General features: G+C 52.2%; 6 protein-coding genes and 2 long non-coding RNA genes across 16 annotated transcripts; 2 read left to right on the top strand and 6 right to left on the bottom strand.

Annotated features, from left to right (window-relative positions):
• Nucleotides 1-32,547: 32,547 nt before the first annotated feature.
• Nucleotides 32,548-34,406, bottom strand: LOC115525722 (general transcription factor II-I repeat domain-containing protein 2-like). Its single transcript, XM_030333034.1, has one exon. It carries the CDS (start codon nucleotides 34,381-34,383, stop codon nucleotides 32,596-32,598), a length of 1,788 nt encoding a protein of 595 aa, XP_030188894.1. The 5' UTR covers nucleotides 34,384-34,406; the 3' UTR covers nucleotides 32,548-32,595.
• A 252-nt stretch (nucleotides 34,407-34,658) lies between these two features.
• Nucleotides 34,659-35,617, bottom strand: LOC115525723 (putative ubiquitin-like protein FUBI-like protein ENSP00000310146). The gene is made up of 2 exons (XM_030333035.1): nucleotides 35,051-35,617; nucleotides 34,659-34,945 (listed from the first exon to the last, which is right to left on the bottom strand). The coding sequence occupies exons 1-2, from the start codon at nucleotides 35,240-35,242 to the stop codon at nucleotides 34,682-34,684; spliced, it is 456 nt and encodes a 151-aa protein (XP_030188895.1). The 5' UTR covers nucleotides 35,243-35,617; the 3' UTR covers nucleotides 34,659-34,681.
• A 5,780-nt stretch (nucleotides 35,618-41,397) lies between these two features.
• On the bottom strand, nucleotides 41,398-52,907 carry LOC115524525. Its single transcript, XR_003972124.1, has 2 exons — nucleotides 45,014-52,907; nucleotides 41,398-44,796 (listed from the first exon to the last, which is right to left on the bottom strand). It is a non-coding gene; the product is annotated as an uncharacterized LOC115524525 (long non-coding RNA).
• A 9,793-nt stretch (nucleotides 52,908-62,700) lies between these two features.
• FRMD8 (FERM domain containing 8) lies at nucleotides 62,701-95,796 on the bottom strand. 4 transcript variants are annotated; one of them, XM_030331144.1, is made up of 11 exons: nucleotides 95,651-95,796; nucleotides 95,278-95,362; nucleotides 93,682-93,849; nucleotides 89,693-89,794; nucleotides 89,269-89,327; nucleotides 88,971-89,137; nucleotides 86,744-86,968; nucleotides 84,505-84,628; nucleotides 83,425-83,568; nucleotides 79,273-79,477; nucleotides 62,701-64,007 (listed from the first exon to the last, which is right to left on the bottom strand). In XM_030331144.1, exons 2-11 carry the CDS (start codon nucleotides 95,360-95,362, stop codon nucleotides 63,934-63,936), a joined length of 1,353 nt encoding a protein of 450 aa, XP_030187004.1. In that variant the 5' UTR covers nucleotides 95,651-95,796; the 3' UTR covers nucleotides 62,701-63,933. The 4 variants fall into 4 exon arrangements, with proteins under 4 accessions (XP_030187004.1, XP_030187003.1, XP_030187001.1 ...); XM_030331143.1 differs by lacking the exon at nucleotides 62,701-64,007 and adding an exon at nucleotides 64,632-64,905; XM_030331141.1 differs by lacking the exon at nucleotides 62,701-64,007 and adding an exon at nucleotides 74,240-76,074.
• A 4,998-nt stretch (nucleotides 95,797-100,794) lies between these two features.
• On the top strand, nucleotides 100,795-107,560 carry SLC25A45 (solute carrier family 25 member 45). Its single transcript, XM_030331145.1, is given in 6 exon segments — nucleotides 100,795-100,898; nucleotides 101,928-101,971; nucleotides 102,158-102,229; nucleotides 102,527-102,712; nucleotides 105,509-105,770; nucleotides 105,925-107,560. Coding segments are annotated over 6 exon segments (870 nt in total). The 5' UTR covers nucleotides 100,795-100,861; the 3' UTR covers nucleotides 106,194-107,560.
• A 6,309-nt stretch (nucleotides 107,561-113,869) lies between these two features.
• On the top strand, nucleotides 113,870-119,401 carry LOC115524827. Of its 2 annotated transcripts, XR_003972227.1 has the most exons (4): nucleotides 113,870-113,955; nucleotides 115,778-115,954; nucleotides 117,427-117,541; nucleotides 118,757-119,401. It is a non-coding gene; the product is annotated as an uncharacterized LOC115524827 (long non-coding RNA). The 2 variants fall into 2 exon arrangements; XR_003972228.1 differs by lacking the exon at nucleotides 117,427-117,541.
• TIGD3 (tigger transposable element derived 3) lies at nucleotides 113,904-116,979 on the bottom strand. Its single transcript, XM_030331498.1, has 2 exons — nucleotides 116,893-116,979; nucleotides 113,904-115,936 (listed from the first exon to the last, which is right to left on the bottom strand). The coding sequence occupies exon 2, from the start codon at nucleotides 115,918-115,920 to the stop codon at nucleotides 114,505-114,507; it is 1,416 nt and encodes a 471-aa protein (XP_030187358.1). The 5' UTR covers nucleotides 115,921-115,936; nucleotides 116,893-116,979; the 3' UTR covers nucleotides 113,904-114,504.
• DPF2 (double PHD fingers 2) lies at nucleotides 119,147-133,344 on the bottom strand. 5 transcript variants are annotated; one of them, XM_030331500.1, is made up of 12 exons: nucleotides 133,258-133,289; nucleotides 128,502-128,662; nucleotides 127,968-128,075; nucleotides 127,483-127,646; nucleotides 126,080-126,172; nucleotides 125,837-125,915; nucleotides 125,306-125,347; nucleotides 124,139-124,276; nucleotides 123,894-124,022; nucleotides 123,665-123,777; nucleotides 122,468-122,549; nucleotides 119,147-120,476 (listed from the first exon to the last, which is right to left on the bottom strand). In XM_030331500.1, exons 1-12 carry the CDS (start codon nucleotides 133,287-133,289, stop codon nucleotides 120,400-120,402), a joined length of 1,218 nt encoding a protein of 405 aa, XP_030187360.1. In that variant the 3' UTR covers nucleotides 119,147-120,399. The 5 variants fall into 5 exon arrangements, 4 of the variants coding, with proteins under 4 accessions (XP_030187360.1, XP_030187363.1, XP_030187359.1 ...); XM_030331503.2 differs by lacking the exon at nucleotides 125,306-125,347 and having other exon boundaries at nucleotides 119,388-120,476; nucleotides 133,258-133,330; XR_004344148.1 differs by lacking the exon at nucleotides 125,306-125,347 and having other exon boundaries at nucleotides 122,468-123,777; nucleotides 133,258-133,344.
• Nucleotides 133,345-139,519: the final 6,175 nt, after the last annotated feature.

Genomic DNA, 139,519 nt, shown 5'->3' with positions numbered 1-139,519 from the left:
CTGGGGGAGGGGTTCCGGACCGCACCCCCACACCCGCCCGGCGCAGGGATACGCGGGCCGTGAGCCGCCGCCTCGCTTTGTGAGGCTTCGGCTCGCGGGCGGGCACCGCTGGCTCTAACCGGCTCCAGCCGGTCCCGGCCGCCTCCCTGAGCGGTGGTGGTTGACGCAGCGCGCCAGTGCGCGTGCGCACCCCGCCCCGCCCCCAGACCATGTTCTAGTGCCAGAGAATGGTGGAGGGGGCCGGGTAGGGGGAAGCTGGGTTTGGACAGGGGGCTTCCCGGCCGAGCCTCGGCTGTTGGCCACGCTCGAGCTGCTCTTCCCTTTTTGTGGCTGCTGCTCTCCCTCCCTTTGCAACCCCCGTCTGCCTTTCCTTCCCCTTTCCTGGCCTTTGTCGTTCCTCCATATTGTATCAAAGTCATCCGTTAGTTGAAAATCCGCACAGGATCCCCCTGTCGTTAGCAAATGCTGTTTCTTTATTGTAACACACTTCGGGTGTTTGCGTGGCGCCGGGTCTTACTAGTCTAGGATGCAGGAGGCGGAAGAGGGTCTCCGAGACCTGGCAGCTGGCTGGGTTTTTGGAAAAGAAAATGATGTAGCGAGAGAGAGGAGCTCGGGGACAGGGTGGGACACCCATCCTCTCTCACCTCCAGGGGCTTTCTTGTAGAATCTGCAAGATGGCATAAATTCAGAGAGGGGAAGGTGGAGTTCAATGACAAGGTCTAGGTTAGGGTGGTAACTTAGGAATGACATGGCAATTGTGCAAACTTGTTTCTGTTTTTAAAAACCCCTTTGGCTCCGGTAAATGACGGGTTGTGCAGGCGTCGGGGGAGCGGGGGATGGGGGCAGGGGGAGGGCGAGGGTGCAAAGGGACCTACCCGCGCCCCCCCCCCGCCCCACACACACACCCGACTGACCCTGGCAAAACTGTTCTTGTATAATCCTTCTTCTCCACTTTCCCTTTAAGAGTGGAATTTTACTGAGATGCACAGGATTCCCTTCAGACACAGACTTGATGTTTTTTCTGGATTGGAAAATTTTTGGTGGGATTTTTAGCGCTGGAAGGAGGAAAAAGGAGTTGGGTCACCTCGATTTACAAATGGGGAGTTGGGAGCTTGGGGAGTTTGTGATCTGGCTAAAATCGGACACAGCTAATTAGTACCAGAACCTATTCTTGCATCCCAGAATTTGACCTCAGGCTGCCTCCCCTCCTCCTCTCTCCTACCTCCGCCCCACCCACCCCTCCGGGCCCTCTCCCTGTGCCTCTGTCAGCTTCCACTGCTGTTTTCTCCAGGGCTGGGGGGAGAGCTGAGGGCCTCATCTGTCATCCGTGCTCTTTCTCTCCCACCCTGGAGCTCGTGAGATGAAGAAGAGACTTAAAGTGCTTTAAGTAACTGTCAGAATTGCAAAAGAAGTCATTTCCATTTCCTTATAGACTATAGCATTTTCCTCATACTGTTAAAATGGCTGTGTATCACTTGGTCAATTCTCCATGGGTTTGGGGAATGAAGGTCAGCATTCAGGAATCTGTTGTGCCAAGAGAGGAGACTTGCCAAGGCCAGAGAGAATTTTTTTGTACCAGTTGGTGGGTGAGTGCCATTTTGGAGGAGATTGTGGACTCTCACCCCCGTTTTTACTATGTAGGCCCAAGAATTTACTGACTTCATCTCTCCTAGCTTTTGTTTGACAAAGGGAGCTTTTGCTGTCTCCAAAGTATTCTGATTCCTTCCTCCTCTTTATATAGTGAGTCCCTTCTTTCCCGGAAGGTTCGTTTCAACAAGATGGCCCCTAAGCACCACATTCTTTGGTGAAGATATTAATACGTTTGATTATGTGCCCTTTTCTCAGCCCCTTGAGGATCCCTTTAACATAAAACTACATTTTTTCAAGGCATCTCCTCTCTGGCCTGCATCCCTGTTCCTTTTAATTTCAGAATGTCTGATGGCAACTGGTCTCCCCACTGGTGTTTCCATATTCAGTATCACCTGAATCTATAATTTAGTCTTCATTTGAGCCTAACGACTCAAATATATGAGGGTAAGGGCCCCTGGGTGGCTCATTCAGTGGAGTGTCCGACTCCGGCTCAGGTCGTGATCTTTCAGTTTGTGGGCTCGAGCCCCCTGTGTCGGGCTCTATGCTGACAACACGGAGCCTGGAGCCCGCTTCCAGTTCTGTGTCTCCCTCTCTCTCTGTCCCTCTCCCACTCTTGCTCTGTGTCTCTCAAAAATAAATGAACATTTAAAAAAATGTCAAATGTAAGAGGGTAAATCCATTTTAGCCAGTTGTTTCTTGCCCTCCCCACCACCACCCTCAAAAAAGCCTTGGCTAAAAATAGGTGGCCCTTGGTCTGTTTGGGGCAGTCACCTCACTGACAAACACACCCGCGTGACCTTGGGCACTAACCCAAATAACTTCTCGCTGGCAATTTCCTTCTGTGTAAAATGAGGAGATTAGATGAAAGAAGTGATGATGCTAATTCTATAAAATGCAGTCAGCGAAGAGAGCAGGAAAAGTATCAGGCCTCCTGGCTGTGGCTTCAAGGAGGTGGGGCAATGGAAAGGACTGTGGGAGCAAAAATTTAAGGTCAGGCCTCCAGGCCTTTTGTCAGCAAGGCCCTACCTAATGCTCCAGACTCCCGTCAGGCCAGAAACCTCCAGAGAATGCCAGAATCCACTCCACCTCCTCCCCTTTTTAGCAAGGCCAGTCGAGCTTACTCAAGAGAAAAACTATGGGTGCCCTTCATTTCTGGGTCTGGGGTCCAGAGTTCAGTCTGGGGGAGACTCCAGCGGCCACCTCTTTGGTTTGATTTTACCGAATCCTGTGATTTTTATCTAATACTGCATTACCAAAGACTGTTCTGGAAATGCAGATCAGAAAGGCAAGGGGAGTCCCGCAGAAACAACTTTTTTGTTGTCTGAGGACTAGGAATTTGCAGTTCCCAGCCCCCTCCTGCCGCCCACCTTCCCAGAGCTGATCTCTGGAACAATACTGGTTCAAACGTGGGGCTCCCTCGCAGCAAGAAAACCCCACAGAGGCCCCGCAGCTCAGGGCTCCATCACACCAAAGAGAGAGCATTGTTTTCCAGGGGATTTTGGACAGCTAAAAATGTACCCTGGAGAAACTCTGAAATCAACCCCTGAAACCCAGCAGACTGTTACCTTGCAGAGAGCTGAGGGCAATTCCAGCAAAAACAAGTTACAGAAACTACAGGCCACAGTGTCACTGGCCTTCCCCGAATGCGGTTAGAAAAGGCAGCCCGGGGCCTCTCCCTCTCAGGCACCGAACCTCACTAGGCAGAAGAGTAAAGGAAACATTCTCCTCCTGTCTTCCTGAGAGAAGCATCCATCTTCTAAATGTACCCTCCTCTAAGATGTAGTGTGAGATAGAATCCTCCTCAGAGGTGGGGGTTGGTGGGGGGGGTGGGGACAAGGGGGAAGGCATCTTGTAAGAACAGTTCCCCCACCCCCAGCCTATCAGCTCCCTGCTGCTAGTTCCCTTCTTTAGTTTATTCACCACATAATGTCCTTGGCGCTGGGCCCTGCAGCCTGTTTGTGGATCTTTCTGGAAGGTCTGGCGGTGGAAGCCTGTTGGAGGACAGAGTGAGAACAGGGCAGAAAGTGCTCTCTAGGGGAGCGGCTTTAGCTTCATCTCCCCAACTTAAGAGCTCTGCAGGGCAGGGGAGGGGGGTGGCCCTCACAGCCTTCACCCGGGGTTTCTAGACCTTTCCCCCACGCTGTCCTCCTCCCTCTGGCCTCTCTTCTTGTCCCAGTTAGTCTTTCCTGGAGACTTACTACTGACCTCCTCTCCCCAGCAGAGAACAGTCTGCGTGCTCTGCCTTCCTGGCCCCTCCGTTGTCCCTGATGTGTCTGCAGGACAGTAAATTCGGCACGCGGCTTTATTTTCTGTAACTGGTATCGAGGGCTGCGCTGCCACCCCCTTGCCCTGCATAATCCCCTTTCAGCTGTCACCCCAGCTCCCTGTGAGGGACATGCTGCAGTCCCCCAGACGGATGAGGAAACTGAGGCCTAAGATGGCTCTCTTGGTACCACTAGTGGCCGGCCCACAACAGAAGCTCTGTACGCTCTACTGAGTAATGACTAAATGAATAAATCGGGAAAAGCATCTCGTTGGAAGTTAAAACCCCAGGCCGAATAGCTCAGGGGCATGGGTGGTACGTGCTCAGCTGTGCAGTGTGACTGACTGACTGACTGACAACTGAGCACGGGAGGGGCTCTGAAGGGCCAAGCGGTCCTCGTTCTGGAATGTCCCGTCCGGGGTCACTCGCGGGAAATAAGCTCCGTCATAATGTGAGGTTTTCAGTGGTTTGCTGTGCTGCTTAAGTCTTGAAAGGTGGTAGGAAGGAAGAAGGAAGCGATTAGACCCAACTTGACATGCCGTGAGAGGAACTAAAGGCATCCGGATTTGACGTAGATGTCACTGCTCATCAGGGTGCAGCGCGATGGCAGGGAGCAGAGCTACGTAAGTCTCCGGAGAACTTCCGGACAGACTGATGCACGGGTGCAGGGGAAGAAACTTCCCGACACACTGACCCACAGGGGTCAAAAACAGGGGAAAGTACAGGGGAAGAAACCCGAAGGCCACCTTAGGTCTCTCTCCACCGAGCTCCGGCTGAACACTCAGGCTGTAGAGCGAAGGGACCGGCTGAAGGCTCAGGCCTCATTGTCATCCCCCTGTATGGGGGTCAGGCCTCACCTGTGCCGGGACGTCTGCTTACTCAGCCTCGGGGCCTGCTGAGTGGACCTTTGGAAATAGCCCAAAGGAGCGTGAGTCTCCACATTCTTGTATCCCTGAGCTGTTCAGTCACCCACTTGGGGACCCTGGCGGATGTTTGTGTTAGCATCGCATACCCCGCCTGATGCTTATTAAACATTTCACATCTCCTACACACACACACACACACACACACACACACACACACACACTGGGTGTGCCATTCGTCCTCGACACAGCTGTGGCCCACATCCCATGCAGACAACTTTTGTGGAACAAGGGGGCAGAGGTCACCCAGTTCTGGGAACTTCCCCTGAGGTATATTTCTCAACACAGGGCGGGTAAAAACAGAAGCCCGTGGCATTACAGGTCCTTCTCCAGGGCTAATGTAACAGGAGAGCCATGCAGGGATTGAGGTGGAATGGACCATCAAGCTCATTAGGCGATGGGAACTCACTAGAAAGCAGGAGAGGCACGAAGGGAAGACTGGAGCGAGGGCTGGGGGGTTTCAGTTACCTGGAGGGGGAATTTGGATTCTGCTGCTTGGGCCTTTCTGGACTTGAAGCAACCCTGTGACCATAGGAAGTATTATATGGCGGCTCTTTGGAAGGTGGCTGAGCTGGGAGAGGTGGCAGATGGCAGGACACTGGAGTCCATTGTCGCAGCCCAAGCCAGAGGTCACAGAGGCCTGGATTGGGGTGGGTGGCGGCCATGGGACAATAGAATGAAGACAGAGAAGTCTGCCTGAGGCTCTGAGCTCCCCAGTGTTTTCCTCCTCTCTGGTTCCTCAGCACCCCCGGCCCTTTCCAGACTCATGCTCTTTACTCTCAATGACACATCTCTGCTCTTTCCTCTCGATGACATAGCTCTTCAGGTGACACTCATTCTCATCACCCCGCCTAGACATCACTCCTCCAAAAGGGCCTCTCTGACCAGCATATCCAAAGTCATCTCAGATCACCACCTCGTAGTTCCTCTCTGTCACAACGCAGCCTATGTTCTCCTGGATACCGATGTGTATTAACATGAACATGTTCCCCTTGTTCCTCTGACAGTCAAAGGGACTCCAGGTCTGTAGCTGGTTGGCAGGGAGGATGGGGTGTCACTGCTGGGGCCTGAACGGGGGGAGAGGGGGCAAAGAAGCCTCAGGCTCACTCATGCACAGACATGGGAGAGGCAGGTCTGTGCCAGCCTCCCTGAGAGACAGTCCCTCCCCCAGCTGCAGACAGAGAGTGAGGACACCACAGATACATCATTTGGCTCCGTCCTGTCTGGACCCTGCATTTCCAGCTGTGGCTGTTCAGGAAGAACCTAACCAGGGGTGGAGCGGGGAGCCCAGCAGGGGGAAGTGGGGGGAAGGCAGAAGAGGAGAGAGAGCTTCCAGTGTCTTCCCAGCCCCACTCTTTCCTTAGAAGTCACTCTTCCATTTAGAAGCTTCTAGAAATAAGTATACAAAATACTACCCCCGTAAGAAAATAGAACATCCAGAGAATTTCTGGGGAGCAGAAGTGGTGCACCCCCAATATTCAGGTGCCTCTGGGCTTGTTCCAGCCCTGCTGCGCTGTCCTCTGGGGGAAAGACACCCATGTGGAGTTGACCTGGCTCAAGAATGCTGTGGTGATTGATGGCGGAAGCTGTCACTCCTCCCCTTTGCCCTCCCAGGACCAGGAATCCTGGGGTCTCCGGGACCATCAGTGTGGGTACAGATCTGGCATTCCATAGCACCATGGTGCCCTGCGCCTGAAGTTCTGACAAGTTTTTCGGCTGTCCCCAAGTCCCCAGGGCTGCCCCAGGCCTCTTCAGCCACAGCCTACACAAGCAAAAGAACTCAGCAGATCCTGGGAAGAAGGTGGAGCTGAGAACAGCTTTGGGAAAAGAACCTAGGTGGAAATTTCCATCACTGTTCTGCTTAGGCAAAGACCAGCTGAGGCCCAAGGTGTAGGCAGACACTGCAAAGGGGTTACAAAGGGTCACTCTCCCTCATTCTTCCAGTGTTAATCACCTACTGCCCCACCCTCAAGCTGGGCCATAAAGCTCAATCAGCGGTGTCCCTCCTGTGTCCCCACTTCTGGCCCTGTTTACTGCCAGCTCCCTAGTTCACGGACATCCACCACCTCTGCCCTGAGGATATGCCCATTCTCCCTGCCAGTCGGAGCCGCCCCCCCCCCAACTTTAGAAGCCAGGCAGTGTGCCTTTCCTTTTACAGGAAGACTTCCCTGCTGAATGGTCAGTCTGTCCTGCAGCCATCGTGGTCCAGTGACCTCAGCAGCAGTCCTGTGGTCACACCCTTCCTCCAGTGACTCATCTGTTATTACCTTCAGCTATGGCATATTTATTGTTTGTCCTTGTCGTTTAGCATCCTTGAAAACAGAGTCCTATAGCCCTACCTCAGCTGAGAGCAACTCGTCCATGCCGTTGATCCTGTGTGGCCTCTGGCTTGGGCTGGCACTGGGGACTCTGAGAGGCTCAGCCCACCCCACACTGTTCCAGACCTGGTTCCCCAGATCCGCCCCCAGCCCAAGCCAGCACTGCCTCAGCCGGAGTGGAGGGAAAGGAATGTTTGTAGGCTGGACTTCCTCCCCCCACAGCCAGAATGCCAGCATGGCCGGTGCTAGAGGCTGAGACGACTGGGCCTCGGGCTCTGGCCAAAACCACCCCTGGGGCCTGTCTGGTCTCACCCATCAGCCCTCTGCTCTGGCCTGGCAGCTTAGGTGTGCTGGAACCGGCAGGTGTTTCCTCCCTGTCCCTCCACCCAGCCTAAATGTCACCCTCCTTGGTTTGGTGATGGTCCCCTGAAGACCGTGGATATCTCCCTCCTGTCCCCCACCCATCTGGGACTACTGCAAGCGTTCTATGGAGGAGTCATGAAGAGAGCGGCCCCAAGAGTCCCACACACTCGGTCTGAGCCTCGTTTGTTCCTCCACTTTCTGCCTGAGCTCTGTGACACCGGCAAGTTACTTAACCTCTCTGAATCAAGTTTTTGCCTCAGTGAAATAGGAATGATCTGCGCAGTACCCCCTTCTCAGGGTTGTGAGGTCGTCAGCAGCTTGGTTCAGTGCGTGGCTCAAATGCTGTGCTCTATAAATGGTGGCTGTCACTACCAGCAGCAGCTTCCCGGCATGACCGGAGCCAGGCACGTCTCGGGAAGGGGTTAACCATTGGCAGTGACTTCACCCCTGCAGTGGAGCAGGAAGGAGGCAGAGGAGGTAACAAAATCAGGCCTCAGCAGGGTGGAATTTTCCAGTGCTCATAAAATCGGAGTTGCAGTCAGGTTGCTAAGGGAGGTCACCATGGAAACGGTCAAGTGCGCTTGCTTCTGGTTATTCCAACCTGGTTCCAGGACGATGACACAAGTTCCAGGCCTCTTCATTGGCTGCCACCTTCCTCTTGCCACCGAATCTGGCAGGAGATTGGCCGAGAGCTGTTGCTGGGCTGGAGTTAGACCTCTTTCCCACTCCCCTACACCCGGAACCTGCTGGAAGCTGTTATTTTGAACCCCAGGAAGGGGGAAATAGGCTGCCAAAGATATTGCCATAGCAACTGCCTTCCTTTCTGCCCTCCTTGGAGTTAGCAGTTGACTTCTTTGCAGCTGAAGTACTTTTGCAAAGGCAGAGGGGGTAGCAGCCATTTTACACGAACTTAAAGTAACGGCAACTCCCTCACCTTCCAGAATAGTCAAGGAATTTCTGAACCTCTCCTTATGGCCTTGGTTACTAGCCCACCCCTGGGGGCCTTGGTTTCTTTTAGTGAAACGGGGTATTCATCCAGGATTCACTACTTGTGCGGCCACCGTGTGTCTTTAACTGACCGGCATTGACATTAGCTTAGTGTGGGATAACTCTATGAGGTCGGGTTGGAGGCCCCACAGACTTGTTTAGCCAAGCCTGGAGCCTTCGGGACCCAGGGGCCCCTCAGGAGTCTATTTCTTCTGCCAACAGCTGCCCTCTGGAACCATCAGCAGTTCACAGTCCCCCCAGGGACTCATTTTCTCTTTCTGTAAAAGGATTCTTCTGTAGATGATCTTGAGAAGCCCTTTCTAGCTCCGACATTCCACAGTCCTAAGTTAAAGGGCTGCCTGCTTCCCACAATAAATCTGTGGAACTCATCATCCTCATAGGAGGTAAAAATACAGGCAAATTCCCTATGCCAAGCACTTTCTATGTGGCAGGCCCTGCACATGCATTAGCTCAATGTTCACAGCAACCTTAGAAGGTGAATATCACTATTACAACACCTACCCATTTTACAGATAAGGAAACCGAGGCCCTGGAAAGGTAGGTAAATTTGCCCAAGATCGAGATGTAAAGCCTGGGGGTCTGGCAGCAAGTCCATGCAGGTATCTTTCCAAGTACCAACTGACATGAAGATTAGACAATGTGGGTCGACTCAGAGTAGGTAGAACACTGGGTGGAATGAATCCCGCACTAGGAATCACAAGCCTGCTTCTACTCTAGGTCCTGCCGTTAAGTCCCATTGCGTTGTCTCCAGAAAGTCACTTTTCCTCTCTTGGCCTTAGTTTTCCCATCCATGAAAATAAGAGATTGTACCGGATCTTTGAGGGCCTCTCCGGGTGAAACACTCTGAGTCTCTGAGAGAAAAATTGGCTTAGAGGAGACCAGGGATAGCCTTCCCGAGTCACAGAGCAAATAAATGCAGCCTCAAATGGCCTGTCCATTAGCTTGGATCTCACCCTTTGAGGTGTGGGAAGGATTGTTTGAAGTTGGGGCCCATAGACCAGCATCAGTCCACATGATTTTTTCCAGCAAAATACATTTTGTCTTAAGACTGGCCTTTTTTTGGGGCGCCTGGGTGGCTCAGTCGGTTAAGCGGCCGACTTCGGCTCATGTCACGATCTCGCGTCCGTGAGTTCGAGCCCCGCGTCGGGCTCTGTGCTGACAGCTCAGAGCCTGGAGCCTGTTTCAGATTCTGTGTCTCCCTCTCTCTGACCCTCCCCTGTTCATGCTCTGTCTCTCCCTGTCTCAAAAATAAATAAAAACGTTAAAAATAAAAAAAAAAAAAAAAAGACTGGCCTTTTTTCAGTGATCGAGCCCTTCCTGCATTTTCGATGTTATAAAGTCATTTTTCTTATGAAATGATGGTGATAGCAGATGGTAGCTATTTTGTTGTCATGTTCTTACTTGGGAAATGTTGACTAATTGGGGAAAGTTGGCTAAACTTATGTCTATATATTATGGAAAATTTCAAGATTTTATTTTTTATTTAATTATTTTTATTTTATTTTATTATTTTTATTTTTTTATTTTTTAAGTGAACTCTGTGCCCAACATGGGGCTTGAACTTATGACCCCAAAATCCAGGTCACATGCTCTACCAACTGCTAGCCAGGTGCCCCAATTAGGGAACATTTCAAACAGAAAAAAAAGAAAGGAATAAGAATAGTTTAGTGAATCCCCATGTTACCCTTCAACAATTATTAACCCCTGGCCACTTTTGTTTCTCAACACCCCAAATACCTCCACGCCCTGAATTATTCTAAAGCAAAGCACAGACGTCATATAAATCCATCTGTAAAAAAAATGTTTAGAGTCGCCTAGGTGGCTCAGTTGGTTAAGCGTTCGACTTCAGCTCAGGTCATGATCTCAAGGTTCGTGAGTTTGAACCCCGCATCGGGCTCTGTGCTGACAGCTAGGAGCCTGGAGCCCGCTTCGGATCCTGTGTCTCCCTCTCTCTCTCTGCCCTCCCCCCCACCCCCCGCTCATGCTCTGTCTGTCTCTGTCTCAAAAACAAACATTAAAAAATTTTTTTTAAATAGCCACATTAGCATTTTCACACTAAAAAATTAACAATACTTCTTTAATACTAATCTTCAAATACACAGTTTGTCTCAATTTTTTGCAGTTGGATTGTTCAGTCGAGATTTATAGAGTCTACACATTTGCTTTGATTATATGTCTCTTAAGATTCTCTTAAATTCTGTAGGTTTGGCTCCCCACCTTTTTCCCCCTGTAAGTTATTTGCTGAAGAATCTGGGTTTGCCCTTGGAATTTTCCACACTCTGGATTTTGCTGATCGTATCCCTGTGGTGTGGTGTAACTTATTCTTCTGTCCCCTCTGCGTTTCCTGTAAACAGGTGATTAAATCTAAGGGCTGGAATCCAGTTTGGGTTTCTTTCCTTCCTTCCTTCCTTTCTTTCTTTTCTTTCTTCTTTCTTTCTTTCTTTCTTTCTTTCTTTCTTTCTACAAGAATATGTTATACATGGTGTTGAAAATATCCAATTAAAAATAAAAGTATATTGGGGCACCTGGGTGGCTCAGTCGGTTAAGCGTCTGACTCTTTGTTTCGGCTCAGGTTATGATCTCATGGTGCATGAGTTTGAGCCCGTGTCAGGCTCTGTGCTGGCAGCTCAGAGCCTACAGCCTACTTCAGATTCTGTGCCTTCCTTTCTCTCTCTGTCCCTCTCCCGCTCATGCTCTCTCTCTCTCTCTCTCTCAAAAATAAATAAACATTAAAAAAAAAAATCTAGCTAGCTAGTTCACTCTCACTGTATGTTTAAAAGCTGATTCCAATTCCCCGCCCCCCCCTCAAAAGATGACTTCAATCCTTTGTGTAAAAGGTAGATATAAAGAGATTTAAAAAAACTTAGTTGTACAGTAGGACCTAGTGGTCTTTACTTCTGGCTTCCAATTCTTTACTCCTGGGACAGAACTTCATTCATTCAACAAACACTCAATGAAAGGCACAGCTAGTGGAAATGAGGCAAGAGGAAGCCAAGGCCAAGCTTTCCTAGGAGCTAGTGTTGGAGTCAGGCGGTGACTCCAGAGAACAGCAGTGTATAAATGTTCTAAAGAGAGTAAGGTGGAGGGATAAAGGGAGCCAGAGGAGAGGACCAGTTTTAGATAGGGTGGACAAGGAAGGTGACATTTGAGCAGCGATTTGGAGGATGAGAATGAACCGGCTTTGAGCAGAACGGAATTCTAGACGGAAGGAAGAACAAGGGTGGACAGATGAAGTCAGGGCCACAGATATTTTCCTCTGGGAGATGGGCTGCTCCCCAGGCAAGGGAATGAAAGTTCCTTCCCCCTCTTCCCCCCTCCCCCACCCCAATCCACGCAGGAAGTCTCCCAGTAACAGGCCATCTGCTCTTGGCTTAAGACTGAAATATTCAGCTGTTCCTCCTCGCAGATTCCAACCGCCACCTGTGTTGAAACATATGCCCACGTCTTCCTTTGTGGGTGGGGACCCCAGACCTTTTGACCCTTGGGCTTAGAGGGCAGGCAGCCTCTGAAGCCCTGGCTTCTGGCACCGCATGTGCTCTGGCGGTGCTCCTTGCTCCAGAGCCTGTGCCATGGGGCGGGGACCAGATCTCACCTTGACCAGCCCAGCCCCAAGGGAGCCAGCCTCCCTCCCCACTGGCCTCCAACAGAGCTGGGAGCTGGGGAGATTTTCAAAGCCCAGAGCTGAGCTTTCACTAGGCATCTCCAAATTCTTTGGTCAAGTTCAAAACCAGAAGAGGTTCCGCCCTCTCCAGTTTTAAGGGCTTAACCCAGTGGGCATAGGTAGGAGGGCTTCCAGAGAAAAGCGATCCATACGTTCCAAGGATCCTAGAACATCAACCAAGAGACTTGAGACTTGGTTTTGTCATGGCAAAGCTTCATTATCTAAACCACTGCCAGTCTCTGCCGCATAGTAGGTGCTCGGTAAACATCTGTTTAATGAATGAATGAGCCGAGCATAAAGGAGTGTTAACTTCAGAATTTTCGGGAGTGGGAGGGGAGGGGGTGAGGTGGGAAGAATTTTCAGGGGCGCCGCCTTGGTTTCTGCTCAGGTTATGATCTCAAGGTTGGTGGTTTGGAGCCCCGCCTCTGGCCCAAGCTATCAGTGCCGAGCCTGCTGGGGATTCTTTCTCTCTCTACCCATCCCCCACTTTCTCAAAATAATGGATGAACTTAAAAACAAAAAACTTTGGTGGTAGTAAGAGGTAGTGAGCTCCCTATTAGTGGGCGGAACCAGGAGCTGCTGGATGCCCACTTTCATGGGGTCCCGTCTTAAAGCATGGTGAGGGCCTAGGAGAGCCTTCCTTTGCAGGGCGGTGTGAGGCTAACTGAGAATGATCTGGAACGGCTGACAGTCTGCCTGCTTAACCGCTTTGAACCCTAGGCCCCTCTGCGGCGGAGCCGAGGGCTCAGTCCACGCGCTCCCGCACTGGAGGCTGCCTCCCGCCCCCCTGCACAGCCGGAAGGCCGGGCCTCCGCCTCCGCCTCGCGCTGCTCCCGCCCGGGTAGAGGCGTTGCGAAGGTGGCCGGAGCTGACGCAGCTGCGAGCGTCCCCCGCAGACTCTGGCTCCCGGGAGGCGACGCGAGGCCGCAGTTGGAGCTCGCGCGTCACCGCCGAGTGAGCTCAGCCCGCTGCCTCCGCCCGCGCCCCTGCGGCTGGGGTGGGGGTGGGGTGGGGGTGGGGGCGGGGGCGGGGCGGAGAGGGGGAACGGGGAGAACCGAGCGAGCACCTGCCGGGTTCGCAGTTCCGGACCCCACCCCGGCCCCGGCGTGGGGCGGAGCGGAGCCTCGGGCACCACACCCCTCCTTCCTTCCGACGCTGTCCCTCACCCCCACCCCGCGCAACAGCGTCACTTGTCACCGGATTCCCACAGTGGCTCAGTGACCTGCCCACCCAGCTCCCCGCCCCGTGCGGCTCCCAGCCTCAAAGCCCTTTCCCCCCGCGAGCGCCAGGCCCTGTGTTCGCACACGCTTTGGCTCCGGGCTTGGGAGGCCGGGAGGGAAGTGGGGCCGCGATGGAACTGGTTGACCCTCCCAGAGAAGGCTTTCCAAAAGGGGCTGCTCTGGAGCTGGGTACGGGAGTGGGGGGCGGGGCCCGGAAGACCGAGTCTGGGTTGCAGGGGAACAGAAGGCGCTGCACGGAGGAGTGAGAGCGCCCGGGTGGGGCTGCGCGCAGAGCAGAAATGTAGGAAGGGGCCGGGGAGGGCACTGGCTGGGATGAGAGGGCTCGATGGTAGGCGGTGGATGGAGCTGGGTGCCAGGAATGCCGCTGGCCCAGTGTGTGTATGGGAAAGGGGAGATGCCAGCCCAGTTAAGGCGTAGCAGAGCTTGAAAGCTGTTTTGCAGAGGGTGGAAGGACAGAAATACAGACAACCTTCCCAAGGACACGCATTCCCCCATATCCACCTCTGGGGCACAAGACCGTGGGTCTTTCCTCGGGTGCTCCTGCCAGGATGCTGCCCCCATTCTCTCTCCAAACCTGGGACACGCTTCTCCCTCATTCCTGACGACCCCTACCCATAGGAACCCCAGCTATGAGAGGCATGGTCTAATGACCCCAGGGTTGCTCCTTCTAGAGCCTCTTTCTGCCCTAGATTCATTCCCCTTCCCTGCCTGGCACTCCCCGTGTGTCCCAATCTGGAAGGCCAGGGCAGAGACCCTGGGATGAGGAGAAGCGGCCTGGGAGCTCCCCCCGCTACCCCACCCTGAGTTGGGACCTCTGGGCCCAGAGAGACCGCCGTAGGTTGGCGCAGCCCCGACCCCGGCGCCGCACCTCACGTGACCGTCCTAGTAATCAGACGCCCGGGGTTCCTGGGAGTCACCGGACTGAGCCCCACCCCCCAACAGGCTGGGGGCGGGCAGCGTCGGATCCGCGAGGTCCCCTCATCCGCGAGTGTCATTTGGGGGTGGGCAGTTCGGGGGTTGTGGGGTGGCCCTCAGCAGGGCTGGGAAAGAGGAGCCTCGCGGGAAGGAGGGAACTCTGGGGGCGGGGGTCTGTCTCCGCCTCGACTTTTGGGAACCGCTTTTCCCATCGATGTGGCTCAGCTTGGTGCTTTGATAGTGCCTGGGCGGGTATGGTGGCCCCGGATCCAAAAAAGGCGCAGAAACGGGACCTGGGTTGGGGCTCAGGGCTCAAAGGATGGTGGAAAGGACCCTGTGGCCAGGTCTCATTATTTTCTTTTTTTTAATGTTTACTATTCTTGAGAGCGAGCGCGCACGCGTTCAAGTTGGGGGGGGGGAAGAGAGAGAGGAAGACAGAGGAGCCAAAAGAAGTCTCATTCTAGGGGTCCCCCGGGAAGAAGACGGTGGGACAGTGCCTGTGTCCTCGCTCGCTCAGCCTGATGTTCCCTTCCCATCCTTCCTCCCTACTCCCTCGCAAGGGCCTCGACTCCTGCTGAGGCTGCCTCCTCTGTTTCCCCCTGCCCAGCCCCCACAGCACCCAGGGCGCCTCCCCAGGACTGAGCCTCTCTGGATTCTCTGGGTATCCCGGACCTCCTCCCCACATCATCTGCCTTTAGGAAGCTCTTGCTAAACCAGTCTTTGGTATTGTCCCACCTTGCCTTCTGAATACACTAGGGCTTGTCTGTGGTTATGCCAGGCCCTTCAGGAGCCTTTTAGGCTGCCCCTCCCCCGCATCAGCTCCTCCTGCCGCTCCTGGCTCGCGTTGGTCCTCCCCAGTCCTGGTGAACTCCAGCTCTCCTTACATCTCGGCTCAGCCCTCAGCCCTCAGATCTCACCTTGAAGACGTGGGTGGAAGGGGCCCTGCCGCAGGACTCCCTGACCTGAAGGAGAGAGCTGACTCATTCCTGCTCCCTGAGGCCCAGCTCAGGCCTCTAGAGGAGGGCGCTGATGGCACCTGGCCCCAGGTTGTGTCCTCAGAGCTCAGAATGCTGCCACCGAGTGTGGTCAGTCCGCTTCCCACCCAGCTCAGACTAATAACTCTGGGTCGGGATCAGCAGAGAAGATTCTGAGAAGAGGTTAAGTAACACACTCCTCTGTTAAGAAATAATTATTCAAAATTTGGAAATAAGGCAAAAGGATGACTGCCAGTCCCAGCTCAAGCAGATTGATAAGGTGTAGAGAATTTCTGCTGGATAGAAAAAGTCCGGCTCTGCAGGCACTGGTTTCATTACCTGTAGGTCGTTGGCAGCTGTGCTTGTAGCTTAGTAGCCTCGTGCTCGGCTTTTTAGTTTCACTGAACTTAATTAACTTTTTGATGTTCTCTTTGAGTTAGTTCTTCCCACCTTTTTTTTTTTTTTTTTTTTTTTTTTAATTTTTTTTTTCAACGTGTATTTATTTTTGGGACAGAGCGAGACAGAGCATGAACGGGGGGGGGCCAGAGAGAGAGGGAGACACAGAATCGGAAACAGGCTCCAGGCTCCGAGCCATCAGCCCAGAGCCTGACGCGGGGCTCGAACTCACGGACCGCGAGATCGTGACCTGGCTGAAGTCGGACGCTTAAACCGACTGCGCACCCAGGCGCCCCTTCCCACCTTACTGGTACCCTCCTCAAGGCATTCGGTAATCGCTGACACACACACTATATTAAGGAGGGCCATGCCTTTAGCTTTGGAAATTATATACTGTGACACTTTGGGAGACTGGCCCATCAAGATGTCCAACCGGACTCAGCGGCCAGAGCCGATGAAACTTTGTTGCAGGAAACATATGTCATGGGCTCACCTGAAACACTGCCTTTCCTACCTCGGGCTTCCTGGCTCCACCCTATGATTTATTATTGTTATTTATTTAGAAATATTAAGTACATGAATACTTTCTTATTATAAAAGTAGAAATTTTTTTTTTAACGTTTATTTGTTTTTGAGACAGAGAGAGACAGAGCATGAACAGGGGAGGGGCAGAGAGAGAGGGAGACACAGAATCGGAAACAGGCTCCAGGCTCTGAGCTGTCAGCACAGAGCCCGATGCGGGGCTCGAACTCACGGACCGTGAGACCATGACCTGAGCCGAAGTCGGACGCTTAACCGACCGAGCCACCCAGGCGCCCCAGTAAAATTTTTAAAAATGTTTATTTATTTTGAGAGAGAGACAGAGTGTGAGAGGGGGGAAGGGCAGAGAAAGAAGGAGACACAGAATCCGAAAGCAGGCTCAGGCTCTGAGCTGTCAGCACAGCCCTGTTCAGCAGGGCTTGAAACCCATGAACTGTGAGGTCATGACCTGAGCTGAAGTCGGACGTTAACTGACTGAGCCGTGCCCCTCTTGTTGTAAAATTTAAACAGTACAGTTAAAGGCCCTTGGACCATCACCTCTCACCCTATGCCTGTCCTAAAGTTGACTACTGTTATTCTGCCATATATATATATATATTATATATATATATATACGCATCAGTGTGTGGAATATAATACTACTCCGGTTTATATATGTCTATATACATGATATACATATGTTAAATAATGTGCATTATGTATATACACATACAATACACGCATATATGTATACTTAATATATGTATATATATGTACATATTCTATTTAATATATGTGTATACATAGTATATACATATAAATAGAAATGTATTATTTTAGCAGTTATGAGATTTTTTTCATAAAAGGTGTTATACTGAAGATACTGTTTTGCAGCTTGCTTTTTCTTTTCTTTTAAAGTTTAGTTTTTGAGAGAGAGAGAGAGCACAAGCAGGGGAGGGGCAGAGAGAGGAAGAGAGAGAGAACCCAAAGCAGGCTCCACATCATCGGCGTGGACCCCAATGTGGGCTTGAACTCACGAACCATGAGATCATGACCTGAGCCCAAATCAAGAGTCACTTAACTGACGGAGCCACCCAGGCTCCCCTCCAATCTTATTTTTGAATGAGAAAAAGCAAGCTGCTGGGGCACCAGGATGGCTCAGTCGGTTGAGCTCCTAACTCTTGATTTGGGCTCAGGTCATGATTTCCCAGTTAGTGAGATTGAGCCCTGCATCAGAATCTGTGCTATGGGATTCTCTCTCTCCCTCTCTCTGCCCCTCCCATGCTCATGTACTCTCTCTCTCTCTCTCTCTCTCTCTCTCTCTCTCTCCCTCTCAAAAATAAATAGGGGTGCATGGGTGGCTCAGTCAGTTGTGCATCTGACTTTGGTTTAGGTCATGATCTCAAGGTTTGTGAGTTTGAGCCCTGCGTCGGGCTCTGTGCTGACAGCTCGGAGCCTGGGGCCTGCTTCGGATTCTGTGTCTCCCTCTCTCTCTGCCCCTCCCCTGCTTGTGCTCTGTCTCTCTCTGTTTCTCAAAAATGAATGAATGTAATAAAAATGAATAGATAGATAGATAGATAGACCTAAAAAAAAAAGATTGGATGGGGCGTGGTGCACCTGGGTGGCTCAGTCGGTTGAGTCCGACTTCGGCTCAGGTCATGATCTCACGGTTCATGAGTTCGAGCCCCGTGTTGGGCTCTGTGCTGACAGCTCAGAGCCTGAAGCCTGCTTCAGATTCTGTGTCTCCCTCTCTCTGTGCCCCTGCCTGCTCACACTCTCCCTCTCTCCCACTCAATCTCTCAAAAATAAACATTAAAAATATAACATAAAAATAAAATTTTTAAAATGAATAAACATTACAAAATAAAAATAGAAATGTGTGAGACTTTACATAGAAAGGTATTAAAATTTTGTTATAAAATTTCAAACAGGGACGCCTGATTATCTCAGTAGGTAGAGCATCTGACTCTCGGTCTCTGCTCAGGTCATGATCTCGCCGTTTGTGAAACACAGCCCCACATCCGGCTCTGTGCTGATGGTGCGGAGCCTGCTTGGGATTCCTTCTGCCCCTGTCCCTTTTGTGCTCTCCCTCTCTCGAAATAAATAAATGAAAAAAAATTAAAACAAAAGGTTGTAATATTTACAGCCTTGTAATATTTATACATTTTATAAGCAATGAAATGTATAAAGCAAAAAGTGAACACACACACACACACACACACAGCAGCAGCCCTGTGTTTCTCCAGGCTTCTCTACCTTCCTAAGCATATTTCTGGAACTTGCTTTAAGATGCCTCCGTGGGGAGAGTTGTCACATCTATAAATAGCTGCAGTGCCACGTGGGCCGTGCGAAAAGGCTGCTGAGCCACCCGGTGCACTGGGAACTTGCGTCAGGGAGACAGTCATGAGCACAGGGGTGGGGCTTTAATTAGGACTGAAGGATGAGGTGGCAGATGAGTTGGGAAGAACATTCCAGGCAGAGGACTTGATCTGGGGGTGGGATGACATTTCTTTTTTATTTATTTATTTGAGAGACAGAGAGAGACAGGGAGAGGGAGGGAGAGAAAGCGCCAGTGGGGGAGGGGCAGAGAGAGGGAGTGAGAATCCCAAGCAGGTTCCATGTGGTCAGCATAGAGCCCAAGTCGGGGCTTGATCCCACTAATGGAGAGATCATGACTTGAGCAGAAATTAAGAGTCGGCTGCTTAACCGACTGAGCCACTCAGACGCCCCGGTGGGATGACATTTCTCCATGCAGAATCCTGACCAGGGTGACACTGAGGCCCATGGAGAGGAGTGTAGGGCTGAGCCAGGCAGAGGCTGAGTGTCCTGGCGCGAGCCTTGTGCAAAGCTAAGCTAGAAGCTGGGAGGCCACAGCCAGACCTGTGGCTTGAGTTCCAGTCCCAAGAGACAGGAAGGGTCCAGGCTGTGAACCTCCTGCGCCCTGCAGAGTGGGGTCCATGCAGGAGCATCTCTTTGCTGCAAAGAGGGGAAGTCTGGTCTTTCCAGAATGCCGGAGCTGGAAACACGCTTGATGCGGGAATGGGAAGTACTCGTGCCGCAGCCCCGACTACATCGGGCACTGCCTAGAGGTGGAGCCCGGAACTGTAGGCGGCCTGTGTCCCAGTCCTAGGACTCCTTGGGAGTCCCTTTGAGGAGCACACAGTCCCTAAGGCTCTGGTGCCTCTGGTGCAGGCAAGCAGTGCGGGGAGGGGACACCTGCTCCTTGGGGACCTTCACCCCCTCAGCCTTTCCCCAGCCAGGCTGGGAGCAGAGTGGGTGGCAGGGCAAACAGAGTGGGGCCTGGCTCAAGGCCCCTCAGAGGATGTGAAAGCAGCAGGTCTAGAATTCAGATTTCCTGCTCCTCAGAGTCAGTCCAGGTCTACGGCTGGTCTTTTATCGGCCCTCGAGAATCATGGCCAGATCCCTTTATTACTTGCCTAAAGTTGCCCAGCCAAGGCCCGTCAGCATGAGTGTGCTAGGCCAAGGTCTAGGTCTAGCAGGCCTCCTTCAGTTTCACCTGAAACTCCCACCCCACCGCAAAAGGGCAAAAGTAAAAATAGGCATTTGTTGGATCATGTAACTAAAACACCCAGAGGCAGTCTCTGTTCTGGCTTGGCTGGACCCTGTTCTCCATGGCCCTCCACCCTGAGGCCCTGCTACCCCCAGGCATGCCTTCCTTCCCAGACCGGCCTTCTCATACCACTTAGATAAAGTGATTTATATTGTAAAATAAACAGGGAATGCTTGTTAAACTGGTTTAACAAGTGCTTAAAAATGGATAGTTTACTGTGATGTACTCATGCTGTGGAATATACCAGAACTGCAAGAGACCACACGGTTTCACCGGGGATTCCGGGGAGCTATTTCCAAGTTGTCCGAACACTACACTCATCAGACCACCATGAAGCTGGAAGGGAAAGGGCAGGGTCAAGGTCAAAGCAAAACAGTCAGACCAGGCCAAAAGAAATGCAAATGTGACAGTCAAGGGATAAGAAGACTGGGAGAGAGACAGGCCCCAGGAAGTCTGGGTGTTGAAGTTCAGTGTGAGTTCAGGAAACAGGTGATCTATAGGGGCTGAAGGGAGGGAAGGGCAAGCAAGTTCTCTGCCCCGCTCAGCACTGACGCAAAGATGAGGACCGCAGTCTCACTTGACTCTGACTCGTTTCCCACGCTCCGTAACTGGAGGGCTTGCAGGGCACAGACTCAGTGTGTGGCCAACAGGGGCCTTTTCTGCAGCTTGCTCTGTTTCGTGGGCCTCATTTTTGCATGGTGTCTCTGGTTCTTCTTCTTCTTTTAATGTTTATTTTTGAGTGGTGGGGAGGGGCAGAGAGAGGGAGACAGAGGTTCCGAAGCGGGCTCCGTGCTGACAGCAGAGAGCCTGATGTGGGGCTCAAACCCACGAACCACAAGATCACGACCCGAGCTGGAGTCAGAGACACTTAACCTACCGAGCCACCCGGGCGCCCCTGTGTTTCTGGTTCTAGTGCTCTGCCATTTTCCTGCTGAGCCCTGCTGAGTTCTTCCCGTGTTCCCGGATTCTTCTGGCAATTCGTATTAGGAGATAGTCATCTGTGGGCAGGAATGGCCAGGGGTTGGGCATTTTCAACTAGAAGGACTCTACATATTTCATGGCTTCCTGTGAGGTCCTAGAACACACATTCCTCTACCAGGTCTGCTTCCTGGTCACAGGAACCTCTGCAGCCCGCGGACATCTCTCTCCTGGACATTCTTGTATCTCTGTCTCAGGAGGTGTCAGGCCAAGCATTAGCTCACAAAGGGATGGGGGCAAATGAGGCTGCAAGATGAGGCTGTGGAATTGTCAGGCTTCCTCAAGCTTTTAATGAAGAGCCTCCATCCTGAAGATGCCCAGGAGCCCATCAAGAGTCGTCCCATTAGAACAAAAGACACTCAGCGCGCCTGGGTGGGTCAGTCGGTTAAGCACCAGACTCTTGATTTCGGCTCAGGTCATGATCTCACAGTTCAGGAATTCCAGACCTGCGTCTAGCTCCACGCTGACAGTGTGGGGCTTGCTTGGGATCCTCTCTCTCTCTCTCTCTCTCTCTCTCTCTCTCTCTCCCTCCCCCCTCTCCCACTCTCTCCCTTTTGCTCAAAAATAAATAAATAAACTTAAAAAAACAAAAACAAAAAACCAAGACACTCCTATCATCCAGGAAATTCCAAGGGATTGCAGAGCTCTGTGTCAGAAACAGGTCCAAAACCAAACGTCAGAATAAAGGATGCTCCTAATGCTCTTATCACTTAGGAAGTTATAGGAGTTTAGGAGCCCTGTGTCAGGAACTGGGGCAGAGACCAATATATTTGCTATTATTTCATAGGCTGCTACAGTACCACAGAATACCACAGACTGCATGGCTTAAACAGCAGACATTTCTTTCTCAGTGTTGGAGACTGCAGTCTGAGATCTGGGCGCCAGGACGGTCGGTTTTGGTGAGAGCCCTCTTCTGGGCCGCGGCTTGCCAACTTCTCACTGGGTCCTCACATGGTGGAAAGAGAGCAAGGGAGCCTTTCGTAGTTCCTTTTATAATGGAGCTAATCTGCCTCATGAGGGCTCCTCTCTTATGAGCTAATTCTCTCCCAAATATCCCACTGGGGGCTAGGATTTCAACATAGGACTTGGAGAGGACACAAACATTCAGTTCATTACAAGTGTATTGTGAAAACCAAGAGATTTGCCTTGGTGCAATCCAGAGACCTGATTCAGATTTTAATGGTTTTATACATACTCATTTGTATGTGTGTTGTGTAACACTGTGTAATTGATGTCATGTGTACATTTATGTAACCACCATCACCATCAAAATACAGAACTGTTCCATCATTACAGAGATCCTATCAGATGCACCCTTGTCCCTAACCCCTGGCAACTACTAAATCTGTTCTCTATCTCTATAATTTTGTCATTTCATGAGTGATATAAAAATGGAGTCATCAAGTATGTAACTTTTTGAGATTAGCTTTTTTTTTTTCATCAGCATAATTGCTTTGAGATCCATTCAAGATGTTTTGTTCCTTTTTATTGCTGAGTAATATTCCAGGGTGTGGACACACCATTCATTCATCGAAAGACACTGAAATTATTTCCAAATATTGGCTATTACAAATAAGCTGCTATGAACATTCACGCACAAATTCTGAGTAGACCTATGTTTTCACTTCTCTGGAATAAGTGCCCAGGAGTGTGATTGCTGGGTTGTATGATAAGCGTATGTTTAGGTCAACAGAAACTGCCAGGTAGTTTTCCAGAGTAGCTATACCATTTATATTTTCACCAGCAATGCACAAGAAATGCAGTTTCTTTCTATCCTCCTCAGCATTTGGTATTGTCACCATTTTTACTTCAGCTGTTTGAACAGGTATGCAGTTACCACTGATCATGTAACTGATTTTCTACCTTGGTCTCAGGGGGCTGGTTTCTCTACCCCTCTATAGAGAGACTATACTATACATCTATTTGTCCCTATTCATTAGGGCATAATGACCCCTTGACAAGTGTTATAACTGGTCACTATCCCTGTATGAGACACTCACGTTAATGGGACAAGGGAAGACACACAGAAGTAGACCCTTCCTGGAGAGCAGCAAGTCACAGGGTGAAGGTCAGCAGTTTTCTAGTTCTTCCCCATCCTCCAGAGGTCACTATCCTGTTGTCTTTGTGCAGTTCCTCTGAAAGGTTTGTACTGTTCTTCACCCTTTGCCTTCTAGGCTGACTTTGCCACCCGGTGGTATAAATTTAGGGGTTCTCTTCTGGCTTTCAAGGATTTCTTTTTTTTTTTTTTTAATTGAAGTTTAGTTGACATACAATATTATATTAGTTTCAGGTGTACAACATAGTGACTTGGCAATTTTATACAATTCTCAGTGCTCACTGTGATGTGTAGTCACTATCTCTCACCATTAATGTTATTACAGTGTTATTGAGTATATTCCTCATGCTGTATTTTTTCATCTCTGTGACTTTTTTTTTTTTTTTTGAGAGAGAGAGAGACAGAGAGACAGAGAGAGAATGAGTGAGTGAGGGGCAGAGTGAGAGGGAGAGAGAATGCGGAGTCTGGAGCAGGGCTCAAGCTCACCTGATGCGGAGCTAGAACTCACCAACTGTGAGATCATGCCCTGAGCCAAAGTCGGATGCCTAGCCAACTGAGCCACCCAGGCGCCCCTGGCTTTCAGGATTTCAAGAGGCATGTGTGGGTTGCGGATGTGTTAGGATCATCTTATATTGAGCTGTAGAGTGTCGTCCGTGGATATCTAGCTGATTGTACAAGACTGACTTGAAATGAGAGGCAGGTATCTATGAAAGATGGTCAAGGGTATCTCACAGGGCCCAGTGCTGGGTGGGAATCAGTTCTTTTCTCTAGAAAAAGAACTGGGTCTTCTTAGACACAGGCTCTGTCTGGAGTCAGGTATTGGTATAGAGTTCACTGTTGGCCTGGGTGCCCCCAACTCAAGGTGAATGAAAAGCCACTCGGAAGTGTTTGAGGGGGACAGCAACACATTCTCCAGGGCTTGAAGGAATAGCTAGACGGAATATGAGCTGAGACCATCACCTCTAATAATAGAGATCACAGCAGGAGACCACCTGTGACTCTGAAGGACAAGGTAATTCTATTTAAGGTTGTAGGATCAGTGATCCCATAATTCCAAGAAGGGTGTGGATGCTGAGCCCCTTCTCAGATTCTAGAAACATGCAGGCTCTAATTCTGTCTATTGTCAGAAGCCTGCAGCAACATTTAAACTGATAAACTCAAGACACAGGCATAGTGACTTCATAAAGAGTTTTGAGAATTTGTTATACACTCTGGATACAAGTCCTTTATTAGATATTTGATTTGTAAGTATTTTCTCCTAGTCTGTGGCTTGTCTTTTTCTTCTCTTAACAATGTTTTACAAACAGTAGAAGTGTTGATTTTGATGAAGTCCAAATGGTCATTTTTTTCTTTCATGGATTGTGTTTTTGTTGTCATTTAAAAATTTTTTTTATTTTTTAAAATGTTTATTTTTGAGAGAGAGAGAGAGAGAGAGAAAGAGAGACAGAGACAAAGTGTGAGTAGGGGAAGGGTAGAGAGAGAGGGAGACACAGAATCTGAAGCAAGCTCCAGGCTGTGAGCTGTCAGCACAGAGCCCAACGCAGGGCTCGAATTCACGAACCGCGACATCATGACCTGAGCTGAAGTTGGACGCTTAACCAAGTGAGCCACCCAGTCACCCGTTTTTGTTGTCATTTCTAAGAGATCTTTGCCTAATCCAAGACCACAGAGATTTTTCTCTTGAATTTTCTTCTAGTAGTTTTATAGCTTTAAGTTGTACACTTAGGTCTATGATCCATTTTGAGTTAATTTTGGTATACGATGAGATGTTTGGACTCAAGTTCGTAGTTTTGCATATGGATGTCTACTTGTTCCAGCATTACTTGTTGAAAAAACTATTGCTTCTCCACCGAATTGCCTTTGCACTTTTGTCAAATATCAATTAACTATATATGTGTGGGTATATTTTCTAGACTCCCTATTCTGTTTCATTGATGTATCTGTCCCTGTTTACACTAACATCACACGGCCTGGATTGATCTAATCTTCTAAGTCTTGGTTGTGTAAGTCAGATAGTTCAAGTCTTCTAGCTTTATGATTTCCCAAAGTTGTTTCTGACTCTTCTAGGTCCTTTGCATTTTCACATGAATTTTTGAATTAGCTCGTCAATCTTTATTTAAAAGCCTGGGATTTGGGCTGGTATTGCACTGAATCTACAGTTCACTTGGGAAAGACTGACATCTTCACAATATTGAGTTCGTCATACCTCATCTCAATATTGAGACAGTATATCTTCATTTTTTAAATCCCTTAATTTCTCTCAATAATTTTTTATTATTTTCAGAGTAAAGGTCTTGCCATTTTTCAAATTCATCCCTAGCTATTTCACTATTTATTTACTTACTTACTTACTTATTAAAGTGTATTTAAAAAGTTTTTTTAAATATTTATTTTTGAGAGAGGGAGAGACAGAGTGTGAGTGGGGGAGAGGCAGACAAAGAGGGAAGGAGAGAGAGTCCAAAGCAGACTTCAGCTCCGAGCTGTCAGCACAGAGCCCAACTTGGGGCTTGAACTCACAAACTGCGAGATCATGACCTGAGCTGAAGTCAGACACTTAACCAACTGAGCCACTGAGGCACCCCTTTAAAAGTGTATTTTTAAGTACTCTCTACACCCAATGTGGGACTCAAACTCATAACCCCGAGATCAAGAGTCACGTGCTCTAACAACTGAGCCAGCCAGGCACCCTGGAAATTAAAAATTTTAAAAGACAATACCATTTGCAACAGCACTTAAAAAATGAAATAGTTGAGGTGCCTGGCTGGCTTAGTTGGGAGAGCATGTGACTCTTGATCTTGGGGTTGTGAGTTCAAGCCCTGTGCTGGATGTAGAGATTACTTAAACTTAAAAAATAAATAAATAAAAATAAATACAGTAAAATTTCCAATGGTTCATTGACAGTATATAGAAATACTATGATTTCTGTGTATGGATTTTATATCCTGCAACCTTTACTTAGTTAGAAGGCGCCCTTGTCTTTTTTTTAATATAGACATTTAGTGTATAAATGTCCCTCTAAGTACTTATTACCTGCATCCCATAAATTTCCATATGTTGTGTTTTTTTATTCTCATTTGGTTCAGGATACTTTCTAATTTCCCTTTTGATTCCTTCTCTGATCTATGGGGTATTTTAAAGTATGTTATTTAGGGGCATCTGGCTGGCTCAGCTGGTATAGCATGAGACTCTTGATCTCGGGATTGTGAGTTCAAGCCCCACATTGGGCTTAAAGCCTACTTTAAAAAAATAATAAAGTATGTTATTTAGTTCCCAAATATTTGGGGATTTTCCAGAGATCTTTGTGTTATGGATTTCTAATTTAATTCCATTGTTGTCAAAGAATATACTTTCTATGTTTTGAATCCTTTCACATTTATTGAGACTTGTTTTATGGCCTAAAAATGGTCTATGTTGGTAAATTTTCTGTCCTAGAAAAAGTTTATCCTGCTGTTGTTGGGTGGAGTGTTCTATAAATGTCAGTTAGGTCCAAAAAATATCAATTGAGTCAAGTGGGTTGATAGTAATGTTCACATCTTCTGTATCTTGACTGATTTTCAGTTTACTTGTTTTATCAATTATTGTTCTATTCAATATTGAAATTTATGATGATTACTTGACTATGCCTATTTCTCCTTGCAGGTCTGCCAGTTTTTGTTTCGTGTATATTTGAAGCTCTATTATTAGATGTATAAGCATTTAGGAAGGTTCTGTCCTCTTTATGAATTGACCCCTTTATCATTATGAAATGACCCACTTTATCCCTGGTAGTATTCTTTGTTTTGAAACCTAACTTGTCTGGTATTAAAAAAATTTTTTTAATATTTATTTTTTCATTAAAATTTTTTTTAATGTTTATTTTTGACAGAGAGAGAATGAGTGGGAGAGGGGCAGAGAGAGAGGGAGACACAGAATCTGAAACAGGCTCCAGGCTCTGAGCTGTCAGCACAGAGCCCAACGCGGGGCTCGAACTCACGGACAGTGAAATCATGACCTGAGCTGAAGTCAGATGCTCAACTGACTGAGCCACCCAGGCACCCCGATTTTTAATATTTATTTTGGAGAGAGAAAGAGAGAGGGGTGGGGGGAGAATGGGAGAGGGGCAGAGAGAAAGGGAGACAGAATCTGAAGCAGGCTCCAGGCTCTGAGCTGTCATCACAGAGCCTGATGTGGGGCTTGAACTCACAAACTCATGACCTGAGCTGAAGTTGGATGCTTAACCGACTGAGCCACCCAGGCACGCCTAACTTGTCTGGTATTATTAGAGCCACTGCAGCATCTTTTGTTGTTGTTGTTATTGTTAGTGTATCTTTTCCCATTCCTTTACTTTTAACCTATTTGTTTCTTAAAAGTATGGTTCTTATAGGCAGTATATGGTCGGGTATTGATTTTTTCATCCATCACATTTAATTGGAGTGTTAGGACCATTTCATTTAATGTTGATAGTATTTTGCTGCTTGTTTTCTATTTGTCCCCTCTATTGTTTCCCTTATCCTCTTTATTGTATTCTTCTAGATTGTTTTTATGATTCTGTTTTGTCTCCTTTTTTGGCTTATTAGCTATAACTCTTTGTCATGTCATTTTGGTTGTTGTCTTAGGGTTTACAGTATACATCTTAAACTTATCACAGACATTATATCACAGAATGTATAAGAACCTTACAATACTATGCTTCTATTTTACCCCACTCTGCCTTTGTGCTATTATTTTCATATATTTTATTTATACATTTGTTATAAACCCCACAATACATTATTTTGCCTTAAACAGCCAATTATCTTGTAAAGAGATTTAAACAATAAGAAAAAAAGCTTTTTAGGGGCACCTGGGAGGCTTAGTCAGTTAAGCGTCCACCTCCTGATTTCAGTTCAGGTCCTGATCCCACCATTTGGGAGATTGGGCCCCACACTGGGCTCTGTGCCGACAGCACAGAACCTGCTTGGAATTCTCTCTCTCTCCCTCTCCCTCTCAAAATAAATCAACCTTTTTAAAAATATTTATTTCTTTTTGAGAGAAAGAGAGTATGAGCAGAGAAGGGGCAGAGAGAGGGAGACAGAGGATCTGAAGCAGGCTCTGCACCATCAACACAGAGCCCAACGCGGGGCTCGGATTCATGAACCATGAGATCATGACCTGAGCTGAGGTTGGACACTTAACCAACTGAGGCACCCAGGCGCCCCTAGATCTTATTTTCAAAGGGTACCCTCAAGATCCCTCCCCACCACTCCAGAAAACACTCAGGCATCCACAGGGAAGAGAGACGTTTGCTTTCAAAACTATACAAAGTTGAAAAGGTTGAAAATACACAATTCGAAAGGTAATTCAAAAGCAGGTTTGAAAACACAGAGTCAGAATAAACAAGGGAAAATGAAACTGAAGGGAAACTGGATATACATTTGAAAGGAAAGGAAGTCACTGTATTGTTCAGAAGGACAAGGAGAACTATGACATAAATCTGTAAAGCATTCACGATTTAAGGGAATAAAATACCTAGGAGCCTTTCTGTTAGTGTGGTACTTTTTAGACTGAATTGTGCCCCCGTCCCTGATCCCCAAGTTTATGTGTTGAAGTCTTAATCCTCAGTACCTAAGAATGCCACTGTATTTGGAGGTGAGTTCTTTAAAGGGGTGACTAAGTTAAAATGAAGCCATTAGGATGAGGCCCTAGTCTAACATGGCTCACGAGAAGTGGAAGGGTTGCCAGGAATGGCCATGTAAAGACGCATCAAGAGGGCAGCATCTGCAAGCCAAGGAGAGAGGCCTCAGAATATACACCGGCCAATACCTTTTCTTGAACTTCCAGTCTCTAGAACTGTGAGAAAATAAACTTCTGTTATTTAAGCCACTCAGTCTGTGGTGTTTTGTGATGGCGGCCGGAGAAAGCTGATACAAGGATATAAAGTTCTATTAATGTTATCGTTTGTTGCTGGATCCAGCTGGGCCTGAAGATGGAGGTTACCTCTGGTCTTCTGAGCAGACTTAGTGTGGCCATTTCCTGGCAATGGGAAGCTAGTTAATTTCTCTGTACTCTGTGTTTTTCATCTCTAACACTGAACCTAATGATACCTGTACAGCAGCCAGCACCGGGCACATAGAAGGTGATCAATAAACACCAGGTTATTTCCACTTTCTCACAGACTATATTTTGTCCAGTATCTTATAATAACCCCTGTATTTATACTGCATTTTTAAAAAGTATATTTATTTATTTTGAGAGAGGACGAGAGTGAGGGCGAGCGCAAATGGGGGAGACAGACAGGGACAGGGAGACAGAGAATCCCAAGCAGGGTCTGCACTGTCAGCATGGAGCCTGATGTGGGGCTTGATCTCATGAACTGTGAGATCATGACCTGAGCTGAAATCGAGAGTCTGACATTTAACCAACTGAGCCACCCAGGCGCTCCTATACTGCATCTTAACTGTATTTATACAATGTATTTCTCATATTTTTTTCTAATAGGCAAGGCAGAGATTAGTATTCACAATTTACAAACTAAAAGACTAAGGACAAGTCCAGAGAGTTGCAGGAGGTTACACAGTGAGGCTGTGATAAAGTCAGGAGACAGGCCAGATAGTCCTATGGGTGTTTGTGGCTTCTCTGCATTTGACTTCATTGCCAGCTGGTGAAATGTACCAGTTGTCTGTCCTACACTTAATGGTCACTACAATTGTGCCTTTTTGAACTGTTTGCTTTTTAAAAAAAAATTTTTTTGGGGGGGGTGTGGAGAGACGGAGCATGAGCAAGGGAGGGGCAGAGAGAGAGGGAGACACAGATCCAAAGCAGGCTCCAGGCTCTGTGCTATCAGCACAGAGTGTGACACGGGGCTCGAATCCACAGACCGTGAGATCATGACCTGAACCAAAGTCGGACGCTTAACCAACTGGGCCACCCAGGTGCTCCATGAGCTCTGTTTTTTTTAATAATTTTTCTGTTTCCCTCTTTTGGGTGAGGCAGTCAACTGCCCACCTACAGCAGGCCTGCTATCCCATGGTAATTTCTTGTTTTAGTGGCTCTGATCCTAGAAATCAGACCCTACTTGATACCAATGTATATAAAACAGAAATCAGTAAGCTCTGAGGCCTCCAGGAGCTATGTTCTTAAATCTTATGCTATTGATTGTAACTGCTCAGAGGCCTTCAGGACTCCCTTCTGGGGTGTGGGAGGCTAGCTGCTGGTTCCGTAGGACCCTGCCCGCCTGCCCGATCCCAGCGACACAATCTCACCAACAGCTGTGGCATAGTCAGTGCCTATTGAATAAACGGTGTAGTGGTTTTGGAACTGTCATATTTGACGTTGCCACCAAAGGGCTCTCCCCAAGGTCGCCAGGGATTCCAGTCTCTAAACCCAGGGGACAATTTCCAGTGTGGACAATTTTCAAAAACCAAGGATAGTTCCAAGCTTTCTAGCCGGAGCTGCACGAATGACAGAATTGCTACCAACTGCTGTAGGTGTAGATTTGGAGGAAAGACCAGCAGCTCCGTTTTGGACTTAGGAGAGAGAGGTCTGGCTGGAGGTGAAAATTTGGGAGTTAAGAGCATATTAATACTAATTTAAAGCCAGGAGACCCAGGGAATATGCACCAACAGAAGAAATATAATTGGAGAAGAACCCCTGAGGAGCTTCAATGTTTAGAATTTGGGAGGTGAACAAGAACCATAAAGGAGGCTGAGAGTCACCAGTGTGGTGAGAGGAAAGCAAAGGAAATGTCAGAGGAGGGAGACATGGGCTGTGTCAGATTCTGTCGTTAACTACCTTGAGACCGCTGTGCCGGAGAGGTCATCTATAGCCCGGAGAGCCCCCAGGCTACACGGGGGTCTCTGGCTGCCTTGTGAATGAGCCATCATGAACACGTGGCCCAGGTGAGCCTTCAGGTTGACTACAGCCACCACAGACATCTGACTGCAACCACACGGGCCTCTCCGTAGGCCTTTTCACAACACGGTAGCTGACTTTCCTGGAGAAGTCATGAGAGATAGGGATCCTCTAGCCTCAGGAAAGCCTTCAGATGACTGCAGGTACAGCTGACAATTTGACTACAACGTTTTAAGAGACACTGAGCTGATGGGGTGTCTGGGTGGCTCAGTTGGTTAAGTGTCCAACTCTTGATTTCGGCTCAGGTCATGATTATCTCATGGTTCATGGGTTCCAGCCCCACATCAGGCTCTGTGCTGTCAGCATGGAGCCTGCTTGGGATTCTCTCTTTGTCCCTCTCCTGCTTATGCTCTCTGTCTCTCTAAATAAATAAATAAATAAATAAACATTTAAAAAAAGAGAGAGAAACCACCCAGCTAAGCTACTCCCAGATTCCTGACCTACAGAAACCAGTGAGATAATGAATATTTATTGTTTTAAGCCACTACACTTTGAAGTAACTTGAATGTGGTTAACAGATAACTGATACGTGTGGCAACAGCCTCATTTTATGGGTGAAGAAGGTAAAGCTCGGGGGACAAGGTGACCAGCTCAAGATCATGGAATGAACGAATGACAGAACCAGCTTGCACCCAGAGTAGGATCTTGCACATGGTATGTTCTTGACGAATATTTGTTGAATTGGCCCAATCATTTTCTTCTGCTGTCAGGTTAGGTTATAGTTGAAGTACAACAGTGATGAGTTACAACCAATTATTATAAACATAAAAACAGTCTGCATGATTGATTAAATGCTACGGGGCCTAGAGACATCTCCTCTCCATCTAGTGACATGCTGACTCAGGGAAAGGCGAAGGCTTGAGTACATGCACATTTGTCTTCCTTGTTGCCAGAATCCAAACATGCTCATTTTGGGGGAATCCCAAGAGGGCTAAGAAATAGGGCCTGTGCCAGTCAGGGTCCAATCGGAAGAAGCCACACGATAATTTAAACCGTGATTTAACATAAAAGTTATGAATTGTCTTGTAAGAATTCTAAAGAAATACCAGGGATAAGGACCAGGTGCTAACTATCTCAGGGGCTGAGGAGATGCCCAGGGAAGAGGCTCCCAACTGGAGGGCTGAAATCCAGCCCATGTTGGATACATCCAGATATACAGAATAGATACAGAAGAAACACAGAGAAATTGTTGCAGTGCCACACTGGCAGAATTTGCTGGAAATCTCCCCTTTAGGGTACTGGGGAAGGCTGTTCATGGTGAAGTGTCTTAGCAGAAAGATTGCATCATACAACTGCCTGTAGGGATAAGCCAGGGGATGCTGCTGACTGCGGGGCCCTGCAGGACACTGGTGCTGGAGACATCAGCTGCACTGCAGGAGTCGGCCAAGTGAGCAAACCAGGAAGGAAAACTCCTTCCTTTTGAAACGTGTCTCCAGTGCCCTCCACTGACAAAGCTTAACATCAGGCCTGCTGTCAGAGGGAAGATATTTAAAGGGCCCAGATCCATTTTTAGAGAGCAGACAACAAAGAATGAATTTGGAGCAGAGAAGCAAGTAATTGATAAATAGCACAACCTGGCTCAAAGATGCGTAAGAAGTCTACAGCTCAGGCATTTTGCTCGAGGCAGCAAGTGACGGTTTTTCCCTGGCTTGAGACAAGTAGAAAAACAAACACGAAGTATGGCAACCAGCTCCATCAGGCCGAAGTCTCAAACTAAAGTTGGGTAGCCAAGTAAGTTAGACAAGCAAGCGTAACAGGCCCCAGTATATGAAAAATCAAACGCCAAGGGAAAAACAAACAACCTAAACTTTTTTTTTTTTTGCAATCGAACCACACTGCAAGTGGGTAACATATAAAGTTTATAATACTGGGTGTTTCAAAGACAAAATTTAAAAATACATGTTGAAAAATAGAAATCTTTTAATTATTAAAATTTTTGTTCATAATCTGTTATTCCTTTGATTTGGAACCAGAAACCTGACACCTTTTTTTCTGCACCAAGATGTCAATGTCTGGTCTCATATTTCGAGTCGCAATGTGGAGAACTGAGTGTAATCCTGTATCCTTTAATTGGGAGCGAAACTTAGTTTTACTCAATTTCATAACAGAAAACAGCTGTTCACAGACATAGGTGCTTCCGAACATGGACAGAATTTTTGCACAATGTTTTCTATATTTGGGGTAACTCTTGCTGAGGTATTTGTAGAATTCTGGTATTCCAATGTCATCATATTTCGTTTTTAATACCGTATTACACTGCAGTTCAATAACTTCCATTTGTAATTCTTCATTAACGCTATCGATGTTAATTGAGAAGGGTGAGCTAAACAGTATGAGTTCATTTTCATAATGCTTGAAATCAAAGAACCTTTTTTGGAATTCCATCTTTAACTCCACAATTTTGGGGATGTAGATTAAGCCATCACGTTCGTTTCTGGAAACCGATTTCAGTGTAGGAAAGTGAGCCAGATTATTTGCAGCCAAATGAGCTTCCCAGAGACTCAATTTTGTGAGGAAAGAGCAAACTGAATCATACATTTGTGTCACTACTTGTGAACGTCTCTGAAGGGAGATATTCAAAGTGTTCAGATGGTTTGTGATGTCAACTAAAAAGGCCAGGTCTCTGATCCAGTCTTCGCTGGTGAGCTGGGGAAGGGGTTTGCCCTTGGAAGACATGAACACATCTATCTCTTTTATCAATTCAAAAAATCTCTTCAGCACCATGCCACGACTAAGCCACCTTACCTTTGTATAGTAAAGGAGATTACCATATTGGGCATTCAGTTCCTCAAGCAAAGCCCTGAACTGCCTGTGGTTGGAGCCACGGGTGCGTATCCAGTCTACTGTGTTAATCACTACGTCCATGACATGTTCTAGCTTTAACTTTTTAGTACAAAACAATTCCTGGTGAATAATGCAGTGGATAGATTTAAGCTCTGCATCCTTGAAAAACATTTTGACCTTGGACTTAAGTTTTGCCACAAGTCCAGTGTTATCACAGACCATCGCAGGAGCACCATCTGTGGTTACACTTACTAGTTTTGACCAGTCAACATTAAACTTTTCAAGACTTTTCTCAACATACAAAAACAGGTCACTCTCAGATGTTGGGTCTGTCATGGGCACCATGTCCAAAAGTTCTTCAGTGATGTCAAAATTCTCATCAACACCCCGGATAAATATAATCAACTGCCTCGTATTATTTATGTATGTGCTCTCATCAACTGCAATAGAAAATGTCACAAATGATTTCACTTTTTCTCGCAACTTGTCCTGTAGGTTCTCAGCCATATCTTTTACTCGCTGAGCAACAGTGTTTCCAGTTAGACTTATGTTGGCAAATGCCGGTTTCTGCTCTGGACACAGGATTTCCGCAGCACTCAAGAGACAGTCTTTTATAAACTCACCATCTGTAAAAGGTTTCGATGCCCGGGCAATTTTCTCACTTATGACATAACTGCATTTCACAGCAGCATCACTTAGTTTATTTGTATTTGATGACAGATGCTGAAGAAAGTTTAGTCCTTTCTTGAGTTCGTTAAGTTTTTCATCACGCATCTCTTCCGTATACCGGTCAAAGTGCTTACTATGGTTTGCCTCGTAATGGCGTCTCAAGTTGTATTCTTTTGACACAGACAAAGTCTGGTTACATATTAAACACACGGGGCTGTTCTTAACTTCCACAAAGAAATACGCTCGTTCCCACTTTTCTTGAAACATGCGATGCTCTCGATCCATCTTTCGTTTTCCCACTTTTGACAGAGAAACAGGGACAAAAACAGAGTTCACTTTTCTTTACTGTAAGAGAAACACCACCACAAGCCTGAAGATAAAATGGTGCCTGACATTGGTTCTGAGGAGTGGAGGAGGGAGGAATGGAACCTGTAGCAAACTGTAAAGCCTTCCAAAGGGCACAGGCACGACTCAGCCGGGGCAGATTGTGAGTATGTGGGAACCCAGGCCCCACTGCCGCCAGACCTACCCAATTGCTGAAGCAAAGCCAGATATTGTATTTTAACACAAAATCAGCCGACTTTTAGACACGGTAAATTAAGGCAAAATATGCTAGACACTGCGAAAGGCAAACAAAGTGAGTAAGTGTAAGGATCGTAAAGAACCCCATGGTACAGCTTGGCCTCTTGCAGCCCGACTCACCTCCTAGCATTCGGCCAACCACTTCCAGGGTTGCCAGGGCTTCTACCCCACACTGACCCAGGGTGGCTTCATCCTGCAGGGGAGAACCTGCCAGAAGCACGACTTTGTCTTCAGTGGTGAGGCCCTCCAGGAAGGCCACATGAGCCTAGGGAAGAAAGGGAGGGTCAAGAGTGTTCTCGGGGGAAGTCACAGGAAGCCAGGCACAGGGCACATGGGTTAGGGAAGCTCAGGGATACACTATCACCTTTACCTTGATCTGGGCAACTGTCTCCAGGCCGGTCACTTCAAGAGTGTGCAGCTCCCGGGCACGGACAAACAGCTGCATGTCAGTGACTTGGCGACAGAGAAGAGTGAGGTCAGCAGCTGGGAGACTCAGGAAGAGGGGTTGTGGGGGTCCAGGACAGTTCGTGGGGCAGAAGAACACTAGTGGGCGGAACAGCATCCTTGGGGAATCGCGGGGCAGAGCTAACCAGAGCCCGCAGTGGGGGCACGCACAGGGGCGAAAGGTTAGACCTCCCCCGACCCCGAGCCCAGGTCCCGCTTCCCCGCTCCCCTAAGCCTTGCTGCCTTCGGTCCCTCAAGTATCACGTTTCCGTTCCACCCGGATCTTACCTGGGACCGAGCCTCGCGCGCCGCCGTAACCGTGGAAACGGAATCCAGAGGCTACAGAGCGAAGGCGCGAAGACACCCGCCACTAGGGGCGCATTGCGTCACTGCCCCGCGCCTCCTCAGGCCTCGCCCCCGCGCCCTTCGCCACGCCCCCCGCGGTCCGCGCACGCGCGGGCGCCGTCCAGGGCGGGCAAAGGCTCTCGGAGGCGGCGCCAAGATGGCGGCCCCCGTGCTCAGGCTCTTTTGGCGGAGCTGGAAAGCGGGCTCTCTGCAGTTTGTGGGATGCGGCAGGTGATGGGAGCCGCTTAACCTAACACTCACACGGAAGTCCAGCCATTTCTCGGGACCTCGGAGCAACGAGTAGCCCGCTAGAACCTCGGTTTTCTCCTTCGAGGTGGACATCTGTTTTAAGCACAGGTAGGGTGAGGGTGCAGAGAAAGAGAGGAGGTAGCAAAGAGTGCGCGGGACAGGGGCGCCTGGCTGGCTGAGTCAGAGGAGCGAGTGACTCTTGATCTTGAGGTTGTCAACTCGAGCCCCATGTTGGGTGTAGAGATTACTTAAAAATAAAATCTTCGAAAAAATGCGTAGAGGGACAGAACGACCACGGGGCTTCAGGTGTGGCCGTGGTCCCTGATGGCCTCAACTACAAGGAGCAGCATGTTTAGTTCGGCTCCCTCTTTTCATTTAGACTGGGGGCAGGAGGTAGACTGAGTGGGACGCCCAGGAACTGTGGGTCCCAGAGGGCCTTCAGCCCACCCCCACCTTGGCAGCCCCTTTCCGTTGTAACCCTCAGGCCTAATCCAGCACTGGGGTATTGTGTTGGAAAGAAATACTCCACGAGGATCCTTATGGCAGAATAGTTGTCATAGATTGTAGGGGGGAAAAAAAACCAAAAACAAAAACCTAGGCCTGAATCCCAACTCACGATTTACCCTGAGGGTCTAACTCTTCTGTGAAGCTGGGCAACAATAATTACTCTCTAGAAGGGTTGCAGGAAATAGGTACAACTCTCACTTAGCATGGTGTTGGGTATGCCTGCATAAAACTAAAACCAGGAAAAACGTGTATCAGAAAGACTTTTAAATGTTGAAAGCCTTTTATCTTGGCCTGGTATAATGGTTTAGACTTTGGAGCCAGACTGAATTCAGATAGCAGTTCCGTGGCTTACAATCTCTATGATCATCGGCAAGTTACATAACCTGTACCTCAGCTTTCTCATCTGAGAATGGGGATAATAGAACCTACTCCTATGAGAATTGAGTAAGTCAATGTATTTATAAACCACTTGGAACAGTATCTGGCACAGAATAAGTGAAACATTGTTAATAAATAAAAACAGAGATATACCATGTTGAGTTAGACTGGTGATCCAAGCGTTTTTTCATAATTCTTCAAACACAACTCACTTGAGCCTCACAGATGGGAGAAGCAGACACATCAGAGGCCAGCCCTTTTCCAGTCTTGTAACCCATTAGTCTGGGTTCCTGGCCTTGGGTTCTGCTTTGCTCCCTGCCTGGAATGTTCTCCTTTCACCTGTTGAGTTTCTTCTATCCATCCTTGGAAGCCAGTCGCTAAGTTGGTTGTTTCTTTGCTTCAGACACAGACCCAGGAGCTGACTAATCACTCTACCATGGTGGAGTCTGGTTGAGTGCTAGTCTGTGGAGATCCTGCTACCCCCAGAAGTATCCCAAAGCCCCCAAAGCATGCACAGTGTTTCATCTTGAGTGGCTGGCACCTCTACACATTTAATCCCAGGATATGGGGGTAGCTTGAAGGCTGTGAGGGACTTTCAGGGGTACCCTGAGGGCAACAGTATCCATCACCGTGGCCCTTGGTGTTTGTGGAAGAGCCCACTCCCGCATCCCATGGTCGGCCCGCCTTCATCTGGGGTTTGCCTGGTGGACAGGACCTGTGGGGAAATTCCCCAGGGCTGACATCTGACTCAGGTCCTCAGTAGTGGCCAGAAGTAGAGCCCTCTGTCTCCAAACACTATTGGATGCCTTACAGAGCTTTCCCAGATGAGAACAAGTGAAGCACAGAGAAGACCCAAGTGCTTGGATTCCCCCAGTAGGCCTGTGTTCTTGGCCTTGCATCCCTATCTCATCGCTACCTGAGGTTTCTAATTCAAGAACATGTGGCATCACAAGAACATAGGCTTGGGAGTTGATGGATCTAGGTTTAATTTTGGCCCCGTCATATACTGTGGGTGTCAGTCTCTCCCAACCTCAGTTTCAGCAGGATAGAGATACTACATCTGACCTCAGAGGGCTGTTAGGATAAAATGAAGGTGCACATAAATCACTCAGAACTCTGTTCCTTTGTTCCAGAAATCTTTCTGAGTCTTCCCGGCCTAAAGAAGGGAGAGATCGTTCTCAGAGAGTCACCTAAAACCCCACAGCAGCTGTGGCCTTGGTTTCATTTATACATTCATTTCTTCCTTCATTCCACAGACACTTACTGAGCACAACTCAAGCAGGAGACAAGTGCCAGGCCCTGTGCCTGACAGTGAGGTGTCAGGGTGAATAGTTTGTCCTGGCTGTAAACTTATGGAAAAGGGAGGCTCTTGACCTGGAGTCTGGAGGTGGCTTGGCCATTTGGTGCTGCCCCTCTGTAGACGCTGAGAAAACAGGTGCTCAGCTTTGGGGAGATGAAGCCTAGGGAGAACTGGCTTATCATCTGTATTCTTTGCAACTCCCCCCCTCCCCCCACCTCACCCAACCCGCCCTACTCTGTAAGGTGTTTCCCGACGCACAACATCACCTGCCTTGTGTACGAGCACTACCCACAGCAACCTCCAGATGAGAAGAGGGGAGACTTCTAGTCAGTGGGTAGATGGGTCAGACTTCTGGTCTCTTGCCTTTTCAGGGCTAAGGGGGTGGGAGCCCAGAAGGCTGAACTGCTCTCTCTGTCCTATAGAGGGATGAGGCACCCGGCTAGGACTGACTGACCTCCTTCCTTCTGGACATGGAGAGTTTCCCTCCGGTGGTACCGGGTTTGATGCCCATCACCTAGACCAGCCAGGTGATGGAGGGTCATGCTGACCAAGGGCAGCTACATCTCGGCTCCTAGAGAAGGGCTTCTGACGTTTGGCCAAGCAGCCTGCGTGACAGTGTTCCCTGCATGACAGACAAGCTCTCGAGGTGGTGGAAGAAGCAGGGCCTCAGAGCTGGGGAGAGGTGCTGGCACTGTGAGGCAGGAAGCACAGTGGCTGGAATCCTTGGGACCAGTCCCTGCCCTGAAAGGGGGAGGATGGGAGCTTGCAGAGGTTGCCAGCAGTGGAGGAGGGAAGACAGGGCCAGAACAGCTACGCACCTTCAAGGACCTTCAAGGAGGGAAGACCCACCAGGAGTAGCCAAGCAAGGGATGGCATGGCTGATGGCCCCCGTGTGGTTCCTATCCTGACACAACTCAAGCAGGAGGCAAATTCAGGCTCTGGAAATGGGCATGGTGCCGGGAGGGGGTGAGCCTCAAACCTCTCCTTCGTAGGCCACTTTGTCCTTGCGATCTCACTCCTGTAAGTGCCGCTGAGCCCCTGCCTCGTGCTAGGCTGAGCAGAACTGACCCAGAGATGGGCAAGAAGGACAGTCCCGCCGCCCCCACCCCGCCCCCATGTGGGAGCCGCCTCCTAGTCCCTTCAGATTCCCTTTCTCCAGCCCAGTACAGCAACCAGGAGTGGCTTCCCAGGGCCTTTGGGCTCGTGCGTGATGCAGGGAGGATGGGGGGCACAATTCCAGGGGACCCGGGGAAAGCACATCCCCCTTTCCTGGCTACTCTGGCCTCAACTCAGGTCCAGGTCAAGTGTGGCCTTCCAGCTGGGTGAAGCTCTAAGGAGGGTGTCCTTTTTTCTTGTCTTCCTCTCCCAAGGTCGAAGGGACAAGCCACCCAAGCGCTGAAGGGGGACCTTGCAGGCAAGAAGGTGCTGGCCCTTCAGCTCCCCACCCCCTGCCTACAGTGTTATTTGGACATAAAAAAAGAAAGGAGCACTGACACATGCTACAGCATCGATGAGCCCTGAAAACACGCCAAGTGGAGGAAGTCAGACCCCAAAGGACAATTATTTTATTTTATTTATTATTTACTTTTATTAATGAAAAGAAGAAGTTACTTTTTCTTTCTTTCATTAAGATTTAAGGGTCTTTGGGGGGGGGGCACGTGGGTGGCTCAGTCGATTGAGCGTCCAACTTCGGTTCAGATCATGATCTCACAGTTTGTGAGTTCTAGCCCCGCAGCAGGCAGGTGTCAGCGCAGAGCCTGCTTCGGACGCTCTGTCCCCCTTCCTCTGTGCCCCTCCCCTACCTCTTAAAAATAAATAAAATATTTTAAAAATATATATAAGGGTTTTTTTTTCTTTAAAAAAATTTTTAACTCCAGGGGCACCTGCGTGGCTCAGTCACTTGAGTGTCTGACTTAGGCTCAGATTATGATCTTGCGGTTCCAGAGTTCAAGCCCCACATCGGGCTTGCTGCTGTCAGTGCACAGCCTGCTTTGGATCCTCTGTTCCCCTCTCTCTGCCCCTGTCCTGCTCATGCTCTCTCTCTCTCTCTCTCCCTCTCTCTCTCTCAAAAATAAATAAACATTTAAAAAAACCCCAAAACTCTCCTGCCTTAAAAAAAAGAAAGAATATAAAAATTTAGCTCCAGTATAGTTAACACACAGCGTTGCCTTAGTTTCATGGGACAATTATTTTAGATTCTATTTATATGAAATATCTAGAATTGGCAGATTCATAGGAACAGAAAGTAGGGTAGAGGTCACCAGGGGCTGTGGGGGAGGGGAAATGGGAGTAACTAATGGATGTGGCTTGTCAGGGGCTATGAAAGAGATTTGGAGACAGTGGTGATGGTTGCACAACTTTGTGAATGTAATTAATGCCATCAAATTGAAGACTTAAAACTGGTTAAATGGCAGGTTTTACATTGTGCGTGTGTGTGTCCTCAATAAAAATTTTTTAAACATTTAAAAAAGGCCACAAAGCCAAGCAAAATGCCTCCTGGTCAAATTCAGCCTCCACGATGAAATCTGACACAGGACCTGGAGGCGAGAGGCTGGGGGTGAGGGGGGAGTCTGGGATCCACAGGGTCGGAAGGATGAAGAACCAGCGGAGAATGGAAGAAGGGGAAACTGAGGCTTGAACTTGCCTCCAGCTGCCCACGTGGCCTGTACCAATCAGACACCAAGCCCCATCTTAACGCTCTCCCCACCTCCGTCCTGACTGTCCCTGCCTCGTCCAGTCCTCCTCATCTGCACTGGCTTCCTCCGCTTTGACCTTTGGTCCGTCTTTCATTGGCCTGGGTGGTGACCCTTCTAGAACCCGGATCCGATCACGTGTCTCTTCTGCTTAAAATTCATCTGCAGCTCCCCACTGCCTCCGCTCAGCCTTGCAGGCAAAGCTGTTCCCAGCTGACTCCAACCTGCTTTTCCTGCTTTACAGTCGTCTCGTTCCCAAGCTCCGAGTTCCTTTATGTCCGTAGCCATTTTTGAATACCTTCCACGTGGCAATTCATAAATGTTATTCCTAGTTTTCCCCACAACCCTGCAAGGTAGGTACCATTGACTCAGTTTTAGAGATGGGGAAACTGAGTCTCAAACAGGCTAGGTCACACTCAGGTCCATGCTCTTTGAGACATGTTGGCTCCTCTCTGTCATTTCTTCCCGGCCTCCCCGCCTTGGCTTATGCGCGAGCACAATAAGCCTGTCAGCCCCTAGCAGCTGGTTGATCATGTCCAAGGACTAAAGGTCCCAAGGCTTCTTCTGACTCATGTGGTGGCCGCACTTCAGATAGACAGGCACCTTGGTGGACATTGTGACCTTGGTGCCAGGCCTGGCTGCTAAGGGTGGACACAGGCCACCCGTCAAGACCACAGCTTCCTGCTGCCTCCTCTCGCCACCTCAGCCAGAAACACCAGATCCACAGGGCAATTTTCTGTCACCAAAATTTGCTAAGAGGTTGAGGGATTGCAGACGATGACAAAGCGGCCATCAGTCTCCTTTAGGAGGGCCCAAGCCAAGGTCCCTTATTTTTTTTTTTTATTAACTAAACTCTACCCCCAACATGGGGCTAGAACTCATGGCCCTTAGATCAAGAGTCACGTGCTCCGCTGACTGAGCCAGCCGGGCTTCCCGGAAGTCCCTTAAAAGAGGTTCTCTCGGGGTGCCTGGCTGACTCAGTTGGTTGAGCGCCGGACTCTTGATCTTGACTCAGGTCATGATCTCAAGGTTCAGGGGATCGAGCCCCAAATCGGGCTCTGCACTGATGGCGTGACCATGGGCTGGGCTGGAGACAAGGCAGCCATCAGCACTGTGGCCAGTGAAATGGATTGTGATCCTCTGACCTCTTTCTGGGATGCGGGGAAGGGATGGGGAGGTTGACAAAGCTGGGAGAGAGGCAGAGGCAGCCGCTGCTGGGGCTTGCGTGGAGCTTGCTCAGGATCACAGCACACTGTCCCTGTTGGGTCCCAGGCAGGAGGCGGGGCGGTGGGGGGAGGGGTGTCTCCTGGGATCCATCCAGGTCCCAGGAGCCTGGAGAGTGCAGTCTCAGATCCCTCGGTGCCCATTCTGGCCCCTCCCGCCCCATTTCCTGCCCCAGGGCCTGTGTGTGCGTTGGCCCTGCCTTCTTCTCCCCCAGGGCCACCCCACGCCCTGACCTGCCAGCCCAGAACTCCTCACCCCCTCAGCCTTCCCAGAAGAGCCATCCTGGTCCTTGGAGGTGGAGGGCGGTGGTGAGTTGGTCCTGGGAGCCTCAGATGGAGGAGACCAGGCGGGGAGCACACACACCCTCGGCCTTGGGGTTCACAGCTCCCAAGCTCTCCTCTTCTTCTCGAAGGATTGGTTCGGATGGGGCTAGTTCATCTACCTACGGCCCAAGGGAGGGGGAGAGCCCTTGAGAGCCCAGCCCCAGGTCCTCCAAGGGGGTGATGGAGGAGACCGTGGAGGGGAGCACTCCTGGGGGAGGCCCTGGGTGCTTCAGCCCAACGTCCCTCCTCAGGACCACGGAGGGAAAGGGCCCGGAATGGGGAGCAGGAAGGAAGCAGAGACGCCACAGGGACTCGAACCCTGGCCCAGCAGCACCGGGCGTGCCACCACCAGCGCCTTTTGCTTTTTCCTGCTTGTTTTCTCACAGACTCAAAGGTGAAAAGCAAAACCTGAACGCGGCCATGGGCCGCGTCCAGTAAAAGAAACACCTGCGGCGGCTCCGGGCCCCCCTCCCTCCCAGGTTCCCCCTCGCTGCCCTGACAGCCCTGTCAAAGGTGCAGCCAGGGGGACGCGTGTCCCCTTGGCCGCGTGGCCACATGTTTCCTGTTGTGCTGGATGCACATCCCAACTGCAGGAGCTCACGAAGTCCGACGGAAAACTGAACCACAAGTTATGGTCCTGCTCGCTGTAGGGCAATGTCTTCGTATGTAGATGGAAATTTCCAAAAAGATCCTAAGAAATGGGAGAGGCCACCTCTCTGCAGTAGGGCTGGGATGAGTGAGGGGAGAAGGATTTTACTTTCATTTTATACCTTTTTCTATGGCTTGAATTTTTAACTCTATGCAGATGGCTTTTACAATTAAAGGCAAAACTTTCAAGTTTTTCATCCAGAACAGGAAATCTAAGAACTAGAGGAAATTTCAAGCACCCCAGCCTAGCTCAAATGCCAGTGGTCCTCCGCATCTGCTGGGCCCCTGCTGTGTGGGGCCACACAGTCTAGCCCACCTGCCTGGCCTTCCGTCCTCGCTCTCTCCACCAGTGCCGGCTGTGGGGTCCTTCCTGCGAAGCTGCCACTGCTTGAAAACGAAGTCAGAAGCACAGTGTCCCCACCAGCCTCTGGCCCCGTGTCTGAGTTCCCCGAGAGGATGGTCTGAGTCACCAGGGCCCCAGAGACAGGAGGAACAGGAAGCCTACCCTGGACCCTGGGCCAGTTTACCTGCCCTGGGCCCCCCTCCCCATCTGGGCCCCAAGCACCTGCTGCTCCCAGGCTGGGCTCTGCCTCCTGTGGGCCCACGGCGGGTCCAGTGGGAGCATCCCCAAGCTCTGCGGTCCTCATCCAGGAGTCCTGTCCTGGCCTCTCACGAGGGGAGGACTCCTGGACCCCTCCAGCCAGCCCTGAGGAGCCCAGTAGCCCTTCTCCAGCAGAGTCCAGAGGAGAAGGTGAGGCTCAGAGAGGACCGAGACCTGTTCAGCGTCACACCAGGCCAGGCTGACAACGGGTCCTCTCTACTAGTCCTGACGGATGCTCTGCAAGCACAGCCAGTCTCGTCTCTCTCTTTATCTCCCTCTCTCTCTCTCTCTCTCTCTCTCTCTCTCTCTCTCTCTCTCTCTCACACACACACACACACACACACACACACACCAAGGTCTGGGGACCACTGGGTGAGCTCAGAGCCAGGTTTCCATCCCCCTCACCCATCTCCCTCACCTCTCCCCCACCTCCTCGCTTGCCCATCGCCCCTCCTGGCCTCTCTCCAGGCTTCAGCCCCCAAACACACCACAAAAGGCAGGCACTTACTTACTGCAGCAGGAAAGAGGAACCGTGCATAGCCATCTAAGTCCCAACCTGACGGAGGAACAAAGCTCTGACCTTAAAAGGCCTTAGAAATGGGGGGGTAGTCAAAACACAGTCTGTAAGATGAGCAAAGAATTAATTCAACATGTTAGTGACAAGACCCTCAAGGTGTCTGCTTAAGGAAACTCAGAGAGTGACCTACACAGGAAAACGTGTCCCCAGTGAAAATTAAAATGGCTTCAAGGGAAAAAATAAAATAAAATAAAATAAAATGGCTTCAAGAAAGCACTCCACACTCACAGTCAAGAACAGAAAAAATTGTGTTGGCAAGGCAGTGGGCAAAACAGGAGTGCATAACCGGCCCTTTCCAAACATCTGCACCCAGGGCAGTGAGCGAAGAGAAGCAAGCAATTCCTGCCCCTTGCCTCCGGCCAGGGGGACAACCAAAAGCAGCCTGGAGGTATAAAAGAGGATTTGCCCAAAGACGCCTGTGCCCGTGTAATTCAGAATTACAAAATGCTGGAACCAGCCCACGCAGAAGCCCACGAGGTGACAGTGGCGGGCTCACAGCCTGGAACACCCCAGGGAGCCTCAGCCAGAACAGGTGGATTATCTCAACACGAGTCACTGTGTCTACAAGGTAACCTGAAGTGGAAGAAGCAAAATGGCTCCCGATCACAACTATATGTACAACGAAGGCACGACACGGGCAGGAAACAGACGAGAGGTGGAAAAATGGTTTCAAGGTTCAACAGTTGAAAATTCCAACACACAGGTACTTCATTCAACCCGCAAAGGAGGAGACAGTGAGGTGGGGGTGGGGAGGGGGTGGGCTCCCGTCTGCCCGGTCAGCACCCGGCACTCCACGCGGCAGGGCCGGACTCCACGCACCAAATACACTGCAGCGAAACACACAGAACAAAACCGGTGAGCGGTCTTGGGGGCAGTGGAGAGAACCACGAGTGGTGGGGAAAATGGAATCACACTTCGCATTACATAGGGACGTCGTGGCTTTGGACTGGACCCCAAACCGTCGAGAGGGATGGACCTAACGTATGGAATGTGACAAAGAATACTTTCTCAAACGCCATGGAGCATTTATAAAAATAATCATACCTTAAGCAGTGAAGAAAGGGAGCCACAGATCCAAAAAGGCAGAAATTGTACTGGGCACTTCCTCAGGTAACCATTCATTAAAATAGAAATTGATTATAATAGTTAAAAAAAAAAACAAAACACAACCCTTCCAAAACCTCGGAAAATTTAAAGCGTACTCTTTAAATAACTATGTTCAAATGATACATCAGAACTGAAACCAAAAAGCAAATAGGAAATAAGGACAATAAACTCTTTTCCCAAATACAGACGGGGAGCCTTCAGGTGCACCATGGGGCACCTCCTGAGTCCCCACCGTGGCCCGGCCAGCCCCACCTGCACTCCTAGCTCCAGCCAGTTTCCTTCACAGCTCAGAGGCTTTGCTCGCGCCCTTTTCTCAGCCAGGAATGCTCTTCCTTACAGCCTCACCTACCTGTCAAGTGACAGCTCAAAGGTCTCCCCTGGGTTAGGGCTCTGTCTTCACCCTCAGGCTGCATTCCATCCCCGGTGGCTGTTGCCGCACTGTGTTAACTCACCATCTATCTAGTCACCATCGGAGACCCGTCCCCCGGGAGAACGGGGGCACCACGGGAAGGCAGGGCCATTCATCTCACCTGCCTGTGTCTGTGGAGACCAGCTGAGTATCTGGACACCGAGGAGGCTGTTGGTTGGAGTGATCGTTAGAAACCGAACCGTGGACCGGAGCAACAGCAGTTGGCCGTTCCCCCCTGCAGAACGCCCCCCATGCTCCCGCTGGGCCCTGGCCACTAACTGGCCTCCATGCATCCTCTGGCGGCGGGGGCGGCGAGGGGGCAGCAGTTGCCTCCCTTACGGAGGGTCCACGCGTCAGCGTTGGAGGGCTCTGTCCATGGTCACAGTGGGGCTAGAGCAGGAGCGCCTCCTGCCACAGCCTCCCTGACCGCGCTCTGCCTCCCCTGCCTTCCGCACTAAGCATGTAAGGCAAGACTGGAAAAAGAGGGACAAACAACATCCAAGGAGAGCACAAGAATTAATGAAGTAAAAGCAGAAATTAATAAATTACAACATGAAAGCGGAACTGGGTATTCTATCTAAAGCTGCTTCTTTGAAAAAAACAGTAAAATAGATTTCTTGAAAGTCTGTCAAAGATAAACTAGGAATAAAAAGTGAAAACTATTTTTTTTCCTTCCACCCCCAAAAACCATTGACAAGGATATTAAAATGCAAAAAAAAAAAAAAAAAGCTCTACATTAATACGTATTTAAAAAGGCAATTTTCTTAGAAAACTGAATTCAAGCAAATTGACTTACAATGAAATAGAAATACGGACTAGCCTATAACTCAGGAAGACACTGGAAGTTCGCAAAGAACTTGGAATCTCCAAAAGGAAGTGGCAGCCCGGGCGGCGTTACCCAACACTCTGTGTCCAGTCAACTGTGCGAAGTGGGGAGGCTGACAGGGACCGGAAACAGCAGGGCCCCTCACTCCCAGCACCTGTGCCGTGTGACCCCTCATCTCAGCCTCACGCAAACCACGAGTTATGTTCTGACTTTGTTTTTGTCCCCATTTTGTTAAGGAAACCGGCTTCAAGTATTTTAGAAATGTGGCCAACGTCACGTGCTAAGTGGCAAAGCAGGGAACAGAAAGTCAGCTGTCCAGCTCAGAGGTCTGCTCTTTGCTGCTGCTCTTAAAAGCGTCTCTGCCTTTCCTGAGGTCCTGATACGGAAGCCTGCCTGACAACACCCTGAAGCTGAAGTGGACCTTCTGATTCATTTCTGTGTTGGCGGAATAGAGCTCCAGGCCTGGGACCGGTGTGTTTCAGAAATCACAGGAGGCCATGATATTCCGTGATATAATTAATCATGAGAGAATGAAAGGAGAAAAACTCGATGCTTGGGGGGGCAGCGGCGGGGGGTGGGGTGGAGAATGCAGAAAAGACATCTGAATAAATCCATTATCTATTACTGGACATAAAAAACAAAACCAAACCTTCCAAGCACTCCAACGAGATGACCCCGGCACACATACCAGGTAGAACCCGCTGACGTTGCACAGGAAGGAGTGCTCACCCACTTCACGCTACAGGATCGGAACACTCTTCTCTGCCCCCAAACCTTAATCATTCACACGACACCTGGACATTTTTTGCCGTATAACCAGTCCCAGTTTTTTTTTTTCCCTTAAATCAAGTTACTTTCGACATATAAATTTATTTTATGTCAAAGAACACTACCAAGAAAGTGGAAACACGACCCCCAGAAGGGAAAAACGTGATAAGGCTCTAGTATCCAGAATACACAAAGAACTTTTAAAATTCAATAATGAAAAAATAAACACTCAATTAAAAAGGGGACAAAAGATCAGTATAGACAGTTCTCTAGAGAAGATCTACACATGGCCAACAAGCATATGGAAAAGTGCTAGACACAGTTAGTCATGAGAGAAGTGCAAATCAAAATCACAGGAGATACCACGTCACACCCATTAGGATGGCTATGATCAAAAAGCCAGAGGGGTGCCTGGCTGGCTTGGGTGGATGAGCATGCGACCCCGGGTTGGGAGTTCAAATCCTACACTGGGCATAGAGCTTATATAAAAACCACACACACACACACACACACACACAGCCAAATAAGAACAAGGGTTGAGGGTGTGGAGAAATCAGAAACCTCATCAATTAATGGTGAGAATGTAAAATGGTGCAGCTACACTGGGAGACAGTTCTGCGGATCCTCAAAAAGTTAAGCACAGAGTTATCTGACCCAGCACTTCCACTCTGAGGCACACACCAATGACAATTTAAAACAAATTCAATAAAAAGTGCATAGAGGTATTATTAATAATAGCCAAATGAGTGGAAACAACCCAAATGTCCAACAAATGACTGGATAAACAAAATGTGGTGTAGACACACCAAGTTCGTATTCGGCCTCACAAAGGAATCAAGTATTGTTACATGCTGCAACGTGAATGAAACTTGCAAACACTGTGCTAACTGAAGTAGGACGGACACAACAGGACAAATGTATGATTCCCTTCGTAGGAGGAACCTAGAAGAGGCAAATAGAAAGTATAGTAAAGGTTATCAGGAACCAGGAGGAGGAACACCAACCTGCAGAAGCTGCTCGTGCTGTGTTCTTGCCAATCACTAGGTTGCCTCTGCCAAATCAGTGTCACATGTACTGAACTCACATTCACATCTATTGCAAACAGACTTTGATCAGTTACAATAATGAAAATGCAGGAAAAAAAGCGGGGTGGGGGGAACCGGGAGGAGGGAGGGAGAGAGGGATGGGAAGTTACTGTTTTATGGGGATCAGGCTTCTGTTTGGGAAAACGAAAAAGTCCTGGAAATGGGAAGACAGTGATGGTTGGCAAAACACGGTGAACATACTAAAACCCACTGAATTGTACACGTTGACAGCATGAATCTTACAGTATGTGGGGGGACATTTCAACTAAAAAGAGAAAAAATATATTCCTCTTAAAAGGAAATGTTGTATTACCACCATAAATAGAAAACCAGCAATTTTCAAATACATGATAAAACAAATACATGAATATTAAAATTTGAAGAGGTCTGTCAGCAGATCACTCCAGCTGAGGACCGTCAGGATGACAACCAATGGGCAGCCTGATGTGTGCTGCTGGGGCTTGTGCACACCTGCCAGGGCCAGCCTGACCCCTCTCTATCCACTGACAGATCCCACCAGCGGATTGGGTGGGAACAAGACCACGATGCTCACAGCTCATTAGTGATTACAGCCAATGCCAGCAAGACAGGAGAGAAGCATGAAAAACGGAATGAATCACATGGATGACAGAACCATTAAAGATGACTCTTACTCTGAAACTCCAGTAGAACAGTGCTCACTCCGTGTCAGCAGAGCACTGAGCACAATGCCTCTTTATTTCATTAAACCCTCATCCCACTTCTTAGTAGATAATATGATTATCCCTTCTTACAAATGGAGAAACTGAGGCAGAGAGCTCGTGGCACAGAAAATAAATAAGGGGCAAGTCAAGCATGAGATCAGAGTCATCTGACTCAAAAGCCCTTTTAGCCTGGATGCTATATTGTCTTCCAATTGGCCTTAATAATCACCCTATTTATGTCTGAAATAATGTATACCTATAAAACAAGTCTTATCATATACTACCACAACCAGGAATTTTAATGGAAAAATATATCTAACCACAACACAGAATATAACATATCTAGGAGCGAACTTCATAAATGTCCATAACTCGCCTAAGAGAGGGCTAAAATTTCTGAGGACACGAAAATCATCCAATCTTAAACGAACAGGGGGGGCCTGTTCCTACACGGAAAGTCTCAATGTCATAACATATCGATAAACATAATGCAATTCCAGTAAAAATCAGAGTACCTTAAAAAAGAATGCCAGGGGCTTGCATTACCACGTTTTACAATCAGATGTGATAAAGCTAATATAATGAAAACACTAGACTGGCGGAGGAAAGATAGATCGGCCGAACAAACTAGAAAGTTCAGAAACATACTCAATTACATTAAAGGTACTTAGTACATAACTAACAAGTTTCAGATCAGTAGAGAAGGCATCATCCAGGAAGCGGCGCTGGGGAAATCAGCCATCTTGAATTAATTGGATTCTTACCTCACACTGTACAAACACCAACACGACTCCTAGACGGATTAAAGAGTTATGTCAAATGTCAAAAATGAAAGCACAAGGAAGCCAGTGGGAAATACAGCAGAACATCAAAGTATGAAACCATGGTCAAAATAACAGACTTGACAACAAAACTTAAAACCACTGGCAAGATGCAACAAGTAAATTTAAAAGGCAAATTACAACTTGAAAGCAACGCGGCAGCATCGCGCGTCAACTTAAAAAAAAGAAAAAAAGGGCAAACTACAAACTTAAACAATGTTTTGTAATCATTCGAGGGTAAACGTCCCCCAGTGAAGAGTTCTCAAGAGATGAAAACATAACTGAGGCACAAGCAGTCACACACGTCGGCCAACAAAGTGTTCACTCAGCTTTACAGAATCACAAAGTGGAAACTGAACCACGGCGACACTGGAGTTTACCTTCTACTCAGCAAAGATAAAACCCCAAACCGCCAAGGCCGGGCTGCAGGGAACCACTGCGTCTGGAATGGGGCGGGGGCTGGGGGGGCACTTCACAACCTGAGTCATAAAACCCAGAAGCCCTAAAAGAAAACATTGATACATAAGTATATTTAAAACTCTGAACAGCAACATTCTAGCATGAAACACAAAAGCCAGATCAACGACAAACAGGCAAGTATTTGCCGCATCAGTGACAAAGGGTTAATTTCTTCAATATATAAAAAGCTCTTGAAAATCTGTAAGTACACAGCCCAATAGAAATAGAACTCAAAACTACAATGAAATGCTATTTTTACTTCTCACATTGACAAGTAACCAAGTTTAAGAACAGTGTTGGTGAAGTGCGGGAAAATGTCAAGCGGAAGAACGGAACTACAGCGAGCATGGGCTGGCAGTACCCATCACATTCAGAAAGACACACAGACCATGACCCAGAAACCTTCCCCCAAAGGCACAGTTGCCCATATACACAAACAACCACACAGGCAGATACTCAGTATAGCCTCATACACCATAACAATTGCTAGAAACAATCTAATTGCTCCTCACAAGGGAAAATGGGTACATTTAAACACTGACTACCACACAGATGTGTTTCGAAAAGCCCAAGGTAGGCCAAAAAAGATAAGCGGTGAGCTCCTAGATGTACCGTTAACTGAACAGTCCAAAGTGCGAGACTGGATGTGGTGTGCCGGGGCCTCTGTAGTGAAATAGGTACACAGGATTATCCAGAAAGAAATTCAAGCAACTGGCCACAACGGCTGCCTCTGTGGGAAGGGAGGCTGGGGTTAGAGAAGGATGTCACTACATCCCCTTTACAGGGTTTGAATTTTTTATATGTGCACATATCACTCTGAACATTTTTTATATCTTGAAACAGACGGGAAGAAAACCGGCAAAGCCTCTGCCCTTGGGGTCAGCAGGAGGCAGAGGCAGGGCCTCGCTCTGACGCACAGACAGCTGGTCCCACAGCTGTTACGTCGACAGAGGAGTCAAGGGGACAGCTACCACTCACCCCAGAAGCGAAGGGGGCAAGAATAAGGCTGCCGGGGATAGATCTGGGCCTTGTGGTTCCCAGCGTGAAGCTCCCCGTGACCCTATTAGTCGAGTAAGAGACAGAGCAGGGCTCACACTTGTGCTCCTGGCCCTCGGGGGGCCTCTGAGGGGAAGCGCGTACTTAAAGGGGGAACCACAGGCAGCAGAGGGAGCAGACTGTGCCCCACCAGATGCACGCCTTTTCCACTCGGGATTAGAGATGCTGACAGACAGATGCCAGGTAGGAAGATTTCAACAGACCAAACACATCAGATATAATTAAAAGCCACTTTCGGCGGATGTCACAACTGCTGTCCTAGAATAGTTTGTTTTTCAGCCTGCTTAGGAGAAAGAACTCAGAAGTAGACTCAGAGTCTTGCTAGGTCTAAATAAGTCAGACACTATCTGATGCTCACTTCTGGTACCGACAAGCAGTTGTAGAGACCGATCAGTTTTAACTCGATTCCACAGCACATTACTCTACTTTGGCAGCAGAAACTCTCAACCCACCTGACAAGATGGAGAATCCCAGATGGCACAGCTGCTGTGCTGTGCTGTCCTGGAGGGGCTGTGAATGCCTGGAGCTTCCTTAACAAACACACTTAGGTGGATTTTTTTTTTTAAGTTATATGAAAAGAAAGCAAGTAAAGATAAATCCAGTATTCGGGATGGCGATTACGTTGGCCTAGAGATGGGGGCAGGGGGAGAAGATGACCACCCAGGTAGAAAAAGCTACTAACGTCCTAGGTTTTACACTGAACACAAGTCTCAGAAATGCTTACCACATTATTAAAAACACCAAGGAAGCAAATAAAAGAGAGCCATGTCATGTCACAAACCAAAGATTAACCCAGTTCTGTGTACTCAAGTCCCAACAAGGAGAGAATACTCTTGCCTTAAAAGGAGCAGCATAGCCTCCACATACTAGGTTTTCAAACATAGTAACAGCGATGGTCTTTACAATTTGCTGTATTTGACTAGAAACAACAGAAACTAGTGGCTAAACATTCCAGAAACAGATTCAGGCAGATAATTAATTGAAAGACACTAATACTGACCTGGAGCAGAGCAAAGTAGAATTCGTTCAGTAAAAGTTTGACATTTCCACTTTATGAGTATAACTCATCAATTTAGATTCACCCCTAAATTGGATTCATAACTCCTTAAACGGTGAAGAGTACTCAGGAAACTGTAAGAGTACACAGACATTTAGCTACTAAAGAAAACGTAATCAGAAGCAAAATGAACAGACTTATTAATTATTATTAGACTTGGTAGATGGATGTTTAAAAGTCCTTGTGTGATAGATACTTTTTGTACCAACAACAAAAGGGGAAAAAAAGGAGTACGTCTGACACTCGTAAGTGGCAAACGCGCTTACCTTCTGAACGGAACAAAGAATTTACGACCATTATAGGACTCAGTGAGGAATTTCATACAGTAAGCGGGCAAAGAGGTAAAGGGCAGATGGTAAACCAAATGGTAAAATGGACTAACCAGTAAGTTCAAAACCATGGATTAAGACTATCACAGCACTTTTAATAGTAGCAATAAATACTTCATGACACTGGACTTGGCAATGCCTTCTCGGACATGGCACCAAAAGCACAGGTAACGAAGGTAAAAAATAGATACGCTGGACTACATGAGAACTAAAAACTCCTGGGCATCAAAGGACGCAATCAACAGACTGAAAAGGCAGCCCACACAATGGGAGAAAATATTTCTAAGTCATCTATCTGATAAAGGGTTATTATTCAAAATATATTTTAAGAACTACAAGTCAATAACAATAAAAAATGACCCAGATTTTAAAATGGGCAAAGGACTTGAAAAGATGTTTCCCCAAACAAGACATTCAAATGGCCAAGAATCTTAGGAAAAGATGCTCAACATTACTAAGTATTAGGCAAATGCAAATCAAAACCACAACGAAACATCACCTCACACCCAATAGGATGGCTGCTATATAAAACAACAGAAAATAGCAAGTACTGGGGACCATGTGGAAAACTGGGATTCTTGCAGACTGGTGGGAATGCAAACTGGTGCAACCACTGTGGAAAACAGTATGGAGGTTCTTCAAAAAATTAAAAGTAGAATTACCATATGATCCAGCAATCCCACTTCTGGGTGTATCTCCAAAAGAAATAAAAGCAGGGTTTCAAAAGGTATTTGCACACCCATGTCCCCAGCAGCATCGTTCACAATAACCAAAAGGTGGATGCGACCCAGGTATTAATTGAGAAGTGGTAAACAAAATGTGTTGCATACATCTGATGGAACGTTCCGGCTCTTTTATTTTTTTAAAGTAAACTCCACACCCAACATGGGGCTCAAGCTCACAGACCTCAGATCAAAAGTTGCACACTCCAATGACTGAGCCAACCAGGTGCCCATTTCAGCTCTTCTAAAAAGGAAGAGAATTTTGACACATATAACACAGATGAACCTTGAGGATATTACGCCAAGTAAAATAAGCCAGTCACCAAAGGCAAGTACCATATGATTCTGTTTAACATGAGGTACCTAGAAAGGCCAAACTCCCAGAAACAGAGAAGGGTGGTTGCCAGGGGAGGGAGGGAGAAGGGAATGGGGAGTTTAGCAGGTACAGAGTTTCAGTTTTGCCAGATGAAAACGCCCTGGAGATTGGTTGCACGACAATATATCACGCTACTGAAATGTACACTTAAAAATGATTAAGATGATAAATTTTATGTTGTGTGTATTTTACCACAACTAAGAAAAAAGTTGTAATAAGAAAAACTGAAAATATCTGATGTCACCAACTACGCAGGGAAATGGATATACTCACAAGAGGAAGTGTAAGCTTTCCGGAGAGTATCTGAGTCTGTGAAACTGTGCATACTCACCGAGCAGGCAACGCCACACACACACCACATTCACAGAGATGCTCACAGCAGGCACAATCTAAAATAGTCAAGACACTGCTTACTACTTAGGAGATGGAGTAAACATCCTATAGTATAAGCACCACGGGATACCATAATGCAGTTTTTCATTTGATCTTTTTTTGAGGTCATGGGCCTTTTCGGCAAGCTTATGCTTTTCACACACACACAATATATATATGTGTATATATATAAAATACACACCGTTTCTGAGCACTCACAGACCCCTAGAAGCCCATCCATAGCATTCTTACGGAAGAATTAACAACCCTGAGAAAAAGCCACGTCCAATGTGTTTGTGAACTCCACTGATACAGGGAAATGCAAATGAAAACAGAAACGCAAAACCAGAGCAGACCAGAATATGCACACTGATTGTCATCCAAGGCTCAGAGCAAGGCGGGCAGGGAGGGGGAACCAGGAGGTAGCGGTTGGACAGGAGGCTGGGTAATGAGAGGAAGGTGGCCCTGCAAACGCTCGACGAAGAGTAGCCGTGTGCCCAGGACACACGTTCACCTGGCGCCATTTCACAGAGGAGGGAAACAGGCTCGGCGGGTGGCGTTCAGTGACTTTCTCTAGTTCATAAAGCTTCCAAGTGGCCGGGTCGGGAAAACCCAGATCCATCCTTCGGCACCTGCTTTGGACAGCTGCCCCCGGGGCTGGCGTTGCCATAGGTCCAAAACAGGATGCGGTAACGCAACCTCCATCATGGAGGCCCCCACTAGAAGACAATACCTGCCTGTCCCCAAGGTCTTCTCCAGTGAACTGTCCTATTGTGACAGCCGCGACTCTTCCACTCAATCATGTAGCCACAGGGCGGGGGACACCAGGAGGGGAGCAAGCTCTGGGGGGGGCTCTGAGAGGACATCAGCCCCTACCCCCCACTGGCTGCACAATAAACTCCAATTGTGGTATATGTTTAAGTGTAAAAAATTAAGCCATAAGTGTCACAAGAAAATCCAGATTAATATTTATATACTTTTGGGGTGGGAGAGATCTAAGCAGAACACCAAGTGCAGAAACTACAGCAAAAGGACCTCAGAAAAATGGTGCCACTCTTTCGTATGTCTGAAACACAACACACAAAATGAAAAGGTAATCTAAAAACCGGGAAAAGTATTTACGTTGAACATAGATTGTTGATATCCTTGATATGTGTTTCTACAAAACAACCAATAGGAAAATGAGCAATTAGTAAGCCCAAGTAACCCCCCCCCCACCACACACACACCACTGCAAATGGCCAATCCACAGATATTATGTCTCAGTAGCGGTAAAGATCTAAGGTTTTTAATATAGTAATACCTTGGAATACTGTAGAAAAGGGAAGACAAAGCCAGGTTTACCTCAATTATGAGAACATTAATTTAGAAAGTCCCTCCGGGAGGGCTATTTAGCACTATAAATGAACCTAAAGTCTTAAGTTTGACGTAGGCATTTCATATATTCATATACCCCAAAGAAAGAATATCAGATGTGATCAAGTGTGAGCTACAGGGAAGGTCATCATAGCTGTACTTCCTAAGAGAAAAAAACAAAACAAAACAAAAACCTGGAAAATAAGATCATCTAACTTAGATTGTTTAAATTGATATAGCCATACGATGGATTACATCACCACAAAAGATGCTTTAAATGACAGGAAAAGATGTTCACTATATATTAAGTGAAAGGAGTTGCAAAGCAATTTACAGCATAATCCCATTTTTGTAACAAAAAAATCGTATCTTATGCATAGGAAGAAAAAAACACTCTAGAAGCAAACATACCAATAACAGAAAATTACTGAGGATTTTGGTTTTTCTGTCTTATTTGTAAGCCTCATGATAAACCTTTTTTATACGTGAGAACTCAGTTAAGAGGTATTTAAAAGAGAGGGAAGGCGGCACAGAGCTGAGGGGCCTGCAGCAGAGAGCAGGAAGTGTCCTTACCCAGCAGGCCAGAAGGTGGCGGAGAGGACACCCACAAGAGCAAGGTCAAGGCCACACCCTCAGGGACATACACCTTTGCATCTTTTTATTTTTTGTTATTTTGCTACCTTCCTCTGCCCACTTCCAGACTGCAGGGGTGCAAGTCTGTGTTGAATACGAACACTTAAAACATACAAGTATCTGTAAGCCTGTTTGCATTTCATTTAATATCAGCACCACACAATAGAAAGCAGACCAGAGGTTAACATTTCCTCCAGACACTCAGCCACACAGAGAGGCATAAGAGGTCCTACAAGTCCCTTAATGTCCAAGGTCAGGAAGACAAACCAAGGGCAGCCGACAGAGTGGAAGAGGTGGTGGTTAGCGTCTGATCCCTTTTGTAAGGAGAGCCACTTAGACAGTTCTGACTATGCCCAACCTGGGCACAGAGAGGCCTCAACCCATACTTACTCTTAGGCTATTTTCCTTTTTAAATGAACTTCCAAACGCAACTTTTGCTATCCTTATGCCCCCATTACTTTGATCTTGCACCAGATCACCATTTTCTACTTAGTGAATTTCATTGTGTCATCCACTGCCTGTGCGAGTTCAGAGAGAAGGCCGAGTTCAGATCTATGCACTAGAAGGCAAAATGATTACCAAATCATCAACACGGTCATTCACACCTGCAGCCTATTCACTTGATGGGAGAATAATTGTGGGTGAAGAACAGGTAGAAAGCTTTTTCACAGACCATCTCAGGAGCCCCTGGATTGGGTGGAGGCTAGGAGGCCTGAGCTTCAGCTGCCTGCTGTCTGCTAATACCAACCATTGGGTGCCAATCACACCCTTATGGAAATCCTTTATCAGCCAACATAGTTGCTAGGAAACACTGCCATTTAGAAAAACATTTATAGCAGTTACCTTCAAGGTTGGAAGCAAGAGTTTTGTAGTCAGCATATAAAAAACAAGAAGAAACTAATTCTGAAAAGAGGGCAGGGCAGCTGGAGGAGGGCTGGGGTAAAAAGCAAAGAGAAGGGAAGGGGTAAGATAGGAAAGGAGACCTAGATTGTTCTACAGGGATGAAGGACCAGAGTGGTGAGCAGGGAAAGGATCCTGAAACTTGCACACAGACGTGCCCACTCTCAGCAGAGCCTTTAGCCTGTCCCCCACCCCCCACCCCTGCCCGGCCACTTCCTCCTCCCCAGCACCCATCTCCAGTTTTCCAGTAGCAGACACATGAGGGTTTACCAGGACCCTAGACGCAGGCCATCTAGACACAAGGAGGGAGGACAATAGCCAATCCCATGCCTGCTCTTGGAGGAATTCTTTAGGCCACGCTCTCCCACCCCTTTGTTTTGGTCACAGACCTACCTGTCCCATCTCCTCTCCCCTTCCAAGGTAAACTTCCCTTTCGGCTCCCTTGCAAACTAAAGCCTTAACGGAGGTTGGCAAGGGTTTCCATCCTCCTGCGAGGCAAAACCTTTGGGCCCAAGAGTAAATACACAACAGCAGTGTGAGGACTTTGCTCCCAGGATGAGCCTCCTGCCACTTCCCCACCCAGGACAGTCAATTTGGACACATGAGACAAACTATGGATTCCAAGAGCTTCTGTTCACACTCTGTTTAACCTTGGCCTGCTCCGCAGAGCAGGTGCACAATCGAGCCCAAACTCATGTCACTTACCAAACCAATAAAGCCAAACCAAAGTCTTTGGTACTAAAGATGAGAATTGTGTTTCGATTCAAGTCCAAAATACATTCCAGCTCCCCCCAAACCACAAGTACAGAAAACACAGAACACGTGTCTGTTGTATTCTTCAGACGGTCTCCCTTCAGCAAAGGGAATGATAGGTCCCCCTTCCAACGATACCATTTGGAAATCTAACCAGTTAAAGTTCCAGGATATCAAAGTACTCGCCCAGGACCTTGACACTGACCTTCACCGGCTGGGTGGTTCAGCATCAGTTTGCACGACTATTAGACACTCCCTACGGTGAGCTGAGCCCCCATTCCTGTCCACCAGGCTGCAGACCATTGAGGACACGTTTTATTTGAAGTTACTACACATTCCACTAAGTGACCTCAATTATTCAAAGCAAATAATGAACAGCAAATCTAGGCCTCAATCTGTAAGAAGATGATACATCCTACTTCATTATCAAGATAACTTGTTTACAGAAAAGATAAAGGTCGAAAAACATAAGATAGCAATACAAATTAAAGAGTTTTAGAACTCAAACCTTTATTTGTGCTGTAAAGAAAATGATTAGTAATCATGTACACGATGCAACAGAAGACTAGTTCTCAGCACAGAGCAACACAGAAGTACTTTACGCAGTGTAACAGCTTCCATTTCACAACAGCATACACAAACACATTTCCCCATATGCGCATGACTAATAAATTCTGAGGACAGGAATTACATCATACCCAAGTCATGATGAAAAGCTGAACGATACCAACATATTTTTAAACATTAAAAAAGAACCCATAAGACAAAAATCCCAGAAGCAAAAGGTATTGGGGATTTTAAATTTTTAGTGAAATCTAAGGTTAGAGGCACAGGAGAAAGAGCTACTGGTATTACTTTACCAACTCCCTGGATGCATCTCAGAAACACGTAATCATAAACGGTTTTCTTGTCTTTCCCTGAATTTTTAAAAACAGACCACATCTAGCAAAGGCTCCCCGCTCCCCCCGCCACCATTTTGCCTGTTCCCCAAACTGATTTTGGCTGAGAGTTGCTCCAGTGCTGGATCAATCTGAAAAGCACAAATGTTCAAACTAAAGATAGAATCGATTCACTCAACCTTTGCAAGGCTACATGGATTGTTTGCTATTATATATCACAGTAATTTTACAGTGACCATAAAAAGGTTATTCTGTTACAAAAACTAATAGCAAAAATTTTTACTGCTATTAATACGGACCACAAAGGCAAGAGATGTGTTTGAGACATAAAATTCCCATCATTGCACGTTCACTTTGCTCAGAATTTTCAACCACAACATCTCAGTAAATAGAAATGTTCCAAACCCCAAAGAGTACATCTAATCTCAAGTGCACACCACAATTTTAAACTTCAATACTTTAAAAGCTCACAATTTGCACATTTAAAGTCCTTTCTAAGACTTACAGCTCCCCAACACCCGCACACCTTCATATAAACCACTGAAAAAGCTCACGGAGCAGCAAAGGCTAGTGAGCACTCTGCCGACGGGGACTCCTGCCACCCAGCTTTCATGGGACTTGTACTCATGTTCAGTTGTCCTCCCTCTTTCCCACCTTGCAGCAAGGCAAAACAATTTTAGCTTCTTTCTAAAGTTTTGAAGCAATCTTTTGTGCTTTCGAAGCACAATGTAACTAGCACTAACAATTTAGTAGCGTTAACTAGTACCTTCTTCCCCTGTGAGTCGATTACCTTCCCCAGAATTTTACCCTTTTTGTCGGAATTCCCTTCCAACCCCCATTCCCTACCACCCCTACCCTCTGCAACGTATACGGTATCAACCCAACCCTCTCCCTTTCCTCACCCCCACCCCTCCCAGTACCAATGCCAACGTGTACCACTCCAACTGTCACCCCTGCCAGAACCGATGCCAAGGTGTGCCCCCCCCCCCAACCCTCACACCTCAGTTGGGTCCTCCCATTTGAAGTTTACTTTCAAATTAAATCAAGCAAAATCCACATTAACAAATACATAGAAGCATCAAAGATCACTGGTAGTCCCCCAACCATTTCCCTCACTTAGTCATCTGTGATGCAGTCAGAATGCCCAAAGACCTGCCATTTCTAACAGAATTTGGCCACAACCAACTTGTACCCACCCCTGGACTGTAGCATAACACGACCCCCCCACACCCCCACCCCCTTCAGTTTGCCAGTAGGCTTCATTGAAGTATTTGCTCAAGGCATTTCAAATGTGAACACTTTCCCCAGACACAGGTTAGACCATCACACTAATTCCTCCAACCAACGTGCAGGCAGGCAGGCGCGTGGGTAGGTGAACGAGTCACTGGGCTCCATCTGCAAGATTCATCTACAAGGCATGACTCTGCGTTGTGGCACGTTAGAACGTCCTACAGCTTAAGAATCTTCTTGAAGCCATGTTCGTAGCACAGAACTAGCAAAGACCGAAGGCTCAATTTAGAAGACGCAGCATCTGAAAACCTCCGCCCCAGAGAAGGAGGGGTGCCTGGGGGTTGGTTGGTGCTCCGGGATCAAACATTCAAAGCAACAGATCTGCTGATGGCCCGATGCATCTGCTTTGGACTTTGAATGATTGCCCCCTCATGAGCTCATCTGAAAACCTTAAATGGTGGCTGCCTGAATACAGGGCTTCCTGAGCAAGGCCTGGAAACAGGACACTGGAGAAACTTCCACCTCCTAAGCCTCTGGAAATTCAATCTGCAGACATCAACTTAGGCGGGCTCTCTCCTTCAGGGTCTCCCCTCCTGCACTGCTACGACTCACACTGGCCATGGGCTCCATTTCTCCTGGTGCCATCTGATCACCACGATGAACACTATAGTAACAAACCATGGTCCATGAGGCATTTCGTAACTTTCAGCTGGTGCCGTCGCTGCAGGCCCACCCAAGGGTACACATTCAGTCCCCACCCTCTCCGCAGGCAAGCAAGACCACCCCACCCCACCCCGAGTCTCAGCAGGGCGTGCCTCTCCTCCTCCACGATTACCGACATAACCGAACTTCTCAAGGCCGTTGCCAACTTTCCCAGGCTTACCAGGTTACCAGAAGCAATGTTTTAAACGAATGGATAACCTCGAGAGAGTTAAAGGGAGGAGGAAGGGCAGAGTGAGCTCACAGAAGAAGTTAGCACGGAACCTAGAGGAAAAGTCCAAAGGGGAGCACTGCCACCTGGAAAATAAAGCTTGGGTCAATTTTGTCCCCACACACACAAATATCCTGCCTCAGCAGCCCCAGCCTGTCAGGCGTCAGGCGCCACACCAGTAACCGCTTTGATGGCACCCTACCTCCTCACTCACTCCTGAGACCACCCTTACCTCCGACAAAGGGTCTGACCTCACACCCAGGACTGGTGTGTGACCCAGGACTGGGGTTCACCAGGCTGGGCATGGCCTGGACCCTGTCCCAGGCCGAACCAAAATTACATACCACCCTGGGCCAGAGCTGTCAGGCCCGCGAAGCTAAGTTCAGTATCCACAAGACCAGGCCTCATCCCCACGCGGGTTCACAACCCTCTGAAAAAAAAGGGGGCTGCTGACATTGACGAGTTCGAGGTCTGCCCTCCCAGCCCTCCTGGGGCCCTGCACCCCACTGCCTTCCTTCCTGATCATGCTCAGGGAGCCAAATGCCCAATTCCGCTTCCTCTCCAGTAAGTGCGTTGAGATCCTGTTCTCCTCCTGCTTCTAACTTCTCTCCTCCTCCCACACAAACCAGGGCACGGGGCTCGCTCGGCCCACGCAGGAGCGGTGCCCTCCTAGAGGCCAAGTTCCCGTTCTCCAGAAGGAAGCGACAGCCAGGGCTAAAGGGCTGTCCTCCCCTGGGTCACTGCGGGGACCTTCAACGCAGCTCTCCCCACCATACGTTCCCCAAGATCTCGTTTCCTCTTTAACCTTTCTTAGTCTCACACCCCAACCCCCTCGAGTCTCATCTAAGCCTGTCATCTCCCCCATCTGCCCCCTGAGGCCCTGAGCTGGCCACTTCCTCCCCCCCAACTACAGCCAAGCCCGCGGCCCTCCCTGTCGCTAACTCCTGATGGACAGGCCACAACTTTTGCTTTTATAGCCCCGGGCCGCATCACTCGGGGCACGGCTCAACGGGACGATTCCTCCACCGCCACGCGAGGGGAAAAAAGTCCCTCCCTGACCTTGCCCAGGGAGACGACTCGGGGCGGGTCTCGGTCTCCCGGGGCGTCCACCACCTGAATTCCTCAGTTGTCCCCGCCTCCCCTTTAGCAGTGCCTCGTGACACGGAAGATAGATTTCAAGGTCATATTTGGGAATAGGATTCCGCGGGGGAGAGTCCCCTTTTTCTTTTCGGAGGAAGACGGAGTAGGAACACCCTTCCCTGAGAGACCGGGCAGTGTGGGGGGGGGGAGTTGGCGGGCTGGGGCCGCATTCCCGAGGGGGCCAAAGCAAACGCCGGGTCTTCTTAGGTCGCCCCGCCCCGCATAAACCCGAAAGAAGGGCCGGCAGAGCGCCTGGAAAATTCCAGGCGGCCGCGGAGGGATCTCTGCAGAGGGCGCATCACCTCGGGCGGTGGCGGCGGAGCGCCGCCGCGTGACTCCTCGGGCGGCGGCTCGGCCGCGTGAGCGCCGGTGACGTCAGCGCCGAGGCGCGCGGGTGGGGGCGGGGCGGCCGGAGGCCCCGGGCGGCCGAACTCGGGACATTTCTAAGGGGTGCGGGGGCTGCCCGCCTGTTGGCGACCAGCCGTCCCTCGCAGAAGCGCACGCGGAGCTGCGCCTGTAGCTTCTCTGGTTGAGAAACCCCGCCGTGGGGTTGTTGTGTTAGGAATGGTTGGGGGGCAAGTTGATTAAAACGTTAATGCCCCCGCGATGTTCCTGCGTGAAAATCTTTGTTATTTTGTTATTTTGTCCCCAGGGGCCTGACGGTTTGAGGTGTTCCGTAAGAAAACCACGCCTGGGATAGGCTACTGAATGATTTTTCATAATGCATTAAGGGGAAATCAGTAATTGCCAAATGATGAAATCAAAATCTTGTCAGTGCAGAAAACAGTATACAACTGCGTGGCTGTAAAACCAAAAGGATACATGTAATTCAACCCGTTTTACTTCTGGATTGGGAAGCGGGGAAGAAGGGAGACTTTGGGGAAAAAACTGCATTTATCCAGGGTAGTTTACAGCCTGTGATGGGGCCCAGGGAGCCTGTTTGATGGCTTGGGGTCACCGCCTGCTGGCTGCCCACATAGAGCAGGCCTCCGACGTGGGTCTTCTAGAGCAGAGGCAAAAGAACCCCCTGGACTTAACGATCCCCTCTGCCAAGGCCCGGCGGACCCAGGCCTGAGCGCTGGGTCAGGCTTTTGCAAGGGACGGGTGGTATCTCGTTGCCAGGGCGAGGGAGAATCACAGCTCGAGACCCCCTGTACCCTCCGTTCAGACCTTGCTCCCTGAAGTATATAGAGTGGAAGGAGGACTGTGTGGTCAGGTTAACCACAAGCGAGGACGGCTCCTTAGACCAACTCTCTGCCGGAAAACCTCCTCCCAGGGTAACCACCCGCGCCCCAAACAAAACATTGCCTGACGACAGGCTCCTTTGGCAACTGGGAGGAAACTGGGGAAGATTTCTTCCCCAGCCTCAGTGAGATGGCATCTGCAGATGGGTCCCTCCTTGTGGTTCTTGCAAAACTCATGACTCTCATGTGACCGTCAGCATTGATGACTGAGTTTGTGGCAAGCCCAGGCTTGTTCCCCAACGGCTGCTTAGCCGAGCTCCTCTGTCCGGGAAAGATTCTGGCCTCTCACTTTTCGTCGAGATCTGCCCCCGCAGTCTTGTCCTGGCAACATTTCCAGGGGTCGATTGGAGAGACTCGGCCTGAGAGAACAGTGTGGGAAGAGAGAATTGCCAGTCAGAATGTTTTAGAAAGCTCTACAGTGTGAATAATACCAAGCAGATTCCTTTCCTGCCGCGTCACAGTACCAGGCTGTGGGGTCAGCCCTTTATTTATCTACAAGGTGCCTGAGAGGTGGTAGTCACCGCTGTGTCGTTGCTTCCTGGGCCCAGCCTGAAATCTTAGCTTGCTTTTCTCCACCTCTTGTCTAAGAATCGCCCTCATTCACACAGATTCCCAAATCCCAGAAACAAACGTCTTTAGATTTTATTTTTCAGAAAGGCAGGAGTAGGTGGAATTAGCAACACAAAGCATTAGGGTTCTACGAGGCTTAGGATTCGCCTTGGCAAAAGGACCTAAGGCCGTTCTTTGTGCCCTCGTGTCTGGAGCTGCTCTGTCCACCCGCTTTATTTTCAAGGACGAAATGGCACTTTCAGAGGATCCTCGTGTAGAAGCTCTCCGGGCCTGCGGTTCCACACAGCCGGTTTTGTTTGGGAAAGGAATGTCCTTGAGGAGGGTGGAGAGGAAGACAGTGTTCAAAATAAACGACCCAGCTAAAATGGAGTCATGTGTGCTAAGCCCCATCAAGATTTAATGCCTAACTTAACCGCAGCTTCAGACCCATCAGGAATGTCCAAATCGGCCCTAGTGAGGTAGTCTGCCTTGCGTTGCTCTCCCCCCTAAAGGAAGGTGATCTTGCTCGAAACCATACATTTGCTTTCGCTAATACCCCCTCGTCACACGGTATCTCGGCCTGTAAAACCCTTCTATTTGCACAGCTTCCTCGAGTTCCTTTCTATGGATCAGATGGGCTGCTGCCTAACTCGTTGAATCGTTGAATACAGCCAGTTAGGTCGTTAAACTTGCTCAGTTGAATTTTGTTTTTTAACTGTAGAAAGCCATACAGGGACATCTCTGTCCTGTGTGGGGGGTGGGGCGGAGGGGAGGTAGTCTCACAGTGAGGTGGACAAATGTGGGGCTTGGGTTCTGCCTTTTTTTTTTTCAACAAATAAGGCTAAAAATACCTCCGCCCAGAGGGAGGAGAGCAGGCAGTGCGTCAGCAGATTTCTCTGGATCAAAACAAGCTGTTCCAGGAAAACAGTCGTAAACAGAGAAACTTGAATCCCTGGGTGGGGCTGGTGATGGGTCCACCCCACCCGAGCAGGCAGGCGGCTGAAGCTTTCTCCTTCCTGGGCCGCCCACTGAGGAGCTCAGGGTTGGAGGGGGAAGGAGGACAGGAAAGGGCCCCTTGGGCAACATCTCGATTTCTCGGGGTCAGGGCCTGGGTTCCAAGTCCTTTCTCCGGTCATGGCCGCCTTCCCCTCTTATTCTGAAGCCGGCTCAGCTCTGTTGCCAAACACACACCAGCCCAGGAAAGGACCCAGGAGATTTCCTGCAGGAGCTCCTGGGAAAGGGAGAGGAGAAGGGCGAGAAAGGGGTGTTACTTCAGGTTCACACCAAGGGCAGGGCAACTAGAGAATGTGCCGGAACCCTGACTCCATTCCCCACAGGTCCAGTTGCGGAGATGTGACCTCCCGGGTCACCTTGGCTCTCTACTTACAGGAAATCCTTGACTGGGGCCTTTTCCCTCTGAGCCATAAGGCCCCTTGTCTCAGAGCCTGGCAAAGGAAACTGCACAGTCACCCAGTGGTGGCTGGGAGCCCTTCCTGCCCAGCCTTGCCTCACCTTGCCTCACAGCAGCCGGTGCTGGAACAACATCCTGCCCCGCCCCCACTCAGCCCCCACTGGCCTCTCCTGCCCCAGCAGGAAGCTGGGCCCCATCTCACAGTGTAGCCCTGGGCACGCTCTTAACTTCTCCCAGCTAGTCTTTCCTCGTTCCCACTTCATAATTCTGACCCGGATTGTCCTGCCCAGAAGGCTCTTCACCTGGTGGCCATCTGGCCCAGCCGTCCCTCAGCTGCTTGAGGCCTCTGCCCAGAGGTCACCTTCTCAGTGGGTCCTGTGCACCCCTGGGACTTGGGCTCCTGGGGCAGGGGTTTCTGTTCCGCCCTCCGCTGGATCGCCCCAACCCCGCAGTCCCTGGCACGCAGTGGACCTCAGTGAAATGTGTTAACAAAAGCAGCCTGTGTTCCGTAAAGGTCATTCTGTCCACTGTGAGGCTCTTGACAAATATTTGCGATACTGGCAGACTGAAGGAAGGAAATGAGTGCCCAGGTCGGCAGCAGCCCCACAAATTCAATGACAGGCCCGGATTTGGGAGCCTGTCCAACTTGGACTCCCAGGTCAAGAGACCAGGAGGAAGGGCCAGGGGCTGCTCCGTGTGGACTGGGGCCCAGCAGCTCACCCTGAATGCCTGGGGCCAGCTAAGGGAACTAGGGAAGCCTGTCTCTGCTGGAGCTGGCAGAAGGCATTTGAGGGAGAGAGTGTTGGGGTACAGACTCCCCATAGGCTGGTTTGTAAGGCAGGGGAGGAGACGGACCTAACCGACATTTCATCCTACATTTTTTTTTTACCCTGCCTGGACCAAAGGGCAGGCGGCCAGAGGAGGGGGAGCAGGAGAGATTAGGAGAGGGCTCCTTCCACATTGGATTCTTATCTCTTGTTGGTGCACGGAGCCTGTGGGCTCTCAGCCCTGATGCTCTTTCCTGAGGCTCTCCCCTCCTAAGGCCAGGCTTCACGCTTTGGCCAGGCCTCCAGGCAACAACTTGGATAGTGTCAGTCCTTTGCATCTGGATCTCCTGGACCCACTGACACATGCACCTGATACCCCTGGGCGTCAGGCCGTCGGTGCCCCGGCCCTACTGACCACCCCTTGCCTTCCCTGAGTTTTGCCCAAGCTGACCTTCTGCCCGGAGCCCGGCCTTCCCTTCTCCTGCCAACTCTGTCACTGGCTCCTGGTCACCTCCCTATGTCCTAAAGCTGCTGCCGCTTAAGCGCTCACCAGACCCGCCTGCCTCCTTACCCCCCATGCTGAGCACCTGTGTCGTCACTTCTCAGTCCCCAGCAGAGGGAAGTCCTGTGGAACTAGGGACCCTGACCCACAAGCCTTGTCTCATTTGACCACTGCTGTGCCCCATCAGTGGCCCCCAGACCTCCTCAGTCCCCCTGTTGCTGACTGAGCAAGTCCCAGCTTTCCTAGGCCCCACCCTTTGGCCTGTACCCACCTTGCCAGCCTCTCCCCAAGCCCCACCCACCAGGAATCCTGGTGACAGTGTTTCTGGGCAGGGAGCTGGGGGTGCCGACATCCTACTACCCCACACCCCTAGGTTTGCATAGCCCCCAAGAAGCCCTCTACCTTCTCCAGGCTGCCTGCAGCCCCCACTGCCGAGCCTCCCACTTCCACTAGGGTCCCTGCTGCTAGGGTCCCTGTCCTCAGGCCTGAGCCTCGTCTTGTCCCTAGAGTGACTCCACCAGAGCACTGGTCATTTAAACAGTCCGTGAACCTCTAAAGGAGCCTTTTCTGATCTCACCCCATGCCCCCTCCCCCCCAATCCCCCAGTGGCATCTGGGAGCAAAACGTGCCTGGCACCAGGACTTGTGCAGGCACTGATGAAACCCTCTGAGTGGTACCCCTGGCCCCTGGAGGCTGCTGACCTTGACACCGTGAGGGAGGCCTGTGCTCTCACTGGCCTAGAATATCAGTGATTCCTACAACCCCTTCCACCAAATGCCAAGGTCGAATAGGCAGGGGACACAGGAACCCTGAGGAAGAGCTGGGACTATTATTATCCTCTTGCAAACTGTATTTATGACAAGTAGTTTAAAAATAGTTGGTGGGCTCAGTATGGGTGGGGGGAGGCAGGTGCTGAGAGACAGCTGGGCAGGGGGTGGGGGCCTGTCGGGCAGGGGCCGGGAACAGTCAGCTCTTGTGGGCACTGGGCAGAGCAGGACGGAGATGACTGGCCCAGGGTGTGCCCACCCCACCCCCTGGATTTCCCCACGTAGCCCTGGTGTTAAATATTTTGACTCGGTTGTCACTCTACAGAAAAACAAACAAAAAAATTCCAAAGCGGAATGTGTTTGCAGGATGCGGATCCTGATCTTTGGAAAATGTGGGTCCCCTCACCAATCAGTGCCCTTGGAGCTCCAGGACCCCCTATCATGGACTGTGGGACGGTGGTGGTGGTCAGGAGCCAGGGCCACTGCCCTGAAAGGGGTTGCGGGGGGGAATGAATGCAGCACCAGACCGGACCCCTCTCCTCCTCCCCTGCCAGGGGAGATTCTGCCCTGGGTTCCAGGTTCCAGGGATCTGGGCAGGAAATGCCGGCTCACTGCCTCTGCAGCCCCGCTGGAGGAGCTGGAGGAGCTGGAGGAGCAAAGGGCGGGCTCAGCTGCCCCCTTCTGGCTATATCTGGACCTGCAGGCAGACTCCCCCAACTCTGCGTACCCCGCCCTTCCCACTGCCTCAGCGTCAACCTGATGGGGGCAAAAAAAAAAAAAAAAAAAGACAGCCAACCTTGGGGCATGCAACTTGTTGTTTAAAACTTAAGTCCTGACCCAGGCCCAACCCTGCCATCCTGTTCTGGGTGACATTGGGGTAATCCGCCTGCATTGTCTGAAGTGTGGACCTGATCTGGGCAGGGAGAAAGTGTCAGGCAGCTCTAAAATGTCCTCCTTGCCTGGGAGGAGGAGGAGCAGTGAGAATCTGCCATGAAGTTTCCCACTTCCCTTGGCTTAGGGCTGGCAGTGTCTTTCAGGCTCAAGGTCACAGCCAGGCTCTGCGCGGCTCCCCCTGCTCTGTGCCTGTACCCTCTCACTGTGCTCCATTTTTTCTCTATTTTATGGAATCGCCCTCTCCTCTAGGAAGGCTTCTCTGATCACCGAGACCCCCCTCCCTATCTGTTGTCTGTTTCCTTTGTCTCCCCCTGTCTGGGTGTGGCCAGCTCATCGGTCAGGTGCAAAGTGGCTTATATTCCTGGTCATCTGTGTTCCCATCCCCAGTGTCCCCTGCAAAGCCGACCGGACTCCGAGCTGACACCCTTTGGGCAACTCAGTCACTAATTCTCTCAACTCCTTTTGCAGGGGCGTCTAGAAGTGCTCCCTGTCACGGTCACTGCAGACCTCCCCCTGCCAGCTCTATCTGTGTGCCTTGAGGCCTTGGCTTCTCAGACTGAGCATGCAACCTTGCGCGGTTGCTCTGCCGTATTCTGAATCCAGTGTGGCTTCTGGCCTCCTGTGGGTGTCTCCCCACGCTGGCACACCGCTGGCTGCAGCAGCACGAAGCGCGAAGCCCTCCCCCTGTGGCCGGATCTGAGGCGCTGCGGTTGAGGCAGGAGCCGCCCGTGCCCGACCAGCTGAGAGGCCGAGATTGGGAAGGCCTGCCCAAGGGTCCCGGATGCTGTAAGTGGTGGAGAATGACCCGGGACTGCCCCGGCCTCAGAAGGGATTGCCTGTGTAGACTGTTCCAGGGACCTCTGCTGTTCGAGTTCTGAAGAGTTAGGGGGTCTGGGGGCCCTGAAGTCCCAGTACCCCTGCACTGACCGCCATGGGCCTCTTCTGGTCTGGGGACCTCTGGAGCCGGGTGCTGGCTGAGCCAGGCTCTGTGTGCTAGGCTAGTAGACATAAGCCACTAGGGCAACCCAAGGGCAGCTGGTATTTTATTATTACTTAAAAAAATTTTTTTAATGGTTTTATTTACTTTTGAGAGAGAGAACACATAGCAGGGGAGAGGCAGAGAGAGAGGGAGACACAGAATCTGAGGCTCCAGGCTCCGAGCTGTCAGCACAGAGCCCGATGCGGGGCTTGAACCCATGAACCGCGAGATCATGACCTGAGCCGAAGTCAGACGCTTAACTGACTGAGCTACCCAGGCATCCCTTATTTTATTATTTTTAAAAAATGTTTAGTGGGGTGCCTGGGTGGCTCAGTCGGTTGAGCCTGATTTCGGCTCAAGTCATGATCTCACAGTTCGTGAGCATGAGCCCCACATCGGGCTCTGCGCTGACAGCTTGGAGCCTGCTTGGGATTCTCTCTCCCCTTCTCTCCCTGCCACACCCCCCCACCCCACCCCCACTACTGTGTGCTCATGCTCTCTCTTTTTCTCTCAAATAAATAAACTTTATCATTTTTTTTAATGTTTATTTATTTTGGGAGACAGAGAGACAGAGTGGGGGAGGGGCAGAGAGAGAGGGAGACACAGGATCCAAAGCAGACTCTAGGCTCCGAGCCTGTCAGCACAGAGCCCGAGGAGGGGCTCGAACCCACAAAGCACGGGGATCATGACCCGGGCCAAAGTTGGACGCCCAACTGACTGAGCCACCCAGGTGCCCCAATAAACTTTAAAATAACAAACTCTGGGGCGCCTGGGTGGCGCAGTTGGTTAAGCGTCCGACTTCAGCCAGGTCACGATCTCGCGGTCCGTGAGTTCGAGCCCCGCATCAGGCTCTGGGCTGATGGCTCAGGCCTGGAGCCTGTTTCCGATTCTGTGTCTCCCTCTCTCTCTGCCCCTCCCCCGTTCATGCTCTGTCTCTCTCTGTCCCAAAAATAAATAAACGTTGAAAAAAAAATTTTTTAAATAACAAACTTTGATGCACTAAAAAGCCCCACCAAAGGAGACCAAGATAGTAATCTATTGGGGTGGTGTTATAGGTTGAATCGGGTCCCCTGCAAAAAGATGTGTTCAAGTCCTAACTCTTGGGACCTCAGAATGTGACTTCAGTTGGAAATAGGGTTGTTGCAGATGTACTGAGTTAAGATGAAGTGGCAGAAGGTGTGCCCCCAACCCAACATGACCGGTGGCCTCTTAAGAAGACGGCGACAGGAAGACAGACACACGCAGGGAGGAGCCATGTGATGAAGGCAGGGATTGGGTTTATGCGGCGCAAGCCAAGGATTGCCAGAAAAGAACCGGAAGCTAGGAAGGGGAAGGAAGGATTCCTCTGCGGCTTTCAGAGGGAGCATGGCCCTGCTGACCTCCTGGTTTCGGACTTCTGCCTTCCAGAACTGTGAGACCATAAATTTCTATTGTTTCAAGCCCACCAGCTTGGGGCACTTTGTTATGACAGCCCCAGGAACCTAAGGCAGGTGGAAGAGAGATGCATGAAAATGACTTCTGGAACACGGGTCCATCTTCAGGGATGAGTGAATGGACGAGCCTGACCAAATCACTTAAAGATACAGCCACGCGGGTTCCAGGTGGTTTCACATCTGTTACCCATCGTCACCCACAACCTCATAAAGGAGGGGTGATCGTCCTCACTTCACGGAGGAAGAAACTGGGGCTCACGGAGAGGACTTCCGGCCTCACAATGGTGGGGGATCCTGACTCTGCCGCCACCTCTCCTGCCTCTGCAAACAGGTGCCTGCCTCTCATTTGCAGAGGTGTGCAAAACACAGTGCTCTGCCCTTGGGCGTGGGAAGAAACCATTAGACAGGCATCATACCTCCCCCACGAAGGGGAGGAGTAGGTATTGCTACCGTCCCCATTTTAGAGATGAGGAAATGGAGGCCCAGAAAGGTGATATAATTTGCCTAAGGCTGCACAGCAGGGAGGAGGAGTCAGACAATGAATGGGGTCTTGGCCTCCCCAGGGAGAAAGATCTGATCCTGGGGGAAGTCACCTGTCCAGGGTGAGAAGCTTGGGTGAAGGGAATGTGGGCTGGGGGGGGGGGGTTGTTGAGAAGCCAAGGTGGGGAGGGGGTTAAAGAGTGCCGAGCCAAGCCCCCCGAGTGGGGAGATCGTGGGGTATGTTCTAAAAACAAGTGGAGGGGCACCTGGGTGGCTGTGGGTTAAGCATCCGGCTCTTGATTTCAGCTCAGGTCCTAATCTCACAGTTCACGAGTTTGAGACCCGCGTCAGGCTCTGCGCTGACAGCTTAGAGCCTGTTTGGGATTCTCTCTCCTTCTTTCTCTGCCCCGCTCCCACTTGCGTGCACGCTCTCTCTTTCAAAATAAAAACAAAAGCTTTATTTATTTATTTAAACAAATTTTTTTAAAGTTTATTTACTTTTGTGAGAGAGACAGAGCATGAGCAGGGGAGGGGCAGAGAGACAGAGGGAGACACGGAATCCGAAGCAGGCTCCAGGCTCTGAGCTGTCAGCACACAGCCCAAAACGGGGCTCGAACTCATGAACCACGAGATCACGACGTGAGCCGAAGTCAGACGCTTAACTGACTGAGCCACTCAGGTGCCCCCCAAACAAAAAAAGTTTAAAAGCAAGTGGGGCCAGTATCTCTGGGTGGGCAGAGACCAATCTAGGATTTGTGTGGACTATAGCTTATGAAGTTTAGGTTTTAGTTTCAGTTTCTGAAGGTCCCTTCAGAAAAATAATCTTTAAATCCTACTTCTGCATATTTTACAAAACCACTGAACACACTGATAGGCCCTCTCAGAGCCTTAGGAGGGAGGGCCCTGATGCTTGGCCTTCATTCATTCATTCCAGATGGCAGGCTCTGGGCAGGCCCTCGTCTGTGTGCAGAAGATCTGGGATGGGGGGGAGAGGTGGGGGGAGGTAGGGGGGTAGGAGGGTGGAAGGACGCGGCAGAGGCCCTGCTGTTCATGTTGCCGTCCTCACCATCCAGTCAGGTGTTGCTGGCCCCCTGCTCGGAGCAGGGACTTGGGCTGGTGCCACCTCAGGGGGATGCGTAACCCAAGACCCATGGGGGACACAGAGGGAGAGCACTACACAGTGTGGGCAGATGCCTGAGTGGAAAAAAAGGGGGCAGAGCGCCTCCCAGACCAGGAAGCCGACTTCCAGGGGAACTTCCGGCAGCCGCCTTGCCATGCAGAGCCGCGCTCCCCAAGGGGATCTGGTTCTCAGCTGGGCTCCCTCCCCGGGCCCCTCTTTGGTCATCTCAAGGGTGCCTGGAATTGGGATCACAGGCTCGGAGCCGAGCCCTCAGAGAATGGAAAGGCCTCCCCGGCAGCCAGCCTCTCCCTCTCCTCCCGCCAGGTCCCGTATAGGTCACAGGGGGCGGTTTGTAAGGGTCAGCCGGCCCGGGGGTGGAGGGGGACACATAGTGTAGGGTGGACAGCGTCTTCTCCTGCTGTCGTGCGCGGTGGCTACAGAGGGAGCACAAAGGCCCTTCTGTGAGGGCCAGCCCGCTGATGGCTGAAGCGGTATGTGGCTCCGGGGGGCGGGGGGGGGGTGCACATTCTGAACTTAGGCCCGTGAACCAGCTGGAGAACTGGCGGTGGTCCTGGAAGGGGGTCCCCCAGTCAGCTTGAGCCTGCCCACGGACAGGCAGCCGCTGCTGCTCGCCAGGCCACCGGTGCAGGGTGTGGGACGAGGCCTGGTCAGAGACGGCAGAGGGGGCAAACGTGGCGGGCCCGGAGCATGAAGTGGTGCAGGGCTGTGGCGGGAGGGGCGGCGCAGTAGGCAGAATTAGGTCCCTCCAAGATGTCTGTGTCCCGGTCCCCAGAGCCTGCGAGTGTTAGGTTATGTGGCAAAGAGGGGTGCCAGGTGCTAGTCAGCGGCTGTTGACAGGGAGATGAACCCAGATTGTCCACACTGGCTCGGTGTGATCACACGGGCCCCTAGACCTTGTGAGGGGAGAAGAGAGAGATGTGAGGACCCCGCATGGAGGAAGGGGCCGCCAGGCAAGGAGAGCAGGCTGCCTCTAGAAGCCGCAAAAGGAAAGGAAAACAGCTTCTCCCCTAGAAGCCCCAGAAGCAATGAGGCCCTGTCGATACCTTGACCTTAGTCCAGTGAGACTCATTTCGGACTTCGGGCTACAGAACTGTGAGGTGATGAATGTGTGTGGTTTTCAGCCACTAAGGTTATGCCCATTTGTTACAGCGGCCGCAGGAAACGAATACAGGTGGCGAGGGCTGACGGGCCCGGGAAAGAGGAAGGGGCTCCAGGTGGGCCAGGCTCCGGGCCGTTGGTACCCCCTCACCCACCAGAGTGGGGGTGTCCGCGCTGTCGGCAGACCCTGGCCTCTCGGGTGGATCCTGTTCTCCCTGCCGGTGTCCAGACACGTGACTTGTAGAGACGAAAATAGCTAACACCCATCAAGTGCCTAGTCATCGCCAGACCCTCAAGCACCCCAACAACCCTATGAGACGGGTACTATTATCATGGCCTTCTTAAAGGGCAAGGAGTGGAGGCTCCAGGAAGTGCCCACAATCGTGCATCATGCTGCCCTTGCCAGATGGCGGACCTCACGGAGGAAGGCAGGATAGCGGAGGGGCCCTAGTCCCAGGACCTCACAGCCACAGACTCGTGACTTGCTCCTTCTGGCTCCCAACACGCTCAAGTGTGAACTCCAAACCCCACACGGTGCTCACCCTCCAGGGCCAAAGCCTGTGGGCGCCCACGACAGGATCTATGGCAAACAAACCACTTCCTGGCGAGGCCTGGGGCACGAGGCATCCTCGGGGTGGGCACAAAAATCACCCCAAAAACCTCCTGGGTTCTCTGGCCTCTCGGCGAGGCACTGGTGTCCAGACTGTGCCCTCGGCCCCAACCCCGAGGTGTGAAGAGGAACGGGAGGGCAGGGGTCTGACAGGCCATGGCAGTATGGCTTAGGCCATGAGGGACAGGGGACAAAGGCCTGCCCACCATCGGTGCTTCGTTCCCCTGCCTCCCTGCAGACCTACCCCCTTGGTTCCCACCATGAACCACCAAACCCCTCCTGGACCTTCTTACCCTGGGAGTCCCTGCCCAGCCACCGACACTGGAAAACCTCACTCTGGGTTCTCCATCGAATTCCACTCTGCAGCCCAGAGAGCTGCATACCTTGACACGTATTCAATAAAAAGCAAACATGCAGCCTATAATCAACTCACAGGCTGTACTTAACACACTCCTGGTATTTCATAACGTGAACCGCCCAGAGTTTGCTGGAAATTCATTTATTATTAATGAGTCACATGATACAAAAGAATGAGAATATTCAAAGGGCACTTGGTGAAATACTGCTTTGTCCCAAAGGCCAGGCAGAAAAGGTCACGTCACAAGGGATGCTCAGAGAACAGCAGAGAGGCCGAACAGTAAAAACAAGTAATGGGTCCACACCCGCCCCTCGCAGCCAGACCAGCAGATAAACATTCACCTGGGTCAAAACAGCGAGTGGGAAGAGATAACCAGATGGCTGCGTGCCGGCCGGGCGGGGCAGCCACTCAGGTCCAGTGATTCCAGGAGGGGAGATAAGATGTTCTCTGGCTGGGACATTCCAGAAGGCTCGGATACCTATTTATTATAACAAGCAACACAAGTCCTTACTGCCGGAGGCAAGCCCCCCTCAGAACATCTGGAGGGTGCAAAAGTCACCAAAAGGAAGAGGAAGTGAGTGGGCTCCGCCCCTGGAGCCAAGTTCGCGTTTCCTCTGCCCAGGCTCTCCAGGGGAGGGGAGAACAAGGCCGAGCCCAGTGCTCCGCTGGGCCTGCTTCTTCCCCGCGGAAAGTCCCAGCAAGCGCCGTGAGAGCCATGGAGCCACCACGGAGGAGCCGAGGGGCTGGGAAGGCCCTCTGCTAGCCTGGCTCCTCTGGGAGAAGACAGGAACGTGAGGCAGGGGAAAAGCCACACCCAGTGCCACATCCAGCCTCCCCACAATGTCCCCGCAAAGATGAGACCAGCTCGCACGGGACATCCTCGCGCACAGGCCACCCCAAAGGGTCACACGGATGGACACCATGGCGCCATCTTGAAGGAAAGCCAGTAGCTCTGAGGTTGGCGGGAGCATTCTCTCAAGTTGCCCCCAGAGGCCACAGGCTTCGCAGAACTAAAGCAGATGAAAAAGGAGCACAACTAAAACCTGAAGCCCAGGGTGGCTGGGAGCCTGTCCAAGTGTGAAGTGTGGGTCTGGCGGCATGTTGGTCCACAGGACGGCCACCTCCCGGCACAGCGTTGTCACCAAAGGCTGGCAAAAAGGCATTTTCCTTCCGGTCAGAGGGTGTCCTGGCACAAGGGGCCTGAGTGAGGGGCACAGAATGCCCCCTGAGCCAGGCCCTGCCTGGCTCCCTCTAGTTTCATCCGGCAAGGGAGGGTATGGGTGAGGGGCCTCGCCTTCTCTGTTCCTCCTGTGGTTCAATGCACGAGGGCCCCTTCCTGCCCAAAGAGCCATGCCCAGACTGGCAGCAGGTTGTGGGGTTGGGGGGGGGGTGCGGCAGAAGGAATGCAGGGATGTGGTCACCAAAGTCCAGGGAAGAGACCAAAGACACACACTGGATCTACAGGTCCCGAACCCTATTCATCGGCCACCTGCCATCAGAGCCGCCACTGAGGACTTCAGAGCAGGGGACACTGTCCATCTCGAGAGGGGCACGAAGACAAGTCCGTGGCTGGGGGGAGGCGGCCAGAGCCTCCTCAGATGCTCCCGAGACGGCAGTGGGGCCGAGTCCAGGGGAAGTCCAAAAAAGACCCTGCAGGAGCCCCCGGCCAGCTCCGCGCAGCCCGCGTCCCATCCCAGGCACAGAAGCCACTTCCTCCCGCTCGAGGTGGCCCTCTTGCCCGACGCCAGGGCCGCAGCCTGGTCCCGCCCCTCGGGGAGAAGGGTCCTCGGCCAGGCCCCAGGGGGCCTCCGGGTGCCACCCCCCGCCTGGCACCGCTGCCCTCAGCCCTGCTCCAGGCTGTCAGCGGGCTGCACCACGGTGTAGCTCCCCTGGCCCACGGACAACTGCCGGCTGAAGAAGGACGTGGTGCGCTTCGGTTTCACCCGCTTGATCTGCTGACCTATCAAGGAACAAGAGGACCGCGCTGAGGGAGGGCTTCCCGGGGTGGGCTGGTCCGCGCCCCCCCGGGAGCCTGGATTCCGGCTCCAGGGCCTGGCTCCTTCCAGAGCCAGTGCAGACCCAGTCCCCCTCACCGCATCCACCAACTATCTGAGCCTCAGTCCCGGACCCCAACTCTTCTGCCCACGATGGGGAGGGCGGGGAGTGCGGCCAGCCTTGCAAATCGGAGGCCGTTTCGGGTTTTCATTTGATGCTGGGCCAGCTGTGCTGTCTGAGGAGCTTTTGTTAAACCCAGTTCAAGAACAGACCAAAGAGGGGCCCCTGGGTGGCTCAGTCGGTTAATGTCCGACCTCAGCTCGGGTTGATCTCACGGTTCGTGAGTTCGAGCCCTGCATCGGGCTCTCTGCTGTCAGTGCGGACCCTGCTTCGGATCCTCCGTCCCCCTCTCTGCTACTCCCCTGCTTGCGCTCTTGCTCTCTCTCTCTCTCTCTCTCTCTCTCTCAAAAGTAAACAAAAAAACAGACCAAAGAAACAAAACACCTACAACACAGACAACTGGTTCGAGGTGAACCTCGATAAGACAGAAAGAATTCTTACAAGTTAGAATTTCAGGCCAGGTGACCAAGGTCAACACCAACTGTCACAAGTCATGTTGATAATGCACCTTTGATGTGATGTGATAAAAATGGCACTTTTTACCTCTGTGATCTCCCTCCCCAGCCCACAGCTCCTGCCTAATCACGAGGAAAACATCAGGCAAATTCCAATAACACGGCATCCTACAATATCCCCAAAGAGTCGTCCTCAAAACTGTCAAGGTCATCAAAAACAAGGGAAATCTGAGAAGCTACCACAGCCCAGAGGTGCCTACAGAGACACGAAGCTAAGTGTAGTATAGTGTCTTGGATGGGATCCTGCCACCTTGAAAAGGGACATTAGGTTAGAATGAAGGACTTTAGGGGCGCCTGGGTGGCTCAGTCGGTTGAGCATCCGACTTCAGCTCAGGTCATGATCTCGCGGTTTGTGAGTTCGAGCCCCACGTCGGGCTCTGTGCTGACAGCTCAGAGCCTGGAGCCTGTTTCAGATTCTGTGTCTCCCTCTGTCTCTGACCCTCCCCTGTTCATGTTCTGTCTCTCTCTCTCTGTCAAAAATAAATAAACATTAAAAAAAAAAAGAAAGGTTTTAATAATAATACTGTATCAGTATTGGCTCGTTAATTATTAACAAACATACCACATTAACATACGATGCTAACTAAAAAAAATCAAGCAACGAAAGAAAAATAGACACCAGAAATGAACAATAATCCAAGCACATAAAAATGGTCCAACTTCACCGATATTCAAATACCAACCCAAAAAGGTCTCTTTCGGTGTGACAGAGAGGGGGTGGAGGCCCGTGCGCGTTGTCTACTGGGAGGGGTGCAAGCGGGCACGCGGTCTGATACCGCAACGCCGTCTCAAGGAATTTGTCCCAAGGAATCGGTTTGGATTCTAAGCAAGGATTTAGCCATGGCTACATTGTTTGTAGGGGCTCACAACTGGAGATACGGTCATGTCCCACACCAGGGAGCTGGGTGACAGTGCCTGCTGGCCATTCCAAGGAAGACTACAATGGGGGAAACAGTTACGTTATTGAAAAATTATTTTGCTGTTTCTGATTATAAAAGATGACGTGCTTGGGGCACCCGGGTGGCTCATCAGTTAAGTGTCCAACTTCGGCTCAGGTCACGATCTCACCATTTGTGAGTTCGAGCCCCGCGTCGGGTTCTGTGCTGACAGCTCGGAGCCTGGAGCCTGCTTCGGATTCTGCCTCTCCCTCTCTCTTTGCCCCTCCCCCACTCATTCTCCGTTTCTCTCAAAAAAAAAAAAATACAAATTAAAAAAAAATGATGTGCTTCTCGTAAAAAACGTAGGGGTGCCTGGGTGGCTCAGTCAGTTCAAGCGTCCGACTCTTGGTTTTGGCTCAGGTCACCATCTCACGGTTTGTGAGTTCAAGCCCTGCATTGGGCTCTGCACTGACAGTCCAGAGCCTGCTTGGGATTCTTTCTCTCCCTTTCTCTCTGCCCCTCCTGCGCTTGCTCTGTCTCTCAAAAATAAATAAACTTCAAAAAAGTTTTTAAAAAATGATGTGCTTGTCATAAAATATGTAAATACTGCAAAGACGCACAAAGAAAAAGCAAAAGTTACAACAATTCACCACCAGGGCTGGCACATCCCCCTCCTCCTGCACACGGATGCAGTCTTACGTGGGGCTGTCCTATTACCTGATTTTTATTACTTGGTCTTATTTTGTGAACATCTTGCCATTTATTAAAATTTTTTTAATGTTTAATTTTTGAGAGAGAGAGAGAGAGAGAGAAAGGCAGAATGTGAGCAGGGGAGGGGCAGAGAGAGAGACAGGGAGACACAAACCGAAGCAGGCTCCAGGCTCTGAGCTGTCAGAGCCTGGGGCTCAAACCCACAAGTCGTAAGATCGTGACCTGAGCTGAAGTTGGATGCTCAATGGACTGAGCCACCCAGGCGCCCCGACATCTTGCCATTTAAACGTAGGTCTTTGTTATTGTGTTTAAAATCTTATTTTGGAATAAAACCAGATTTATCGAGAAGGTGCAAAGATAATCATACAAAGAGTTCCCGTTTGCCCTCATCTGGCTTCTCCTGAGGCTGGCATCCTCCGTCGCCGTCTCACATTTGCCAAAACTAAAACATAAACCCCAGTACGAAATGATGAACTGAACTACATACTTCGGGACTTCCCCGGTTTCCTTATAAACGTCCTCTGTCTGCTTCAGGGCCCGGACTGGGACAGCACCCTGCACTCAGCCCTCTCTTTTACCAGCTGCCCTGATTCTACTGGATGTGGCCCCCCTGTTTCTGTCCCCACACCGAACTAACCGATGTCGGTCATTTCTAGTTTGTCACATCTGGACACTGCTGCAGGGAACATCTGTGGACGCAACAGTGACAGGGCCAGAAAAGGACTCTCCCGCCAGGGCCCCAGAGGCCCCCATTCCCAATCACAGAGCTCACAAGATGCGACCCTCACCCAGCTTCACTCCTTCTCCCGTTTAGGTCCCTGGCAACTGGACCCTACCTCGCTGTCCCCGGGGCTCCCCGTGGCGCGCATATGTGCATGTGCACGCGCGTGTCATGTGTGTGCGTGTGCACGTCGTGTGTGTACGTGTGCGCATGCTCACCTTCCTCCACGTAGTCGATGGTGGAGAGATGCTGGAGGCGGCTGCACACCACGCTGCCCTGCCTCTGCAGCTGCGGGCGCTGAGCAGAAGATGGCAGGGAGCTGGCGGCCGAGGGCGGGCCGGACACAGTCTCCTGGGGGGCGGCGAGCTCTGAAGTCTGGTTCAGCTCAATGCAGTACTCGATGAGGCCGCTCATCAGCTCAGCCTGGGGGGGAGAAAGGGGCCACCCTGAGGCCTGGGCGGTGAGCCATGGCCCAGGACACGGCCTTCTCATACTCTGCAGGGCGAGACAGATAAGATGGACGGGCCGAGGCGGAAACAAACGCCATTTACATAATAAAGGAAGGGGGGGTCAGGTGCTCTGTGGGCAGAGGGACAGGGGAGGCATCCACCTGGGGTGACTTCGGAGGTCAGTCCTGGAGGATGAGTAGGGGTCCCTGTCTCAGGTCTGGGAGGTGGGCTGGGCAAGAAAGAACATTCTAGGCAGGAAGGCCAGGTGCCATGGGTGGCAGCAGTCAGGCCAGATGGGAAAGAAACTCAGCTGCGCGGAGACGATAAGGAAGGCAGGAAGAGGGCTCAGGCAGGGCGTCCTGGGTGGAAGGAATGGAGGGAGTTGTCTGAGAGAAGAACCTGCAGGCCCATGAGGAAGGCGGTGGTGGTCAGGTCACAGGGCTGAGGGTGGGGGACGCCCTCTGAGCACGTTCTTCAAAGGCGACACCTTCTCAACCAATTTTAAATATAACGCACGTTGACATAAAAGGTGAAGAGACCAGGTGTCAGTGAGCACAGTCCAGACACCATGTGATGGGGACACCAGGGGTCTGATGCGTCCACAGACAGCCAGCCGTCAGCGGGTGGAATCCCTCGGTTAGACAACATCCTCACCGAGTGCCTACCCCGTGCCAGGTCTACTATAGGCAGTGGGACACAGCAGGGACCGAGGAGGACCGAATGCCTGCCTCGCGCTCCCAAGAAGAGTACCCACAAGGGGTTGGGGGTCAGGGGCCAAGGGGATGGCCCCCCGCTGACAGAACAGCGGCCTGGCACCTGTGCCCGCACGGTGCAGACAGAGGCCTCTCCGGAGCAACACAACCCGCCCTGGGGAGGGGGGCAGGGCAGGAAACGCTGCCTGGGCCCAGAAGGAAAAGCCGGCATCCATTCTCCACGCCTGCCTCCTTTTCTCATGCAAAGATTGGCTGGTGAGTGGGAGGGCAGCCAGTGGGGACAGAGGATACGGGGCTGTAAGCACAACAGGGAAGCCCTCAAAGTTCCCTGGAACAAAACCTCAATCACAGCGTGATGCTTCTGAGGTCCAGGGAGCCTGCCATTAAAACGACCCCACATCTGACCAAATTAATATCCATTCAGGATAAAGCCTGGCAGACCAGTAACAGAAGGGACTATTAGCCTTCCTCGACCTAATAGCCTTCCTCGACCAGATGGGGGTGTCTGTGAAAAACCTGCAGCTAAAACCATACGTATTTCGAGCAAGACCGAACATACTCCCGCCCAAGGTCAGGAGCAAGTCAGGATGTCTGCTCACACCTACTCAACACTGTACAGGAAGTCCGGGAGTGGAATCAGTCAAGACAAACAGAGGCACACACACTGGAGGGTCAGAATACAACCGCCCCTATTACACATGACATGACTGTCTACAGAGAAAACCCCAAAGAATCTGCAACAAAACTATTAAAACCAGCGAGTGAATTTAACAAAGTTGCAGGATATATGAATGTGTAGATAACACAATCAATTGTATTTTTCTTTTTTTCTTTTAGAGAAAGAGTGAGCACAGGAAAGGGGCAGAGGGAGAGAGAGAGGATCTTAAGCAGGCTGTAAGCTCAGCAGAGCCCGATGTGGGGCTCGATTCCACAACCCTGGGATCATGACCTAAACTGAAATCAAGGGTCAGACAGATGCTCAACCTAGGTACCCAGGTGCCTCCAAATCAACTGTACTTCTACATACCACAATGAACCGAAAATTGATATTTAAAGAGGGGGTGTTTGCCTCTCCCTTTTTCTTCTTCCTGTTGTGGAGCATGTAGATGTGATGGCTGGAGTTGAAGCAGCCATCCTGGACCATGAGGTAAATTTAAGAGAAGAGAATATGCGTGGTGGAGAAAGAAAGTTAAAGGACTCTGAGTTCACAATAACAGATCTGGACTGCCTACCTATAATGTTACGTGAGAGAAGAAGAAATTTTTTCATGTTCCAAAAAAACAAATAAATAAAAATAAATAAAAAAGTACCATCTAGGGTAGCACCAAGGAAAGAAAGAAAGAAAGAAAGAAAGAAAGAAAGAAAGAAAGAAAGAGAGAGAGAGAGAGAAAGAAAGAAAGAAAGAAAGAAAGAAAGAAAGAAAGAAAGAAAGAAAAAAAAAGACAACCTTAAGGATAAATATAATAAAAGATGTACAATATCTCTATGCTGACAACTATAAGATACTAGTGAAAGAAATCAAAGCCAAATAAAGGGAGACGTAGAAATTATTGGCCTGGAAGATTTAGGATGTTAATTCTCTCTAAAATTAATCTACAGATTCAATGGAATCTTAATCTAAATCTCAGAAGACTTTTTTGGGGGGAGGAAGGGTAACAATCAACAAGCTTTTCCTGAAATTTATATGGAAATGCAAAGGAACTGGGATAGTCAAAAACAATTTTAGAAAAGAACAAAGTCCTAGAAATCATACTACCCAATTTCAAGTTTACTATTAAGTTTCAGTCATCAGTACGATGGGATTATTAGTGAAAGACAAACACATAGATCAAGGGCACAGAACAGACAATCCAGAAATAGACCCACACACACTTGGCCAACTGAATTTCAACAGAGACACAGGGCAATTCAATGAAGACAGGGTAGTCTTTTGAACAGATAATGCTGGAACAAAAAGAAAAAAGAGAGAGAGAGAGAGAGAGAGAGAGAGAATGTTGATTTATACATCACACTTCATGTAAAAATTAACTTGAAATGGAGGGACAGGGAGCGGCAGGCACACATCTGCGTGACGGCTGTGGACGGCTTGGCAGTGTCTCCTCAAGTGAGCGTGTGCTGACCTGGGGGCCCAGCCATCCCACTCCCAGGGGGACGCCCACGTATGCGCACAAAGCACACGCACGACAGTGATCACGACAGCGTTGCTGGCAACAGCCCCAAACGGGAAATCCAAGTGTCCATCAGCAATGGAGTGGGAAAGTCAAGGCTGGTGAACGTGGACGATGGGACATCGGAGAGCCTCTCCAAAAGATCAAGCCACTGCCACCTGCAGGGGGGACAGAGCTCACAAACACACCACTGAGCAGAAGAAACCAGACAGAAGAGAACAAACTGAGGGAGCCTGTGCCAGAAGGTTCAAAAACAGGCAGAAAGACTCGAGGGTGAAACAAGTCAGGATGGGGGGGCCCTTGCTGGGAGGAGGCTCGAGGGGTCTCCTGGGGTCCTGGTTCTTTTTCGCAATCTGAAAGGTGTTACGTGGGTTTATTTTCAGAAAACCCGTTGAGTCATACACTTAGGATTTGGTAACTTTTCTCTACAGATGATACAATAACATATTTGCTTTGAAAAGGGGTCTAGCCTAGTGATGTAAAAATGACAGAATCATCAGCAGAAGTGGGGACAGTCGTGTATGCAAAGCCGTGAGAGGGAAGACTTTGTGATGCTATAGGCCAGGGGGTCAGAGGAGCCACTGCAGGGGACACGAGTATCCAAGAGCTCACGGTCAAGCTGAGCCAGGGACGGAGGACAGCCATCTGTGTACTGGGTGTGGCAAGGCAGAGGCCACTGGGCTCGCAGCAGGGAGGTGCAGGGATGAGGGCCGTGTGCACAGAGTGAAACAAAGGTGCCGAGGGGCCTTCGCCCCGCCACGCCCACTTCTCTGAGAGCATCCAACTCCCAGGGGGCCTCGAGGACTGGAGCCAGGGCCGGCTGGTCACACAGCCACAAGCCCAGCGTGGCATCTGCAAACCGGGCCTCTGACTCGCAAGAGTGGCTCTGGCTCAGCTGACGTCAGCTCCCCTGGTCCCCAGGCGCTCGGCAGCCCTCCCGCCTCCTTGTCAGCCAGCCCGAAGCCTCCAGTAGCCTGGGACCCCTCGAGCCCAGGCTACCCCACCCCGACCTCGCGCCCGGTGCAGGCAATGCCCACTACCTGCTTGGAGTAGATCTTGAGCAGCCTGTTGACCGGGGTGCCCTCGTTGTCCCCATCGAACTCTAGCCACAGGACAGACTCCTCCTCCTCGGGAGAGGTGTGGTCCCACGACAGCTCCTGGAAACGCAGGCCCAGCAGGACGTGCTGGCCAGCGGGAGACACAGAGCTTGGATTCTCGGAGCCAAGTCCATTCCCCCACCCCAGCCTGCTCATGCGACACCAGGAGGGGACGCCTGGCCAGGCTATTTACCCCCAAGGCTGAGTTCCTATATGAGTTTCTCGGAGGAGTCCCCACTTTCATCAAACCCTCAAAGGGGGTTGTGGTCTGGGGAGGCTGAGAGCCCCTGACCCATGGCACTACTCACCAGCCGGTCAAGCCTCTGACAGTTGGGGCAGTCACATGGGGGAAGGGGTCAGGGGTAGGGGGCTTTTCCATGAGATCAGCTGGGTAGCGTCTCAGCAGGCCGAGCTGGGCTCTGGGCCCAGCATACTTGGGCACAGGTGCCCAGGAGGGGCTGGGGTCCCTCTCTGGGGGTAAGTCACCCAAAACTTTTCTGCTGGCTTAGGAGAGACTCTGGCCCAAGTGCAGAGAAACTGCCCCACGGGGCAGAATGCCGACACCACCATCTACGCAGGGAACCAACTGACAGCCTATGCCAAATACAGGGGAAGAAGCCCGACTCTGGCAGCCGGAGAGGGCTTCTAGTCATGAGGCTTTTCTGGAAAACCAATAGCTAGTCTCCAGCCATTGGTCCGGCAGAGTGGCCAGGCCAGGCCAGACCCCCTCCACCCAGAGGCTTTAATCCCAGCCCCAGCCTCCCCTTTCCCTAGCTGCCCTCCTGCCTAGCGTGCTGACAGAAAAGCTGACCTAGAGCAGACCCCAAGGAAGCTCCCAGGATGACACTGAAAGCCCCAGGGACTGTCCGAGGGGGAGGGAAGCCACACAGGCCATCCAGTCTGCCTCCGGGCCAACCACCAGCCCGCGAGAAGCAGGAAGGCCCGCGTGAGCACCCCGTGCCCTCTCCAGTGAGGCTCCCTGCTCCCCCAACCCAGGTCCCACCCTGGAGAAGCTGGAGGTACCTTCTCCCTGCTGTCGATGACATGCACGCCCTCCAGACTGATGGCCACCACCACCGGCTTTCGCCCGCCCCGGTGCAAAAAGCCCTGGGCCGGCTTGTCAACCTCACCATGGAAGAAGGCACACCTGGGAAGGGGAACTGCCATTAGCCGGTCACCTCCCACACCAGGAACAGACCGTCCGGGGTCACCCTCCTCAATGCTCTGGCCAGGCCCTGCCCTGGGCATATGAGAAGTTTAAGCCATTTTGGTGACCGACGGTTAAACGGAAACCTGCCCCTGGGGAGGGAGAAACAGAGAGGGGGTGGGAGGGAGGCTTCCTGGAGGTGGTGGCATCTGCACTGGCCATGCAGGACAGGAGGGCTTGAACAGGCAGGGGGAGGAGAGGAGCGTCACAGAGAAGGGCAGGCACCTCAGACGGAGAGAAGAGTGTGAACCTGGGGGTGGGACAGAGGAGGCTACGTCCGGGGAACCGCCAGGAGGGGATGGGGCTGAGGCTACTGGCAGCTGCCAGGCCGTATCAGGTTGGGAGAACTCCGCCGCCCACGGTCTGTCAGGCCAAGACCCTTCAGCAGCAGTGGGGCCAAGCTGCACCTGCTCGGGGCCATGAGGGGACAGGGGCCACTCAGGGAGGCTTCAGGGCTTGACACGGGGAAGGGGAAAAGGTATAGTGGCCTTGGCACACCAACTCACTGAGCCGCCACCCTCTCCCCCTGCCCCGCCACGTCCTTCCCTCTCCTATGTCTGCCTGGCCTGCCGCCCCCTCGCACCAGGCAAAGCCAGAGCCCTTGCTGAGTCCCACTCTCTGTGACAGCCTGCACCCTTGCTCTGGGACTGGCCTGGAGACAAGCACGTGCTCCCCCGGGTCCTGAGAGCAGCCTCGCTCCTGTCCCTGCTCCTGGAAGACTTCTACAGGTTCAGCGGATGGCTGGGACTCCTGCCTCACTGAGGACACGGAAGCCACCAGAAGCAGCCACTTGGCTGCCCTCATCTCAGTTTCTCACTCTCTGTCGGATCAGCCTGATCTGTACACACACATTCGCTCACCATAAAAATTAAAAGCCTCTGCCCCCGCATCCACCCATAAAGGCTGCATCTCTGGACTCCACTGCACAGCACCGACCCCTGAAGGGGCCAGCCCCACCCGCTGTCTCCTGTCTCTTCTCACTCTCCTCCATCCGCTGCCACCCCACGATGCTGAAACCAAGGTCAACCATCAGCCACCCAGGCACGTTGAATTTGACCCGGAAGCGGTAGCGTGCGACGCTTGGTCACTTCCTCCTCCCTGACACTTCCCTCTGCCTGGCTCGTAGAGACCCACCCGCCCGCCTCGCCGTCCCGGGGCCTCCTTGCGCCTGTCCACTCGCACCTCCTTGGCCATGTCTTCAGGCTCCAGGTTTCAAACCGCCCAGATGCTGATGCTCACCAATGACTACCCGACTCTAGACTCAGAAACCTAACTGCCCGCCCGGAATCGCCAGCTGGGTATCTAGCGAGCATCTCAAAATCAACACGTCCAAATCCAAACCCCCAAACCTTCCCCAACCCGCTCCGTGGCACGGTCCCATCTCGGCTGATGACACCATCGTTCGTGTGCTCACGCCAGACACCTGGAGTTCTGCCTCCTCGCCTTCATCTGTCCCACTGTCCGTCTGTCTAGCAAATCCTGTCAACCGTACCCTCAAACACCCGGCATCTGACCACGTCTCACCTCCTGCGTTATTACCACCCGGCCTGAGCCGTATCTCCCCTTCGGGGCACGGCCACACTGTCCTTGCCGGTCACCCGGCTGCCGCTCGTGCCACCTGAGGTCTCTACTTCTGCTGCTGTCTGACTTCCCACCGGAAAGGCGGCCTCACCAGGCAGGGCCCGCATCTCTCTGCTCACCGAGGTATCGCCAGCGCCTCGATCGCTGGCACGCAGCAGATACCCGAGAGCCACCGACCACTGTTGGTGGCGTGAGAGAACTGGCCACGCGCAAGGTCCGCGGGTCCAGCGGCCAGGTGACCGTGGCGGGTGGAAGGAGGGTCGCCGCCCGGCCTGGGACAGTTGCAAGGGGAGGACAGGGGTCCGGCTCGGTCCCCGTGGGGCCCGAGACACGCCCCACGTGAGGACAGAGCTCAGCAGGCGCAGAGGTGGGCACCCTGGCAGGCCGTGCAGACTGTTGGGCTGTCAAGGGAGGGGACAGCAGAGGCCCGTGGCCGTGGCTGCCCGGGACGATGACAGCCAGGGGGTCGCTCACCCGTAAAAGGGCAGCTCGTGGCTCTTGAGGAGGTAGGCACGGTAGTGGGTGCTGAGGGAGGTCCCGCGCCCGCTGTCACCGCCGGCCGCTTCCTTCACCTTGCAGTAGGCGTTCAGCAGGCCCTGCTCCCCCAGCCCCGCCTTGGCCCCGCGGCCCCGGAGGGCAGCAAAGAGCCCGTGGCCCCGCTTGCAGAGGTGGGCGGGGAGGAAGGAGTCCAGCTTCTCCCTGCAGAGGAAGGAAGTGGGGGGCTCGGTGGGAGGCGGGGCTCCAGGGCGGGGGCCTGGCCAGAGGTGCCGAGGTCCTCAGGGTGCGGCGCGCTCACGGGCAGGGGCAGGCGAGGCCCCGGACGAGGACCGCCAGAGAGCCCACTGCCATGAGCCCCGCGGCAAGCCTGGCTGGTGACAGGCCTGGAGGACAGGCTGGGACACCAAAGGGGGAGCCGAGACCAGGCCCGCTGCGCAGCCAGCCTGTGGCCGGAGGGTTTCAGCGCAGCGTCTGTGTCACTGAGTCACGAAGGTTTGGATTTCTGAGCTAGTGGAACTTTTACAACCAAAAACCAGGACAGCCAGTGACCTACATATACCTCTCCACGGATTTTCTGCCAAAGAGGGACATAAAAAAAAAAAACACGTCAACCCACAATCCATCAACACAGGTCCAAGAAGAAAAGCTCGCAACCATAAAGAACCTCGACATAACTGCACTGTTCCCGCGTCAGGCAGCGCTCTGACCGTGCGGGCTGCGTGCCAGCTGCTCCCAGCTGGGGGCAGCCGGAGGTGTGTCCTCGGGCAGCGAGGACCTTCTCAGAGGCCCAGCTTCCCCAGGGATAAAACGAGGACACCAACCGCTAGTTGCATGGAAGGGCGCCAGCAGGTGCCTGGCACCTAAAAAGTACCGCTGAGGTTGCCATTTTCACCACAGAAGGGAGGGGTCTCTCCTGGGGCTTCTGGACGACCAAACACCCGCCGCCAGCGGGAAGGCTGAGGTGAGGAAGGAGCTAGCGCCGGCCTGGTGGCCAACAGCAGAGCAGTGTGAGAAGGGGTGTCCAGGGGGCCGTCGCCCTTCTCGGGGCTGCTGTGGGCACTTTCGTTGCTCGTGCTCCCGTATCCCATCTTCCAGCGACAACTCTCGCCTGTCATCTGGAAATCCCGCCTTCCCCACACCCGTCGGTGGGGCCTGGGCAGGCTCAGGGTGGGCCCATCAGCGCTCTGGCCACCGTGTCTCCTTTGGTCGGACCTGAGGCTCAGCCAAGGGAAGGGGACGTCAGAGTGAGTCTGAGGACTCTTGCGGGTCAGGGAAGAGGCCTCTCCCAATACACAACTGGCCTGCCTGAGTGTGAGCTGGCCCAGAGGACACGGGGCCGGGCCAGGAGAATGAGGACAGGCGTCTGGGGATCTAACCGGAGCCTCTGCACCTCTAGATCCATCCAGAGCTGACAAAGTCCCTCAAGTACGAACACTTTGGGTTGCGTACAGCAGCAGACACTCCCGAGGGGCAGGATCCCTACGGCCACCAGCCCCAGCCAGCTCCGTGGGGAGCCCTCCGGCTCGACTGAGCCAGGTGGTCGCTGTGGGGCCCCAGCTCTTAGTCACCTGGCACAGGGCCCTGTCTCTGAACATCCTCTCCCCCAACACGCCGCCACTACAGTGCTGGGGTGGGAGGAGTCTGGGGTCTAGGAGCAGGCTGTGCCGAAAGTTCATCTCCACTGGAATTACCTCTAAACCTCAGGACCATTGTCCGTGGAGGTCAGAGTCCGGCCTGGTGTGCTTCCGGGGCACACTCACTGTCACAGCAGAGAGCACTGCTTCTTGGGAGGGAGTGGGAAGCCCAGAGCCCGCAGGCTGGAGTGCCTGGGGAACGGGACCTCGTCCCTGGAGTGCGGAACTAAGCTGGACGGTCATTGGTGATGGGGGTCAGTCCCCGGAAGAACCAGCTCACCTCCCTCCTGGCCTCAGATGGAGGCTCCACCCTCATGCACACCTGGGGGCTCCTCTCACAGGTGTCACTTCACCCAAAGCTCCCACTTCTCAGGCCCTTCAGCCCAGAGCAGACGAGGAAAAGGAGGCTCAGAGAGGTGGGGTGAGTTGCCCAAGGTCACACAGCGTCGGGGCCAGCCCCAGGGGGCCTACGCCTCCCGACTCCAGATCTTGTCAGGTCACCTGCAAGCAGGGCTCCAGGACAACCCTCCCCACCCCGTGCCCCCGTCTCAGGTCCCACAGGCCCTCACCTCACGGCACAGGCAGTGGGCTGGCCAGGCTGGTAGGGCCCGAGCTGCACGCGGCACACCAGGGCGCCCAGGGCCTCGCAGTCCTCCACGTCACACGGGTACCGTGCGGCCAGCACGTTGCCTTTGGCCTCCTCATAGAGCAGCCGCAGGACCTCCTCGTCGTGGATCTGTGGGCCGGTGCGGGACGGAGGGGCTGCTCAGCTGGGGCGGCACACCAGTGTCCAGGGGTCTGCGGACAAGGGGAGGCCGGACACAGGGCCCCAGGGACGGGGGCACCGCCTGGCGCTCACCGCCTCACCTGGAGCTCCCGCCGCTTTGGGAAAAACACGTTCCTTCGGAACTGCAGGGAAGGCTCATCTGGGGAGAGAGGCTGGGGTCACCGCCCGGCTCCCTGGCTCGGCCCAGCCCTCTCCCCTGACAGGCCTAGTGCCCCCCTCACCCACCACGACTGACAAAGCCGGAGGGCTGTCCAGAGACTGGGAGGCTGGCTTGTCTCAATGCACTTGCTGACCCCCGGGGCCACCCCCCTCCTGGGTTCCCCTCAAGGATCCTGCAAAAGCTGGTTAGTGAGGCCCAAAGGCCCAAGGGGCTGCCCTCCCTGGCCCCTGGCACAGTCTGCCCTCCACCCCTCCACACCAAGGATCTTCCCCTGGAAGGAGTGGCCGAGGGTGCCTGGGAGAGATGCGGGCCAGCACTCTCAGTGGTCAGTGGGCGGCACTGACCCATGGCCACATCGTCATCGGGGGCGTCGGTAAAACGCAGCAGCAGTTCCGGCCACTGGCGGCCCAGCTTGTAGGGCTGGTGCTTGGGCTTCAGCTGCACCTCTGCGGGACGAGAGGGGAAGCGGCCGTGAGTGTGGCCTCTGGCCAGTACGACTGCCACCCGCGAACGAAGGCGACGACGATGGCCATCGTGGCCGGTATTAACTGAGCAGGTACAAGCACCCCGAACCATTTCGAGTGGTTTACGTGCATCTGCTCTGTAAGAACGCTGTGCTCGTTTCACTCAGGCAGAGAAATGAGGCACAGAGAGGTTAAGTCACTTGTCCAAAGTCACACAACAGGTGAGAGAGGGTCAGGCTCTAGGCAGCACCAGCCTCTGACTGTTCCCTCCAGCACGAGAGGCGGTGGCCGACAGAAAGAGCCGGAGGTGGTGGTACAGGAGAACGCAGCACTGCCATCAGGAAGCAGAGCCCAAAGCTGATAACTGGGACCCACAGACCCAAGAGGCTGTCTTCTCTTGCCCCTGGCAGAGCCTGGGCTTCCCCCTCTCCAGGCCTCACCTCCAGCATCCTCCCTAGGAACTCTGGCTGACCTTTATTCCATGCCATCCAGCTTGCCCACCTCATTTCCTCCTCACTCCTTCTCCCGCTCTGCTCCTGCCATAGCGGCTTTCTTCAATAGCTTGAATCTCCCCAGCATGTCGGTGCCTCAGGGCCTTTGTACGCGCTGTTCCTCCAGCCTCAGGCATCCCCCCACACCGCCCTCCACATGACCGGCTGGCTTGGGTCTCAGTTCAAGCGTGTCCTTCCCCAGACCCTTCACTGAGGCAGCTCCCCTCATCCACTTCCTCCGTGCCAACTACACCCTCATGTGGTTGCCTTTACGGCGTTTACCACTATCTGATGTCACCTCCCTGCCTATGCTCCACTAGCTGCTGAGTCCTCGGGTCACCCGGGCAACAGTGGCTCTATCCCATTCACTGCTTTACCGCTGGCCCACCGCAGGCCCTCACATGGGTGGACAGAATGGCCAAGTGCATCTCTCGTGGCCCCTTGACTCTGGGCAGCCAGCTGGCCCCAGGGCTCGACACCCCGGGCCAGGAATAAGAAAGCACTTTCACCTTACGCGTCAGTGACCACAGCCTTTGAGAAGTCAGAGGCCACTTCCAAGCCATCAGATGAATGAGGATGGCTGCTGGAGGTAGGGGAGTGGGGAAGTGGCAATATCCATGCCATCGACTAGCTACTCCTGCCTTCTGACCCTGCTTCTGACCCCTATCTCCTCCCTCATCCCCCACTAGGGGGCTGGGCACCTTATCCTGCCAGCATGAAGCCAAGGGTCTTTATCTCTGTTCTTTGGGCTTCCATCTGATCCCCGTTTTTTTTTTTTTGTTTTTGTTTTTGTTTTTGTTTTTGGGAGAGAGAGGGCGCAAGTAAGCAAGGGGCAGAGAGGGGAGAGAGAGAGAAGCTGGGTTCACCCAAAGCGGGGCTTGTATTCTCCCGAAGTGGGGCTCGAGCTCACCCGGAGTGGGACTTAAACTCACGAACTGTGAGATCACGACCTGAGCCAAAGTCAGTTGCTTAACCAACTGAGCCACCCAGGCGCCCCCATCTGGTCCCTGATCTTAACACAAAACAGTAGCCAATCCCCCCAAACCGGTCTCCCTCCTGCTTGCAGCGTCTCCCATCCACCCCTGCATTCAGCTTCCTCACACCCCTTTCTCCTCCAACGTTTCTCAGATATTCAGATTTCCCAGTGGCTCCTTGTCCCTCATTTCCAACCTAGATCCTTGCCCACACCCATCTGCCGCGGCCCCTGCCACACCCAGTGGCAGCGCCCTCTCCCCTCCAAGAAAGGCTCCGTCTTCAACCCTCCCCACCCGGCCACTCAGCTTCCACATGCTTTGCACCGGGATGCTCAGAGGATGCCAGAGCCAGAGGGTCCGGAGACCATCCACTGAACAGGTGGGAAACTGAAGTCCAAAGAAAGACAGCGCCTGCCCAAGGCCACCAAGAGTTAGTGGCAACCAGGACCACAGCTCCTGAACCACACTTCAGACTGCGAGTTCCCCCAGGGCAGGGACACCTTTGGTCCTGCTTCCCACTGTGTCCCCGGCATTTAGATCACTGGCCGCCACAGGGGTGCTGGGAGGCGGCTCTGGACCTACCTGTGAGGTGACCAAGGTAACTGACTAGCTGGGACCTCCGGACACACTGAGAGGGAGAGTGGACCGGGGGCAATGGTGCCCTTCCTTCTGTCTACAGCCCAGCCCTGATCTCGAGCTCCAGCGGCTCAGGGGACTCCCGTGATCAGAGCAGGACTACACTGACCCTGCGGTCCCACACACTTTCAGACAGGACCTTCCTGTCTGGAGGCTTTCACTCGAATGAGACTGATGGTCCCTGGAGCCTGTTCCATGCAGAGTGACAAGGGCACTGAGAAGGACAAACATTCCCCAAACATCCAGCTTGAGGGGTGGCTCCAGCCCACAGCACCCCTCCCCCCTTACAGCCCTGGGGCATTTGTCATAGCTTAACCCACTCTGGGGTTGGGGGGCAGCCAAGGGTTCCAAGGGGCCTGAGTCAAAGAAGAAATGGCCTTTCAGCCTTCCCGAACCCAGCCAGGGAACCAAGTGGGCACTGACTTCATGCTGGGGCCTCTAGCCACCCTCCTCCTGGACAGGGTGGTGCCCCAGGGTGACCCGGGCCGGCCACACAGGCAGCCCATTCATGTTCTTGCGAGGGGGGGGGGGGGACAGGAATGTGAAGAGGAGGGAGTGGGGGCGGAGGAAGTAGGAGGAGCTGCCCAGCTGCAGGGACAGACAGAGCCTGAGGCGGGGCAGGGGCCAGCCGAAACCCTTGAAACAGACACCACCAGCTTCCCAAAGATACAAACCAAGGGGCTCGCAGTTTCGACCCACACCCGGAGGGTGGAAAAGGGGTAGGCTGAGCTGGATGGGGAATGGGTGGAGGAGCCCTGCCAGCAGGAAGAGGGTGGGCGAGAGTAGCAGCTGGACAGGAAGCTCCAACGGGGCAGGGTGGGGGGCTGGACACAGGACATGGACAGGATGGAGATACACAGGATGGGCACTCCGTCTCCCACTGGGCACTAGAGATTCTCCCTCTGGGGCAGAGGCACAAATCCCACTGGCCTGACAAAGAGGTAACCACTGGGGGACACATCACCCCCTTCTTGCCCCTGTTCCTCTACAAGAAAGGAGAATATTTAAGCTCAGCAGACATGCCTGGCCCCGGCACCTGTTGGGGCACCCTCTCCTTTGGCCTTCTTCCCCCACCCCCCACCCCGCCCCCAGGCCCGAGGATGTGGAGAGCTACCGCCTCCCCGCCTTGGGATCTCAGCCTGAAAGGACAGGACACAGGTGGTCATGGACCAGAAACCAAGCAGGGCTGGACGCCCCGTGCAGAAAAGTCAAGTTCCCACTCATCCCGTCCACCCCACCCTCGGGGGTGGCTGCTTCCTTGGCCCACCTTCCTCCCTGCCCCCAACGAGGAGGTTGCAGTTCAGAGGCTGGCTGAGGAGGCCCTGTCCAGGCTTCCATTCTGATCTGGGTCCTACCAGTCACTGAACCCACCACTCCAAACCTCACCTTCTTCATCTGTAAGACAGGGCTGGGCCATTAGGGTGAGGAGGGATTCTGCTCAAGAAATGCCAGCTCAGGTCGTGGCATGGACCACATGCTCAGTGAATGCAGATCCCTTCCATCCCTGTCCCCCAGTCCTGATCCTCTTCATGCCCCAGGTCCAGCACCAGCGAGGCTGAGGGGCAGGCTTGACCCCTCCTCTGCCACCAGCAGAGAGAGAGTGGGGGCAGAGGATCCAGGTGTCCTAGAAGCGGTGGACAGCTCCAGGACATACAGAAGTCCCACTTTCTCCTGATGTCTGTGGCCAGAGGTTCCGGAAGCTGTCCCCTCCCTACTGGTCATTGCCCTTCCAACCCTCCGGCCTGGGCTTCTGACTGCCAAGCCTTACCCAGCAGAGGGGAGACAAGCCAGAGTGCAAAGACATCCAGGGCGATGTCTGGGAGCTGTAGGACCTCACGGACAGCCCGGTGCAGCTCGTGGGCATTAAGTGAGGGCAGGTTCTCCACGGCCAGGGGCACCACTGTGTCATCCGCCAGGTACACCAGCACGTCAGCTGCTGCAACAACAGAAACTGGGCAGGGTCAGCTGGGCCTGCTACGTAGGCAGAGGCATGCTGACCAGGAACCCTCTACCCCCCTCCACCGGGGCAAGAGCCCCCCTCCCCTGCTGCCCCAATGCCTTAGAATGCCTCCATACTCTAGAGGCAGAGCCCCAGCATCTTCAAAAGACCCTGTGACGAGTGGTGTTAAGGCTTATCTGAGACCCTCAAACCACCCAGAAACACAGCAACTCTGGCCCAGCCCTAACTCCCCACCCTAGCTCCCTAGGCTTCTTCCTTGATGGAGAACATTCCACAGGTGAGAACTGAGGCAGAGACAGGCCAAACCCGTCCTGAGATTATAGGAGTTAGTGTATCAGGCTTCGAGGCAGGAGAGTTGGCAACTGGCTATTATCCTCAGGCAAGTAGCTGTCTCTCTCTGGCCCCAGCTAAGATAGAACAGGGGATTCCTAAGGCCACCCCAGGGTCAAGCAAGTTTCAGGGTTCAGCTTCCATAGGATTCTCCAAGCCTCAGGACTCAATACCATGGCCTTCCAGGACAGTCTAACTAGGCCAGGAGAAATATAACCTAAAAAGTTGAGTGTTCACTTGTGTCAGCTTTGCAGGATTCTTACTTGGAGTCTGGCGCCGAGGGGAGACCCTCAAAGGAGCAGCCAAATTCAAATCCCCCATCCCTGGAACTGCAGGTACAGTGAAGGACCCCCGAGCTCGGAGGCCCAAATACCTGGGTTCCAGTCCAGCCGGGGTCCTGGCTGGTGGGCTGATTCCAGCAAGTGTGAATGTGACTTGCTTCATTAAAGCAGGGCTAATCCCCGTCTCTCAAAGACAAGCTGTGAATCCAATGGGGTAAAGCCTATGAAAGGCAGAGGTATAGTTTATCATCCACACACATGAACGTGCGTTTTGGATCTCCAGTCTGTTCTGCCTGTAACAGCTACTTTCTTGACGGACCATAAAATAATCTCCAGGAGGCTGTGATTCAGACTCACTTTTCAGGTAGGGAAAACAGAGTCAATGCAGGCTCCAGTACCCACTGACTTAACCTCTCTAGGGCCCAATTTCCTTCCTTATAAAATGAAGATAATGATGCCTGCTTTCACCCTGCTGTTTGTGAGAAAGAAATCAAAGAAAGTCAAGGTGACACTTTCATTCATGAGGTTTCATTTCAATTCCACAGCTATGTAAGATATGCTCATTTTACAAATGAAGAAAGGGAAGTTCAAGAACAGTACCCAATTTGGCCAACAGCCTAGTGACAGAGCCCACGTCCTCTGTCTTCTGTCACTTTTCACACGGCCACAGACCTTATTTGTTAATTACTATATAAGATTCTCTTTAATGAAAGAGATGACAAGCCAGGGCCACTTCCCCAGGGCTGAGACACAAACTGGGTATGGAGATTAGGTGAGGGGGACAGGGACCCACCTCGGGCTCCCACGGAGGACACGCTGCTTCGATGGGACCGCTCAGCGGGGCCCGGTTGCCCAGCATTGCCTTCTGTCCCGTCCATCTACACAAGGAAAGAGAAAGAACGGCCACTGGGGGAGGGAGTGTCCAGGGATGAGGGGATTGGGGAGCCCCTCAAACTCTCACTGAGGAAGGCTGGAGTCCCGGGCTGATCTGCGAAAGTGAACAGCGTTGGCTGGGGGCACCGGTGTGCAGACCAGCGGGTCTTCGGCCAACTCAAGCTCGAGGCTGGTGGTCAGGTGCGGGGTCGACTCGCCGGGATGCCCCGGGCAGGGCACGGCGCCTTCCCATCCGCGGTGAGGACCCGCGTAGGGCGTCGCCGCGCTCTCACCTCGCAGGGAGTCAGTGCCCGCCGCTTCAGCCCAGGGTCCTGGTCTAACTCCGACCCCTCCGGTCCGACTCCAGCTCTGAAACCGGGTAAGGCTCTGGCACCCGCTCGGGGTCCGGCTACCGGGGCGAGGACGCGGAAGCTGGGGCGGAGGAAGCGCGACGCGCACGGCCCCGCCTCCCAACCCGCAGGAACCAATGGGAGCCCGGGGCTGCGGCGCACGCGCCCTGCCTGGCGCCGGCGCGCTCTCGCCTCTCACGGGCCCGCGGAAACCTGGGCCTCGCGTGTTTGGTTACGCCCCTGGTCCCCAGGCTGCCGCGCCGCGAAACATCCCCGCCACCAACACGGTGACCGAGGGCAGCGCCCCCCCCACCCCCTCCACGGGCCTGCCCGCTGGCCTGTAACAAGGTGTGGCGAAGGTTCAAGGAAATCAGGAATGGTGACTGAGCTATGGGCAATCACTTGTGCGTGGTTTGGGGCCGGTGCCCTCACTTGGAAAAATGGAGATGCGTCCTGGGACGTGTCAGGGACCCGCACTGTTCTGGTGTTGCGTAAAGGTGACTCAGGCAGCAGCCTGTACTGCAGCAGCTCCCCCTGGGCCATGAGGGGTTAGGGGCTCTTTGCTGTGGTCAGAAGACTGGGCCCTTCTACGGACTCGGCCTGGACAAGCCCCTTCTCCCCCGGGCCCCAGTTTCCGATCTGTAAAATGAAGAGATTGAACTCAGTGGCCTCCTAGGACTCTCAGGTTATATGCTAGAAACCCAGGCCAGACACACTTGATTTTCCAAGGTGCAGTCACATGAGCCCTCTCTATCTTAGACACACAGCCTGGAGACCTTGAGCCGTTCCCACGCCAGAAAGAGGCATTGGGCCCCTGAAGAGACAGGTGTGAAACCATTATCCCAGGGTCACGTCACCAACATGTCCTGGCAATGCCAGCATGTGTATGCCTGAGGTGTAGCTCTCAGGGAGAAAAACAGGTCCATGGGGCACCTTCCTAAGCCAGAGGAACCAGAAATTGTTCTCACCACAATGGGCTGGGTGATCAGGGATGGTGGGGGGTGCAAGGGGAGGCGTGGGCTCACCATGCTCTGATTCCTCCCCGCCCCCTGCATTGGGAGGCTGCCCCATCTCCTAACCCAGCACAATCTCCTCAGTATTTGAAACCTCTCTTTACCTGCCCTCCAGGAGCCACACTGCTGCGCAATTGAGCCCGTTACAACATGTCTTCCTCGCGTGAACTGAGGACTCAAGGGAGCTCAGGTGTGAGCTGGAGAGAAGACTGCAGTCAGAATGGGCATCTGCCTCCAGGTTCTAAGCTCTGGGACCCTCAGACCAGGACACGATGGTTTGGTGGCCTCCCTAAACCAGTGGGAGCAAAGTGGGACACGGTTCAGTGTGCTTGAGTGCGTACTGGGTGTGGGGTCTGGGCTAGGGCAGGGGATGGGGGCCAGGGTGAGACACTGCCCTGCCCTCAGGAAGCTTCTGTTCTGGTTGAATTAGGGAGTGGAGGTAGAGAGGGGGGAGAGAGAAGCCCAGAAGAAATGCAGGTTTAAAACTACAACTACCTGAGCCCTGCTGGGTGCCAGGCCCTCCCCTGTCTCCTCATGTCACCCTCATGGCCCATGTGGGTAGAAGTAAGAGTAAGCAGCTGCTGTTTGTGGAGCGTGTACAATGTGCCAGATTCTTTTCTTATAATTTTTTTCAATGTTTATTTATTTGAGACAGAGAGACAGAGACAGAGTGTGAGCAGGGGAGGGGCAGAGAGAGAGGGAGATACAGAACCCAAAGCGGGCTCCAGGCTCTGAGCTGACAGCACAGGGGCTCGAACTCATGAATCATGAGATCATGACCTAAGCAGAAGTCGGACGCTTAACCGACTGAGCCACTCAGGCACCTCTCTTTCCAAAGTCCTTTAATCCTTATACCACACTAGGAGGTGGATAGTATATCTCCATTTGTTGATGAAAAAATAGGATCAGAACGTTTAAATAACAAAGCTGATGTCTGGCAGTATGTGGTGGTAAGGAGGCCGGAACCCACGTCCCGTGAGGAGGGGCACCAGAAGAGATTCCTGAAGGCATTCCCAGTAGTGGGAACTGTGGGAGCAAGGTTAGGACACCGGGGAAGCCCTGGGCAATCAGAGCACAGCAGGTGAGGCTGGGAAGATGGGGTGGCACCTGGGAGGGGGTGTGAACACCAGGGAGAGGGGTGTGTGGTGGGTTTGGCAGGCAGTGAGGATGTTTTGGAGGTTGTGAGCTAGAGAAGGACGAGGTCAGAGCTCTGCTCTGCCAGGCAAAAGGCTAGCCTGGCAAGGCTCCAGGGAGTGGTAGTGGGTCTCCCTTGAACTGGGGTGGTGGGCTGGGATGAGAGAAGAGAGCAGGGCCCATTCTGATGTGAGGACAGCAGCCCTCAGGCCTTTAGAGCCAAGAGGTCTTAGACTCAGCAATCAACTGGGCTGGTTTCCTACCTCTGCAAGCAGTGAAGGACCCTAAGGCCCACAGAAGGGATTGCCCACCATCCCTTGGGAGAGGGTACGCAGCAGAATGAGGACTGTAGTCCAGCCCTTGGTGAGAAGCCAGCGCTCAGGAAGGTCACTGGGGCAGCCCAGGGACCCCCAGGAGGTCAGACGTGAACCCCGCTTCATAGAACCTGTCTGCCCGCAAGAAAGTAGTGGGGGGTGGATGCTGCTTTGGCCACAATGGGAAAGCGGAAGGGTGAGCGGGACTGATTCTTGGGCATCTGCTGGGGAAGTAAGAGTTGCCACGAGATCTGGAGGGGCAGGTAGGAGTATTGTTGGGACCTTACATCCTTTGGGGCCATTTGGAGATGGGGCTAGAGAACTGGAGACCCAGGGGTGGCTGCAAGGCTGGCCACTAATGCTGCTCCCTCGCTTGTCTGCTCATTCACACTTGCAACAAAAATTGATTGAGTGCCTACTCTGTGCTACGCGCTGTTCTAAGCCTTCGGGATAACATCAGTAAACAAAACAGCCCGAGATCCCAGCCCAGACAACAAGTTAATTACACAGTGCATCAGACAGTGATGAGTGCAATGAAAGAAAGGAAAGGTAGATCCAGGAAAGGGGCACCAGGAATGCCAGGCAAATGACGTTTGAGTCCAGGCTAGACCGGGCCAACAGGGAGAAGGGACAGCCGATGCCCAAGGCCTGGAGCCAGGAACCCTTCTGAAGAAGAGAAGGAGGCCAGAGTGGCTGGGAAGGAGGTCAAAAGAACATGGGGCTGTACTGTGAAGGCTTCTAGAGCCTGGGAAGGACTTTGGTTTTGACTCTGAGCAGGATGGGACCCGTGCAGGGTGTGGAGCAGAGGACAGACATGGCCTGACTTAAATTTCACCTGCATAGCTCTGGCTGTGAGGTGGAGAACAGACTGGAAGGGGGCAGGGGTGGAGGCAGGGAGGCCAGGCAGGGATCCAAGCGGAGGTGATGGTGGCTTCGGGCCTGGGTAGTAGCAGGGGAGGAGGTGTGGAGGGGTGGGGTGTGGGATGTGTTTTGAAGGCAATACCAACCCAACAGAGTTTCCTTATGGAGTGTTACTGAGGTATGAGGGAAAGGGAGGGGTCAAGGAGGACTCCAAAGGTTGGGACCCACATTTGGTGCCTTCACAGATTTCTGTGGGCCATGGCACCTGAGCACTGGATCTCTGTGCCCTCGAAAGAAGACCCCGCCCCCGCCCCCCTACCCAGCATACCTAAGAATAGAATCTGACAGAATATTCTGTGGCTGTCGATGGAAACAACACGTTACATCAGAACCCCTGTGCGCTCTGTTAATGTCGGAGGTTCATCATGTTCAGCAAGCTCAGCGCTTTTTGCCTGCACCCATGGGTCTGCCCTGATGCCCTGCCTCTGCCCCCAAGGCTGCGGGACTGCCGCTGTGCTCCCGTGCCCCACTGCAAGGGAATCATTCAAGTGTAATGGAGAAAGTCAGAAACACAGCCCTGGATGAGGTCGTGATCCTGAACGTGAACACCACCGCCCCAGAAACCCCCTCTAGTGACCTCTGGAGACTCCCAAAGGACGCGGGAGAAAAGCGCCTCGGGAAGCACGCGCCTTGCCACAGATCACTTGGCTGGTGGGGGCAGAGCTGAGACCGGACGACACCACAGCCCATGCTGCCTCTGCTCATGTACATCGGCCCCCCTAAGGCAGAGAGAGAGGGCGGAAGCAGAAAAAATAAAAGTACCAGACAGCACAATAAATTTCATATGTTGGAAAAAAAAAAAAAAAGTACCAGACAGGTGTGAGAAACACAAGGCATGAACGGTCATCTAATTTCTCAAAAGATGCAACCCAATTTTTAAATGATGTGAAATACCATTTTCAAAACAACACGGAGGAGTGTATTTGACCGCACTCAGCTCGTAAAGAGCCGACGGGCGAGTGGAATAATGGTGCACGCTGTAGCATGTTGAATGTATTGGCAACAGAGAAGCTTGGTCGAAGGAAGCCGAGAGCGAGAGAGAGGGATTCAGGTCCCTGCCTTGTCAGTTTGGGTTATTGTCCAAAGAGAAATGGGCAGTCATAACCCTTGAACTGAGGCACACACCAGCTTTTACAAGCTTGAAATCCCCAGCTTTCCCCCTGGAAAGGAGGGATGGAGAAGAGAAGGCCAAGCGAGGGAAGCTGTTTCTGACTCACACGAGGGAGCTGGGGAGCCATAGACAACCCTGGGAGAAGGCAGGGCTTCAGGCCCAAGAATCACTCCTGTCCTCCCACACCGGCTGTCTGCCCCCTGGTGGCCATGCTCCATCTCTGCAGGCCTGGCTGCCTGTCCCGAGTGGGCGACAGCCTGGCGTGAGGTGCTGTGGGGATAGAGGGGATTGGGGCCCGCTGGGCCGGGTAAGCAGGGCCTTGCCCTCAACAGGCTCGTTAAAGCCGGAGGCAGCCTTGGAGGCTGGGGCCTGGCTGCCCTGCCTGGTCACCGTGGGAGGCTGCGAGGCCGTCATCGGCCGGCAGGGGGTCAGGCCACCTGGGCCATCACCCCTGCCCTGAGATTTCACACGGTGCGCCCTCCTCCCGAGTTGGCTCCCTCCCTTCTCCTGGTGCCGAGGTCTGGGCACCGGGCCACTGCTCACCCTACGGGCAGAGTTAAACATTAGTGGCAGTTATCAGGCAGATCAGGGGGAGGGAGACCAGGAACCTGCACTCACCAGTGTCTCTGCTGGAGCCACCAGTTTCCGCCCCTGCCGGACAATGCCCGTGGAGGAGTTTGTGGCCGGCTGGATCTCTGGTGAGACACTTTTCTCCCTTCTGTCACATCCCCTCCACCCCAGGGGTGGGTCACTTCCTGGTGATTTGGTAGGAGCTGAGACCAAAGTCCTGGTGGCCCAGAAGCACCCAGAGCCAGCTATCCCGGAGCCTCCTGGCAGTTGCCTGAGGGGAGCGGAGAGGAAGCCGAGCCGCCCTCGCCTCCAGGGCCAAGGCGAGCGCTCCCCCAGACTCACCTGCGCCTGCAGACCCGCACCAGGAACCCCGCTTCCCTAGGCCCACCCTGGGGGGCTCAGAAAGGAAGTTCACCTTTGACCCCAGCAGCTGTCCTGCATTCCCCTTTGGGCCTCTGCCCTACCCAGCCGTGGGCTGCAGGCCCTGTCGCTGAGGCCTGCTGTGCTGGGGACCCAGCCCAGCTTCTGGGTGACACTTCTCTCAGAAGAAAAGAGAGGGACGTTTCGAACCTGCCTCCTGAGAAGGTTCTGTCTCCAGAACCTGCACCTGCTACACAGGGGAGATGGCCTGGGGGCCGGGACCCTCCTCCCCTGGTGTCAGCACGACTGTTCTAAGGGCTCCAAGCTCCGTACTGCTGGCTGAGGGGGTGGAGCGGGGGAGAGCAGGGCCCCGTCTGCATCGAGGCCACATACTCCACGGCAGTAGTGAGTGGAAGGCAAGAGGGAAGGAGTCAGGCCGGCAGCGAGGCAGCAGCACTGGAGAACCCATCCCACCGCTCCACGGTTAAATAGGCAAGACAGGCAGTGTTAGACGCTATGAGGACGTGGTGTCTGTGGTTGGCTCCTCCCTTCGGCCTGTGTCCTCCAGGTGGGGCCAGGGCTCTCTCTGATTGTCCCCATGTCCCCACGTCCCCATGCCTGCCTCACCCAGCACTTGGTGTGGAGGAGGTTGCAAAGGGGACAGCTGGAGTTTCTTTGGAGTCTGGCAGGTAGGGCTCTGCCCCATTTTCTCCCCCCTGAATTCCCCTTCCCTCTAGGCACCTGCTTCCTCAGCATGGCGCAAGGGGCCTCACTCATACCATCTTCTTATCCCACAGGAGCTCTGGGTTTGGTCCTGGGACACCCTTTTGACACTGTAAAGGTGAGTCGAGGGGACGCACTCAAGGAATAAAGGCTACGACCTGAACCAACAGTCAGGATGCCTTGAGAGGGGGATCTTTCCTATCAGTCCTGCCCTGCTGGCATCCTGCTGGGCAGAGGGAGGAGCTGGGCTAGAGCCATCTCTGCCCATCCCTGCTGGGCTGCCTGCTCTGTCCTCCTCATCCAGGTGCGGCTACAGACCCAGACCACATACCGGGGCATCATCGATTGTATGGTGAAGACTTACCGCCATGAGTCGGTGGGTGTCTTGCTTCTTTGGGGCTTTGGCATAGGAGGCCTCCGGGTGGCCAGCACCAGCTTTCTTGCCCCCTGGCAGGGCTCTGTCCCTGGAAGAGAGATGACCTAAGTCTGGGGCTACCCGGGGCTGGGTGGTAGCTTGGTGCCCCGAGGATGGACCTGGGGCTGCCTCGACCTCCCTTTGGCAGGTTTCAGGAGTGGTTTCTAGCCAGAGGAGACCCTGCCAGAAGTGGGAGGGGAGAAGAGGAGGCCTCCCTGGTCCCCCAGCCACTTTAGCATTTGCCACATCTTTCTACAGCTCCTGGGCTTTTTCAAGGGAATGAGCTTCCCCATTGCGAGCATAGCCATGGTCAACTCCGTCCTGTTCGGGATCTACAGCAACACCCTGCTGGCGCTCACGGCAACCTCTCACCAGGAACGGCGGGCCCAGCCACCCAGCTACATACACGTCTTCATAGCTGGCTGCACCGGAGGGTTCGTGCAGGTGAGAGGGAGGTGTGGGGTGTGTCCACACGGGTACGGTCATGCACACGCGCACAGGTGTATGCACGCACACACATCCACACACGCGCGCATGTGGGCACAGCGAAGGTCCGTTTGCTGCTTCCCCTCCCAGCCCTCTCTGCAGACCCTGGGTCTCCCCACCGGGTACATGAGGAGCTGTGGGGGAATGGCCAGCTCCTGGCTTCTGCCCGATGACCTGGCCTGGCAGAGCTGGCTGTGGCCGTCTGGGCTGCAGGCTTGGAGGGGAGGGTCATGGAGAACACTGGGGGGGGGGGGGGGGGGCGGGGCAGAAGGCAGAGAGAGCTGGGGGTGGGGTCTGGGGAGACAGTGCTGAGGGGGCCACATGGAGAACAGTCGATGCCCCACTCTGAGGCTGACGGGGCTTGCCCACTCCGGAGGGCTCTGCCAGCCTCAGGGCTCTGGGAAGACTTCTCCCCCAGGTGACCTCTTGCCCTGGAGAACTGATAGCGCTCCCAGAGCTCCGAGCCCAGCCCTTCCAGTCCTGGCGTGGTCCTGGCACTGCCCCAGCTCATGCCCTGCTCAGCCCCTTTGCCTGCAGCATGTGGCGGGCCGGGATCTGTGAGCCTCGCGGGGCCCCAGTCCACAGAGCTCGCTGCGAGAGGCCCAGGGCGTTAATCATTAAATAGCTCTCATCATTCGGTTTTGGTCTTTGTTCTCAGCACTTAAGTATCCAGCTTTTGATTGATGGGGTGGAGGAAGACGCGGCTTCCAGGCACCAGGGGGAATCCCAGCTGATTGGGGGGCGTGAGCACAGAGGCGGAGGGACTCTTGCCTGGCTCCCCTCCACACCCCAGCCGGGCGCCTTCCGTCACCCCCTATTTGATATTGCCCTGACGCTCCTAACATACTTCATGGGGCAGAGAGCAAGGACAAAGGACAGAACCAGGCGGCTCGCTCAAGTGAATTGATGATTCATGAGACCCCCAAAGGTCCTGGCCTTTCTCCGGCCCCTTCTTGTGCAGGACACATGCCTGCATATTTCCCAAGCCCTGAGACTTGCACCCCACAAAAACAAGGAAGAGAACTGAGACCCCAGGCTGGTAGCTGGCCCAGAAAGGCCCAGCTCCTAAGTCACCCTCCCCTCCTGCTCTTTAGAAAGCAAAACAGGGGCGCCTGGGTGGCTCAGTCGGTTAAGCGTCCAACTTCAGCTCAGGTCATGATCTTGCAGTTTGTGAGTTCGAGCCCCGCGTCCGGCTCTGTGCTGACAGCTCAGAGCCTGGAGCCTGCTTTGGATTCTGTCTCCCTCTCTCTGCTCCTCCCCTGCTCATGCTCTGTCTCTCAATAATAAATAAATGTTAAAAATTAAAAAAAAAAAAAGCAGAACAGATAGCAGAATGGGGTGTTATAGGGTCACTGATGGGGACCTGGTCCAAGGACCGACTGGAACTCAGTTTCCCATCAAGCCCATGGATTCGGTTTAACAGGATCTTGGAGTAGAAATTGTGTTTCAGTGTGGAGGTGGGGAAGAAGAGGCAGGAAGTGACTCTGGTTAGCACAGGGCAGGGAATGACAACCTCTGATGTGCATAAAAGTTGCCTTTGGCTCAGCAAAGGCTGACCCTGTCAAACACTGTGGCAGTGTCTGCCGTCCCCACTCACCCCGTGGGCACAGGTTGGGGAGTGAGGACCCTAACCTGCCCCTGCTGGCCACCCTACCTTGGGCTCGGCCATTTCCTCACCCTCAGGAGCCCTGGACTCAGGGGCACATCCCCTGGAGGAGTCCTGAGTTTGGCTCCGCCCACAGACTCTGAAGGATGATATCAGGGTCACGCCTCAGGGAGAGGGACCCCAGCCCGCTGCCCTTCCTACAGGGGAAGAAGTAAGCAAAGTTGGCCTGTCGCCCTCTGACCATCGCCGCCAGAGCCGACTTCCAGCTGCCTCTGCCATCAGCCATCTCCAGGGCTGAGGACCTGAGCTCATGTACCTTCCACGAAAGAAACAATAACCACAGAAGCCCCTCATGACATGCTAACCTCAGCCTCACCTCAATTCTCATCTGAACTCTAACAGCTGACCTTGACCTAGTGCATCCGCGTTGATTCGCACATTGGCCCCTGCCCCCACCTTCCCTCCACATCCACCCGGAACCACCCTCAGTCCTAATACTACCCCAAATGTTCGTCCCTTCTGCCTCAGCCGGGTGATAAGATCCCAGGACCCGCAGATCCCACCATCACCCACCTTCCTTGGGACACAAGTGGTTGGTGGTTTTCAGGAGGCAGGAAAGGCTGGCCCAGCACTTGACCCCGTCAGGGGCCTCTGAGAGGTGTCCTGCAGGAGGTAGGGGAGGGAGAACCTATGAAGTGGAGTCTCCAACAGGACTGAGGTGACCTCCTTCACCCTGCGGGGGGAGGGGTGGCGATCAGCCCTTTGCTGTCTCACGGGCACAGACTAAATCCTTTCTTCAGACCCAATCACTGCAGGTGGGTCTCACCCTGGCTTTGGGGAGGCTAGAAACCTATCCTCAGTCTTGGGGAAACAATCCAGGTTTGTCTCTGAGCACCAAGCACCAGGCAAGTTCAATGCTGTTGTCCAGGGAGAGGGGCAGTGCTGCTCGCCGTCAGGGGTCTGATGCTACGGAAGCCGTCTGGCCCATGCCGAGCCCTGTGTGCAGAGGCTGTGAGCGGGGACGGGGCGGGGGAAGATGCAGCCCTCTCTGCTCCCTACCTTCCTCTTGTTAGGATCAAACCATTGTTCTCTGCCCGTCGTTCTCTCCCGGAGCCCCACCCAGGGTCTTCCTGCTTCCTTACATACAGGTCTACTGCTTGGCCCCTTTTGACCTCATCAAAGTCCGGCTACAAAACCAGACGGAGCCAAGGGCGCGGCCTCCGGGCAGCCCCCCGCCCCGGTACCGGGGGCCTGTGCACTGTGCGGTCTCCATCTTCCAGGAGGAGGGGCCCCGGGGGCTGTTCCGGGGAGCCTGGGCCCTGACGCTGAGGGACACCCCCACAATGGGGATCTATTTTGTCACCTATGAGTAGCTCTGCCGCCAGTCGACGCGGGACGGCCAGGACCCCAGTAAGTGAACTGGCGTGGGGGGGGGGGGGACGGAGGGGGGAGCGGGGGAGGGGAGCTGGCCCTTGCCCGGAGGATGGGGAGGGACGCTGGGGATGGGGGGGAGGGTGCCTTGCTCCTCGGGGTCTGACACCCGTCTGGGCTTCCTCTACCCCAGGCCCAGCCACGGTGCTGGTAGCAGGGGGCTTTGCAGGCATCAGCTCCTGGGCCGTAGCCACGCCCTTGGATGTGATCAAGTCCCGGCTGCAGATGGCGGGGCTGAAGCGCAGGGCGTACCGGGGGGTGCTGGACTGCATGGTAAGCAGCGCCCGGCAGGAAGGTCTGGGGGTCTTCTTCCGGGGGCTGACGATCAACAGCGCCCGCGCCTTTCCTGTCAACGCCGTCACCTTCCTCAGCTACGAATACCTCCTCCGCTCGTGGGGGTGAGTCCGGGCAGGTAATGCCGGCCGCTCCCCAGCGAGACCACCGCCCACCTGCCCAGCTTGGAGGCCGAGGTGAAAGCACCGGCTCGCGATCCGATTCGAGAGGCCCAGTCCTTCCCAAGGGTGAGCAGCAGTGGGCCCGGGCCCTGGGCTCCGGAACACAGGCTGACTTCAGCCCCCCAGCAGCGCTCGCCTTGAGTCTGTGAAGTCCACTCCCCGGCCCGTGGTGCTGGTGACCTTCTGGCCCCCAGCCTGGGGCTTCACCCCTTAAAGAGCTCTTAGAGGCTGCGCCCCTGGGCGCTAACCAGCCACCCCCTGGATTCCAGCAACTCGTCCTCACGGGCCCTCCTCACCTCCTTTCAAACTGCTCCCCGCGTGACCCCCCTGGAGAGCAGCCTTCTGTCCCCTGCTGGTCCAGGGTCCTTCAGTGGCTTCCTTTCCGGTCTGGGGGAGAGCCCCCCCCCCCACCTCCTGGGCCCTCCCTGTCCACTAGCTTTCTTCTCCCTGGGGGCTTCCACAGCCCAGCCCCGCACTCGGAGAACAAGCTGTGCTGTTATTGGCCTTGGCCTGGAAGGCTTATTCCCTCGTGGCCTGGAGCAAACAGTTCCCGAGGGGTGGCTAAGCCCGCTCCGGGCCCAGGCCGAGCACTGTCCCTTGGAGTCTTTCCTTGCCTCCCCCCTGCCTCTTGACTGGCTGGGGGGTTTTCATACCACTCCCAACCCCCCACCTCCTAGTCCCCACCCCCACCTCGTCCCCTGATCTCTTCCACATCCCCCACAGGCCTGGATCACGGCCCTCCCTCCCCTGTGCTGTGTCGTGGTTGTTGATTTGCTTCTCAGCCTAACCCCGTTACACAGGGAGCTCCTTGAGGTCAGGGGCCAGACTTCTGATCGGTCCTCCAGCTCCAGCCACCACACCCACTTCCTTGGTACTGCACTCCCACCTTTCTACCGGGAGTTTTTGCCTGCCTGGCCCCTCTTGGGGTCGTCTCCAGGGGACCGGTGCCAGAAGTCGGGGACCACCTCCCCCAGGAGTGCTGGCCTGGCCACTCCCACGGACGGTGTTTGTTTTTCTTACCCATCTCAGTTGCTAAGTGGGGGTTACAAACTGGCCAAAGAGGGGTTCCTTGATTGGCAATGAAGCCGAGGAGAGTTTGTACCCACTAATGTCCCTATCTGGTCTGAGGTCAGCCTGGGCCCACCTTCTGGTGACCTGAGTGCCTGGGATTCTTACCATTTACTGGGGGCTCCCAATGAAAACCATTACAATAGGGGCACCTGGCTGGCTCTGTCAGTGGAGCACGTGGCTCCCATCTTGGAGTTGTGAGGTTGAGCCCCCTGTTGGGTGCAGAGATTGCTTTTAAAAAACAAAATAAAATCTTAAAACAAAACATCATTGGATGCCTGGGGTGGCTCTGTCGGTTAAGCGTCTGACTTTTGATTTCAGCTCCACTAATGATCTCACTGTTCGTGGGATCAAGCCCCTCGTCGGGGTCCACGTTGACAGGGCGGAGCCTGCTTGGGATCCTCTCGCCCTCCCTCTCTCTCTGCTCCTCCCCTGCTTGTGTGTCTGCTTTCTCTCTCTCAAAATAAATAAACTTTAACCCCCACCCCAAACCATCACAATATTATTATCACAGTTTACAGCGTTCTAGCTCTTATCACAGCCTTAGCTCAGAGAGTGTGTGTAACGTGTCCAAGGTCACATGGCCAGCATGTCGCACCGCCTGCCCGGACACATCCAAGCCTCCAACTCCAGAGCCCAGTTACTCTGCCCCCCTGTTCTACCTGGGGCCCGCGACAGCCTCCCACCAAGTTCAAACCCACCCGGGGCTGGCCTGATGGCATCAGCCCCACGTGTGCTCCTCAGAGCTCTCCTTCCCTGGACGGTGGCCTGCAAACTGCAGCGACACCCAAAAGGCGCCCGTCTTCTTTCAGTGTCACGGTGTGGCCGCAAGGCATGTGCCCACTGAGCCGGGCTCCATTTCCTAACCTCCGTCGCAACTCAGGGGGGCCCCGTCCCTGGGCTTTTGCCAGAGAAATGTGTAATGCCTGCAGATTGCCCATCTCTCTTTTTGTTTAATTTTTTTTTTTTAATGTTTATTTTTGATAGAGACAGAGCATGAGCGGGGAAGGGGCAGAGAGAGAGAGAGGGAGACACAGAATCCCAAGCAGGCTCCAGACTCCGAGCTGTCAGCACAGAGCCCGACGCGGGGCCTGACCTTACGGCCCGTGAGATCGTGACCTGGGCCAAAGTCACACGCTTAACTGACTGAGCCACCCAGGCGCTTTGCAAGTTGCCCATCTCTTACCTTCAAGAAGATTCCTCACTGTTGGCTGGAAGTGGGGCCCCCAGAAGGCCCTCCTGAGGACGCAGGAGGCACCCTGTCAGCCCAAAACCCCGGGTGCCCACGACCACTTGGGCTGCTGTGCTCTGACACGTCTTTGTTGCAATAGTCTGGCCTCACCCTTGCTGACACAGTAGGTAGGGGTCTGCGGGTTTCCAGGTCGGGCTGACTCCAGTGTGGTCTCTGGAGCAGTGGCATCAGGTTCGAAATGCAGGATCCCGGGCCCCACCGGGGGTGGATGGAATCGGAATCTCTGAGATTGTGACCTAGGAATCCGTGTGGTGCAAAGCATTCTGGTCCCTTTTATACACATTAAGGTTTAATGGTGTTCAGGTGCTCCTACAGGCAGAAACGTGTGTGCTGCCTCTCGAGCTAAGGGACTTATGGGTCCAGTAGAAGGGACTTGAACTCCTAGCTCCAGTGGCCTCCCCTCCTGGCCAGGGTCAGGAAGCCTGTGTTCCTGATATGGAAAGACAGGGTCTGGCTCAGCCAGTCACCGCCCTTTCTGTGCCTCAATTGCCTCTGACATCTGGTCGGTTAGTGAGGCCCCAGCGGCTGTCCAGCACCACGTTGGTGCCAGATTTGGGGCCAGATAGGACGGTGATGGTACAGCAGTGGTTGGGGGCAGGGGTGGGGGGGGCAGTCGGTACATGTGAGAGAGAAGGCGGCGCTTATAAATGGGCCAGAAGGGAGCAGGAGGTCAGGGTGGCCCTCTGTAGTTTGCCATTTCGCACATTACCTGTCAGCAAGAGAATAAACTTTAAAAATCCGTTCTTGACTGGGTTTTAATTAAATCCTCTTTTGGGGTAGCAATTACACTCTTAAGCCTGCCTTTGCACCGTCTAGGCATAGGCTTCCGTTTTCCCTATGTGGTTCTTTCCTGAGGTGTCTCTGGAGGCTGGAGCTCTTTTCCTCTCTTCCCTTACAACCAGAGAGAGTGCAGGCCTCCCACGGGGCCATGTACTCCCGGCCCGAGCTGCTGTTGCTGCACATGGCAAGGGCTGCTAGCTGGACTGACAGAACAGAGCTGGAGGGAGGTTAGGGTTAAGTGTGAACACGATTAGTGAGAAAACAACTCATTCCTCTTTCCGAGGCCCAGGGAAAGGACACAACAGTGTTGGAAAGGAGGGTGGAAAGACAACAGGCAGGAAGTGGCCAAGGATAATTTTAAAAAAGATTTTTTTTAATGTTTATTTATTTTTGAGATAGACACACACACACACACACACGGAGCACAAGTTGGGGAGGGGCAGAAATAGAGGGAGACACAGAATCCGAAGCAGGCTCCACGAGGCTCGAACCCACGAACCGCGAGATCATGACCTGACCTGAAGTCGGACACTTAACCGACTGAGCCCCCAGGCACCCCAAGACAATTTTTTTAAGTTTATTTGGTGAGAGAGAGAACGCATGCACGCACACGATCAGGAGAGGGGCAGACACAGAAGGAGAGAGAATCCCAAGCAGGCTCTGCGCTGTCTGTGCACAGCCCAAGGCAGGGCTCGAACTCACAAACCGTGAGATCATGACCTGAGCCGAAATCGAGAGTCAGATGCTCAACCGACTGAGCTGCCTAGGGATCCCCCAAGGATATTTCTAAAAGCCAAGTGTTTTTACATCAGCAGGGTCTCATAATAGTCACGTTAAATTCCACAAGGAATTAACGTATCGTTGGGGGTCATCATTACGTTTGAGGACTCGCTGAGGGGAAAGGAATCCTTAAGAACTAGGAAAGAAAATAGCAGATGCACTTGCTTTGAGTTGACAACGGGGATGGTGTCTGAGGCTTGCACATCAGGAGCTTGTAACTTGGGCGAGCATGTACAGCATCTTACTGGTTTCATACTGTCAAATGTCACGTTTATTTTCAGAGCAGTGACCACAGGAGGCTAACTTATGTGGATAGTGACACGAAGACTATAGGGGGAAATGACACACCCAAGGACGATTCTGGCTTAAATCAATTCCTTCAGACTCGTGGGGATTCACTTCGTGAATGTGACTTGTTTCTGGCTTAACCGCTGTCCGGAGCTCCACGCCCACACTGCCCTCTGTCTCTGGTCACCTATCCTTGAGGATCTCAAAGGCACGTCATGGCTCCTCCCGGTCCCCTCCTGCTGCAGTGCTCTGCGGTACAGGTATGTCCTCGGGCCAGATGTCTCCAGGAAGCTCTCCTTTTCCCCTCCTCCCATATCAAAGGAGTCCCCAGCTCCTGCCAACCCTGCTTCTGAAGTTTTCTAGGACTCACTCCCTCTTTTGCCATCCTCATGCCACAGCCTTGGTCCTGTCCTGAATCTGAACAAGTAACTCCGCTTTTTCAAATGCAGTTCTGATCAAGACACCCTACTCCTCTCATCCTCCTGGATGGCTTTCCATCATTCTGAGGAATCAGGGCAAGCTTCTTCTACAAACTTCAAGGCCCTCAGACATTCACCTTCTCTTGGTTCCTTAAACAACCAGATTCCCTCTGACCGCGGGACATTTGCACATGCTGTTCTCACTGCCTATGCGCCTCTCACTCATCTTTCTGTTGTCATCACCACTTCCTTAGGGAAATTTGGTCAGCCCCTCTGTCTAGGTCAAGTTCCTTTGGCTTATGGCAGTGGTTTAGAATCACCTGGGGGGGGGGGGCTTGTTGAAATACAGATTACTGGGTCCCATGCTGGGGTTTCTGATTCAGTAAGTTTGGGAAGAGGCCAAGGACTTGTGCTTTACTAAGTTCCTACTGATGCTGCTGGTGTGGCCCACAGTTTGAGAAGCACTAGCTTTCATGCAATCCCCACTTCGTCTGTAATCACACTTGTTTGTGTGATTCTTTTATTATAATGTCTCTGCTCTAAGCTATGAGCTCCATGAAGCAAAGACCTCGTCTGTTTTTGTACATCATCACAACCCTAGCTGGCACACAGAGGTGCTCAATCGATGGTTTTGAACAAATGAATGAATGAATGAATGAAGAAAGAAAGAAAACTGATCTTCCCAACTCCCCCTCTGGCAGACTGATGCTCTCGACTTTACCTAGATCCCTCCTACTAGAAAGCAACTAGACTCCAGATCCATTAGAACAAACAGGATCTTAAAACCCTAACCTTTCAAGAAGTAAGGGAACTTCCCAAGCGCCCCTTCAAAACAAGGAAGTAAGCGTAAACCAGCGTGTTGGAATTGGAGCTGCTAAGGGGCTCGCACTAATGCTTCTCAGCATTTAGGTTAAATAACTGCATGGAACTGTCAGGGGGAACTGAACCCCAGACTCATAAATTAAGCCAAGATTCTGGAGAGGGATACACCTTTAGTGCAAAGGTAGACCAGAAAATCTCCATCCACCAGTAAAGGGAATTTACTAAGAAACCTACCTCTCCCTCGTGGTGGACAAAAATTAAGAACAAGATCGTCTCCTCTGTGAACCAGAAACCACATGCCTATTCATATTGCTTCAGGTCTGGGACACCTTTCTTTCCTTCCTTTTTTTTATTCTTTTTTAAAAATTTTTTCTTAATGTTTATTTATTTTTGAGAAACAGTGTCAGCAGAGGAGGAGCAGAGAGAGAGGGAGACACAGAATCCGAAGCAGGCTCCAGGCTCCGGGCTGTCAGCACAGAGCCTGACGCAGGGCTCGGACTCACAGGCGGCAATATCATAGCCTGAGCTGAAGTCAGAAGCTTAACCAACCGAGCCACCCAGGCGCCCCAGGGACATCGTCCATGGAGAAATTAACTTACCATGGTAGGAGCGCCCTCTGGTGTCTGGCAGGAGTAACTACAAATTTTTCTGAAGAGGCGCTCTCCTAAACGAGATCTTCGGGTTTTCCAGAGATGAAAAATAAAAACAAAACGACAATTTATATATATATATATATATATATATATATATATATATATATATAAAACAACAATTATATATATATGTTGTTTTTTTGTTTGTTTTTATTTATAAAACAATATATTTGTGTGTATATATATATATAATATATATACGAGAAAGAAAATGAGGCCAGTAAGGTGACGGGGATGCCTGGAGAAGAAAGAGCTTCAAGAAGTTAGAAGTATACAACAGAAGTTAGCGTCCCGGGAGCTTTCCTTAATACACTGAGGATTGTGGGGCGCCTGGGTGGCTCAGTCGGTTGAGCGTCTGACTTCGGCTCAGGTCGTGATCTCGCAGTCCATGGGTTCAAGCCCTGAGCCGGACTCTGCTGACAGCTCAGAGTCTGGAGCCTGCTTCGGATTCTGTGTCTCCCTCTCTTCTACCCCTCTCCTGTTCACACTCTGTCTCTCTCTCCTTCAAAAGTAAATAAGCATTAAAAAAAATTAAAAAAAAAAAAAAAAGAAAGGTACTTCATCAAAGTCGACAAAGTGCCGCAGCCACGCCCCCAGTGAGGGGGAGCCTGGGCCAGGCGAGCAGGGGGGCGTGAGCGTGGCTGCCCTGGGCGCCGTGTCCTGGACCGCAACACCCCCCAGAAAACTGTGCCGCGCTGGCTTGTGATGGTCGATTGCCTTTTCGGCCGCAGTAGGATTTGGGCCTGAGCTGGACGCCTCACCAGCCAGGGTCCGTCTGTGTCCACAGCCCATGTCCTTTCCAGGCCAATCCATCCTCTTCAGATCCTACTCCCTGATCTGGCTCAGGCTGCCCACCTCTCACCTGGACCCACGTCTCCACGTCTCAGTTATTCTAAATTTTTAACAAATATTTATTCATTTTTCAGAGAGACAGAGAGAGCACAGGTGGGGGAGGGGCAGAGAGAGAGGGAGACACAGAAGCCGAAGCAGGCCCCGGGCTCCGAGCCATCAGCACAGAGCCTGACGTGGGGCTCGAACTCTCGAACTTCGAGATCATGACCTGAGCCGAAGTCGGACGCTTAACCGACTGAGCCACCCGGGCGCCCCATGGATCCCACGAATGACCTGTCCTCACCCTGAGACCCCTTGGGGTGCCCCACCAGCTTGCGTGGTGGGCTGAAGACCCCTCCTGCTCCCCACGCCTCCCCCTGCGCTCTAGAGGGACCGCCTGCCTCTGCTCACCACCTGGGGCCCCCTCCTTCCCGGCAGGCCTCCATGCTTGCCTCCCCTTGGCCTGGATTGTCCTTCCCGCTCCCCCCCCTCCAGGAGTCTCCCCAGGCTCCTGGGGGCCACAGCACTTTGCACAAGCCAGTGGGACGGCCTTTAGTCACACCGCACTGTCACTGTCTGTGAGGCCCTGCCCGGCAGGGAGGCCATTTTTGCAAGCTCACCACACAGGAAGCTTGCTGAAGAGATGTTGTGAAATGATCAAAGGAACGGATGGCGATGCCAAGTTCTGGCTCCGTGTGGTTTCCCTAGACTGTCCCTAGCCACCCCTCCCCCCGTTCCTAATGCCACGATCTGAGAGCCAAGTCATCAGAGCAGCAGAATGTCCTGGGACGATACTCGGGATCTGTCTGTCGGCAGGTAAGGGGTCCCCGTTCCCGGGGAGTCCTTCCCGCTGGAGTTCTGGAAGACGGGGGTGCTGCTGGTCACGTGCAGCCACAGCGGCCAAGCCCGGACGGCGGCGTCGCGGCCAGCCTCAGCAGTCAATTTTAAAAATCTGAGTTGAAAGTTTTCGCCCCTTTTCCATGAAAACAACACCCCGACCTCTCTTCTGATTAAAAAACTTTATTTCCAGAAGCAGAACTGTTTCCGACACAGAGTTCAAGGGATCGGCCTGTCCGTAAAGCCTCAATTCTTCCTTCCCAGGTCCCGGCCTCCCTGGAGGTTGAGAAACGACACGCTAGCCTCACACCCCGCCCCGCGCGCCCCATCTTCAGAACCCTCTTCTGGAGGCTGGGGCGACCTTCTCTCGGGGCTTCGACTCGGTCTCCACCGCTTGTCTCCCTTCCACACCTTTCCCGAAGCTCCATTTCCGCGGGAAAGAGCCCAGCCTCCAGCCCGCCTTCCTAGCGAGGGCGTTTCCATGGGAAACAGGAGAGGGGGGGCCCGGCCAGCAGCAAGGGGGGCCCCTCACGAGCCGCAGAGACGCTCCACCTCCTCCTCGCAGGCGTAGAATTTTTCAAAGAGCTCAGGGGAGGTGCCGTTGCACTCCAGCCACCTCCTCAGCGTGCCCAGTGCCCGGAGGGCGTCGGCTTTGGTGGGCAGGGGCCCGAGGCCGTCCTCTCCGGCCCCCGCCTCGTCCTCAGTGCCCGTCTCCTCCTTGCACCCCCCAGACGCGGGCTCCTCACCCTCCAGGTCCACAAAGCGGGAAAACTCCTCGAGGCTCAGCCCGCCGGGGACCGGCGGCATCTCGGAGGCTTGGTCTGGGGACGGGGACATCTTGCAGGGAGCCAGCCCTTCCTGGACGAAGCTGCTCCCGATGAGCTGGGGGGGCACCTTGGCCCAGGCGGCCGCCGCCATGTGCAGCGCGTCCAGCACGGTGATGCCCGCCGCGGCCTCGGCCAGCGAGGCGCCGGCCCTCTTGCTCCGGACGGCAGCCAGCTTGCCCAGCAGGCGGTGCCGGTAGTGGGTCCTGAAGGCCCGGACCACGGAGCCGGGCAGCGAAGGCGTGCTGCCGTCGGCGGCCAGAGGCAGGAGCCGCACGTGGCGGAGCCCGGGCCGGCCGGCCAACCCCTCCGCCACCCGGGCGGCCAGCAGCAGGGTCACCCGTCGGCCTTGCCGCGCCATGTCCCTGTCAAACTGGGCCAGCCACTCTGACCAGGGGACGCCCAGGTCGGGGTGGTAGGAGGCCGGCAGAGCCGCACCGCTGACCCCGAAGAGGCACGTTGGCGCGGCCCGGAGCCCGCTGACCCACACGCGCCGCTTCTCGGTGCCTCTGCTGTTGGCGCACAGCAGCACCTGCACCCGGTCGCGCGCGCCCCCTCTGCCGGGCACCGCCCGGTACAGCAGAGGCACTTCGGCGCAGCCGAAAACGTCCTCGGGGGAGAAGTCTTTGAGAGAAAGAGGAGGCTGGGCCTGGGACGTGGGGCCCGGGGGAGGTGGCTCGGGGGGGAACGGAGGCGCCAGGACGTGCCGGGCCCCGAAGCCCACATTGTTCCGGCGTTTCCAGCGGACCAGCCAGCCAATGCTGGGGACAAAATCCTGGCCCATGATGTCGGCCAGCTCCTTGGCTTTGTGGAGCAGCATGGGCCCCGTCACGTCCCAGGCCTTGGCCCGGGCGATGTGGTACCAGCAGAGCAGGGCCTCGTCAATCCCGCTGTACTTGGACTCCCGCTTGCGCTTGCGCTCCCGGTTGGCCGTGCCGCTGCACCAGTCCGCCAGCAGCTTCTCCTTATTCTTGCAGATGCGTGAGATCTGGGGCTGGGAGACCTGGAAGCGCCGGGCCACCTCCGACTGGGACATCTTGGACTCATCCAGCAGCTCCAGCACCTGGATCTTCTCGGCCAGGGACAGGGCGTGCAGCTTCTTCTTGCTGCTCAGCTCCATGGCTTCTCCACGGCACCTGTCGGGGGAGGAAACAGTGAGCGGGGGGGCAGCCGGCTGAGGCCAGGAGGATGGGAGAGGAGCACAGGCAGGAAAAGAGGATGGATGAGGACAGGGAAGTCGGCTGGTGTAGGGGAGACCCCGGGGAAGACTGGGCCAGCCGGGAGAGGGTGAGGGGGTACACTGGGTAGGTGTTCAGAGGGCTGGGCTGGAAGGAAGGGGGTGGCTAGGCTGAGGGAACCGTGGGCTGGGCACAGATCAGGAGGGATGGCAGAACAGAACCGGGGAGGGGGTGGCTCACTGGTTAGACGGAGGAGTCTGGGCTAGAGTTTCGGGGAGAAGGATGGATAGAGCCAAGGGGACAGCTGCAGAGACAACAAAGGAGCATGGATGGGGGAGGACATGGGGCTGGGGCTGAGTGGGGCAGGTGTAGGGGACAATCAGGGCTGGGGGGAGGAGTCCCCGGGAGGGGGAGAGGGATGATGGCCTGGGCTGGATGTTGGGAAGGGGGGGTTCGGGGAGAAGGAGGGGGCAGAGTGGATGAACAGAGTTGAGGTGACAAGTGTACAGACGACAAAGAGGGACGGATGGGAGCAGAAGGAACCAGGCTAATTTGGTGCTGGGTCCTGAGGAGGTAAGACTGCGGGGGGGGGGGGGGGGAGGGGGGGGCGGGGCGGGCCTGGAGAGGCAGTGCGAGCGCAAGGCCCAGAAGGCAGGTGCACAGGCGACAAACAGCAAGAGGGGTGAGGAGGCCGCAGGCAGCCAGAGGGACGAGGTGTCCCCAGAGGGGAGGGTGGTGGCCTGGGAGGGGGACTAGGGCGCGGACCCGAGCGCCTGGGACCGAGGCAGGCCAGGAGCCGGGCTCCGCCACCTGGCCGACCTCTCTCCACCTCGACGCGGGGTCCTTCGGCGGGGCGTACCCAGGCGCCCGCCCGCCCGGCCTCCCTGCCTCCCTGTCTCCCGCTCCGCACCCACCTCAGGCGCTCGTCCCGCGGCTCCCGCCCCTGCCCCGGCTAGGCTCGGCTCCCGAGCCCCTGTCCGGGCGCCGACGGGAGAGCGAGGGAGGGACGGGCGCCACGACCCGAAGGGCGGAGTGGGCCGAGGGGCTGCGCGGGTGGCGGGCGGCGGGCGCGCGCACAGCAGGGCCCCGTGCGCGCCGCCCGCGCCGGGCTCTCCCCCGGCTGGGAAGACCGCGGTGCAGCCGCTCAGCTCCCACCCGCCGCAGCTCCGCCCAGGCCCAATCGGATTGGCCCTCAATGACGTTCAGTCCCTCCCCCAGCTAAGTCTCATTGGACGTCGGGGAAGTGGCGGGGCCCTCCTGGGGGCGGGGCTTCCAGCGCGAGGGGCTATGAGGCGGAGCCAAGACCCCGCGGGAGTCCCGGAGGCGCCGCCAGCCTCTGGGGCCTGACGAGCCTCTGGGCAGCGTGGGCACGGGAGAGAAGGCTTGGCGTCTCAAGGCCCTCCTGACCTTGACCTAGGCAGTCTCAGCTTTTCTCATCTACCAAATAGGGCTGACACCCCTCACGGATTGGTTGTGAGAAAAATGGATGAAAGCTTTAAGCCACACAAAAGCTGTTACCATGGACAGCGCTGGTCTCACGTCGATCTGTCCAGCTAGCTAGCGGTAACTACTTGCCTGGGGCCAGTTCTGATTTAGGGCGAAAAAGGACTAATTTTTCTTGGTTTTGGTACCTGTTGGCAAGATTCAAGTTTCTTGACTCAAGATCTAATACCAGTCCCTTCCTCGGTAACCTTCGGTCCTGCCTATTGTTAGCAACTGGATATAGACACTTCGACCTGCAGTAGAGTGCTTCCCACCCTCAACCTCAGCCGGCCTTCCAGCCTCGTTTCCCTCCCCCACTGCCAGCTCTGATGGGAAGCCTGGGGCCACAGATGGGATGGGGGCCACAGAGAGTCCCCATCTCTCTGCCTTTCTCACAGGCTTCCCTCCCCACCCCAATTCTACCGGCTGATTCTTCTTCCATCCCTCTATGTCCCATCCTAAATCTCATCCCTTGCAAACCCTTCCCAAATTTCTTATGTCTGCTAAAGCATTTTTTTTTTTTTTTTACATTTCTTCTTCTTTTCACCTCCTTTTCTCTTAGAGACTACTCAGCTACCAACGATCATTGCTTTACTCCCTCTGCTTCTGGCCTACTTCCGTGTAAAAGCCTGAGGACAGGGGATGTGCTTTGCTACCAAAATTCCCAGCCTAGAGCACCCTATTATTGAATGCAATGGTCTAGGCCACTGGCTTCTAGTAGGTAACAGTGGCTTTCAGACTGTTCCAAAAAATGCTAAGGATACCTCAGTGGGTTCATAACTGATTGATTCAAATCTTAAGTTTAAGAACTTCAGGGCACCTGGGTGGCTCAGTTAGGTGTCAGACTTCTGCTCGGGTCATGTCACAGTTCATGAGTTCAAGCCCCACATCAGGCTCCATGCTGACAGTACAGAGCCTGCTTTGGATTCTCTCTGTCCTTCCCCCACTTGCACACGCTCTTTCTCTCTCAAACTAAAAAAAAAAAAAAAAAAAAAAAAAAAAAAAAAAAAAAGCTTAACTTCAAAACACACGCTCAAGTGATATAGAAGATCCGTTATGGAAGCTATCAAAAAAAAAAAAAAAAAAGCTGGCTGCAAAGAAGGAATTTTTGTGCATGTAGACAAGTCCCGAGGAAGGTGGCAGTGGGGGCCGAGCTCATGCACACTGTACCTACAGGAACGAATGCCAGGCAAGCAAGGCTGAGTGAGGGGTCTTTCTGCTCATGTGCATTATCCATGCACAAAGCTTTCACATGTCCCATCGTAATATTTTCTTCTGTGATTCTTTTATATTTAGACTCAAGCTCCTGAACCCGTGTAAAGTATCTGAAATCCCAAGATCAACTCTTAGAAACCTGTCACCATGTGCATATACAAGTCTCGCAGAATTTCCTTCAAACCAACCAAGATACAGAAACAGGATGCTGAACCCGACTCTAACCCAAGTTTTGTATTAACTGGAATAACTCTGTCCTTTACAACAAGGAATAGTTGTAACACAAATATACGTTAAAGAGTTAGAACTAACAGAGTGCTCAATTTTTTATATATGCTTCACATACAGGGGTTCAGCAAAAACTTTAATTTGAGATTAAATAAAAACCACTGTCCTAGGGAAGAAGTTTTAGGATGAAATGACCTTCTTAACCGGGAAAGGGAGTCAGGAGATAAACCATCCAGCAGGGAGTTCTGTGTAAAAACGTTTATTTGTACTAATGTTTAGAATACAGGAACTAAAGAAAGAAAAGACACCTCAACTCCAAAGCGACAGTGAATTAGGGCCTGCCCACAGCCAAGGGGAAGGCCACTCCAGGGTGTCCTGGCATGGACTGTCCCCCCCACTACTTCATGTCAGTGTCACCAGGCAAAAAACTGAGGAATCAGGGTGTGAAGACCTTACCAGCCGCTAGCGAGCGTGCAAGGGAAGAAAGGGATGTCCGTGTGGCTTCCCTGTGACCCAGGAGCCAGGATACACAGAGCAGGAGGCAGAGGCTCCCAATTCAGTTAAGGGCAGGAGCTGAATGTCCAGGTCCAGGAAGAACAAAAAGGGGATTTCGGAGGTAGGCTTTTTCATCGAGTTAAAAAACAGGCACATTATCCAACGTCTCCCTGTGGCCCCCAAGCTGCTGGCCTGGCCCCCTGATTCTTCCCCTCTCCCCACAAAACCAAAGGGAATAAGGAGAGGAGGCAGAAGACAGGAAATTCCAAGGGCGGGGAATGCTTCGGTCGTTAGAGACCGCCTGCGAGCGAGCCAGGTGAGCACAAGGAAGAATCAGGTGAAGCTGCTACTCCCCCTGGGGTGGGGTGGAGTGAGTGGGACAGGACAGAACAAGGAAGGTGACCAAGAGCATCCTGGCTCAGGCAAAGGATCCTGGGTAGCAGGAAGAGGGCTGCAGAGAGCCATTCTAGGGGAAGGAGGCAGCGAGGCTAAGCGGCACGACAGGCCCGGAAAGCTCCGTGCAAGCGCTGCCCCAGCTCGCTCAGCTGCTCACTCCCAGCCGCTCTTGGCAAAGAGACCCTGGTCTGCTCACCTCCAGGGGACGGGAACACCCTGGGGACCAGAGTGGAGGCAGAGCAGAGAGAAAAGCGAGCTGCTCTCCCACTCTTTCTCAGAGGACACTGTTTGAACCCTGTGATCACCAGGGCCGGGGCCCAAGGCAGGCAGAGTGAATGCACGTCACGGAGAGCAGTGAGAAGCCGGGCCGCAGGCATGCCTCGGGGCAGTGTGCTGCTCCGTTCTCCCTGAGGGCCTAGGGCCAGGGGCGGCCAGAGCTGCCACCCCAGCTTGCTGCTGCCAAAGGCAGATTGGCACGACCACCCGAGGTTCTCTGGACTTGTGAAAGAGGAGGAGGGGAGAGGTGGGCATGAAAAACAAGAGAGGAGGAGAGAAACAGCCCTAGATGCACGGGGGTGGGGGAGGGGAGCGGGGATGGGGGCACATCAAGAGGAGTTCTGGTTCTGGTAGATGGAAGCTTTCTCCTTCAACAGGTCCAGACACAAGTGGCAGCTCCAACTTCCTGCAGAGAAACAGAAAGGGTCAGGACGGGGCCCACACGGCCCTGGCGTGTTGCCCCTCCACTCCCCACCTCTCCTTCCAGCAGCAGGACCAGCTACAGGTAGGATGAGAGATGTTCTGCCGCAGCGAACTCCGTTACCCTGAGCTAAAAGAAACCTCTAGGGCTTCAAGTATCATGAGAAATAATTCTCGGGGCTGAAAGAAAGAATCACCTGGAGGACTATTTCCAAATGTAGACTCCTAGGCCCTCTTGGCCCTATTAAATCAGAATCTCTAGGAGGGCCTGGGAGGACAGAATTTTTTCAAGCATCTCAGCTTTAGACTTGTGATTACAGAAGAACCAGACTTGGTTCTCATGGCCCCAAAGGTCAGAGCGGAGATCATGAACAGAGGCTCTAGAGAAACCAAGTTTGATTCCACAGTAAGCCAGCTTTCTGTGAAATCCACAGAAAGAGGAGACGGGCTTGCCACCGTCACTGGCGTTTGAGGAGAGTCTGAGGACCGAAGAGAGGAAAAGGGGCAAACTGTGATGACCCAACTTGCTATCATCTATTTCACAGAAAAACTGGAAAAAATGTCCCTTGTCAGAAAGATAACTGCTTCATACTTTGCTGATTAATATTTGTTATGGTTGCATTCTTGTTTTGGTTTTTAGAAAGAAAATGAGCCCTTAATGCCTCAAAATCATAAATGTAATTGTACATACGTGGATGTGTACACGGGAGAGGATTCACACCTTTTATAAACTCTTCGGCAATCCAGGACTCTCAAAATGGAAGAAGGTCCTTTCTAACTGAAAGGTCAATACTACAGGGGCCGGCAGGCTTCTCTGTAAACAGCCAGCCAGAGCGTTAAATATTTTAGGCTTTGTGAGCCACATATAGTCTCGGTCCCATGTTCTTCTTTTTTTAAAATCTCCTTTAAAAATGTAAAAACCATTCTTAGCTTGTGAGCTGTATACACTAGCTGCGGCTGGATCTGGCTTACGGGCTGCAGTTTGCTGACGCCCGACTTAGAGCCTAGACCACCTCACGGCTTCTAGAGAGTTCTCCCTCAGCTGCCTGCAGCTCTTCACTACCTCAGCATCTGACAGTACTTCACTAGGAAGGCCCTTGTACAGTTCACGTCGAATTTCGTCCGTAAATTAACATTTTACGGTTAAAAAAAACAAACCACAAAACACATGACTTTTCCCCAAAGTAGATACACAAAGTGGGCATGACCGAGGACACCAGCTGTGTGCTCCCCTGCAGCTGCCAAAGGACTCTCACACTTCGCTAGTGTCTCCTTCCCTAGGGGGGTGACAGCAGTCTGACCTCTGTTACAAGTCAGCTTAACCACACAGTGGGTCACTCGCTCTTGTCTGTAATGCTGGCCCACATCCTCTGTGCACAGTGAAAACCAGACACTCACATCCTCCCGAGCCAGCTCCCGAATTTCTATAAAGGAGGAGTCTGGGCACACAGATCTGGCTGGAGGGGGACTTCAGAGACGCTGCCACTTTTTGGTGCCACCACAGGTTCGGCTGAAGAGCTTCCACAGACTCAGAGCATCATTAAGCAAACTACTGGAGGGGCAGAGTGACCCACTCAGGCTCCAGGTTTAACAGTTTTCTAGACTCGGCAAGGGAAGAGAGATGCCGTGGACACTCAAACCTGTCAAGTTCAAAGAGCTGACACCAAAGCCTCACATCAGACAAACTACAAACGGAGTTTCCTGGACCAGCTGGAGGAAAACAAACCACTCCTTCTGGTAACTGTTTTCTGCTCAGCATTTGTTTTCTCTTGGGCTGGGAATTTTCTGCGTTTCTAAATGTATCTAGTGATAATGTGCACACATTAAACCCTTGAAGTTGAAATGCTAGGAAAGCATCCTGAGTGAAGACAAAGTATCTATTCCCTGACTGAGAAGAACAGGTCACCGAGAAGAGAACTCACTTATTGCGCGAGTGGTCTTCCAAGTTACTAACGAGAACTGTTCCAAGCAACCTACCTTCAGGAGGCTCAGACATGGATGGGGTGAGACAGTACATATGGTAGCCACGATCACAGTCGTCGCAGAAGAGCAGCTGGTCCTAGAGAAGGCAAGATGGAAGAGGAAGGGGCAGGTGAGTGACTAGGGGGCCTGTCAGGCCACTGGGGGCAGGTAGGGATGGGAGCTTCTATAGACACCGCTGCTACTTCCAAGAGGGGTGGGGGAGGTGGCAGGTAAGAACAGACTCGGGAATTTCTGGATAGAAAATGGCTGTCCTGGGGCACCTGCATGGCTCAATTAGGCATCAGACTCGGTTTGGGCTCAGGTCATGGCCTCGTGGTTTCGTGAGTTTGAGCCCCGAGTCAGGTTCCGTGCTGACAGTGCGGAGCCTGCTTGGGATTTTCTCTCTCTGTCCCTCCCACACTCGTGCTGTCTCAGTCTCTCTCAAAATAAACAAACAAGGGGGAGGAAAGGGAAGGAAAGGAAAGAAAATGGCTATCCTCCACTCAGACTGAGTGAGTCACTGTCATTCCACCTGAATCCTCCCAGCTTCCTAACTCAGCTCCTGGCCTCCACTCTCGTCCCCTATGTTCTATTCTTCACAGACTAAAGTTATCTTCTACAAATGTTAAAGACAGGGCACATCACTCCGAGTAAACCCTCAGACCTGGTGGAGCGCCTTCCGCGCTCCCCACCCACTGTGCTCCCACTGCAGGAAGGCCCCAGCTGGCCACGCTGCCTCAGTACACTTGGCTCGTCTGCCTTAAGTCCTCTGCACGTGGTGCCCCTCCCCTGGCCACGCTGTACCCGCAAACCTTCTTGGACCGGCTCCTCTGCATCAGCCAAATCTCAACACCAACGTCACCTCCTCGGCAAGGCCGGCTCTGACCACCTACACGCATTACCCAGGGACTCTGCCACACCACCGCTTCCACTCTCTTCACGGCCTGTCGCCAAAGTGTCACTCATCTCCTTGCGCACCGCTTGTTCCCGGGAGGGGACAGATCCCATGAAGGGAGTGGCCTCGTGGGTCTTGTGTCCTCAGTGCCTAGAACGGCAGCTGACACAAAGCTGGCGCTCAAGGAGCACCTGCCGAGCAAGGGACCCGAAGTTCTCACTGGGGTGCTGGGGAGGGTCTTGCTTCCCTCTCACAGGGAGCTCCCGCACAAGGGCCGCGGGCGGCCGGAGCCAGGCGTGTGGGGTGGGGACACGCACATCGTTCTCGGAGGTGCCGCAGATGTTGCAGCACTTGCACTCGATGCACTGCCAGCGGTAGGTCTTCACGGCCGCCATCATCACCGGGGTGAACTGCAGGCAAGACGGGTGCCCTGTGGAGGGTGGGGGAGCAGGTGACACAGGCAGCTGTGGGGCGGTGCGGTGGCGCAGTGGGCGGGTTGCCCGGGGCTCCCCGGGGGGGCTGCCCGCGGCCCTGGGCTGGAGGTACCTGAGCGGCCACAGTCGGAGCAGGACACCAGCTCCTCGGGCTGCCCTGTCTTCTTGTTGATCTTGGAATCCCCCAGGCAGAAGTCGCAGTAGTTGTTGGGCAGGGCCAACCCGTCGGGACCCTTCTTGGCTACAGAGAAAGAACTCTGATGACACCCACCGGGGCCTCTGAGCACCCCGCATCCCTGCAAGGAGGGCTCTCCATAGGCCGACTCCCGCTCGCCCCACCTCCGACGCTCAGCTTACATTTCTGCTCCTCCGACCTCTGGGAAACCGGGGTGGGTGGCTGTGAGTCTTCCTTGTCCTCACCCTCTTCCTCAGCCAAGTGGGAGTGGGCGTAGTGGTAACTGAGGCCTGGTCGGTTCTTGTAACGTTTTCCACAGACTGAGTGGGGAGAAGATTGCAGAGAAAGGTGTTAGGATCGGAGAGTGCCACATCCCCGCCCCTCCAAGTCGTGGGGCTCCACCTGAGGCAGAGGCAACCACCCTGCCCCCATCGGCTCCGTCTGAGACAGGCCTTCAGTGATGGCCGCCTCCCCTCGGCTAGGAGCGTCAGGCCCCGGGGCTCTCCAGCTTCCGTAGCCCTTCCCCGTTAACCCCCAGCCCGTGGCCACCTCTGCTCTTCCACACTGGCTGTCTGGGAGGCTGAACCCTGGCCCCATTACCACTTGCCCTGGCAACAGTCTGGGGAGCTCCGGGTCAGGAAGGGAAGGGAATTTCTATACTCTTGCAATACGGCAAGAAGGAATTAAGGTAAGGAAGAGACGCCAAACTTTTTTTTACCTCTCAGTCCACGTGGGAAGCTCAAGCTACCCGTGAATCCCACAGAGCTCGTCTCTGCCCAATGAGGATAAAGGAGTGGGGAGTGGATCACTTGGGGATCGCCTACCAACTGAGTCCACTGGGGTATCTGGCCCCCAAGGCAATTCAAAGACACTCTCACATCAGTGCCCTGCCCACCCCCTGCCAACCAGCAAAGAAAGCAGATCCCCACAAGGTATCTTGTACTCTTAAGCAGTGACACCAAAAAGAGCAAGGGGGCCGGCAGGAAGGAATGGGGAGAGGACGGGAGGAGGTGGTGAGACGGTGAGAAACGTCAGCTGACCACCGAGTGTCTGTTCTGGGGAAGGGGAAGCAGAGGGATCTGTTCGTAGCGGGTTCCTTAGAATGCTTTGAAGCCACCCCATGCAGCGGGGCCGAGCAGCCCTGGAGCCAGTCTGTGGGAGACAAGCAGCGGTAGAGGCAGCTTCCCGGACTGTGAGGAGCGGAGCACAACAGAAAGCCCCCTGCTCCTACCCCATGCCATTCCAGAAATTTTTACACTAGCATCACAGGAGATGAGAAAGGTGGGAGAAACAAGGGAGGAGGGAAAAGGGATAGGAAAACCAAAAGTCTGAAAAGTTGAGAGAGCTACCTCTCTGGGGCGCTTTCGAGGTATGCTTTTGTTTGAAACTATCTGAAAGACAGAAAGAAAAGTCATGAGAAGAAGGCCTTGATACACTTGAGACAGGAGCGGCAGCAGCAGGAGAGCGGAGCGAACGAGAGAGAGACCAGCGGCGATGGCGCTCCCAGGGTGGAGGAACAGAAGTGGGGCGAGTCAGAGAAAAGGGGGAGAGCAGACATTGAAAAACTCAGTGCTGGACTCTGGGGGCCCTGGCTTGACTAGGGCCAGCAGACCTGGACACGGTCTATTGAGAGGCCAATTCTGCCTGCTGAGTGGGCCCCCACCCCCAGTCCCCCACCCCCAGGGACAGCAGAGATCTCTCCCAGAGCATGCAGGTCCCACCCATTGTGGAGCAGAGACCGGGGCCTCCAGTCGGCAGGCAGGACAGTGTCGAGGATTGTTTTACCACTCTGACCAAGAACAATACCCTCCCTTCTCTCGCATCCTGAGCAGGGGCTGGGTCCAAGGCAGGGACTACCCACCCACTCATGAGGCACTCACTGTCACAGGCATAGGGCTTGTCCCGATCCTCCAGGATGGAAGCGTCCAGCTTCTTCCGGGCACTGCCCACACCTTTACCCTGCCAAAAAGAACAAAAAGATGTCTTACCAAGCTGTCTAGGCCTGAGGAGTTAAGCTCTCCAGGAAGTGGCTGCTGACTTCACGAGAGGAGAAATGGCAATGACAAACAATAACGCAGAGGGACTCCGCGGGCTCCCCTGCAGGCAGCACCGTGGCTCCTCACCTTGGACTTCCCCTTGCCCCGACGCTTGGGAGTGTCTTCTTCATAGTCCTCGTCATCAAGGTCATCCAGGAAGTCATCTGGTTCTAGGATCCGCTGAGTGGACAGGAGGATTAGGATGGGCAGATACAAAGTACACTCAAAAGCTCCCCCACGACAGGACTGGCCAGGCCACCCACAACCTCCTCGGTCAGCTGGCCCCTCTGCTCCGGCCTCGTTCCTTACTGCGGCCCTTCAACACCCTACCGCCCCAGTCCTTCTCTGTTCGATGCTGTGGGCTTTCCTTCCCTTTCGTGTTGTTCTCCTGGAGTGCCTTCCCCACCATCAACAAGGGACCGAATCAAATGCCATGTTTTCAGAAAGTCTTCCCTGGTACCCCAAGTAGCCATGTCCTCTCCTGCCTCTGATCTGCTGCCCTAGGGGCACACCAACAACGGTTCCCTTCCCTCTGACATCCCGCTTGCTAGATTTTTTTTTTACTTTAATTAATTAATTATTGTATTGTATTGTATTGTATTGTATTGTATTGTATTATTTGTTTTCAGTAATCCCTATACCCAATGTGGGGCTCAAATTCACAACCCGAGATCAAGAGTTGCACACTGTGGGGCGCCTGGGTGGCGCAGTCGGTTAAGCGTCCGACTTCAGCCAGGTCACGATCTCGCGGTCCGTGAGTTCGAGCCCCGCGTCGGGCTCTGTGCTGACAGCTCAGAGCCTGGAGCCTGTTTCAGATTCTGTGTCTCCCTCTTTCTCTGCGCCTCCCCCGTTCATGCTCTGTCTCTCTCTGTCCCAAAAATAAATAAACGTTGAAAAAAAAAAAAAATTAAAAAAAAAAAAAAAAAAAAAAAAAAAAAAGTTGCACACTGTTCGGACCGGGCTAGCTAGGCGCCCCCAATTTTTAGATGTAAATTAGAACTTTGTTGCTTACTTGTGCGGCCTTATAGGAAGTTTCCTTTTCAACTACTCTGTTTCAACTTCCCTGCATGTGAAATGGAGGCCACAGTACCTACTTCATAAAGTTGTAAAGACTAGAGAAAGCAATGGGAAAGCACTTAGCACAGTACCTGCCATATTTTTAGCTCTTATTATTTCTATGTATAGTTTTATCTTCCCTGTTGGCAGGGACCAGGTCTGCTTCACCCATGTAACCCCGGGCACCAAAAAACATCTGTGACAAAAGATGAACGAAGGAGAGTCTGTCCTTAGAAGGAAAGAAACAGGAAAAACTGGATGCTAAAAGCAAAGCCAGTCAGTACCCAGTGCTAATCAGGGAATGAAGCAGGAGAACCCACGGGCCTGCCTCCTGGCCCACAGCCTCTGCCTCCACTCTGCTTACTGGGTGGCCTCTGATGAAGACGAGGCCGGTTTCCATCAAAGCTCCCTTAGCCACAGTGTTAATCTTGTACCTTCCGTGCTCGACTGTTGGTTACAGGAAACTCGCCCAGGCTGTCATCATCCACTCGGGGATCTGGGGCGCCTCGCTTCTCCAGGGGGTCGGTGCGCAACAGAGCCTCTAAACTACTGCCGTCTTGAGAGATCAGCCCCTCTTTCTTCAGGGTTTGGTCCGTGTCTGCAGGCAAGGTCAGGATGAGGCGAGGCTCACAAGGGCTGAAAGCAGACCGCTCTGGGTCTACAGAGTGCGAGGCCAGCCATAGACCAGTCACTGTCATTTGGTCTCTGGTTGCCCAAGACACTCCAGTTTACATGGCACCATAACTTATCTGTTTACCTGTCGCTTCTATTAGACTGAATTCTTTAAAGGAAAGAATGGCTTCTCATTCATTTTAGTATCTTCAGGATCTAGCATTGGCCCTGGTATATAATAGGTAATTAACAGGCCTCTTAACCATGCAGCAGGCCACACCCCTACTCAGGGAGGAGTGTGCTTCACCTGGTTTAATAGATGGGAAAGAAAGTCTTGGATCCTCAGGAGGATGGGCTCGCCGCTTTTTCCTCCAGCGCCGGGCAGGGTAGGAGTACAGCTGCCCAGAGGCCAATCCTGTGGAAACAAAGAGAGAAAAGTCAAGCTCTAACCCAGCCCTAGGCAATAATATCAAACACTTTCTAGATGAGTAGCCCTCCCCACCCCATCCCAGCCTTGAGTTCTAGAGCAAGGGAGGAATATGGACAGTGAGGGTCCAGGGGCGGGAGGAGGGACAGTTTGTGCAAAAGACAAATGGATGTAGGCTCAGGGGCTTTGGCTGACACATGGCTTCCAAGAGCCCAAAGAGCCTCAGCAGGGCAGCCCTGCAGAAAACAAAGATGCGGGTATGAACCTGTCTGCTTCATCCCCCCTGGGCTTCTAATGAAGACAAGACCATATTCATCCTTGCGCGGAAAGCAGGAAGGAAAACCCTTTCAGCTGGCTCATCACTGAAGCTGAGGAAGCTCCTTCCTTCCTGTGCTTCTGAGTGTGAACCCTCACCTGGACCCCGGTGGCGCTTTTCCATCCAGATATAACAGTTGCTCTGGGCTACTCCAGTCTGTGAGTCCAGGAAAGGAAGGCGTACACTGCGCTCAGCACAGAGGCGGGCATTGTAATTGTGGCACTGCTCCATGGCATCTTTGTAGTACTGCTCCCCGAGGCTGCGGAAAGACCAAGATGAGGGTAGAGTGGAGCACGGGGTGCTGAGCTATCCCTCCCTTGCCATCTGCTTCTTTAGAAGGTTCCAGGGACTGGGAGATCGTGGCTTGGTCCTATCTGCCTCCATTTCTGCCTCATGGGACACCAAGTCCCTTCACGAAGCCATTATGAGGAAAGGCACTTTATAAATAAATTACCATCAGGAACACATGATCTCTCACGTGTCTAATCAGACCTAAGTCTAACCCACAAAGAGAGAAAGAAACCAATGTTCATTCTGTGCCTCTCTTGAGTCCAGCCTTGTGCTAGCCAAGATGCTGCTTCTCTTAACCCTCATGACTGAGAGGCAGAGGTTAGCTTCTTTTTATGAATGAGCAAAGGAGTTCAACAAGGTCTGGGGGACTTACTAAAATATATTTAACAAACTACGGCATATCTATACAATGAAATTGTATTTAGCCATCTGAAAAAAAGAAGGAAACTCTTCATGTGCTGATATCAAACAATCTCCAAGATGAGTAGAAAAAAATAAGCGAGGTACAGTGATGAGAAGTGTTAGGAGATGCTACCATTTACGTAACCAGAGGTGGAAAAGAAACCGTAGGCCTCCAGAGAGAAAGACTGGGGGCAATTTCTCTTCTATGCCATTTTATACCTTTTGAATTTTGAACCATGCACAGGTTTCTCCCACTGACAGTTTCCTTTATGGCACTTCACTTTTACAAAAGACCTACATTAGTACCTGTTTTCACTAACCAAAAGAGATTCAGAGAGGATGTTCGCTTTCAAGAAGTGCTAATTGCTTCGTTGCTTTATGCCATTTCAGCTTATGAACAGTTTCATAGGAACACTCTACTTTTGGATAGCTGGGGTGAGGCGGGGGACCTGTATTTAGACAACTAATTAATTCTATATACTAATTTTACAGTCAGTGGAAAACATCTGAAAATACCTGAACCACCTTGAAGCCTACTTTTTTAGTGTACTATTAGAGTATATAAAACCTGTTTGCTCAGAGGCCCATCCTAGGTCCTTTCCCATTCCCACCATCAAATTATTTACTCAAAGACTCAGCTTGAAATCAAAATCAAAGGTAAACCTTGGGGTGCCTGGGTGGCTCAGTCGGTTAAGCCTTGGACTACTGGTTTCACCTCAGATCATGATCTTGAGGTTCGTGGGTTTGAGCACCATACTGGGCTCTGCGCTGACAGTGTGGACCCTGCTTGGGATTTTCTCTCTCTCTCTCTCTCTCTGCTCCTCCCCTGCTCGTGTGTGCACGTGTGCACGCTCTCTCTCTCAAAATAAACGTTAAAAAAAAAAAAAAGAGGTAAACCTTTAAGTGCTTTAAAAAGCAGGAAAATTACACAGTGCCAGGAACTACTTGGTTCTAAGAAGCATGTATAGAGAAACAATCTTGTTCTCACCCTTCACAGTTTAACAAGCACTTTATTAACGGAACTTAAAGTAACTATAATGATTCGTATCTACATATTCAATCAATCTTAAAAATAAACAGGGGCGCCTGGGTGGCGCAGTGGGTTGGGCGTCTGACTTCAGCCAGGTCACGATCTCGCGGTCCGTGAGTTCGAGCCCCGCGTCGGGCTCTGGGCTGATGGCTCAGACCCTGGAGCCTGCTTCCGATTCTGTGTCTCCCTCTCTCTCTGCCCCTCCCCCGTTCAGGCTCTGTCTCTCTCTGTCCCAAAAATAAATAAACGTTGAAAAAAAATAAAAAATAAAAATAAATAAACTGAAGGCAGGGGTGGTTTCTTTGCCATTGTATCCCCAATACCCTCAAAGGCATCTGGGACATCCTGACTTGACCTGGGAGTAAGACCTTGCATGGCTACAAGTCACCAGACAAATGTCGACATTTAATCAACCCACGTGGAGCTCAAGTCCCTCTGCTACAGACTGGGGAGGCTGGACTTGATAAGCTCAAACATAGTCTGTGAAGGAGACCCCTAGCATGAGAAGCTGGACAGAGTATGTCTTTGTTGCTTATGTCCACAACTCAAGCTACACCAACAAATCATGCTCTGGAATCAGAGGGGGGGCTCTCACAGCAGCCGTAAGAGACTACTTAGGCACAGCCTACTTAGTATGTTCCCAAGCAACTGAAAAAGACACACACCATACACAAGACGGTGACAACACAAGACAGCCTGGCTTATTTCAATGAGCTGTAATGACTGTAATTTGAGGGAAGCATGAATCTTGTGTTGGAGAGTAAAGAGAAAGGAACAGGCTCACAGTAGCTGGCCTTTAGGAGGCAGCCATGTCCTTACCACACAGAGGAAAATTGGATAAACACGGCTGAATGCTGCAGCTCCTTTGTTTCTGCTGATGGGAATTGATACTGACACTGGAAGTCAAATGGAAGGAAGGATGAGATGGACTTTGGGCTGCAAAGTCAGAGCAAGGAGGCTAGAATTGGTTTGGGGTGAAAGAGTGAGAGATGTTCTATCAAAGCCCTTGTGAGTTAAGTGGGATTTCAGAAGGCGGTGCAAACGGTCTCCCGAGTAGAGAACTGGCCATGAAATACCTAAGCTGGGAGAAGAGAGGATCTGATGAGGAGAGATTAAGAGAGAATTTATAAATAGGAAGATTCTTCTTCCAGAACAAGATGCAAGTCAGAAAAGATGAGCTAGTAGTCCTGACCTGGATGTATCATCTCAGCTGTTCAAAGAGCAGGCACACCATGATCAAGAGAAGCTCCGGAAAGATATCTCTCTCCACGGTGACGATGCTATAGGAAGAATACAAGCCCCCTCTTAAAGGGCAAGTTCTGTAGGAAAATGTATTAATTGCGGCTCACAGCCCTCTGCAGCTACAACAGAGGAGAAAGTTACTAGTACTCAGGAACCAGTGGCTGGTGACCCTCACAATCTCTGTAGTTCCTTGAAGACGAATAAGTCATGCTCTGTGTCAACAGGCAAGTCCTCCCTTTTAGCACCACATGAAAGGGTTGGCAACTCTATTTCCCTGAAGAAAGTCTCCCAACACAAAGTCTTATTACCGATTAACTCTCCAAACCTAGGGAAGTCTGACGTTCCCCCAGTACAGTAAGATTTCTAAGGCAGGGGCTCTGATTCTTTTCTGGGAAGTATGAAACCTTTGTAAAACCTCCCCTTACAATGGGATTTGTGGTGGGGGGGGGGGGGGGAATCAACAAAGAGAAAGGCAGGGAAACAAAGAAAGAACATCTGAGTCAGGAAGGATAACTATACAAATGGTAGATCAACAGCGACATTTCTAAATTGAGGGAAATGTCAGCCTGAAGAAAGAGCTGGGGGAAACTGGAGTGGGCAGATCAGAGAGAAAGATAATAGTGTTAGGAGGAGGGGTAGCTGAAAGAGGAGGCAGGATGGAGCTGAAAGCAAGTAAAAAAAAAAAAAAAAAAACAACCCACAAGAGAAGGCACTTAGTTTAATGGAAGTGGGAATGCATTCTCAAAGAAAAAGGCTACAGGCAGAAAAGGGGGAAGCAACATACTCTTTAAAAAGGCTCTTGGGAAGAGTGGGGGCTCAGCCCACCACAAAGGCAGATGAGAAGCTGCGAGTCCCTCAGAATAGTTGCCAAACCTTTACCTTGTCATCCAGGCAAAATCCAAAAGCCCTGCCTGGACATCTGGACAACTAGACACCTTCCCATTTTCCTACTGCTGCACCAAGCCCAATTTACCCATTAAAAAGAGCTTGCTCTATTTGCCCACCCGGCATGAACCCATTTCCATCTTCAGGGAGGAGGCTGGGTGAAATCAAGTCCCAAAGCATCTTGAACTCACAGCCAACAGACCCCTCTCCATTGCCCAACAACCATTAACTAACTTTGCTCGACACCTGCCTGGCACAAGGGGACTGCACAGCGCGCAGCCTGCCCACCTAGGTGCCCCTCTGGGCTGCAGAGGCGTCCTGGACTGCTTCCGTCCAGTTCCCGTTTTTTTGGTGGCTGGACTGGCCGGCGCAAAGGCCCTCTCCCCTGAAGTTCTCGCTCTTCTGCATCGGCTCCTCCACAAATTCTTCCCAAGAATGTTTTTGGTCTGGGGTAGCCCATCCTCAAGACCACCCCCCCCCCACCCCGAACGTCACGGGGCTGTTAAAACAGCTCCGCGGGGCTTAACTGCGCCAAGGCTGCTGAGCCTGTTGCTCCAGGACCGGCTGCGGGCAGCCGATGGGGAGGGGTCGGCGGCCGGGCTTCGCGGGGACACGGGTCGGTCCCGGGTCCACCCTCGACCCGGCCCCTCCGGACCGAGGCGTCTGGTCTCTAGAGCGCACCCAGACTGGTCTCTCGTACGCCACAAGGGCGCCATGCTCAGGACACCGTGAGCCTTAAGGAAAGCTCAGACCGCACAGCCCCGCAGGGAGGCTGCCTGTAAGGGGCTCCCGTGGGCCCCCTTCGGGGCCTCCACAAGTTTCCAAAGAAGCGCAACGTCGTCTCGGGAGTCTCCTGTTGCCCTCCCTACCAGGAGTCGCAACGACGCCTTCTCGGGCACGTCCTTCCCTCCGCCTCGTCCCCTCCCGCACCGCCCCCTACTCCCAGGTCCCTTACAAGACCCCCCCCGCCCCCCGGCCTAGGAGAGAAAGAAACGACAACTCACAGCTTCACTACATTTTCCACCACAGCCGCCATCTTCCCTGCTCCTCTCCCTCAGGCCGGGAGGCCCGGAGCCCTCAGTGCGCAGGCGCCGGGACCGCACCAGGGAACCGGTTTCCTCGTTCCTCTGCGCAGGCGCCGTGCAGGCGCGCGCGCCCGAGAGCGAGGCGCGGGGAACACGCTGGGTGACGGTCCACCCGGCCCAGGGAGCCGAGGGAGCCCTGTGCGCAGGCGCGATGGAGGCGGGCGCGCGCTCCAGGGGCTCCAGCTCGAGCCCGGTGTCTTCCCCTGGGAGGGCGGGGCCAGCGAGAGAGGATCTGGCCTGGTGCAGAAACGAGAGGATGGATGAAATGATGAAATGCAGGTTGGTGAAAACTGGCAGGCCCAGAGATGGGCTAGATGGAGCATATACGTTCTGCTACCTCGCCGACCTTTAACCTTGTGGTTAACCCTTTGCCCTCACTCACGGGCTCGGGGAGTGGGATGTTGGTGGCTAGCCAAAGGCAAGAGTGGTGCACGGTCACTTGTCTCCCCCCGCCCCCCCCCCAATCAAGTGCCCATTTAGGGAGAGGAAAATTAACGTCCAGATCTGGGCAGTTCTTTGTCCTGAATATTGGACTCTTGGCAAAAGTTACCTCCCTTTCCTGTCACCAAACCCAGCCACCAACTGAAGTGATAGCCCCTTCTCCCATCCTTCCTACTTCTGTCCCTCCACCCAGGCTCTGAAGAACTTCTTTCCTGCAGCTGTCTGTGAATCTTTTGTACCATTCATTTCTCCTTCACTGTTGACTCATGCAAATTCATGTACAAACATGGTTTAATATCCTCTTAGAAAATCAGAGCTCTTCTGGTGCTTGGGTGGCAGAGTGAGTTAAGTGTCCTACTCTTGATTTCCGCTCAGGTCATGATCTCATGGTTGGTGAGTTCGAGCCCTGCGTCAGGCTCTGCATTGACAGTGTTGAGCCTGCTTGGGATTCTCTCTCCCTCTCCCTCTCTTCCCCTTCCCTGCTCATGCTCTCTCCCTCTCTCTCTCAAAATAAATAAATGAACATTAAAAAAAAAAAAAAACAGAGCCCTTCCTTCAGCCCATGTCTGCCTTGGATTATCACCCCATTTCTTTCTACCCTTTCAAAGCTAAGTTTCTGTTTATACACCCTATCTCTGTTGACTTACTTCCAAGTCCCTTTCTGCCCAGTTTAATGGTGATTCTGTTCCCCCTAGTTCATTGAAACAGGTCCTAACAAAGACACCAGGACCTTCATTTCAACACATTTAGAGATCTCGTCTCCATCCTCATTGGCCTGTCAACCTCATGACACTACTCACCTTTGCCTCCTTTTTCAAGCTCTTCTCAGGGTCTCTGAGATGCACACCCTCCGGCTGTGCTTTGATCACACTGGTCCTTCAGGCTCTTTTGCTGACTGTCTGTCCTCTGTTCCACTTTTAACTGTCACAGTCCTCAGGGCATGGTCTTTGGTCTTTGACACATACCTTATCCCATTAAGCCCAGGATGTGCGTATTCCCAGGCCTCTCTTCCATCTCAGGATTTTAGAATCAGAAGACATCTTACCATCACTGTGCCTTAAGACCATTTTTGGCAGAAAAGAGTTGTGGGATATCTGTCCCTGCCTACCCTGTACCACATTTATAGAATAGGTGCCAGCAGCTTGGGAGCAAACCCCAGAGACAATACTGATGCACTCTTTTCCCTAGGAACCAAATGATTGTGGGGACAAGGAGTATCCGAGGTGACTCCAAAGCAGGAGTCAAAGGCGCACGGGGCGCCGGGTGGCTCAGCCAGTTAAGCATCCGTTTCTTGATTTCGGCTCAGGTCATAATCTCCCAATTCGTGGGATCCAGCCCCGTGTGGGGCTCTTCACTGACAGCACAGAGCCTGCTTGGGATTCTCTCTTTCTCCCTCTCTCTCCGATCCTCCCCTGCTTTCACACTTGCGCACATATACTCTATCTCTCCCTCTCTCTCAAAATAAGCATTTAAAAAAAAAGTACAGTATGTGTTGTGGCCTGAATGTTTGTGCTCCTCCCAGGCATATGTTGAAGCCCTAACCCCCAGTATGATGGAGGGTATTTGGAGGTGAGGCCTTTGGGAAGTGATTAGGTTTAGATGAGGTCATAAGGGTGGGACCCTCTTGATGGGATTAGTACCCTTATAAGAGGAAGAAGACAGATCTCTCTCTCCTTGAGGAAAGGCCATGTGAAGTCACGACAAGATGGGAGATATCTACAAGTCAGGAAGTGTGCTCTCATCAGAACCCAAATCTGCTGGCACCTTGATCTTGGAGTTCCCAGCCTCCAGAATGGGAGAAATAAATGTCTGTTGCTTAAGCCCCCCAGTCTGTGATATTTGGTTATAGCAGCCCAAGCCGACTAAGATAGTATGCTAGCACTAAAGCTGAACATACACAAATCCTATGGTCCGGCAACTCCACTCGTGGATACATACACCAAAAAGCATGCACAAGAATGTTTACCACTGCGTTCATTGTAATAGTTTCAAACTGGAAAAAAACCAATGCCCACAACAGTACAATAGATTGAGCAAAATGGAAAGAATAAGTTATTGCTATACAACAATGTGAATGAATCTCAAAAACTTAACACTGAATAAAAGAAGCCAGTTTCAAAAAAGGACATATTGTATGATTCCATTTAACGTTTTTATTTTTTTTATTTTTTTTATTTTTTTTATTTTTGGGACGGAGAGAGACAGAGCATGAATGGGGGAGGGGCAGAGAGAGAGGGAGACACAGAATCGGAAACAGGCTCCAGGCTCCGAGCCATCAGCCCAGAGCCCGACGCGGGGCTCGAACTCACGGACCGCGAGATCGTGACCTGGCTGATGTCGGATGCTTAACCGACTGCGCCACCCAGGCGCCCCTATATGATTCCATTTATATAAAGGTACACAAATAGGCACACTAATCCATGGAGTCCAAACCCAGGAGACTGGTTATCTTTGGAGGATAATGGCAAGAGGGGGCAAGAGGTAGCTACTGAGGGTCCTAGTAATGTTCCTTTTTTTAATGTTTATTTTTTTGAGAGAGAGCACATTAGAGTGGGGGGGGGAGCAGACAGGGAGAGGGGGACAAAGGATCTGAAGCGGACTCTGCACTGACAGCAGAGAGCCTGATGGATGTGGGGCTCGAACTCACTAACTGTGAGATCATGACCTGAGCCGGAGTCAGACGCTTAACTCACTCAGCCCCCCAGGCACCCCATGTTTATTTATTTTTGAGAGAGAGAGCGCAAGCAGGGGAAGGGCAGAGAGATTGGAGACAGAGTATCCAAAGTGGGCTCTGTGCTGTCAGCAGTAAGCCCTATGTGGGACTCGAACTCATGAACCACGAGATCATGACCTGAGCTGAAGTCAGGCTTAACCAACTGAGCCAGGCGCCCCTATAGTAATATTCTTTTTATTCGTCTGGGTAGTGGGTACGTAGGTTTGTTAATAATTTAGTTATTTATTAATAATTTTATTATTATTACTATTTTACATGGGGAAGTTGAGTAGAGTTTAATAAAATAAGTTTTTACAAAGATACAAACAGGTTTAGGGAAACCAATGAAGGATAATGCAGTACTCAATGGTTTATCCAGGTGTTGTGAGGTTTTGTGGCTAACGCATACTCAATTTTTAAAACCTTCTTTAAGAAAATGAATGCAAAATCATTGATACAAAATGAAATTTTAGAGGTTAAGATGAGAAAGCAAGCATGTCAAATCACAAATCTGTAAAACTAAAAAGGTTTGTTCACTTTATAAAAATTTATTGAACTACACAAAATTGGGGCACTTCTGTGCATGTATATTTCAAACAAAAATTTTTTTAAAATTTTTATTTATTTTTGAGAGAGAGAGACAGAGTAAGAGCAGGGGAGGGGCAGAGAGGGGGAGACACAGAATCTGAAACAGGCTCCAGGCTCTGAGCTGTCAGCACAGAGCCAAACGCAGAGCTCGAACCCACAGAGCATCAGATCATGACCTGAGCTAAAGTCAGACGCTTAACCAGCTGAGCCACCCAGGCACTCCATCTGCATGTATATCTCTCCTCCTCCTCTTCCTCCTCCTCCTCCTCTTCCTCCTCCTCCTCCTCCTCCTCCTCCTCCTCCTCTAACATTTATTTATTATTGAGAGAGAGAGACACAGAGAGTGAGCAGGGGAGGGGTAGGGAGAGGGGAAGACACAGAATCTGAAGCAGGCTCCAGGCTCTGAGCTGTCAGCGCAGAGCCCGACGCGGGGCTCGAACTCACAAACTGAGATCATGACCTGAGCCGAAGTCGGTTGCCTAACCAACTGAGCCACCCAGGTGCCCCTGCATGTATATTTCAATAAGAAATTTTAAATTAAAAATATTAGTAATAATACATAGGCTAGTTCTGTTTAATTGGAAAGGTAGCATATGAGCCCAGCATGAATGCCTTTCAGTTCTTTTAGGATTCTTTTAAGAAATGCTTCATCACCAGGGGCGCCTGGGTGTCTCAGCTGGTGAAGCGTCCAACTCTTGATTTCGGTTCATGTCATGATCTCACGGTTCGTCAGTTCAAGCCCCAAGTCAGGCTCTGAGCTGATAGCAAGGAACCTGCTTGGAATTCTCTCTCTCCCTCTCTCTCTGTGCCCCTCCCTGGCTCATGCTCCTGTTCTCTCTCTCTCTCTCTCTCTCTCTCTCTCTCTCTCTCAAAATAAATAAACTTTAAGAAATGCTTTGTCACTGAACAATAGATTCACTGAACCATTGACCAGCATGTACAGTGTTTCTCTTACAGACAGGAACCAAGGAATGGAAGTGGGGTGCAGCCTCTCCCAATCTCAACTAGTGACTCTTGCAAAATATTTCCTATTTCTGCACCTCTGGGTTCTGCCAGATCCAAGAGAGGAATGCTTCCATCAAGGGAGCACAATAACGATTTCTCCACATTAGGAGCTAAGATGTCCAACGGGCCATATTTTGCTCTGCATGCCACTGGGCAAGAAAGTTAAAAGAGGGGTGCCCGGGTGGCTCAGTCAATTGAGCAGCCAACTTTGGCTCAGGTAATGATCTCACGGTGGGTTCATGAGTTCGAGCCCCACATCGGGCTTGCTGCTTTCAGCACAGAGCCTGCTTCAGATTCTCTGCCTCCTCTCTCTCTGCCCCTCCCTAGCTTGCACTCTCTCTCTCAAAAATAAAGATAAACATTAAAAAAGAGAGAGAGAGAGAGAGAAAGGAAGTACTACTATTGTCTGGGGTGTTGATTCTAATTGTCAAGGTGAGGTAGGATTATTACCCAATGGGAACAGGGAGAAATATAAATGAAACCCAAGGGATCTTCCTAATATTACATATAGGTAGTTAATGGGAAACAGGGTCCTGGTTAGGTATTTAATTCCAATATTCCCAACTGAACAAACTAAAACAAAACAAAACAAAACAGAGGAAATGGGGAAAAAAATCTTAAAAGCATTGAAAAGCTAATGATATAGTGAGAATAATTGGACCAATATTTAGGAAGCTAAAACCCAAAGAGGTAAGCTCAGAATTCAAAGCAATTTTTGTCCTGGGGACATTTACTGATCTGGAAGATACAACTGTGAAACTGAGCTGTTGTTTGGGGGTCTATGGTGGGGAGGGTTAAAAATCAAAACTCAGAGCCTGCCCAAGGTGGGAAGATGGACATTCCACCATGGACGTGTCCACACTTTGAGAAGGGATCCAATTGTATATGAACCTGTAGTCCAGGATCATACTATCTGGGTGATTCAGGGAAGCTCAAGCCTTGAACTTGGATTAAAGTAGACCCACTCTTTCTAAGCGAAATTAGTCAGAGAAAGACAAGTATCATATGACTTCCCTCATATGAGGACTTTAAGATAACAAAACCGATGAACATAAGGGACGGGAAGCAAAAATAATGTAAAAACAGGGAGGGGGACAAAACATAAGAGGTTCTAAAATATGGAGAACAGAGGGTTGCTGGAGGGGTTGTGGGAGGGGGGATGGGCTAAATGGGTCAGGGGCACTAAGGAATCTACTCCTGAAATCATTGTTGCACCATGTGCCAACTAACCTGGATGTAAATTATAAAAAGCAAATACATTATAGAAAGAAAAAAAAAGTGGACCCATCCTCATAATGCCTCAGGACACCTAGCTGAAGCAAACATATTTGGTACCGAATCATAGACTTTAGGAAGGAATTTACCGTCATCCCAGTCCTCAAATTATGTCTAAAAGTATTTTTTTCAAATATGACAAAGATAACCAGGCACACA

This window comes from Lynx canadensis, chromosome D1 (assembly GCF_007474595.2).
Source record: "Lynx canadensis isolate LIC74 chromosome D1, mLynCan4.pri.v2, whole genome shotgun sequence".
Classification (NCBI taxonomy): Eukaryota; Metazoa; Chordata; class Mammalia; order Carnivora; family Felidae; genus Lynx; species Lynx canadensis.
This window is presented reverse-complemented; position numbering and strand designations above follow the sequence as displayed.

Bases quoted from the DNA above. Each gene is read 5' to 3' on its own strand.
- LOC115525723 (XM_030333035.1), bottom strand. From the start codon at position 35,242: ATGCTGTTCCGCCCACTAGTGTTCTTCTGCCCCACGAACTGTCCTGGA. The intron at 34,946-35,050 runs GTAAAGGTGATA...TTTCTTCCCTAG, and splicing joins AGACAGTTGCCCAGATCAAG to GCTCATGTGGCCTTCCTGGA.
- LOC115525722 (XM_030333034.1), bottom strand. From the start codon at position 34,383: ATGGATCGAGAGCATCGCATGTTTCAAGAAAAGTGGGAACGAGCGTAT.
- FRMD8 (XM_030331141.1), bottom strand. From the start codon at position 95,362: ATGGACGGGACAGAAGGCAATGCTGGGCAACCGGGCCCCGCTGAGCGG. The intron at 89,795-93,681 runs GTAAGGCTTGGC...CTCGTCCCGCAG, and splicing joins GCTTGTCTCCCCTCTGCTGG to AGGTGCAGCTGAAGCCCAAG. The intron at 89,328-89,692 runs GTCAGTGCCGCC...CTCTCTCCCCAG, and splicing joins CGATGACGATGTGGCCATGG to ATGAGCCTTCCCTGCAGTTC.
- TIGD3 (XM_030331498.1), bottom strand. From the start codon at position 115,920: ATGGAGCTGAGCAGCAAGAAGAAGCTGCACGCCCTGTCCCTGGCCGAG.
- DPF2 (XM_030331499.1), bottom strand. From the start codon at position 133,289: ATGGCGGCTGTGGTGGAAAATGTAGTGAAGCT. The intron at 128,076-128,501 runs GTGAGGGTTCAC...TTGTTTCCACAG, and splicing joins AAAGCGCCACCGGGGTCCAG to GATTGGCCTCTGGGCAGCTG. The intron at 127,647-127,967 runs GTGAAGCACACT...CCTTGCCTGCAG, and splicing joins TTTCCCATCTATTAAACCAG to ACACGGACCAAACCCTGAAG.